The sequence below is a fragment of the Brassica napus genome, chromosome C2 (assembly GCF_020379485.1).
Source record: "Brassica napus cultivar Da-Ae chromosome C2, Da-Ae, whole genome shotgun sequence".
Taxonomy (NCBI): domain Eukaryota; kingdom Viridiplantae; phylum Streptophyta; class Magnoliopsida; order Brassicales; family Brassicaceae; genus Brassica; species Brassica napus.
The window spans coordinates 26236608-26367727 of record NC_063445.1 but is presented as its reverse complement, the minus strand read 5'-3'; the positions used below and the strand labels follow the sequence as shown (position 1 = coordinate 26367727).

The window sequence follows — 131120 nt, the reverse complement described above, 5'->3', positions numbered from 1 at the left end:
ACATGATTAATGAGGGTTCTTAGGGTGGAGTTCTTAGCGGAATATAAGAATCCGTCTCTTAACGTTTAACTAAATAAATTAAGAACCGACTCTTAAATATCTTATTTAAGAGCCGGTTCTTAATTTATTTAGTTTAAAGTTAAGAGATATGTTCTTATATTCCGCTAAGAACCCCACCCTAAGAACTCTCCATTAATCATGTTCTAAGGACTAAAATACTAAAGAAATGTATTAATGCAAACACCTAATTTGAATGAGTATATATTTGTTAATGCAATGAGGTCAGAGTAAAATGCAGAAATAAACAAGACACAAGTTTTTCTCTTTTCGAATTCATTAGAACAAGAAAATCTTACGTCAATCTTTTCTATTATAAGAGTCCTTTAGGATTACCCCAATCCTAAGCTAAAGCTCACCTTAGAGTCTAGAATTTTGTTTATGAGAATCAACCCAATCCCGAGCTAAACTCCCCCTGAGTCTAGGCTTCAATCTTCCAACACTCGGAAGTACTTCAACAACTACTTCAGCACCTAATGCAGAGCAGTAACACCAAAGGCTTGATCACACAAGCACCAAACAATGATCTCTCAACTTTCTTCTTTTAGCAGGACAACTCTCTTCATAAAAGCACGTCCTCCATATATACATAACCAGAACTTGCTCCTCAAGTTCTTCCAAAAGCAATTTAAGCAACCTTCCTTTTTTTCCTAAGGAATAACTTTCTTGTATTTTTTCTTCAAGTAATATTCTTTACACTTAATGTAAATCTCTCAATTAATATATTGCTTATTCTCCTAGCTTAACAAGCACGTAGACATCACACAACACGAACTAACCAAGCCCACAGACATCACACACTCATGTACTATCTCTTGTAATACTTTACTAACTGATACAAAATATACATCTTTAATCTTCCCTTTTTGACTATGCATGTAAATTCATTAGAGTCTGGATAGAAAACCACGTCTTCAATATTGACATCTGTTTCAACTTTCTATCCACCAAAAATATGCTTTATCAACCACTTTTATTTTGTTTTTAGTCAAAATAGCAAGCGGAAAATGCATGGTTTTTGTTGAAAAGTATATTGATGATCATTATCTTACACTTTTAATTTAGATAAAATATTGTATAACCCAATATTAGAGAAATGTTTCTGCACTGATCCATTGACCAATCGAGTAGTCGTTAACGAAAGATAACAACTTAGGCTGAGTGTTAAACGCGGGACAAGTGTAACACATGGCGGGAAGAAAAATGAGTCACCATTCAACCAATTTTATTACCATTGTTTTTGATAAATAAATATTCATTAATTGTAAAAATAGAAGGTGCGGGACAAGTTTTATGGTAAACCACATTTGAATCTGAAAAGAAAGAAATAAGGTGTGGTTAGTCACTGTTGTAAATAAAATTACTTTCAAATTAATTATTAAAAAATAAATGAAATCACATATGTAACCACTGCTATTTTGTCCACATAATATACGTAAATTGAAGTTAAAATGTATACTATTTAATTAACAAAATTAAAATTAACTATATATTTCATAAATAATTTTTTTAACTATACTAGTACTTAATTAGTATAAAGTTAAATAAATAAATGTCCAGGTCTAATTGTACCGGTTTTCGTTTAAACTATCTTATTTAATGATCTTGTTGTTTTGAATAGTTAAATTTAAAAGTATCTTATTGTAAATATTGTATTGTATCTCTATAATGATTTAAAAGTATTCTAGTAATTCAAATTTTTAGGTATTTCGACTTATAAGAATATTTTAAAATTATGTGATTATTTTAAAATTAAATGTAGTTAATATTTATAAATAAATAAATTATATTATATAAATTCAGGTACCTATTCGGTTTTCGGTTTGGTTCTGACTCGGTTCTCGGTTCAGTTTCGGCTTTTTAATTCTAGAAATATAGGATCCACTAGTATAATTGATAGGATTCAAACCTAAACCCAAACCGAGCCTCGTTTTTCGGTTCGGTTCGGTTTGTATCCAAGTGTACTCATGCCTAGCTACGATTTTGAAATTTTAAATACAATATTTTAGATGAGAAATATGTGAATATAATTTGTAAAGTTTTTTGGATATAAAAAATATTCTTATAAATTAAATAAAATAGTTGTTTAAATTATATTAGTATCACTGATATTTTAATTTATATTTTTTTATAAATTAAAAAAAAAATGGATATTTTAATTTAATTATTTTTAAAGACAACTAGCGCAATTATATTTTTAAACATAAAATAGTTGGCTATAAACCTCAGTAATAGCATATTAAATTTCATATCTGAAATATATAAAATAATTTTTAAAATAAAATTTATATTTTTTAAAATTATGTTAGTATCAGTAATTGTTTAGTTTGTAAAATATAAATATATTATATGTATTCCGCAGTTATAATATTTATGGTACATGTCACCATTCATACTTTGTTTCGAACCGCAGTTATCCCGTATCATGCGTTTTTCTTATACAAACCGCAGTTAAACCGTACCGCAGTATCAAATCCGCTTGTTCCGCACCGCTCAATCCGCTGTTACCATTCGGAGCCTTAGCATCACATTGCCTCAATCAAAACTCCAAAGACCATAAGAATATCGCTAGAGTAGTATAGTGATGAAACACAAAACGGCAGAATTGTTTTTAGAATGCTACAAATTGATTATTGACATATATGAAATTGAAAAGGGGGAAATAGAGAGAGACTCCTGAAAGCTCCCCAGGTAAGGGCAAATAGCAGCCTCTACTCCCTGAATTTCACAGCCTTTATCATCAATGCTCTTCTGAGACCATCTCCAATCCACCTCTATTTCTATCTCTATATTTTTTTCTAAAATAGAAAAACTCTATTATAGAAGTGAAAATGCTACAATGTATGCCTCTATAATAGAGTTCCTCTATTTATAGGAGAAAATATAGAGATATGATATTTCTACCTCTAAATATAGAGGCAAAAAATAAATTTTCTCTATATTTTCCTCTAAAGAACCCCGAACACTCAAAATTCACACAGCTCTCTCTCTCTATTTAAGTGCCACTTTCTTTATAAATATATAATATTGCACACAACCAGGTTATACTCACCATCACCTTTTGCATCGTTGCTCTCTTTGTTCTCCTTTTCCGTGTCTCTTCGAGTAACAAGACTTTAAACAATCTCCTTTTCAGTTACAATAATTAAACGATGATGCTTGCGTTGGAAGATGTTTTGAGCGAGCTCGCTGGAGAAGTAAACGACAGAGGATTACCACCAGGCTTCCGGTTTCACCCGACAGACGAAGAGCTCATAACTTTCTACTTAGCTTCCAAAGTCTTCCATGGAGGTCTCTGTGGCATTCACATCGCTGAAGTTGATCTCAATCGCTGCGAACCTTGGGAACTTCCAGGTAACTTAACTTATTCTATTCTTTAGTTGTTTCTTTGTTGTGTTTGTAGCTTCTTGTGTTCTGCTACTTGTATTTTTCTATATCTTCGCTTAATAAACTCTAAAATGGTAATAAAATCTTAACATGTTTACCAAAAAAACTTAATCTATTATTTTCTCTAACGTTTTGTTTCCTTTTTATTTTCTGAATCTTTCTTGACGTTTCTTGTTTTCTTTGGTTCTCAAGAAATGGCGAAGATGGGAGAGAGAGAGTGGTACTTTTACAGTTTAAGGGATAGGAAGTATCCGACGGGGCTAAGGACTAATAGAGCCACTACTGCTGGATACTGGAAGGCCACCGGAAAAGATAAGGAGATATTTTCCGGCGGCGGTGGAGGAGCGCTTGTTGGGATGAAGAAGACGCTGGTGTTCTACAAGGGAAGGGCTCCACGTGGTCTCAAGAGTAAGTGGGTCATGCATGAGTATCGCCTCGAAACCGACCTTTCACACCGCCACACTTGTAAGGTAGTACATGATAACTCTTGTCACTTTAGTCCTACACGTGCGTCTTAAGACTTTTAAGAGTACTACAAGATTAAACGGCTTTAGTTGCGACTTTGGTAATTTTATAAGTTGACCTTTAGAGTGATTTAATGTTTAACATTCGTTTTAAACCCACCCGTGCGTCTCTTAAACTTCAAATTATAGGACTAACTATAGCACTGTGAATTTCATATGAACAATTAACGAGTTGACTTTTAAGACGACGACTTGAAAAGAAAGGTTTAACTGAAATATTTCACTTTTCCCATATTTCTTATTATTTTTCCTCAAAACTACTTTTTCAATAGTATTGTCATTTATTTGGTTTGGCTTGTATTATATGGGAGGACAGAGGGAGAGAGCAGTTTAGATGTGATAGATTTGATATAAACCTGTATGTGTGGATGTCAACACCAAACACCTTGCCGTTTCCTGATCTTCCATGCTACATTGTTGTATCGTTTTCATCACTATTGCTTTCTTTAATTAACTTCATGTATCTGGTCAGGCTCAAATTTCAAACAAGATCGATAGTTAGGTGTATTTATTATAACTTGTATACGTTTAAATACCTGTATATTTTGTATATTACTTTGAGTTTCATGAAGAGTATTACTTAGACAATTTTCACACATATCAAAAAATTCATTAAAATGTATTTATGTTTTCATTAATATCACATATCTGACCAATAGTATTTTAGATAAATCGATTTATTTATAAAATCAATGCATTTTGCAATTAATTTTGAGCTGAAAGTTTGTATAAATTTCATTGGTATCGTAGAATGACACTCTTTGTGAAACAAGAAAAATGAGATAAAATGACAAAACAAAATGAGTAATGTCTAATAGCATTTTTGTGTTTAATTTGTGGTGATGACACAGGAGGAATGGGTGATCTGTAGAGTGTTTAACAAAACAGGAGACAGAAAGAATGTTGGAATCCATAACCAAATCAGCTACCTCCATAACACTTCACTATCAACAACACAACATCATCATCTTGAAAATTTACCTTCTCTTCTTCAACCTTCCAAAACCCTAACCAACTTTCCACCGCTACTCTACTACGATGATACACACCAAAATTACAATGATAACCTACTCCATGGAATATCAGGCCACAATGTCGACGAGCTCAAAGCTCTAATCAACCCTGTCGTGTCTCAGCTCAACGAAGTCCTCTTCTCTCCTGAAAGCAACTACTACAACGACGAAGACGACAACTTCGGCGTGAAGACAGAGCAATATTCGAACGGTGGCAATAACGATCTTGATGTACGAGATTACTTAGAGAACCCTCTTTTTCAGGAAGCAGGTTACAGTCTGCTGGGTCTTTCGTCTTCTCCTGGACCTCGTATGCTATATTAGATTCTTCATGTCTTTTAGGTTTCCAGCTGTAGAATCCAGGCCTTTGAATTATATATTCGGTCTTTTGTTCTTTTTTATATATTTCAGATTTTGTAAAATACTTATTTATACAAATATTATTATTCCTAAAATCCCAGATCTTTTGTAGATAGGACTTGCTATTTCAATTTTTTATAGAGTAATATGGATGCCCAGGGAAGCACAGCCTTGCAAGAATTCACTGTTCGATATGATGTGATAAATACGAATGACATTGTTTTATCTGTTTTTGTGGATGGGTTATTTCTGTCTTTTATCATTTATCTTGTTACGGGTCCTCGCTATTATTGAACTGTGAAAATGACATTTGGGATGAGTTGCTACATATGGCAGGTTAGAGAGAATCAGCAATGTTAAAAATAATTTTAAATTTTAAATTAAAAAATTTATACTAATTATAACATACTAACAATGTGGAGAGAAGTATTAAAAAAATTGAATCTCTCGAAAGAATAAATTACATTTTATTAGGAGAGAAATGAAAAAAAATAGAAAAAAAACTCATTTTCTGTTTTTTTCCTTTCTCTCCTAATTTATTCATTTATTTTATTTTATTTATTTGGTAAGATCTTCTCTAATTTATAACTAATAGAGATGCCCTTACGTGGTCTACTATGGTTATAGCTAACTGAAAAACTGTCCAGGATTGTATCACCAATGTAAGCGGTGTTTTAGTTAGCCACGCACAATCCTAACCATCTTCCATTGTGGTCTTATAATGTAAGCCAGGTTTGCGGAGTCCCGTTTTGTGTGGTATGTGAGCCACTGGTTCAGTTTTGAATTTTTCTTTATGAACACGCAACAAGATATTGGTATTATACGACCATTCTATAATGACTTTAAAAACTCCACAAATTGATCTATACCTGATTTTTTTCTGCATTTCACTAATTTTCAGTTTCTCCTGAGATTTTTTTTTCCTTTTACAAAACAATATATTATATTTACAGACAATGGATACTTTTTTTTTTAGCAAGACAATGGATACTTAAGTTTGGATATTATATTTTTAAATATGATTTATCCGTTGTCTCGGTCTTCTGGATCCGACATTAGTCAGTATAGAAGTGTATGAAACAGATAATGCCAATTAGAAAAGGTAATTGTCTAGTAAAACTGAGTTCATTTTTTTTTGGAAAAAGTGAAATTTCATAAGATGAAATTGGTATAATTAAAACAACCACTTTGGGTTAGTGGTAATAGAGCCTTCAGCTTGAAGATTAAAATGATTGAGCATTAATTGCCACTCCGAGCTATCATCAAAGCTCTAGTAGTTAAAGTAAAAGAATCTGAGTGCATATTTTCGTGGCAAAATGTTCTGCTCCCTCTGTTTTATACGGAGCGTCGTTTTAACTTTATACACACAGATTAAAGAAACAATTAATTTTATATATTTTTTATATAAAACACAATTACCTATATACCTAACCATATTTTAACCAATAGGAAAATAAATTACTGCATAAAATTAATAAATTTTGCATTAAAAATCAAAAACGATATTTATTTTATAACAAAAAAATTTCTACAACGATATTTAATATAAAAGGGAGGGAGTATTCAACAATTAAATAAGACTAGCACATGGACGTAGTGCACTTTCCATAGTGGAAAAACTCGTGATGGAAATAGCTCGCGAGATGGTGGGCCATCATTGTTCATACGTATTTTATTTAATGGCAACATGGAGAAAGATAAACAATCAATATAATGTCGTAAAAGAATGGAGAATTGTTTCTGTCTATTATTAATGACTAATAGAGGTTCCTTATATAAGGATTACAAAGTATAGGAAAAATGAAATTATCCAAAACCTAATACAACATGAAATAGGAAAAGATCTAAAACAGATAAATGGAAAACGTCCTAAGACTAAAGTCGGCCGACTCTCTCTCTTCTTGGACACGGCTGGGCCTTGTCTTGGTCTTGGTTATGAACCATCCACATAATGATTTATAACACTCCCCCTTGGATGTCATAACCATATGGGTTTGTATCATGCACGACGTTGCCTCATTAAAACCTCTATAGGAAAAGCAAAAACCCAAGGTGGGAAAAAATGGAAACCGTAGACAGGAAAAAGAATACAACACATGACACTCCCCCTGATGAAGGCATCACTGAAGATCCTTCAACTGGCGTATTCCTATCTGATGAACCAGCTTCCTAAACGTTGAGGTTGGCAGAGACTTGGTGAACAGATCGGCCGAATTGTCACTGGACCGAACCTGAACCACTTCAACTTCTTTAGCCTTCTGCAGGTCGTGGGTGAAGAAGAACTTAGACAAGATGTGTTTTGTTCTATCTCCCTTAACGTATCCATCTTTGAGCTGAGCTATACAAGCTGCATTGTCCTCATAGATGATCGTTGGTTCTTCCTTCTCTTTTCCCACGGCCAGGCCACTTTCCTTAAGGATATGGCCGGTCATGTTCCTCAACCACACAAGCTCTCGGCTTGCTTCATACATGGCTATGATCTCGGCATGATTAGATGATGTTGCCACTAAGGTTTGTTTTGTGGACCGCCAACTTACAGCAGCCCCACTGTGTATGAACACGTAACCTGTCTGAGATCTAGCATTGTGTGGGTCAGATAAGTACCCAGCATCTGCATATCCGGCCATGTTCTCACTTGGCCGATCGGTATAGAACAATCCGAGATCGGTTGTTCCTTGCAGATATCTGAACAGATGTTTTATTCCGTTCCAGTGCCTAAGTGTCGGACATGAACTGAATCTAGACAGTAAACTCACGGCAAAACTTATGTCCGGTCTAATATGGCTAGCCAAATACATTAAGGCTCCAATGGCACTTAGATAAGGTATTTCCGGTCCGAGCATATCCTCGTCCGGCTTCCTTGGTCCGAATGGGTCCTTCTCAAGGTCTAAGGATCTCACGACCATAGGACTTGACAAGGAATGAGCCTTGTCCATATCGAACTCCTTGAGTATCTTTTCTGTATATGTCTTTTGATGCACAAGGATTCCATTATCCACATACTCAAATTGCAGTCCCAAACAGAACTTAGTTTTTCCTAAGTCTTTCATTTCAAATTCTTTCTTTAGACATTCGACCGTTTGGGAAATCTCTCCAGGGGTTCCAATCACATTCAGGTCGTCCACATAGACAGACATAATCACGAAGCCCTTGCTGTCGAATCTCTTTATAAAGATACATGGACTTATTGGATCGTTCTTATAACCTTCTTTCATTAGGTACTCTGATAATCGGTTGTACCACATTCGACCTGATTGTTTCAAACTGTACAAAGCTTTATTCAGTTTAATACAATGCTGTTCTCGAGAACCTTTCTTATCTTTGAGCTCAATACCCTCTGGAACTCTCATATGAATTTCATTATCCAGTGGACCGTACAGATACACAGTTACTACATCCATTAGGCGCAGATCAAGCTTTTCTTTCACGGCAAGACTGATCAAGTATCGTAATGTAGTTGCGTCCACCACAGGGGAATAAGTTTCCTCATAATCTATTCCTGGTCTCTGTGAGAATCCTTGTGCTACAAGCCGTGCTTTGTATCTCACTACTTCTCCTTTCTCATTTCTCTTTCTCACAAAGACCCATTTGTATCCCACTGGTTTGACATCTCTAGGTTTCACGGTTATAGGGCCAAAAACGCCTCTTTTCTTTAATGATTCTAACTCCACGTTTATAGCTTCTTTCCATTTGATCCAATCTGATCTTTGCATGCATTCATATATGGACGTGGGTTCTAGATCCTTATCTTTTCCCATGATCTCAAGTGCTACTTTATAAGCAAAAATATCATCAACGTCGATATCATTTCTGTTTCATTTCGTTCCAGACATTATATAATTTATAGAGATCTCTTGATTGTCCGGCCCTTGTGTCTCATGAAGTTCGGCGTCCCGAACCCCATCATTTGGAACGGTCGGATCATTTGGCATGGCCGGCTCACTTGGCTCGACCGTCTGGGTCGGCTCGGCCGGTCCATCAATGTTTTGGACGATTTCCTTGATGCTCTCAGATCCAACACCTCTTTTGGACTTCCGAGGCTGTTTATCTTTGGAACCAATAGGTCTACCACGTTTGAGACGTTGTTTAGACTCTGTAGCCACTTGACTTTGTCCCTTCTAGACATCTATTCGTATTGGTGCATTACAAGCCGGGATATACGATTTTGTCACTCTATTTGGGTCAGCAAATGAATCTGACAGTTGATTAGCTAGCTTTTGAAGATGTATAATCTTTTGGACTTCCATATCACATTCTTTAGTCCGAGGATCTTGCCAAGATATTGATGGTTGAGACCATTCGATTTCTTTGCTCAACCGGCCGTTATCTCCCCCTAAGGTCGGATATGTGGACTCATCAAACTGTGAGTCTGCGTATCTGGCCTTAAACAAATCACTGGTTGTTGGCTCAAGATACTTTATAATGCTCGGGGAGTCATATCCTACATATATTCCCATCCTCCTTTGTGGTCCCATTTTCGTTCTCTGTGGTGGAGCAATTGGAACGTAGACGGCACATCCAAATGTTTTGATGTGGGACACGTCTGGCTCATGACCCGTGAGTAACTGGGATGGCGAATATCTATGCTCACTAGATGGCCTGATGCGAATCAGTTCTGCTGCATGTAATACGGCATGTCCCCACGCTGATACCGGGAGCTGAGACCACATGAGCAATGGTCTGGTTATCAGCTGGATACGTTTAATGAATGATTCGGCCAAGCCGTTCTGCGTATGTACATGTGCCACGGAGTGTTCTACACTTACCCCCATGGACATACAATAGTCATTATACGTCTGGGACGTAAACTCACCAGCATTGTCTAGACGTATAGTCTTTAAAGGAAAGTCTGGAAAGTGTGCTCTCAGTCTTATTATCTGAGCAAGCAGGCGTGCAAATGCCAAGTTCCGAGTGGACAGTAGACAGACATGCGACCATCTGGTCGATGCATCAATCAGGACCATGAAATACCGAAATGTCCCACTAGGTGGGTGTATTGGTCCACATATGTCTCCCTGAATCCTTTCCAGAAAATTTATGATCTCTTTATTAACTTTGGCTGGTGACGGCCTAGTTATGAGTTTCCCTTGTGCACATGCTGCACATGTGAGATTGTATGGGATAACTCCTTTGAACGTGTGCCCTTGTGAGTTCATCATCAACTTTCGCATCATGTTAGTACTGGGATGGCCAAGCCAGTTATGCCATAAAGTGAAATTATCGCAGGTATTAGCCTCGATCATACTGACCTTTGCATAGTATAGGCCAGTAGACGTTGCAGGTAAGGTTTCTAGGATCCTTTTATAGCCTTTGGTGATCGAAATTATGTTAAGGAATTCTTTATTTCCTTCTTCCCATGTTTCAAGATGGAAACCGTTCAATCTTATGTCTTTGAAACTTAATAGGCTCCTTTTAGAGCTTGGGGAATACAAGGCATTTCTGATCTCTAGATGAGTGCCCTTAGGCATTAATACATAAGCCTGGCCGTGACCTTCAATCAGGCCGGCTACACCTGCAATGGTGTGTACGTTTGCACTTTGCATTGTGAGATTTAAGAAGTATCTTTTATCTCTAAGAATTGTATGACTTGTGCCACTATCCACCACGAGTATGCTCATTTCGTCATTCATTTCTATAAATAAGATTTTATTTCTCAGAGACTTCAAAACTTTCATTTATTAAAGTTGCAGAACACCGAAATTAAAAACACCAAAGCAATCATAAAACAATCATAAAGCAATAAAACAAGTCGTATCGAAAATTTAGTCTTTGAGACAATCAGAAGTCTCAAAATCCATCAGGTCATCATTTGCAACATCGGATTCTTTATCAGCCTCATAACCGGAATCATGGACCATATGAGCCTCCGGGTTCTTATTCTTAAGACTCTCTTGGTAGAGCTCAATAAGTGCTTAGGAGTTCTACAATTCTTGGTCCAATGGTTGCTCATCCCACATCTGTGACAAACGAATTTGGTTGAGTAAGACGGTTTGGATATACCGCTTCGACCTCGTCCATATCCGCCTCGGCCACGGCCGGGATTGGAACCACGACCACGGTTATTGTGGTTTCCTTTCCGGCCGGCCAAGTGTCTATCTCGACCGTTCGAGTAATTGTCACGGTTCTTGTATCCACCACGGCTTTTGCCGTATGATTTCTTATCATTCTGGATGTAAATGCACTCGTTGGGATTTTTCTTTTCAACTTCATTGGCCTCTGGTAATGGGGCAGATCCGACTGGTCTAGCTTCACTGTTCTTCATCAGGAGCTCATTGTTTGCCTCGGCCAGTAGCAGGCACGAGATCAGATCAGTGTATGTGGCGAAGCCTTTCATTCGGTACTGCTGCTGCAGGATTATGTTTGAGGAATGAAACGTAGAGAATGTTTTCTCGAGCAACTCTTCTTCGGTTACTACTTCACCACAAAGTCTCAGCATCGAGACTGTCTTGAACAAGACCGAATTTTACTCATCCACTGACTTATAATCCATGAATCTTAGATTCTTCCAGTCATTTCTAGCCTTTGGGAGTAACACCGTTTTCTGGTGATCATATCTATGCTGTAAAGCATCCCAAAGCTCTAGTGGATTTTCCATCGTAATGTACTGATTTTTTAGACCTTCAATGAGGTGATGGCGTAGAATACTTATAGCCCTGTACCGATTCTTGTCGGTCTCATTGTTGTCCTTGATGATTGTATCACCAAGTCCTTTTGACCTTAAGCTGATCTTTGTATCTAGCGCCCACTGCAAGTAGTTTCTGGAGAGATTAAGGGCTGCGTAGTCTCTATTTGAGATTTTCGACATCTGAATCACATTATCATTTTAATTTAGGTTCATAATGTGATCATGTGGCCGCATGGTATAACAAGATCGGCCACAAACTTGTCTTACGCATCTATGAGAAAACAATCAATCTAATCGACCATGGTGCGAACAAACAAGCCGCACGGCTATGTGGATAAGCTATAGGATCAGACGTGTAAAACTAATTGACCATGGTGCGAACAATCCTAATATTTGATTCTATATGTACCAGGGAGATTAAGGCCACACGGCCATATGTATTTAAATGAAATCAGATTCGAATTCGTATGTTTTCTACATGCTGGTCGATTTCAATGTGAATTCAATTCAATTCAAATTCATATGTAATGCAAACAACCTTAGCAATTGATTTATAAATTAGGGTTTCTACTTTTAAATCTAAGGCTGTCGGTTTTAATTAAAGGTTTCAAGGCCTTTAGGATTCAAGTTCTAGATCAGATTACTTCAATCAATCTAACAATCCTAAAACCTCAAATCAATCAATTCAATCAACAAAAATCGAATTCAGCTCCTTAGGGTTTAGGGTTTCGATCCCTCAATTAGGGTTTCTCAAAATCAAATCAGGAACAATCAATTCAAGTTCTAAGGAATCGATTTCTATCTTTCTAGTTAGGAGATTGTCGATTTTAATCTTGTAGGTTTTTAGGGTTTTGATCAAGATCAAAGTTTTCATATTTATGGATTAGGGTTTCTGATCAATCTAGGTTCTCAGATTAAGTTATACCTCTGTTTGTAGGGGTTTAGAACCGGACCTCCTTTAGAGAGAGAGAGAGAGAGGACGAACAGATGCAATCGGGTCGCGGATGGGACGATCGCGGGCTGGAGGCGTCTCGGCTGCAAACTGCGCGAAGATCGGGTCGTCTCGGGTCGATCGCGAGCTGGACGGTTCTTCTGAGCTGAGAACGTGATCTGAGAACGTCTGGGATTCAAGAGGGACCAACTGAGTTCTTGGATGAACTAAGAACGTGATTAGGGTTTAGGGTTTTTAGTTGTGGTCGCCGGTTTTAGCTTTTAGGGTTGAGAGGTTTCGATTTGTCTCAGGGATCTAGAGACGATCGTGCTGATAACGTGTTGTAAAAGAATGGAGAATTGTTTCTGTCTATTATTAATGAGTAATAGAGGTTTCTTATATAAGGATTACAAAGTATAGGAAAAATGAAATTATCTAAAACCTAATACAACATGAAATAGGAAAAGATCTAAAATAGATAAATGGAAAACGTCATAAGACTAAAGTCGGCCGACTCTCTCTCCTCTTGGGCGCCGACTCTCTCCCTTCTTGGACACCGCTGAACCTTGTGTTGGTCTTGGTTATGGGCCATCCACGTAATGATTTATAACATATAATTAGTTTTACTTTTAGCGTGTGTAATCTACATCTTGACGACTAATCATTATCAAATTAATTTCTCATTGTCTTAATTGGCACTTTAGTTGTACTCTCAAGATTTTGGCAATCTTTTGTTAGGTCAATGGTCGACGACAAAACAAGACCATCTTCGTGGTCATTTTCGACGTACTAATTATTTAAAATCGCGTTTGATAATCTAGTGGGATACAGGCTCGTGCTCCCAATAATTATAAAACTAAAACACACGAGTGATTTAAAGTTATAAAACCCGATAATTACTATAGACTGTAGTATATAGTTTGCTGCTTTATTAGTGGAAAAGAGAAAACTCACAATACATATCAAACCATTTGGTCCACGTACACTGGTCCACGTGTCCACTTTCCCAAATATTCCATTAGTTAATCGAGTTCGTAGCGACGAACAACAACCAACGCTCAATTAGATTAGTTGAAGTCCATTGATGCTTTTATACTAGTCAGGTTATGTATTTGAAAATTTACATGAGATAATTAAAGAAATAGATGTGGTTAAAGTATATGATTAGCTAGTTAGATCCTTATTTATGATATTAAGTAGGTTCTTAATTAGTTTAAGACATACAAATCGGTACCATTAATGAATACATTCACGTTACCATCGCATATTCCCACACCTTAAGCCAGTAGATACGTTCAAACAAAAAAAATGGAATCAAGCCTCTGGTTGTTTGGTTTGGTACCAAATTTTTAATTCTGTAATTTAATTTGGATTGTAGTCACGTGTAAATTATGTGGTCCAGCGTCTCATTTTCAAGTTCTTGTAACACTAATTTCATGGTCTCTCGTTAGTTCACAAAGTCATGTCGATATCTAAAACTAAACTATATACTGAAAAAGAAATTTAATTCCTTTGCAAATTGCAAATTGCAATGTAAGAAGAAATAAAGTGTTGAATGACATTAACTTTCCAATACATAAATCCATTTAAAACAAGTAAATATATACATTATTAAAATGAAAGGAACAATTTTAATGGAAATATCTAAAAAACTAATTAAGGTGAGATAGATTATCATTATTATTACTATTAGGATCATCTTGCTTGATTCGGGTATCAGGTTCGGGTCCTGAACTCGAGCTACCGGGTAACCCGCCGCATTTTTGACACCTGGCAATCCCCACCAAGATCTGGCGGCAGGAAGGACAAGAAGAGTGAGACCCGAGCCACGTGTCGATACATGACACGTGGAAGCCGTGACCACACTGTGGCAACACCCTGAGCTCATCGCCGGCGGCGAATTCCGTAAGACAGATGGCGCACTCGGCAAACTTCTCAGCCGGGGGAGAGTCCGGCGAGTAGGTGAGCTTCGGCAGAGACTTTAGGACTTTCTTCTTCAACCCTTTGTTAGCCGGCGGTTGATCAGAATTCGTGGCGGAGCTGTTTGCGATACGACGGAGCCAGACGCAACGAGAGACGGCGAGTAAGCCGAGGACGCAGATCAGTGCACAGAGAAGAGCAGCTATGACGACCACGAGTTCGGAATATAAGGCCGGAGAAGGTGTTGCCGGTGTCGGAGAATTGGTTTCTTGGAGAAGACGAAAGAGAAGGCGCGCCATTGCAGAGAGTAAAGAGGGAAGAGAGGTTTGGTTTGAAAAGTTGAGAGGGGTTAGGAGTATGAGCGTTTCTTTGTGGAGGCAAGGAGGAAAGGTATTTATAGTGAGACTTCGGTCTTTTTGGTATTTGTTTTTATTTATACATCGCTTTCGGTTATTTTGTAAATTTATCAATTAAAGTTTAAATTGCTGCTTTTTGTCCAATGACTCAAATTTGTGGAGGCATGGGAAAGTCTATGCTTTTCCCCAATGTTTCGTTGGATTATGATGCATTTATTATTTTAAAATTTAATACCAATTTAAATTGGAAATTTCCAATTTAATCGAATCATAGACACGTAGGTGGTTCTATTATGTTCCTCTCTTTTTCTCATTATAAAAACATATTTTGTTCCAATTTTGATTAAAAAAAAACAACTAACCAAAATTTTCTATTTTTATGTATTTCTTCAATTTTTCAGTGTTTTTTTTCATATTCAACAGTTGAAGTCGAATACATGGCAATATAACATAATCTTCACACACATATATATATATATATATATATATATATATATATATATATATATATATCAAAAAGTCTCACAATTTTTATTTATATAATTCCTACCCAAAGTTATGAGAGAGTTTATAAAAAAAAATTGATCAAAGGGAGAGTTTATAATTTACCTTACATTCTGGTGTATGGAGTTTATATAAGCCTGTATGTGTGATGCGATATCTTTGCTTGTACCATTGAACACCAATCACGAAATAGATTGAGATGGTGTCTGTATATCACCTATCCTAACATTCTTTCTGTTGGCCATGTTCTACATAAACTATTAATCGCTAGTTTGTCTTCCGCATCAATAACTAAAACACCATACTCAGCTGTGATGACTTGACTAATTTGTGCCATTTACCACACTTACAGTATATGAAATATGGACTTGACTACTTGAGGCTCTGCTGCAGCGCTGGTTCGCTTCAAGGGTGTGTAGCCTCTGTTTTCTTTTTGTTCAAATGTTATGATCTTCTGTTTTTTTTAAGAAAGTCAGTTAGATCCAACATGATACACTTAATGTACAGAAGTTAGTTTTCTTTGAATGAATTTTACATATATTCAAAAAAAAAAAGGACTTGAGATTTAGTGAAAGTCGTCTAAACAAATTATTGTAGCGCAAAAATGAACTTAATCGTTAGCTATAGGCTAAGTTCTGCTATTGTTTAATTCACAAAAAAAGTTTCGGCTATTGTTTTCTATTGTTGTTGTTAGAGCCTACATGCGGGAGAAATTAAACAAATTTAAGGAAAAAACAGTCTTATATAAGAAAGATATCTTGGTGAAGAAAGACAACGTACGTACAACGATTAGTTAGACTAGATGCACATTCTACTGGTAGATCCTACAATTTGCACTCAAAAGGTTGAATACTTCTTAATTAATACTACCAGTACTCTTTTAATCAACTGTTATTTTTATATTGTACGTACTTTATGTATTTGCCTCAATATAGATGATACATACGTTACGAAGAACTTAATGACGTTTGACCTGGTGGAGAAATGTTATTCTCTACGTACAATAATGACCTTTGAAATCACCAAAAGAACATTTTGTTTTTAATTAGTGGCTGCTAGCCAGCTTAGAAACCACAAACCCGATCGTTTGTTATATAACCTATAAAATTAAAACGTTAACAGAGATAGATGAAGCACCTCTTCTTTTGGATAAAAGATGATTTACGTTTATTTATTTATTTATTTTAATTAAAATTTTTATTCAACCCGAATCGGGGATTCAGATCAGAATACAAGCCCGAATACGTTTATGGTCGTTCTAATGAGAATTATATAAAAACATTGATGTCGTGTCCAAAAATGTTCAAAGTGTAATTGTTTATAAAAAATAGACCTCAATAATCCATTATATCCGAATAATCTCAATTAACAAGGTAGTATTAAATTACAAGACGAATATTAATGTAAGCTGACATGGCATTTGGAATTGGCACTAAGGAAAAAAATTCTAAAAATATTTATATAAGGTCAATCAAAAATCTTAATGTTTTCTTATTATATGGGACAAGAAATATAATCTTTCTGTTTATAATCCCAATTCCTACGTACACAATTACCTCGATGAAAAATAAATCCGTGGAAAGATATAAATCTCTTTCTTTGCCTTTTTGATACTGTACCACTTCTAACTTTTATCTGTATCTTATACACTAAGAAAGATATTGATGATAACCAGGACGACTTAATCTGGTGGTAAACGACTTGTAGCTGCAAGTACGGCCCCAGGTTCGATTCGCATTGACCACCAGGGAATTTACATGCGAACTTGTTCTGGCGCCCGAAACCGAAGACTGTTGTCTGGCCATGATCCACCCTTGGGTGTGCGTCCGCACCGCTAAAAGGTTCAGTCTCTAGTCTGGACCACCACGGTGGACCAGGACACTCGGTTATAAAAAAAAAGATATTGATCTGATCTGTTGATCAGAGAGATACATGTAATGTATCACCAACCATAATCTCATACTTACCTGGAACAAAAAATGATAATGAATGAATAATCAGGTATGCGTCAAAGAAAAAAACTTATGTCTACTGTTTTACTATATCTATTAAATTTTCATATAAAATAATTTTAAATCATCAAACAAATTACCTCAAGTAGAAGTCTAGATGAACTTCAAATTATTTATATGAAAAATTAAGGATATAGTAATAACAGTTGACAAAAGTTTTTTCTTTCCAAGTCTCAACTAGCGTATGTGTTCCTAAATACAATATGTTTAGGTAGAAACACACATATTAAGAAAATTATTTTTTACCTAAAAAATATCAATAAAATTATAAATTAATGATATTTAACCAATTACAAAATAAACTATTAAAATTTGATTGGGTACACATTCAATAAAATAAAAATTATCTAAGAAAATAAAAACATTTTATATATTGGAACAATAAAATTCTGTAGAACATCCTATATTTAGGAACAAAGGGAGTTTTAGTAGGACTTGCAATTTTCGAAACTCTCTTAGCCATGAGATTAACCACGTACACACAGAACAAGCAATTGAGCTAACTAACGAAAACGACGTTCGCATTTCACAGAACTATAATCCTAACGAAAGTATTCATATGGCAAACAATAACAAAAATGTTCCTATGTAAAGTAAATACTAACCCACTTATATATAGATTTTAAGTGGAGAACAAACACCTAATCGGCCTAATATGTAAAGATAGAAATGAAAGTTCTTGTGAAACTTTTGTGCCTGCTGGTCACCACACCATTTAGACGATACTTTGCGTAAAAGATGATAATAACAACTAACTGAAAAACATGCTTCAAAAGACTCTAAAAGATTTGGCGACGAGGGACGCTTGTCTATTTCTTATTCACAATCCTTTGGTTGTTTATTTATTTATTTATTCTGAAGTATTATATATATATTTTTTTGCTTTTATTCTTATTTTTAATTGAGAGATAGAAACAGTGACAAAAAAAAAATTGAGAGATAGAAGATGAACATCCGAAATATCCGATTAATAATCGAAATTTTAATACAGCATCAGCAGAAAGAAACAGTTTGCTAAGATGGAAAACATATTGTACAGTTTAAAAGATAACTATTTTGTTATAACTTTTGCTGTCTCAAAACTTTAGACGACAAGAAAACATAGATTAAAGTTTTTTTAGGGTAAACACGTTTTGAAAACGTAGATCGTCATATTATCAATGATCTTGTTAAAGATTGCTACTAATGTACTGTATCGTTGCATAGGAAGTAAACCGATTAAACGATTTACAAGAAATTTTAAGAAAATTGAAAAGAGAAATAACACATGAAACAATGTGGAGAATGAGCAAACGTGTGAAATTTTGATTTGCCAAATAGAGATAGCTGACAAAAAGTTGAATTATATTATCTTCTAAAAGACCACTTAATTAGTTTTGTTGACGCTTTCGATCTTCTAGTGCACTCCCCACTTTCCGACTTCTCTCAGACCATTTTTGCTTGCCATCCATCACATGGTCCGCCTTTTTATTAGATTATTATTTAGAATTTTTTCATACATTTCCTGAGATCGTTTGAACAAGTTTCTTTACGAAATTTACTTAAACCCATTACATATATGTTGTTCAAAGAACACGTTTTTAAATATATTTTTTAAAGACAACGTTATATAAATTTATTATATAAATAAAGTGAAGTTTATGTATGAAGATTTTTTTTGAAGAAACTGCATTACAATTTTCATCTTATCATGATATCAAAATACATTAACTTTCGTAAAATATATACTATATATATCTTGATTCTAAACAAGTCGTAGCCTTAAGAGCACTATCATTGGTGAACCTGTAAAAAGATCTTTCACCAATAAAAAACAGAAATAATAGAGTAATATCTCATCTGAGAGATTTTAAACACTTGTGAACGATTTTTCAAGGGAAGTTAACTTAATCAGCCTACAAATTGGGTGAAATAACCAGAACCATGTAAAACTTTTTTTTAATACTACCAATTTATAAATATTTAGTGTGCCCTTTTTATTATGTTATGACAAAAACATAATTATAAGAATGTAATTACTTTTAAAGCTGCGTATGAAAAAAATGGGTGCCACGTAAGAAATCTTTGACGTATATTAATGAACTCAGCCTTAAAACTCAACGGCGGTATTGACGACTGAGTTACGGTTACATTGCAACTGATTTATAAAACACAACAGACTTATGAGATATGGACGGACTTTCATGCATAAATCAGCCGCACGTTATGGTTAATTTACAGAAATAATGTTGGTTTATGAGATAACGATTGACTTACAAACAGTTGTTACGACTGATTTATACATCGGCCGGCTGATTTCTCGAAAACTTGGCTGAGTTTTAGATAAGACATGGCTGAGTTTTGTTTCTCCGACTGATTTAGTGATCATGAGCTGGCTGAGTTATTTAATCTACGGCTGACTTATTGGAGGTATTATGGCTGGTTTTCGTATTTTCAGCCATAATGAGCTTGATTAACAGTAAACTCAGCTTAATTACAGCTGACCTATTAGCAAAAGATTAATTACTAGAATATCATTCATTTGACGGCTAAGTTATTTGAAAATACGGAAGGCTTAATGTTTTCCAGTCTAGTTTCTACTGATTTATTAGCGAAAGATTAATTAATGATATAGTATTCACGCTGCGAATGACTTACATTTGTAGTTATGGCTGATTTATTAAGGTTGAGTTATAAGTTCGTTTTGTTGCTGCCTTACCGATTTTCCATGTCATCAAAATTTATTTTCCAAGTCATTATTAATATTACGACAGTCAAAATTAGGGTTTATGTTAAAGACGTCGTGTCTTGTTCTTCATCTTCTTCTTAATCATCATCTTTTTCTTCTTCTTCTTCATCTTCATCTACCTTCTTCTTTTGATACCCATACCTGATATTTTGAAATATCTTCTTCATTTACTTTTATTTTCTCATTTTTATTCTTTTCATTCATCTATTTCTGAAATCTTATGAATCCGGTAATTATTGTTTTCGCGACGACAAAGACATAAAATTGAGCTACTTAATAGGAAGGCGGAGAAACGAAGTAGGCAGAGAAGACGAAGTTGACGAAGAAGATGACGAATTTAAAAGCCGTTTTGATATGTTCGACGAATCGAACGATGCCTTATCTGAAGATGATAAATTCAGTTTATACAATGAGTCTCCAACACAAGACAAGGATTCACCAAGGCTACCTCATAAGAAGAGACCTCACAACATTTTGATGACTGGATCGAAAAGGAATCCATAGGTTAAGGTTGGAGTTATGTCAACGAATTGGATGAGATATCAGTTACTAATTCGTATTTTGGCTGAGTTATGTATAAAAAATGCATGAGTTATAACAACGAATTGGATGAGTTATCAGTGACTAAAATTAATGTTTCGGTTGAGTTATGTATAATTATTGATGAGTTATGCTAACGAATTGGCTTAGTTATCGGTGACTAATTCATGTTTCGGCTAACTTACTAGACGGGCATAGAGATTTTCGTCAGTATAGTGTCTCGAAATTAGCAAAAGTTATGTCTCATTATGTACAGATTCACACGCCTAGTAAAGGGAGCAATAATAATTGCATACGCATGAGTTATATTTCAATTAATACACCAATATAAATTATATTTACAACTGTCTAATTTGTGATTTCGATGAGAATGATAATCAATAGTCATAAGAATAACTAATTTGGCTGAGTTATGTATAAGAAATGCATGAGTTATGCCAACGAATTGGCTGAGTTATCAGTGACTAGAATTCGTGTTTTGGTTGAGTTGTGTATAATTATTGCTGGGTTATGCCAACGAATTGGCTTAGTTATCAGTGACTAATTCGTGTTTTGGCTGACTTACGAGCCGAGCATAGGGATGGTCGTCAGTTTAGCATCTCGAGATTAGCAACAATTATGTCTAATTATGTACATATTCACACACCTAGTAAAGGAAGCCATAATAATTTCTTACGCATGAGTTATATTTTCAATTAATACACCAGTATAAATTCTATTTACAACGGTCTGATTTGAGATTTCGATGAGAATGATAATCAATAGTTATAAGAATGACTAATTTGTGGTTTAGCTGAGTTATGTAAAAATGTTTGATTTATACCAATGAAGTGGCTGAGTTATCGGTGATTAAATTCATGTTTTGACTGAGTTATGTATAAGAAATGTCTGAGCTATGCCAACGAATTGGCTGAGTTGTTAGTAAATAAAATTCTTGTTTCAGCTGAGTTATGTATAATTATTGTCTGAGTTTTGATAGATATGTCTTTCGTGTTGAACAGTCATGACGTTTGAAAATGGTCGGCAACGAAGCAGTAAGTCGGCCCCACTCATTAACTTATCCTTCTCGAAGAATATCCAAGATCGCCTGCGAGAGGGAGTATAAAAATTTAAACCACGTAATAGTTGTTCTATCAACAAAGACACTCGCACCAGGTTTTAGAACTGTGGTAGTTGTGGGAGGGCGAGCGTAACATATACCTTCTCTCATTGATGGAGAGTAATGGTAAAGACGAGTGAGACGAGAACGAGACGAGGTGGGAGAGATGAGAGAAAATCAGTAAGCGTGGAGAGAGATGGCAGAGATGAGAGTGGAGAAGAGGAAGATGAAGAGAAGATTCATACTGGAAAAAAAAGTAAAGAGAATGAAGAAGATCTAGATAGAGAGAGAGAGAGGGGAAAATGAATAAATTTCAACCTTTAGATCTAAAATAATCCAACAGCTCAGAAATGTGATCCATGTATCTGAATCTGATTGGCTAGAAATTTTTATCTTTCTTTTTCTATTTTTATTTTTGTTTTGGCGTTCCATATTTGACAATTTGTTTTGTACATAATTTTTCTTAGTTTATAATTTAAGTTTAAATTTTTATTTTTTAAATTTAATAAATTGATATTTATTTTAAAATTAGGTGTTTAAGTTTGAAAATATTAGATTAATATCAAAATTATGATTTGGATATAGAGTTTAAGTTTAGAGGTTAGTGTTTGAATATAGTTAGGGGTTAGTTTTAGAATATAAAATTTATGTTATAGAGTTTATTATTAATTTAATTTAGTGTTGGATACACATGTATTGTTACTTATATTTAGTTTTCTAAAATCAATTATCAAACCATCTAATAAAATACTTAATTTTATGATATATATATGAGACGGCTGACTTATAGAAACATTACGGCTGATTTATACCATTCAGATATGGTATATGGTATAGGGTTTAAGGTATATGATTTAGGGTATAAGGTTTTTTAAGTATGTCCACTTAATAAAAATACAAAAGTACATGCATTCATATGAAACTACATTGTATATGGTTTAGTTTATATGATTCAGGGTTCAAGATGAAATTAGAGTCTTGTAAGTAAGTAATTGTATAAGTAACTAAAAGAGAACGTATATCTCAAGATCACCTTAGAGTCTCAACTTGAAAATTCAAAAAAACTATACACATTGAGTTGATTTATATTCACTTGATATTTATAAGAGGAGCTTCACTATAACATTTTAAAGTACTTTAACTTCATTTTCTGATTTTAGGGTATGTTTAAAGTATGGCGGAGTTATATAAATGATACGGTTGAGTTATCTAAATGACACGGCTGAGTTATCTAAATGACACGACAGAGTTATATACATTTTCTAATTTTAGAGTATGTTTGAGGTTTGGATGAGTTATATAAACGACACGGCTGAGATATATAAACAATACAACTGATTTTGTATAAACATAGCATAAGTCAAATACAAAATACACGGCTGAGTTATGTTTCTTACAGGGAAACACAAAATAGTTGCACCACTCCGGTGATAACTCCTCCCTGTCTCCAAGCTTCATTGAACTCCTCTGTGTCGTCTTTGTTGAATCCGTCACTTCTCTTTGTCTCCTCCATTCTCTTCTCGTTCAAGTTTCTCAGTCACTCAGACCTAGAGAAAAATTGAATTATCCATATATGGGTATCAAATCACAAAGAATACAAAATCTGAAAGAAAGTGAGAGACATACCTCAATCGTCTCTTCTTCTCATATTCATTGTAACCCACCACCGAGAATGTCATTTCTTCTAACAAAGTAAGCACTGTCCATCATACACTCGATAAACTTCAATGATTACATCCCACAATCGTCAATATGAGTGTTTTTAATGTATATTCCTTTTCTCTTTGGAACATAAACTGTTTATAGCTAGGTTTTCGGAGATTGACATGAAGTAATTTAGCCTCAACTTCATATATAAATCAGCCGCAACAGAAAACTAACTCAGCCACAATGTAAATAAATTCAGCCACAAACTCGAAAAACTCAAAGTAAAGCGTCGAAATATACAAGAAGACGCTTGCAGAGAAGACGGTTTCAGATAAAATGCTTGCAGAGAAGACGATTGCGGAGAAGATGATTTCAGAGAAGGAAATTTCAACTCAAACGGCGGTGAGGATTTCTTCGATGATGGAAGTTTTAAGTTTTAAGTTTTTTTTAACAACGGAAGTTTTAAGTTAAATGTCTTTTAATTGAAATCACAGTTATTAGTGACGTAGATTAGAGTTGTTTGTGACGTGGATTTGTTAATAATTTTAATCCTTTTTAATTATAAATAATCACAATTAAAAAACTAACCAAGTGTGTTTATTATAATCTACCAGGAGTTACCCAACATTAATTTGAGTAATATTTAGAAAATGTATGCTGTTCTAGTAATATCAAAACGTTTTTCTCAACTAATTGAGTAATTATCTCTGTTTTCTTTTTGAAGAAAAATTATCTCTCTTTTCAATACATGTTAACTTTATAATGATTTTTATTTTTTAGTACTAAAATCTATTGATGGTACAAGCATAAATAGGCACGCATGTTTTTTTTTCCAACATGGCAGATTAGTATTATAGTATTTGTACCACTCGGTGTAGTTTTAGTAGGTTAACAATATCAATCTAATCAGTTATATAACGCTTTATTTACAAGTTCGTGTAAGTTTGGTTAATATTTATTCTGTTTCAAATTTATTGTCGTTGTAGGCTTGTAGCGTTAATATAAGTGTCGTTTTATAATTCCAATGAAATTTATTCCATTAATTAGGTGCATAGTCCCAGCGCAAGCGCGGAGTCGGCTACATTATAGGTGTATTGTATAGTTTTGTTTACGGAATTTTATTGTTTTTTGTCTATAATGTGATTGATGGGACTTTGGATATTACATAGGTTGATGAGTTTGATACAAGAATGAACGACGAAGTCATATGTTGATATTTTTATATCTTATATGTTCAAAGTTGACGGTGATGGAACTTGTTAATGTTTACTTAGGTAGTTGTTTGTATATAAATCAAATAGTGCATGGAAAAAGATAATAAATTTGGATTTAAAATGTTAGGGTTTCAAAATAACTGGGCCTTGAATCTGTGGTTTAGTCTAATACTGAAAAAACTGTTAGGACTTCAACTCCTTTTTTTCTCTATGTCGGGAATGTGGGCACTAATTTCCCGATTCATGTAGATAAAATTGTTTCTTAGTTTGTGAGATTGAAAAGCGTATATTGATTTTAAGCATGATTGATGAGAGGTTTACTTGCATCAGCTTCGTCTGCCGTGGGTGTTGAGTCTCGTCGGCGCCAGATGTTAGACATGCAAGAGAGAAGATCTGAATATGTTAATTTCGTGTTTTGTTTTTTCTTCTCTCGTGTTTTGTGGGTTCCACTCTTTGCTCAGGCTGTACAAAAGATGAAGTCTGGCTAGGCCGTCTCACTTCTCTGAAGTACTCCCTTGATTAACCTCCCACCAACATCTATCTTCTGATTCTGTCTTGAAGTCGAGGAGCTTCTAGAAAAATTAGCTTCCATCTGCTGTTCCGCTTGGAATGGAGAGTTCTGAAATGCCGCATAAAAAACATATTGGCAAATAACTAATGATTGTCAACAACTATCACTATACTAAATAGAAAATAAATCAAAGTTTTTTGTTCTGCACAAACTAAAATCTTACAACAGTGTTCTTACGGTCTTTTTTCAGGAGCAAGATCTTTTTCTTCCCAGAAACCATAGTCAATGAAATTATTGGGAGAGAGCTATCCATGACAGAGGCTAAAGTTGCGTAGATGAAAAATAGATCAGAAACACAGTAGATTTTTTCAGATAAGGAAAATATGGGATAAGTTGTTGACTAATTACCTGTTTCAGTTGTTGGTATGTCATTCCACTTGAATTTGCCTGATTGTAATCTTGCTTGGAGCTGCCAAATATGCTATGTTTACCAATTTCTAGGTTTGTGTTCACAATCACTTGGAGCACCTAGCAACCTCAAAACGATCGACTTTCACAATGGAATCTGCTTTCAAAGATGGCATGTAATGATTAGCATGTCCGACGGGAGTAAACCCATGAATCACGGAATCTGCAAATAGTATTATCCAACAAAGAATCAGGAAATAAATTAAAACAATTATGGTAAATAAGTGTGATAGATCGAAGATTAACTTACCTTTTCATCGAGGAAAAGAACCGTGATTCCCACAAACTCCCTGTCTTTCTTGAAGTTCAGAGAATCCCAGAAGCTGAGGAAGCCAGAGGCTATGCTCTGACTACTAAGACCAAGACGGAGAGACTCGAAGGTTGAGTGACGGACGCCGGGACGCCGGTTTGACGAACTGGAGAGGCAGAGAGAAACATTTTCTAGAAGATGGTTAAAGCTAAGAGGAATCAATGATTTTTGTGGAGATGCAGATTGAGTTCATCAAAGATGAGAATCATATATATATGGTTTACAGAGGGGCTACAAATCAGGAACATTTATGATCAAGCGATTTAAGGTGGGGACATGAAGAGTTCACCGGTGAAAAAATAGATTACGAACATACACACGGCGCAACGCAACTCTGTAACTCAGACTTGTTTGAGACAATGATGAAAAGAACCCATATTAAACTACAACAGTTTACAATATAGGAAAACCATAATTGTTGCAAACTTAAGCTTTTTCATATAACGTGATGAATTCCATTTAAAAATGAAACCCATAACACACTTGTAGGTCCGACCCTCAGAGGAAGCCGAAGAAGCAAGGGCTTCCGACCTTCATAAATATATATTAGGTTCGGCCATCAATATACAAAGGTATCAGTTAGCTTAGTGGTATAAATGTTGGTGTTTATATCTCAATAACCCGAGTTCGAGCCATGGGCTTGACATTTTTTTACACTTTTTAAAAGTGAGGCCCACAAAAGGATGACGTGGCGCGCTGAGGAGTGAGCAAAAACTGATCTATTATAATATAGATTTTTTTTGCCCCTAGTTAAATTAAGATAAGAAAATAAATGTTATGCAGTTATAATGGTCAAACAAAGACAAATATGAAGATCTAAATAATTTTTTAATATGTATGCAAAACTCTAGAATGATAATTAATTTGAAACGGAATGAGTAGTTATTATACAACGTTTGTATTTATGTGCATTGACGAGGATTATGTCCCATGTTCGAAAACTCGGACAACTCGGCCGAGTTTCCGGCAGAAATACGCTCGGCGGTAAACAACTACATCGATTTGGTGTTACTCGGTCTTAAAATCGGTTCCCTTTAAAAAATTAGGTTTTTTTGTTTTAAAAGTTAGAGATCAATATGTTTAAGATAGATCTGTCATATTTGATAACAATCAAAAGATAAACATGAAAAATAAAATGAAAAAGTGAAGAAAAGCTCTCGACGGCAAACGTAAGGTTTTCAAAAAAGAACTAAGAGAAAGAAAACATGGTTAAATTCGTCAATTTCACCTCATTAATGACAAAAAACAAAAAATAACAGCTTATACGTCTAGTTGGCGTCGAACTGACAACATGTGAAAAACCACGTTCTACGCGAACCACAACACTACGTTTCCATTTTATATTTTTGCTACAAAATTAATAAATATAGCTATTTATTTATTAACCTTACAAAAACTAATCTCCGATTAATCGTCGATTAATCTCCGATTTTTTTTTGCTACTCACTAGGCGTATGCCGACTGCCCGACTCACGCCTAGCGCAATTTCGAACATGGATTATACCTATACAAATATTAAAACGGATTGATTTTCTATAAAACACATTTTTATCATTTTTATACAAACCCTTTCTCGGACCTTATGGTCCAATAATTTGTATATTATTGTCCATGAACGTAAGATTTTTATTATGCGGAAAGGTTTGATATTATATAGATGTAGGGAAACCTAAGACTAAAATAATGAAAAATAATGGGTTTAAAGGAGCTTTTTGCAAAATTGATCTACAACTTAAAGTCAAACACAAAACTAACCTCCTTTTTTTTGAAAATTGGTTTTGCCCTATTCACCCCACAGGTTCATATAATTTACAAAAATGCCATCAATTTTTTTTCTTTTTTTTTTCGAAAATGACATCTTTACTCTCTCACCCTCATCATCTTCAAGTAATTACAAGATTGTCATTGTCGTCAATACCACAACCACAGTGAACAACCAATTTGAAGCTCTTAATGCTCCCAAAATCGATTTACCCTTCTTCTTTTTCCATTCTTGTGAACTAAACACAACATATCTTTCACTTTCTCTCCACAATGAGCTAAAAAAACCCAAGATTTTGATTCTAAATTTTTTATGGTTCATAGAGTCATAGAAGCTAACGATTCTGGGTGGGTGACTTTCGTTTGTGATTCTGTGTGCTTGGAGAAGCCTTATGTATGCTAAGGAACTTATCTCACCAATTTAAGGTATGACATCGAGTTTTTTTCCAGATCTGTTCGTCAGACGACTTACTTGGGAAGTCGTCTGGCTGTAGACGACTTACCTGGAAGTCGTCTGGCTGTAGACGACTTACCTGGAAGTCGTCTGGTCAACGCAAAGGTTATTTTTGCAATTGACTTTGAAATCTGTAACCTGAGACGACTGAAAGTTAAGTCGTCTACTATTGTTTGGTTTCAAAAAATTTTCCAAAGAACCTAGACGACTTACATTTCAGTCGTCATAGGTTAGTTTTGCATTTGACTGGATTATTTCAGAAGTATAACTTTTCTGGACGACTTACATTTCAGTCGTCTAGTGAAAATTAAAATAATAATATTTTTTTAAAAGTAGACGACTTACAGTTAAGTCGTCATAGGTTAGTTTTGCAATTGAAAAAAAAAACTTCAAGATTTAATTATACACAGACGACTTATAATTCAGTCGTCCACCAGACGACTTACTTGTAAGTCGTCGAGGATTTTTTTCCGAGATTCTGGTCAAACCCCGTAAATCCTGGACGACTTACATTTCAGTCGTCTCGTGGACGACTGAATTATAAGTCGTCTGTATATAATTAAATCTTGAAGTTTTTTTTTTCAATTGCAAAACTAACCTATGACGACTTAACTGTAAGTCGTCTACTTTTAAAAAAATATTATTATTTTAATTTTCACTAGACGACTGAAATGTAAGTCGTCCAGAAAAGTTATACTTCTGAAATAATCCAGTCAAATGCAAAACTAACCTATGACGACTGAAATGTAAGTCGTCTAGCTTTTTTGTAGTTTTTTTTTAACCAAATAATAGTAGACGACTTATTTTTCAGTCGTCCGAAATAACAGATTTCAAAGTCAATTGCAAAAATAACCTCTGCGTTGACCAGACGACGTATAGTTTAGTCGTCTGGACAACTTAGATTGAAGTCGTCCGCGTCTTCTCCGCTAGTTTTTAAGTCTTCTACGTTAGTTTTTGAATAACTTGTATTTTTAAGAGTAATAAGTAACTTCAAGATATGTAAAACTCATATTTACAAAATATGTTCTCTCCCTTAGTTTTACTAAATTTGACTAAGTTTTTCAACGCAAACTTATAAAAAAATATGATATGCTTTGACTAGTTACTATTGTTTGTTTCCATCTCTTAAGTATTATTGTTATAGACAATAATGATGACTATTGTTATGAGTTGGAAGAATGGTTAAATGCTTCTTAAAATGTTGTATCAATATGAAGCTACCAACATTCTTGTCTATTAAGATGAGAAAAGGCCATTGGAGTTTATTATTGCATATGAGAGATCCAAAGATAAGAGAAAGGCTACTGAAGTCTATTATTTCATTGATTTGTAAATGTGTAAACACATTGTTAGCACATTTAATACATCTTGGAAAACATTATTACTGATTTTACAAAAAATTCACAACTAAAAGAGAAGACATGCAATTCACAAAACAGACCACAAACAAAATTATTATAGATCATTACTCTACAAAGACACGCTTGGATTCCACTTGAGTAGACAAGACCAGACGACTTTTAAGAAGTCCAGGCGACTTCTAAGAAGTCCAGACGACTTCCAGGAAGTTCAGACGACTTTGTCAGAAGACTTTTAGGAAGTTCAGACGACTTCCAGACGACTTTACAGGAAGTACAGACGACTTTTAGGAAGTCCAGACGACTTTCAGACGACTTCCAGACGAGTAACAAGTAAGTCGTCCCAAAAGTCTTCCAGATCTGAAAAACCTGCATATTAAATCCAGATCTGAAAAACCTGCATATTCAAAAACGTTCAAATGGCTTAAAAATAGAAAAATGTGTGGAAGATTAGATAAATCTACCTTTACAGAACACACAAAAATACATATCTAAAAATAATAGATCTACCTTTAAATTAGTGGTAGATGAGTACCATCTAATTAAAAACCTGCAAAAAGATAGATTAGTAAGAAAGACATGAGACAAAACTGAAAAATTCATATAAAGTTTGGTGTTTTCAAGTCAAAGAGATTAGAGTGGGTTTGGAGAGTTTTAGTTTGGGAAAAAAGTAAGAACTTTATACAACAAGAAGTTACCAAATGAAGAAAAATCAGACATAAGAACTTACCAAAACGCTCAGAAAAATCCAGACGACTTCCTGGAAGTCCAGACGACTTCCTGGAAGTCCAGACGACTTTGTCAGAAGACTTCCAAGAAGTCCAGACGACTTCCAGACGACTAACAAGTAAGTCGTCTCAGAAGTCTTCTAGATCTGAAAAACCTGCATATCAAATCCAGATCTGAAAAACCTGCATATCCAAAAACGTTCAAATGACTTAAAAATAGAGAAAATGAGTGGAAGATTAGATAAATCTACATTTATAGAACACACAAAAATACATATCTAAAATTAATAGATCTACCTTTAAATTAGTGGAAGATGAATACCATTTGATTAAAAACCTGCAAAAGAGATAGATTAGTAAGAAATACATGAGACAAAACTGAAAAATTCATATAAAGTTTGGTGTTTTCAACTCAAAGAGATTAGAGAGAGGTTAGAGAGTTTTAGAATGATTAACATTACATTTTTGTTGCAGCCATTTGAGAGCAGGAGAGAGAATGTGTAAATTTTTCTTTATATAGGGAGACAAAAAATCCAATTAGATTAAATATTTTTGACTCAGACGACTTCATAGACGACTTACATTTCAGTCGTCTGTTGAAGAAATTAAAACAGACGACTTACATGTAAGTCGTCCAGAAGAGTTTAATATTTTTAGTGGGAAATTAAATATTTTTAGCGGGAAACTAAAATAGAAGACTTTCCAGACGACTTACAAGTAAGTCGTCTGGTTTAAATTATTTAAGCGGGAAAATAATTTTTTTAAAAAATTTAGGCGGGAATATTTGGACGACTTACATGTAAGTCGTCTGTTTTAATTTCTTCACCAGACGACTGAAATGTAAGTCGTCCGAGTAAAATGATCCGGTTAGGTTAAAACGTACATTGGTAAAATTAAAGGTTCGGTACGATGTGGACGACTGAAATATATGTCGTCCGGGTAAATTATTCAACAGACGACTGAAATATAAGTCGTCCACACCCTAAACATAACCCCTAAACTTAATTATCTAATTAAACACTTCATAAAACCAAATCAAACTTGAAAATTGTTTACTATACACAGAAATAAACACATATAGGTGAAAACTAATTTTTGAAAAAAACATTTTAGTTTTCCAAAATCTAACCCTAACAATACATACAATACTACAACATATGTTTGCCAAACTCCTAAACCAAAGTATTTCATGATTCACTACTTCCACTCATCTATCTTCAAAACAAATCAATTTTATCATATCTTAATTTATATCACTTAAAACTGTTTATAATTATTTGATTTTTATTTTTCACGCATCAAAATATTTTTTTACAAGATTTATAAATTATTTTTAAAATAAACTGGTACCAGACGACTTACACTTCAGTCGTCCAGACGACTTCCAACATCTCAGACGACTCAGACGATTTACTGGGGCTATATTCGTAAAAATGGCTTCTGTTTTTTTGTTTGGTCACAAGGGGTTGAGCTGTAATTTCACTAGGCTTTTAGGTTAGTTTTGCATTTGATTCAAGTTTGGGTATATGTTTGGGATTAAAATCAAGTTGTGGGTTAGTTTTGGCAAAAACCCCTTAAAGAAAATGCATCGAATGTGATCAAATTAACATAATTTCAGCCACGAGATTCTCTTTATTAGTGGCTTAGACCATGATTAACCCGAGATTCTTATAGTGAGGTTTTTAGCGAAAGTTAAGAAACAGTTTCTTAACTTTCGATAAGAACTTCATCCTAAAAACCTCGGGTTAATCATGATTTTATATACTTCACTGCATAGGCAACTTTTCCAAATTCTCATTGAAAGCCGACATGACATTCTTCCAATCGAAGAAGTGGCCTGCCTTGTGATTTAGCCTTTCACCAAATAAAATATTTCATTCATTTCCTAGAAATCGAATTTAGAAGAATAACATTGTTGTTGATGTATAGTTTCAACATATATACTAGATGATATCAGGTGATAGGGAACAAGTCTTATCTGCAATGCTGGATATATAAACTTTTCCATTACGTATAATTATTTGACATTGAGTTTACAACATGCTAAAACGGCTTATCACCTGACAACATTTACATACAAAGATGATAAAGACTGAAAATATGAATCACATACATGAAAAATAAGATAACTACAATTACTTTTCCAAAAATAACTTTACAGGTTGGGGAATTAAAAGTATGTAACAAAGATTTGGGATAAAACTTGTCACATCTAGTGAAATTTTCTTTATTAACTAACAAACTAAAGTTGTTTCACAAACAAACAACGAAAAGGAACCTTATCATTTCAAGCTTCACAATACGGCCGCCTCCTAGTAAAAACATTATTGAGATAATGAGTTAACAGTGCATAGAGATCACGTGGAATTTTTAGTTGAAGCCACTAACAAATCTAACGTCGAAGTCTCTTTTTCTTTTACTGTTTGAAAACGATCTTTGATTCTTTTTCTCTTTTTGAGTGATGATGAATCAGTAATCAAATCTTTAGTATACCCCATCTTTGGATTCTCAAGATCCACACTCTGCGAGGACTTTTTAACTCATGTGTTTGGTACTGATGTTGATGTTCTGAGCAGCACACCACCATCTAAAGATAAACCAAACCTTGATACAAACCAGATCAAACCGATTTGAGATATGGTTCTCTGATGATATCGGTTTGGAATTTGGTAAATGAGCTCATAACATGATTTCAGTTTAAGCATTGCAAACTAAAGACTCTTTATTCGGTCTAGTTTTTTCTGGTTCAACATGTTTACCGATTCAGTTTTTGTATATTACTCGGCTCAGGATCAATCTATCTTAAGTCCAAACATAAAGTCAAACCTAGTAGATACGACTCATACGAGTCATATAATCCACCATAGGAATAATGAAGATGATTTGAAAGATCTCTGAATCACATTAATTGGTCGAATTAAAGTGTGTTTAGTACTAAATATAATTCTCAGATGATGATGAATATTAAATGCAGCTAAAGGTAAAATCTCAAGTTCCATTTTCTATTCATGTTGGCGTTATAAGGTACCTGAAAGAGAGGCTACACATTTTTTAAAGAATCCAACAAATAGAGAGTCAAAATACTTCAGATAGAGAGAGAGAGAGAGAGAGCTTATCAAACATTTTGTCGCCATCCGTACATCCTGATCTTCCTTAAACTTCATTATCTTCCGGGCAAGTCAAAGACAAACAAGCGTAGCAGAACAGGCAAGTCAGATATGCTATACTGACAAAACAAGTAATGACTCAAGATTCAGGGATTCCTCACAGGAAGAAAATCTTATTCCTAAACTAAAACACATTCTTACGAGATCAAAACTCAAAACCTTGGCTAGAACTTGAAGCAGATGAAGTGTATATGAGTGAAACACTAAACCAAAAACCAAGCCTCAACATGGCTGGCTACTACAACTACAACTCACCGTAACAATTATCAGATCGGATTATCAGTAATTTTGCTTAAGTTAGGCTTCATACTCCGTATAACTGTTTCCAAGTTCGAAGGCCGTAGCCATTTTTTTCTTAACGAAAAGTTCAGGTTAAGATAAAATCTGAAACTTTACACAAAAGCTCATGCACTTATAGCTCCAAAGCAAGGAAACTAATCAACACACAAGAAGTTCAACTAAACCCAGAGAGCATTACACCGCCAAAGCTAAACACTTTACAAACAGAGCTAAAATATCCACCTAGTTTTGTTGACTTCGGCACCAAGGTAATCACGGCCACGTCTTTCAAATATTACTAAGCCCATATTAATACGGGCTTAGATCACGAAATACACACATGCAAAATTTTTATTTAGAAGAAAAGGAGGCACACCACCTGATTAAACCGGTTTCCACCTGATCTCAACGCTAAGCACGTCTCACCAAACTAAGCTTCAGGCAGGTTTTGTACACTTGATCAATTCGATGTTATTGAAATCGACGAAGCTCAGTTGCAGTTGAACGCAGTATCTGAGGAGGAGGTTTGGGTCGGTGCTGAGGTCATGATGGCATGAAAATCGACGAAAGTTGAGTTTTTGAACAAAAGTCATGATTTTTGGATCTTATTCCGGTCCGACACAGTCTTCACTTCGTCTCTCTTGTAACGCATCTACTGTTTTTTTTTTGTTTTTTTTGGAATTGGATTGTTGAACTCGAAATTGTTGGATCAAATCATATCCTTTGAATCTAGATTTGAATTTTTCTTTAGTTAAAGTTTTGTTTTTTTTTTTATTATCAAGCCGAGACCTTTCTATATTACATTCCACGAAGCTTTCTCATAAGCTGATGAACTATATAACCTGCATGTGTCTCCTTGTGATTTCATATTGAAAGTATTATTCCTTTTGTTGTTGTAGGCTTTATAAAGAAGATAAGCTGGTATGTTGCTTGAGATACTCAGCTTGTGGTGGGTTGGCAACTTGTAATAGTAAATTCATCAATAACATGAAAAGTTAATCTGCCATTAATATTAGCAACTTGTGTATGAAGTTAGTGGAACCTGTTATATGTATTCCTCGATTTTACTATAGTTCTTGTACACTTGGATCATTCTTGCTTCCTTAATTATTGTCTAGTCACGTATGTCGGTAATAACAAGAAAAGTTATGATCTTGTGTGATGTATGAGTAATTTCTCAGAGTTATGATTCAGCTTTTTAAGCTTCTTTTGTTTATAGCAAATTAGCAAAATGTGTCTGAAATTTTGTTGAACATGTTCTCTGTGTTTTTATAAAAATTCATTCTAGCTTTTGTACACTTGATCCTTCCTCCTTTCTTATTGTCTAGTCTAGCCATGTATGCCTTCTGAAATGTTTCTGTTCATGAAGGTGGCACCATGTAAAGTGATAAATTGTAATCTCTAAGTATTTAAAAAACGAAGCTTAATGAGGATATACTACCATTTGCATGTTCTTAGCTAGATGGGTTGTGAGAAATAAGAACAATTCAAAAAATAATGAATATGCGTACATGAACATTGGTGTACATGTGGATATTGTGAAATGATACATAGAGACAGAAAAATTGGTGTACATATAGATAGTAGTTTTAATATACATCATATTAATTTTGTGACTCTTTTTGGTTAGGTAGTTTAAACAATGGGAATATATATATACATATGATTATCATTGGTTGTAAGTTTATGTTGGCTGAGTGTAATTTACATATGCAATTGCTTAACAGAGAGGGCATGTGTACACAACAGTGATGTACACATGAACGATGGGAGATACATGCATATATGGACAGTGTTTTGGTTAAGCATCAAGTGCCCATATATCAACGATATCTACTCCATGAGAGTTTTTACTTTTTTTGGTCAACTTGAAAATGTATTGAACTTCAGCCACAGCCCAACAGCCACAACCTCACAAAAGAGTTAACTACATCATCAGGACTTTCCAATCCCAACAGACCTACACGCAGGTTGTACATCATCTTGACATGTTCACATTTACACTGTCTAGAGATATCCATATGTACACCATCTACGCATGTCCATGTGCACACTGATGTGATTCTTCGCCATGTGTACACTGCTGAGGTTCTTCTACGAACTACCCATGTTTATTAACCTCATTCTTATTTACATGTCCTAACAAGCCAGTTCTTATTCAAATACTCTCCAAAATCTTCATTCTTATCTTTTACCGGAGCATTAACTGAAAATAAACAAAACTCAATCACTCGGGAATCAATAAAAATTAGCAAATAACTTGAGTGAGAACCGTAGAGAAAAGAGTAATCGACCAAAAGAAGGACAGTGGTTTTGATAACTGGTGGAGACAATGACGACTGAGACAGAGATGATGATAGTAGAAGAAGAGTAGTGGACGTGTAGGTTCAATATAGTTTAAAGTGGTAATCAAACACATACTGTTGGAGAATAGTGGCAAGTGAGGGCGAAAAGACGACCGGAGATTTTCAGGGAGGACAAGGAGGAGTTGATTGGGACGAGAATAAAAAGAAACTTGTGATATTGACAATGGATGAGTACCTCTCGGATTGAAACTCTGCGAACCGGACTGTGGTGGGTACGTAAGTGTTATTGGTTTATATATTTTGATTGATTTAGAAATCCATATATTATTTATAAATCCAAGTAAAATATGTAAATTCGGAGGTTTTCCCTCGGATTTGAGTCTTTGTATTTTTAACTAAAAAATCCAAACAAATCCATTCAAATCCATTATAAAATCAAATATATTAGTAAATCCGTACGATTGAATAACACTTGATTTGACACAGAATTTATGAATCATTAAACCAATAACACATGATTTTAATACAGATTTGAAAATCATAGAACCAATAACACTAGATTTAGTTCGGATTTTCAAATCCATTAAAATATAACAACCAATAACCCCTACAAAGTAGACATGGAAGGATGAATGAGAGAAGGATTTTCTGGTTGTTGAAGTCTTCGTCGCCGTCTTTTCTACTGAAACTTCAGAGTTGAGATAAGAAAGGCTAGGTTGCACGGGTACTCCAAATTGGTGCCGTCTCACGTATCGGGTTCGTCGGGGGGGGGGGGGGGGACGGGTACGCCTAGGAAACGTCCCCAATATGTGTGAGGTGAACTCGGGACGTCAAGACTCATCGGGTACAGGCTTGGTCAGAGAAGGAGACTTTCCAGAAACGTTTCAGCAGAAAATAGACGTATCTATCTGAATTTTTGTGTTATAAGAGGTGTAAAAAATTAAACCATATATGTTTTTAACCTTTAATGCGTTTATTCTATTAATTTTGAAAAAATCAAAAGTTGTAATTAAAAAAAAATAATAGTGTCTATGTCTTTTCGATTCTTCCACTCTCACTTTAGTCTCCTGCACTTCCATCTTCTTTCTCTTTGAAACTCAAGTCTCGACCATATCTCTCTCTGTGGTATATCACCAACAGAACACATACCCACTTTTCTTCCCTTCTTGTCTCTTTGTTGTTTATATCACAAGCAAAACATGTAAAGCATTTTCTTTACCTTTTTCTTGTAATCTTATCTTACGAAAATAATTCATATACAATGTTTCTGTGTTTTTATACAAAGATGTGTTTATCAGTTTATATGTATCATATATTTTTTTAGCTTATTCTGTTGTTGTTTAGTATTTTGATCAAGTTTGTTTGCTGTTGTTTCTGTTGTTGTCTAGTATTTTTATCAAGTGTGTTTGCTATTGTTTCCGTTGATGTCTAGTATTTTGATTAAGTGTGTTTGCTGCTGTTAAAACCTATGTTTCAGATTTTAATATTTTGACTTATGGATATTTTTTATATTTTCTTATAATATGGTCGGTGTTTCTATGCCGTACCCGTATCTACAAATTTTAAATTTGACGTTTCCCGTCCCCGCTCCCGTCCCAGTTTCCGGTCTCCGTCCCGGTCCCGGGGCTGCTTAGAAGAAAGGTAGAGAGATGACGTTAAAAAAATTGAGATGATGATGTCTTTGTGTGGCTGTTATTAAAATAATTAAAATAATTTAATGCTTTCTGAATTTTCAAAACTACTTTATAGGCTAAAAAAAATTGGAAATAGTTAAATTGACATAGTTATTAGCTGAGGACATGTTTGTTATTTTACATCTATAAACTATCTCAGGAGCACAAAGTGACTTTCACTGTTATAAAAACTTACGAAGTGACTTATAGTGTAAAAACTCTAGAAATGTTATAAATCATGGAGTGAATTGCCATTAACCAAGACAAGTGAAGAAAGCCCGTCGGCCACATCAAGCCCAATTGCGGCCGCAAGGAGGAGAGAGAGTCGGCCAATGATCTAGCCGACTTAGAACTTAGGATGTTTTCCTTTTCTATGTTTTAGTAGTTTTCCTATTTCCTGTTGGATTAGGATATGTATTCTTTTCATTTATCTTTATCTTTATCTTGTAATCCTTATATATGGAACCCCCATTGTTCATTAATAATAACACAGAAACATTCAATCTCTAAACTCTCTAATTACAACACGTTATCAGCACGATAGACTCCAAAATCCTGAGACAAAACCTAACCTAAAATCTGTAACACATAAACCCTAATCCAGGCGCAATTTAAAATCGATCGATCTCTCGAACCCTGAGGAATCAGACGACAAGACACATATCAAATTGAATCTCATGACGAGACGAATCCATCAGCGCAAACCGTTTGCCGATCCCATCTCAGACGCGCCCTCACTCGCAGAAACAATACGCGGCGCCGTCTTGGTCTTTTGGAACTCTAATCCCGAAGAACCCTAAATTGTTCTTAATTGCGTTCCAGCTCATCAGCATCCGATCAGCTCCAGGCCTAAGGTGTTCCTGATCCTATATAACCTCTGTTTCCAGTTCGCATCACAGCCAGCTTGAGTTCCCAATCAACCAGCTCGAGACCCGATAGGAAGAAGACAACTCGCGTCCGAGGTTCATCCGTTCACCTTGGAGGTCCGGTTTCTACAACCTGCAAAACAAAGGTAATCCTAAATTCCGATAACATGAATCGAACCTGGTTGTTTTGTAAAGATTGAAACCCTAAAATCAGAACTCTAAAGATGAAAGCCATAGGAAAAATAGATCAAATCCTAAAGAGTAAATCGGAGCTCGAATAATCCGATCTCCTAAACCATAATTCGAGATTGATCCATCTTAATGATTTTGAACCTCAAATCAAATTCCCTTGATCAAAGATCAAAGTTTCGAAAACCCTAAAACCCTAAATTGAAAAATCGGTTTTAATTGTTTGATTTGAAACTTGATTGTTTTATTTGATCACCTAGAAAGATTGCTAGGATTGTTTAAACTCGAATCTGAATTGCTTGACTTGTTTAAACTAAAAAAAACTTGATAAGCCCTTGATTATATCATCTTGTGGCCGTGTGGCCTTATTGCCTTCATACTCGAACTTTATCACTACTAATTGATTGCAATTGAACTTAGATCTAATTCCAGGGATGATGAATTGAACTAAAATAGTCATGTGTCTCATCTTGGCCGTAAGGCATTGCTTGAATGATTAAATGTTTAAAAACACTTAATCTCGATTTATATTCCTAAAGGCTTTGAAACCTTAATCTTAAAATCGAATCCTACTAATGTTTAAACCGAAACCCTAGAATTGATTAAGATTATTTGCATACATATGAATCTGAATATGGATTGCATTCATACTGTTTAAAAGGAATCGACCAGCATGTAGTTTATAAAATCTTGAAACCGTTTGCATTAAGTAGAACTACATGGCCGTGTGGCTTGATGATTGTTTCGCACCATGGTCGATTAGATTGCTTGATTTTCATAAATGCGTAAGACATGTTTGTGAACGAGCTTGTCGATTATCTTGCGGCCACATGATCACATTGTGAGACTTAATATTGAATGATGATGTGATTCAGATGTCGAAAATCTCAAACAGAGACTATGCAGCCCTTAATCTCTCCGGAGATAGCTACTTGCAGTGGGTGCTAGATACAAAGATCAGTCTAAGGTCAAAGGGATTTGGTGATACTATCATCAAGGGCAACAATGAGACCGATAAGAATCGGTACATGGCTATAAGTATTATACGCCATCACCTCATTGAAGGTCTAAAAGATCAGTACATCACGATGGAAAATCCACTAGAACTTTGGGATGCTTTACAGCATAGATACGATCACCAGAAAACGGTGTTACTTCCAAAGGCTAGAAACGACTGGAAGAATCTTAGATTCTTGGATTATAAGTCGGTGGATGAGTACAATTCAGTCTTATGTAAGACGGTCTCGATGCTGAGACTTTGTGGTGAAGTAGTAACCGAAGAAGAGTTACTTGAGAAGACTTACTCTACATTCCATTCATCGAATGTGATACTGCAACAGTAGTACATAATGAAAGGCTTCGCCACATATACTGATCTGATCTCGTGCCTGCTTCTGGCCGAGGCAAACAATGAGCTCCTGATGAAGAACAGTGAAGCTAGACTTGTGGGAACAGCACCATTACCGAAAGCTAATGAGGTTGAAAAGAAAGAACCCAACGAGTGCAATTACGTCCAAAACAATAAGAGATCACACGGCAATGGCCGTGGTGGTTACAAGGGGCGTGGCAGTGACAATTACTCGAACAGCCGAGACAACTACTCGATCGCCGGAAAGGAAACCACAATAACCGTGGTCGTGGTTCCAATTATGGCCGTGGCCGAGGTAGTTATGGCCGTGGTCGAGGCGGCATATCCAAACCGTCTTACTCGACCAAATCCGTTTGTCACAGATGTGGAATGGGAAACCATTGGGCCAAGAACTATAGAACCCCTAAGCACTTATGTGAGCTCTACCAAGAAAGTCTGAAGAACAAGAACCCGGAGGCTCACATGGTTCACGATTCCGGATATGGGGCCGATAATGATTCCGACATTGCTAAAGATGATCAAATGGATTTTGAGACTTCTGATTGTCTCAAAGACTAAATTTTCGATACGACTTGTCTTATTGCTTTATGATGGCTTTATGATTTGCTTTGATGTTTCACGATTTTATATATATATAATAAGAATTGATTTTGAATTCATTATCTTGCCTGATCTTACTTGAACATATAAATGATTTTAAAGAATTGCCTAAAAGGCATAATACCCAAGTAAGAAATCGTGAAAGAAGTATAGTAAGCCTAGTAAAGAAACTATGGCTAAAGGCATTATACACACCCAATAAAATGTGATCCATTGAGTTATGATAATATGGTTTCTAAATAGAAACAATGGGCAAACAGAAGAAACAAGTTCCTTCGGATTCAAAGAAAGAAAAATAAACGCCTAAGACCTTGAAAGAAAGTGGTCGAGACTATACCGATGATCTCTACTGATCAAAACTATGCTACAGATCAGTATGATAAAGAGGCAAGAGATGTGGTAAACATATTGAGATAACACCACGAAATTTTACAATATATGGAATGATAGGATTAGCCATCCTAAAGTCTAAACCTGATGCAAAGATTGGAAAGGCACAGAGTTATCCCGAAAAAGATCTCACGTTGTGAAACATGTACACAAAGGGAAACTCATTAGGCTTAATTTTCCCAAGAACCACGACCTTATAGTATGGTCATGAGGGGGAGAGAGGATAAACCCATGATTAATACTACAAGTTCGTATACCACTATGGTCTAAGACCATGTTATATGGCTTGGTCATTACTCGGCCATAAAGGACCATTCCTCGGCCGTAGAGGCCATGATACAAACGGCCAAATCTAAGAGGCCATTACCCGGCTGAATAGAACCATGTTATAAAGGACTTGGCCGTGACTTGGCCGTGAATTGGCCGTGACTTGGATGTGACTTGGCCGTATAGTGCAGGCTTGACCGCACACAATCCATTACCTATAAAGGTTCGGCCAAGTAAGCTATTACCTATAAAGGTTCGGCCATGTAAAGCTATTATCCATAAGGATGAGATTATAAAGTCTATAAGCTTGGGAAAATTATGAATTTACATGTATAGAATGATAATATGCATCAGGCCACATAAGTGAGCATAGATATTCCCATCTCAGATTATATACGGGTCATAAAACCAGACATACACCATCTTAAAAGATTTTGAATAAACCACCACATACATATATGTGCCGTCTAAGATGGAACCTTAGAAGAGGATTGAGAATATATATGAATAAGATCTTCTCCACGAATTCAAAGAGACCGTGAGCCAAAACATGGGTGAATAAAATAGTGGCCATGTACGAATTGCATAAAACAAATGAATCCGAATATTAAAGGAGAAAGATTATAAGCTGGATAAAGAATGATAAGAATGGTTTTTAACCATCATTGTCTTGGCAAAGATCCTCGGACTATACATTATGATTTAAGACGTCCAAAGAAAGATTATATAAAGCTAGCTAATTGAGAAGCTAATCGAAATGCCAGACACTGACCCGAGAAATGACTAACCAGCTTAGCACCAAATGAATGTCCTAGAAGAGACATAATCAAGTTGCTATAGAGTCTATACAAGATAGACCAAGTGTTCCATAAAGATAAAAGGATCTCGGATAGAAAGGAATGGTGCATGGAATGATAGATCCAAGATCATACTAGAAACCAAACAGACATTGAGAAAAGGCTGCACAGCTACACATCTAAGGTACCAAACCATGTAGTCTTGGGACGCCAAGCTACTAGGTAACAAAGGTCCTGGATAATGAAATCTCAAAGTGATCAGATCATGTATGGAACATAATGGAACTACATGAAGGTGTACACACACACATTTGTATAAAGATACATAAAGTTATAGCACACTTGAACATAAAGAAATGAACGAGGATCATGAACCCACGAAAGAGTACTCATACAATCATAAAAGATCATAGAGATTAGTAAAGATGAAACGTGGAGGTTCAAAGTATCTAAAAGAGAGATGGGCGTATTGGCCATATACATATACAAAAACGTCATCTGATAAACCAGTGAAATAGATGGATCTTGTGAGATAAAGAAACCGTGAGAGAAGGCACATGATCACGAGGTCTAAGAGTGTTCATGTCTTCCTTCTTAACAGCATTAGATTATAGCTTGTTACACAAGGTACTCACAGAAATCAAAGGAACATATTATAAGGAGATAAACTCCTATGTGGTGGATGCTGCTACATATTTTCGAAATTGAAAATGGTCTGGTCATAAGAAAGATATTAGATACAAATGATGTAGTAAGCAGCATATGAATCACTGGATAAGATGAAAGAACAGCTTCGTTCCTAAGCTGATTCATGGACTTAAACCTAAAGCAGCTGCATATAGTATGTAAAAGAAATTAATCACGCATGATCATTGATCTTGGAGTTGTATAAAAGACAATCCAATACAGTCCATATATTTGAAATTCCTTGTGATTATACTAAACCTAAAAGAGGTTAGTAGGCATAGAATAAATCTATGTGGGTGTCTGACCATAAGCGTCCAGCCCCGGCCCTTCAAACTAAAGATGTCCGACTCTGTCCGTCTAAGGGTGTCCGACTCTTCAGCAAAGAACGTCTGGCTCTTCTACTAGACGCGTCTGGCTTTTAAGACTAAAAGGCGTCTGGCCCTTCTTCTTGATCACGGACTAGTAGAGACAAAAGATCAACCGGATACAAATGTATTGTAGTCCATAAGCTTGTGAGAGCCGAGATCTATGACCTAATAATATATATTTCAGTGTGTGATATAATCCACAGTAACAGAGGTCATGAGACACCATCAAGAGATGGATAAAGGTCTACAATGTCCGAGATAAATACATATGGTATTGCCTAAAGCAAGAAAGATCGATGACCATATGTATGGATCATGAATATGTTCTGGCCAATAAGCCATAGTATGGTAAAATTATAAAGCCATTTATATACATCTGTGTATAGAAGATACACTGAGACATAGGTTCATGATAACCATGTTTAGTACATTATCCATGAGTACTTGGTTTATTCGACCATAGTAAAGAGTTAAGAGTAGACGATCACGTCTAGACTATGGACATATGCAAACACGATTTGCAAAGACCCAATAGTGATCTCCGAGGACAATGTGATTCACATTGCTTAGCACATATGCTTTACCGGGACACTCGATGTCAAAGGACATGAGAAACGACCTAAGAAGTCGAAGTGGTCTAATTACGGTTCAGTAATGAAACTGGCCGATTACTCCAATCCTATACATACAGGAAATATCACGCACCAAGATGCGTAGAATGTAGAACCTACACTGAGGTTCACATCAGAGGGAGTAGTGTGTGTTGTACTCTTTTTCCTTCGTCATGGTTTTGTCCCACTGGGTTTTCCTGATAAGGTTTTAATGAGGCAACATGAAGCGTACTACAGAACCTGTATGGTTATGGCATCCAAGGGGGAGTGTTATAAATCATGGAGTGGATTGCCATTAACCAAGACAAGAGAAGAAAGCCCGTCGGCCACATCAAGCCCAACCGCGGCCGCAAGGAGGAGAGAGAGTCGGCCAATGATCTAGCCGACTTAGAACTTAGGATGTTTTCCTTTTCTATGTTTTAGTAGTTTTTCTATTTCCTGTTGGATTAAGATATGTATTCTTTCCATTTATCTTTATCTTGTAATCCTTATATAAGAAATCTTCATTGTTCATTAATAATAACACAGAAACATTCAATCTCTAAACTCTCTAATTACAACAATAAATATATTATAACCTTTGTTTACCTCCATTGACTTTGCTGGTTTTTTATAACTTTAACTGCTTTAAATGCCAATGAATCTTTTCTTGCTTATTAAAAAAATTAAGTGTAACCCATAAAAAACTTCAATACAAGTAAATGCCAATCTACGACTTTCAGCAGATACGCTTCATTTATCTATTTATTTTCCATTAATGTGAAGATAACTTATATTTTGAAACAAAAATACTTTTCAAAAAAAAAATATTATGAAACATATATATATATATATATATATTATTTATAATGAAACCATGTATGATGTTTTAGCTATTAAAGCTAACGTTGTAATTCAGTAGATAAATCTAAGAAGTATATATACATTTACTTGTGAAGATGTGGTAGTTATGAAATTTGAGAAGAATGTATTCCAGATTTAATTTTTAGTATACATTCTTTTTTTTGTACAGCTATTTATTTTCAAAACGGTATATCTCCAATTGGAAACACCGATTTCCAAATAAATGTAAGAATGTGACATACGTATAGTCAACCGTGAAATTATTTAGGTGTTTCTCACAAGAAAAATAAACAAATAAATAAAGTAAATGCAAGTAGGTGACGAGTGAATTACGCGGATTCTAATATTTTATGTCAACGTGATCTCACTACTTAACCCGATCTACACATTATTTCCCATCGATATAGCTATTCTATTTGCATATTCCAGTTTATGGTTTAAGAAGAATAAAATAACATCTGCCAACGTTTTAATCGTGAGCTCGTTAAAAGATAATCTTAGTGAAACAAAAATTAAATAAAAATCAAATTGAAACCCTCTGCATCGGTCGGAATGTCTTGTTACTATGTTAGAGCATGTCCAATGGGGGGTTCAACCCATTGGAGTCCTAAAAATTATGTATAGATTATATGTGTGTAAGTATATATGGGATCCTTTATTTTGGGAAGGACCCCTTCCAAAAATCCTAAAACTAGGGAGTTTTAGGATTTTTGGAAGGGGTCCTTCCCAAAATAAAGGATCCCATATATACTTACACATATAATCTATACATAATTTTTAGGACTCCAATGGGTAGAACCCCATTGGACATGCTCTTAAGCATATCTAAAGCTTTATTTGGAACCGCGTTTGTCATTTGTAACTATGAAATTGGCAAGTATCATGCTCATATTGTTTCCACATGCATAGTTTGTAAAAAGATGATCCCAAGATATAAGGTTTTGACCCTCATTTTCCACCTTCCTTATAAGATTCCGTATATATATACTGTCACATGTGCATTCGGACCCGCCCACTTCTTCTTGTTTGACTTCTTCCCACCACTGATATTTTATAGGGTTTTCATTATGAGTGTGACTGAATAACATCCATGGAGTAAATGTTCTTTTAGGCTGAGTTACTCCATTTTTTCTACTAATCAGATAAAATTGTCTTTCAGCTTATTTACTCCAAAAAGATTAAAAAAAAAATGTAAAGTAATATTTTTCTCTACCCTAGACAAATGAAAAACTTTACTCCTAGTTTCGCGCTTTAATTTTCTTCCTTTTCCATCTTCTTGCGCTATAACCATGACATATACACTATCACTTATATGACAAATTGACAATGAAACTTTTCTTTTTGGTTCTAATATTTCATTGTTCTGTTTTCACACGTATAAACCCAATATTTTTTTCAAATAAATCAATAAATACTCATTTTTAATATCTTAAATTTGTTTTCATTTATGACAAACTCGATATCTGAATTTCTGTGTATTTTACTCCGATTGTTACTCCGATTGTTACGTCATTAAAGTGACGTATATGATCGGCATAGTCCATGTTAATGGTAATTTGGTATGCGAACAAGTTATAATGAATTAGGTAACAAGTTATAATGAATTAGGTAAATACCTATATATACAAGCAATCATGTTAATGATTGTATTTGTACTAAGAAGTTTAGCGCCGTGTTGTTTTTTCTAGATAACCTACGGTATTAAGAAAAACAAGCAATCATCTTTATGTTGTATCTTCTGAACTTTATGTAATTACTTTAGTCGAATGCAACCTAACTCAGTATAAACATAATTTAACAACATTATCTTACCCATAGAAAAAGGAAAATAAATATATAAATGTCGACTTTTCTAGCTGCGACTGCTTCCCGATCTGCGACCCAAACCATTTACAAATAGCAACCTCTTTCTGTTCCATTTTTTGAACCCGACCTTTACAATACAGAAACTCATATTCACAAAAGACTCAATCAGCCACGCAGAGATAAAGGAAGTTCCATAAAAATTAAATAAAAATACCACTTTTTTATTGATCATGTGTAAAAACATGGTTTCGTTATATACCATATATAAATTCTATTATTTACTAAATTTTATGTTTGCTTGTGTTTAGAAAAATGATTTTTGTATATATATAGCTAATGTGGTTAAGGTATAATAAGAAAAATAAAACATGACTAACCTGTTAAACTATATCTTATAATTATTTTATGACAATTTTATTCAGTTCATCTCACCATTCAATTATTAAATGTTATTTGATACATATAAGTAAGATCCATTATAATATTTTTTGGTTAAAGTTTCCAGGTCTTATAGACCAACATGTACCTTTGGGCAGTGGACATTATAATTGCAAAGAAAAGAAATGAGAAAACGTAATAAATATTTATTTTTGTGCAACCAACAAGTATGAAACATGATAATTAACGTTGAAAATACTGGTAATAAAAAAATATCAAGGGTCTGCTATATAACCATGAAAAAAATCAAATAAATAGACGCCTTTTTATCGAAATAAAAAATAATAAAAAAAAAAAAAATATATATATATATATATATATATATATATATATATATATATATTTCCCTAAAGAGTTTTGCTTGGTATCTTTCCTCTCTGTTTCTAGCCTCCTTCCTCCATCTTTCAGTTAATATCCCCAGAAAAGGAAGGAAGAAAGGAGACACTTGGAGCAAAGGCTATCTTTAATCTTATGTGATCATAAAGAAGATAAACCCAAAAAAGAGCAAAGTCAAAACTTGTTTTGTGTGATGGGGAACTTCTGTCCTTGTGGATCTTCTAGCGTTCGACACGAACAGAGTCCTGCCTCCACCAAGCCCCTCCCAGGTTCATACACATACCCATCTCTCTGTTTCTATTTTCCAGTGATTCCGAAGTTTTTTTTGAGTTGTTGAATTAAGGAGAACAGAGAAAGGCTTCAACTTTGAAAATGTCAATGCTTTGCTCTATTTTCATCATTTCGTTTAAAGCCAACCTCTTTAGTAAAGTTTCAATCTAACTATTGATCCGACAGTGATGAGACATGTGCAAAGTCCAGTAAACACAAAGCTTCCGCCGCCGTTGGTCGCAAAGTCGCCGGCTAGAGGGTTGAAACCAAAGTTTCCGGCGGCGGAAACAGGACGGCAAACAACTCGTGACAGACCGCAGGAGACGCCGAGACCCGTCGATGACCCATCTCGTGAAAAACCGCAGGAGACGCCGAGCCCCGTGGATACTCCACCGTCAAAGCCGGTGGAGAAGTTGGGTATGCGGAAGAAGGCAGTGCCGCCGAGCGGGAAGATAGTGACGCCGAATCTGAAGATGTTTTTACTGGAGAATCTCAGGACGGCGACGAAGAATTTCCGGCCGGAGTCTATGATCGGAGAAGGCGGGTTCGGACAGGTTTTCAAAGGATGGCTCGACGAGAAGACGTTAGCTCCGTCGAAGCCCGGTGTCGGAATACCGGTAGCCGTTAAGAAATCAAATCCTGATAGTGCTCAAGGGTTACATGAATGGCAGGCAAGTAATTACTCCACTTTTTATTTCCTTTTTCATTTTCGTTTTGCATTGAAATCATTAATAGTTTCTAATTCAGGCAATAATACTCACATAATAGATTGGAAATATCATTTGTGCATTTAAACTGGAGAAAAGTTAGTGAAATTTGCAACGAGGATAGGTACTATTTATGAAAGAAGTAACAAAAAGAAGTTGTCTGGTCGTTTTAAATAATGATTGTTTATACTGTTATTACTTGATGTTTTAAAATTAAACACATAAATGAAAATATATTTAACTTTTTCTTTTATGAATAAAAAATCATTAATTATCAAACTAAACATATTTTAATTAATAAAAAGAAAATGAATAATACAAATAGTCATAAAATATAAAAGTTAATAAATTTCACACTAAAATAGAAAATACCATCTAATTTAAACAAAAATTATATACTGTTCAAAACAGAAGGAGTATTAAAGGTATAAGCACAAGTACATGGGTCAAATAGATTATAACTTTTTGGACATATCAGATGAAATAAAAGTAGAGTCTAAAAACATTCTCTGGAAACATCTTAGTTTACTAATTATAACGTAGTTGCCAGGTTGATCAATCTAAATGATAGTTTTTGAAACATACTTATGGATTTAGTAGTACTGATTAGTCGAATAAATCATATGCTATAAATTTGGCACTACGTACTAATTTAGGAGTTTTTATTTTTACAACTAATCAATTTAGGGTTTATTTGTCACTAACAAAAAGTTACAACAAAACGTATATGGTATTAATAATTCAGTGGCGTGTTACACATAATTGTATTTGAAAATACATTTTAATCATTTAAAATTGAATCTAATTGTACCCGTCTCATGTATATCACCTAAACGAAGAAGAAGTCAATACAACATTACGCCAAAAAGAAGAAGAAGAGTTCAATGGATTATCACATAACCGTACTAGTCAATCAAGAAAAAAAATACGTATATAATAATCAATGATATGAACATAAATATTTAATGATATGGTTGGATGCTTTCTTCTGTTGATGCGTGGAAATTATTTTCTTCTTTGTGTATTGTCTCCAGCAAGAAATTTCCGTCATAGCTACAATATCGAATAAAAAGGGTCAACATTCATGACCTTGTTTATATATTTATATTTATAAATAAAATATGTAATATTGACTTGTGACAAAAATGAAACAAATAATCTTGTTTATCAACAAATAAATAGTAAATCTTGACCTGATTTTCGACAAGAAATGATGATAGATAGCTTTGACCATTGACTTTTCAAATGTTTGAGACATGAATAACTCCAAGTCTCCAAACCTACAAAATCGAATAAATAAATAAAGAAATTTTATGTATTGTAAATTGCAGTGTGAAGTGAAATTCTTAGGGAAGTTTCACCATCCAAATCTTGTCAAGCTCTTGGGCTATTGCTGGGAAGAGAATCAGTTCCTCTTGGTGTACGAGTATTTGCCCAAAGGAAGCCTTGAAAATCACCTCTTCTCAAGTACGATTTCACTCAACCATCAATCACCTTGTTTTATACATCCTTTTTCTTTTTGACAACCTTATACATATCTTTATATCACTTGTGTGTGCATGTAAATGTGAATGCAGAAGGAGAGGCGTTGACATGGGACACACGTTTGAAAATAGCCATTGAAGCAGCTCAAGGACTTAACTTCTTGCATAACTCCGAGAAGAGTGTTATTTACAGAGACTTTAAGGCTTCCAACATTCTTCTTGATTCCGTATGTCGTTTCTTTGTCATCTCTAGCTCCCACACGTTACTCCATGCGTTTTTCTTCCAAGACTTGTCCTTATTTTTAGGTTAACAAATTAATTTGTTGCCGTTTCATTCAGAACTTCAATGCCAAGCTTTCTGACTTCGGTCTAGCCAAACTTGGTCCGATCAATGGATTCTCTCACGTGACCACACGTGTCATGGGCACACAAGGCTATGCAGCTCCCGAGTACATGGCGACAGGTAATAAAAACGTGCAGTTATACGACAGCATGTGTAATTGATGTTTTGAATAAGTATATAGTTTATTTGAATCTTGGATTACATTAAATGTTTTGTTTCGTGTTATATAGGTCATTTATACGTACGGAGTGATGTTTACGGATTTGGAGTTGTCCTCTTAGAGATATTAACCGGTCTAAGAGCACTCGACCCAAACCGACCACCTCTGCAGCTGAATCTCGTGGAATGGGCTAAACCGGGTTTGACACAGAAAAAGAAGATCCAAAAAATGATGGACCCACGGCTCGAGCACAAGTATCCAATTTCGGCTGTGATCAGAACTGCAGCACTCATTCTACGGTGTGTGGAGGAGGACCCGAAGAACCGACCGCCCATGGACGAAGTACTCAGAGAGTTAGAAATCGTGAGGACTATGAGAGACGAACCAAAAGAAGAGAAGCGTAAGCGAAGCGGTGGTGGTCCAGATAATAACCGGATTAATCGATATGGTTCACCGCACGTCCGTGGAACCGGTCGAACCAGATAGTAACGTGTCTCTTTGCCTTTGGATCAGTCATATTATGATGTTCACACTACTATAGTCTATACACAAACATACGTAAAACCTTTATTTTTTATAAAAATATATGTGATACTTTGAATCTTGGGAATAGTTGTAAAAAACCTATGAACAGTGCTTACACAACACACATACAATATGTGATATCTTTCTCTTCTTGTCAGGAAAGGCATACACTGACATATCAGCAAGCGATAATGGCAATATATCAGAAGAGTCTCGTGCTATCCTATTTAGCTTCAGATGTTCGGCCTCGCGTTGAGACAGCTGCTAGCTAGTTTCCGGCAAAGAGATTAATCAGGATATAGTAAAAGAAAGAAATGATAATTTCTCACAAAATTGTCAAATCAGAGATCAATATAAATAATCATAACCGGAAATACTGCGTTGCAAGATCCTTTTATGCAATTCTTTTGTAACTAGGAGGAAGGTAGAGAGTAGTGCGTTATTCGGTAAAAACAAACATATGATTAGTGAAATAAATATAGTTTTTATGTTTACATCTCTATGTGATTGGAACTATGATTGCTTTGATTTCATAACTGTGATGACAAAAGTTTCAAAACGAACATGTACGGACTAATTATGTATCCCAAAAGAGCGAAAACATTAATTTCGTCAACAGCAGGTTCGAACCTGCGCGGGCGAAGCCCAACAGATTTCAAGTCTGTCTCCTTAACCACTCGGACATATTGACTGTTGTATTTTATGTCAAGAAATATAATTATATTGTAGTGTGCGTAAATATATGACTGGTTTTAACAAGATTACGCAATATTGCATTGGGAATTAGATGAAACCAATCAAATTAAGTAGATCGTATAGACTTTTGTTTACATCAAGCATGTGGTTATGACGACAGGGTTGAACACTTGGCCACTTGGGGACTTGTGCTTTACAATAACGCTCTGCTTTTGTTTCCTCTTGAGTTGCTCAGAATGGGAGAGTTGAAGAAGATCAAGGATTACAAGATTTACTTTGAGAACTCTTCTTAGGAGAAAAGTTACAGAACTGTATTGGTCACATACTTCACTATTTCTTTTTTTAAAGCAAAACTTGTGCAATATTGCATTGAGAATTAGTTGAAACCAATAAAATTTAGTGGATAGTGAATCTAACAAACACACATATAAATAATTTGAGCAAAAATCATTGCCTTTTGAAAATTTTCTGACAAAAAACTGTCAAAGCAGAGAGAGATGTAAGACCCTGAAATGATGGCAATGAGTCTTTTTAGCATACGTTGAAGATCATGTTTATATGCATAGTGTAAGCTTTCATAATTCACAATTGTATACATGGACTTGAAGATATTAATATACCTTATGAGCTTTTTTCTCCAAACTGCTTTCATTTTCCAAGCACAACAACTAATTAGATTCATTTTGAGGAACTCTATTAGCTTTTAACCTAAGAGCCAGAAAAGAAGCCGTTGAACAAAGGAGAGTAGGAGATATATATGTTACATCCGCAAGTAGAAAAAGTTGAATTTGGTCTCAATAAGCTTGGAAGGAGAGGAGAGTTGGACTGGTTTTATTGTTTACAGGTTGGTCTCAGTCCAAAAAAATAGAATGTTGATTCGCTTTGCACCAGATCAAAGTGGCTATCCATTGAAAATATTGTCAAGAAACCAGAATCTTGTGTGCAAAGGAGTCTAGAAAAGTCAGGGAAGAAGAAGCAAAAGTGGTCAGATTCTTGGTTTAAGTTCAAAAGCATGCCAGTGATATTGTTAGTTCGAAAGAAACATGAAGTGGGGGAGTCATATTTTTGGGTTTAGATGACCTGTCTCTGTGGCATAAAACAATTGGTGTTAGCATTGTTGGGTTGGAACTTGGAACATTGATACGAGACACCAATGCAGGAGCAAGTTATATCCATGTTGCTGAATCTTATATGTTTGTTTGAGAAGGGTGCTGAATAAGAAATCAATTTGTCAAACTGAATCAGTTCCAAACTTTGGTGATGACTCGTTTTGATTCCATCATCGACACGTGTTGGTTCATGCCAACGAGATGCTGAAAACATGCTTCCTTGATAAATCATCAGAGGAGATAGATGTAACACCAGATAAATAAAAGTTGAGGAAGTTATAGCTTCTCTGTTCTTACTTGAGAATACAAGATAGTTAACTACTCAGAACAAGGTTTTACAAATCTAGCAAACAATACTCAAATCCAGACATACAATTCTCTTTGTTAAATCAATGAACAATCACCAAAACACACTAATAATTAAAAGAGTTTATGATCCTTAACGATGGCTTCACTTCTACAGATTACACAATTCGTAAGATGTTTTGTTTGGCTGCCAAATCACCCTCCTGAAAGTCCAAAGAAAAGAAGAGTGAAACTAAGATTCTTTCAAAGTAAATCAAAGAGATTAAGAGCTATGTCATACCAAGCGATTTATCTAGGCTTGTTTCTTATCTTCTCTTCCTCCTCTTCCTCAGTTATGTCCGGGTACACGTACTGGTCAGGTAGTAGAAAAGGGTCTTCAAAATATCACATAGAAAAACAAAAAGAGTTAAAAAAAAAAAGATACAAAATTTTGTTATTCAGAACTAGTCTTGTAAAATTAATTGACTTACAAAGCTTCAATTGGTTTTTCAGAGGTCCAGGGACTGCTACCCATCGATCTCCCACCATAAGCATATCTCCACCCTATTAGTATCAGAAATAAGATGCAAATTTTAATGTTTTTCCCAACTGTATATATATATATATATATATATATAATAAACGTACACATACCTCGGCTATTGTTAAATATGCATACTGCACTTGCTCTGGCTCGTTGTACTTAACAATGGTGATGTCAGAGACTGGTTCGGCAGCTAACAGAAGATTCAGCTTCTTGATGTGGACAAATCTCATCACTTTGTTAAAGAGGTTCCGTGATTCTTGCGAGCGGGTTTCTGATTTGTTCCATAGGACCGTAGAGAAATTCCGTTAGAAGAGGAAAATGTTCTCTTTCAATGGTGAAAATCTGCAAGAAAACAAACTAATTAAATAACTCATGAAAGCATGTTAGATTTTTGAATCTGAAAATCTCACCTTGAGAAGTTTCTCATCGTACTGCTTCCCAATGGACTGAGACAACTGAGATCTGACGTCGTTGAAGAGACTCTCCAGAGACTTAGTAGCATCTGGAAAGAATCAACCGGACGATCGACACGCCTTCTCTAAAAAATAGGTCCTTTAACTACTGGATAGCCTAAGTTTGGGTGTCTTAAATTTTGGGCCTGAATTTTAAAGCCTAGTCCGATCCTAAAAGGTTTAGGTCTAGAGCTTTTTGTGTTAAAAGGGTTAAATTAAAATTAAATATATTAAAATTTAAAGTCAAAATTAATTTAATTCTAAATTTAAATAATCATCTATATATGTCTATAAATCCAAAACTAAAATAAATGCCTTATCTAATAAACCAATAAAAATAAAAAAAGAAATATTATTTTAACTCTAATCAATAGAAACCGTATGACCAAGATTATTATGATGTACAATAACAGTTTTATTCATGATTAGGGGTGAAATGCCACTTGAACCTAGAGCTAACTGGTTCTCTCACTGAAATGCGTTGAGTTGTGTTTTTTCGAATTCCTACACTCATGGGTATACGATATGGCGTGTCTTTTCTAGTTGATTCTAATTCGACATTAAAAATATATTGATTTTTCGTATGTTAACAAGTTTGATAATCATAACTGAAAATACAAGGTTGTTTTTTTCCTGAGCAAACAAATTAAAGATCCATCCATTCAAATATGTCACGTAAAAAACCGTAATTCCATCCTTCTTTTGAAGTCGCAAAGCTTGGACATCGAAGCTATGCTGAACAATCTCACCTCACACCAAAGCAAGAGACTTGTCACGATCTTTTCCTTCGTCAAGCCTACATATACAACATAGTTTTCAGGTTACCAAAAAAGGGCAATCAGAAAATTCCCTTAACCGCAATGCAATACTTCACAAACGCTTCTAGCGTTATCCTCTGTTCCCAGATGAACCTCATCAAACCATGTGATGAAAGTTCATCCCCACAACTATGATCTTATACTTGTCTCTCTTTGCTAGCAGCGAGCTTCTATTCCACACTTGTTGGATAATTCCAATCTTGTAGAAACTTAACATATTATTAGATGTTTAATATGTTAAGATAAACACAATAAATAAATAAGAAAATGAAGTTTTCTGTTTAAGTTAGGTTTGTGTTTTCCATATCCCACATGTTTAAGGGAATTGTCTTTCATATAAATATATGTCTAATGGAGAGGTATTCCATATGATCTAAGAGAAACATATTGAGAGCTTTAGTTTTGAGTAGTTTCTAAAGCTAATAGAAAAATAGTTCTTATAATTATTGTGTTTTTAGAGATTAGAATTAATATAAGAGCCTCAGATTGGAGAATCGATCTAAGCTTAAATTGTAGCTTAAGATCCTGGTGCTTGTGAACAAGAGATCGCATAAGCAAGATGGCGGACGTGACTAGGGCTCCACGCACGAAGGACCTTGGATCTGCATCCATCCAATGTCTGATGTTGACATCGACAAACTACACAGTTTGGTCGATGATGATGAATGTTCTACTTCGTGTTCATGAAGTGTGGGACACGATCCAATCCGGTTTAGATGATCAGAAGAAGAACGATGTTGCGATAGCTCTTTTGTTTCAATATGTTCCTGAGACATTGATTCTCCAGGTGGCGAACAACCCACATCAAAACAGATCTGGAACGCCATCAAGTCGCGACACCTTAGAGCTGATCGTGTAAGGGAGGCGAGACTTCAGACGGTGATGACAGAGTTCGATAGGTTGAAGATGGATGATAACGATACGGTCGATGACTTCACGGGGAAGATATCAGTCATATAATCTAAAGCAACCTCTTTGGGAGAGAACATAGAAGAATACAAGATGGTCAAGAAGTTCTTGAAGGGTCTTCTGAGGCACAAGTACATCCAGATCATAACGTCACTTGAGCAAGTGCTAGACTTCAACAAGACGGGTTTTGAGGATATAGTTGGAAGGCTGAAGGAGTACGAGGCGTGTAGGAGAAGAAACTCAGAAAGAAGCTCAAGGGAAGCTGATATTTTTGAACAATGAAGAGCATAGTTAGAGGGGCTATGAGAATTTCCATGGTAGAGGAAGAGGACGGAACGGTAGAGGCAAAGGTCGAGGTAGGTCACACAACCAAAACCGTGCGTCACACACCAAAGATAACAATTCGAAGAAAAAGTTGATACGTTGGAGATGTGACGAGCCTGGTCACTACGCAACTGTCTGTCCCGATAAGACAGCAAAGAATCAAGAAACCAACGTAAACGAGACAGAAGAGGCCGATGCACTCTATGTACACGAGGTGGTGTTCTTGAACGAAGATAAGGTGATTCCGAATAATCTTGATATCGACAAAGGCAATGCAAGTGTCTGGTTTTTGGATAATGGAGCGAGTAATCACATGGCGAGAAACAAGGAGTTCTTTTTGAGTTTAAATCTCAACACCAAAGGGAAGGTGAAGTTTGGTGATGGATCGTGTGTTGATATTGTAGGAAAGGGTGTGATTACTTTTGTGTGCAAGACTGGAGAGATAAAGGTACTGAAAGACATATACTACATACCTGATCTGAAGCATAATAAATTGAGTCTTGGGGCAAGCAACAAAAGATGGATGTGAGGTTAACATGAAAGATCTCTACTTAACACTCACATATTCACATGGAAGGTTGCTAGAACGTGTTACAAGATCTCCAAATCGTCTCTACAAGACCCCTATGGAGATAAGTTACCCGAAGTGTTTACATGTCAGGGACGAATATGCTACATGGAAGTGGCATACTCGACTAGAACATTCATGGACATCCAAAGGGTCCATAACACCCAAGGCAGAATGGAACCCACAATCCCAGTTGGAGGCAGACACACAATATCCTTAAAACAAAGCAAAGTCTCAGTGAATTCCATTCATGCAGCTATGTGAACTGCGTTTTTGACCGGTATATGCTTCCACACCTCCACTGCAAAAGGGCAGATAAAATATATATGCATCTTTGTCTCCTTTTTTTTTGCATCTAGGCAGTTTGCAGCTGATAAAATTCCTCTTTTTTGAAGGTTTTCTCCAAGGGGAATCGCGTTATTGATAATTGACCATATGAATTGTCTCAGCTTAGATGAGCAGTTGCTTCTCCATACATCTCGTATCCAGTTGAAACTATCATCCGTACTGATTGTCTGTTGTTGGTTCTTCTTGGATGCATAGAAGTATCCAGATCTTGTAGAGTAGATTCATGTTGGCCAGGGTTGCCAAATAAATATCTCTTCCACTCTACTTCTACTCGGGTGAAGACTTAAGAACTTTTCTAAAAGCTTAGGTAGGAATTTTCTGACTCTTGCTTTATTCCATTTCAGGTCTATAGTTAGGGGATCCGAGACCATAAGATCCATACCTTCTTCTGGGATAGGTCCATAAGGTTTGATATTTGCGTCTAGAGAAATCCATGAGTCCTTCCAAATTGTAGTTGTATGTCTGTTGTCAATAACCTTTCCTATGTTGTCCTTCAATAGGTCTCTCCCAAGCAGGAGGCTCCACCATCAATGTGAGCAGGAGCTCGGTAGGTTTGTGTCTAGGAAGCTTTGTCTTTGGCAATACTTTCCTTTCAGGATCCTAGATAGGAGGCAATTTGGAACTGTGATGATCCTCCACGCTAGCTTAGCCAATAGAGCCTTAGTAAAGAGTAGAATATCCCTTAAGCCCAGTACCCCCATAGCCTTTGGGCACGTCAAAAGATCCCATGATACCCAACAAATCTTCTTGCTTCCATCAGAACCACCCCACCAAAATCTTGTTAATACTGACTGTATTCTTTTGCAAAGACTTATAGGGATTTGGAAGCAGCTCATCGTGTATGTTAGGATCACGGTTAGAACGGCTTTTAGTAGAGTTAACTTTTCTGCTCTACTGAGGAAACATGTAGACCAGCTCATAGATCTTTGACGTATATGATCCACTATAGAGGTAAATAGATCTCTCTTTCTCCTTCCAAAATGTTCAGGCAGACCAAGATATTTACCTAAGCCTCCTACTTTACTACTTTATTGATTCCTAAGATTTTTTTTGCTGCAGACTTGACCTCATGTGGGGCTTTTGAAGAAAAGGTGATGAAGGATTTGATCTTATTTTTCTTCTGGCCTGAGTCCTTTCTATACTCCGGGAGGATTTGTACTAATTTTTCACAACTTGTACGGTTTGCTTGACAGAAGAACATGGTATCATCTGCGAAGAGCAGATGATTCACCCTTGGACAAGCTCTCGCAACTCTTATACCCTGGAGTGTTCCATCTTTCTCACCCTTTCTACATAAGCCAGTTAAGACTTCTCCGCAAAGTATGAAGATCACAAAGTATGAAGATGTACGGCGACATGGGGTCTCCTTGTCGAATTCCTCGGTGATGTTTTACATTTCCATTTACCGAGCCATGGACTAGATATGAGTATGATACCGTTGTGATGCATTGCGTGATGCATTGCATGATCCAGTTTATCCAAGTACCATTGAAGCCTAGTCTCTTTAGAACTATTGAAATGAAGTTCCATTCTACCCGATCGTATGCCTTAGACATATCAGTTTTCATTGCCATTGTGCATTTTTTGTCTGCTTTTGATCTTGAAGAAGTGTAGAACTTTGTAGGTTATGAGTACGTTGTCCGTTATTGCGCGTCCTGGGATGAAGGCTGATTGTCCGCTATTAAATCTAGAAAAGCTCTTTACTAATATGATTTGAAAATCCCATCACATGACGCCTTCCACTCTGTGAGAATGTTTTGGTTTCAATCTCATAGGAAAATATTTCAGAAAGATGGTTGTTTTCCATAACACGGTTTAGTTTAGATTCCAAAGATAAAAAAAGTGTGTAGTTTCTCTAGATCTTAGTCAGTGGAAGGGTCAATAATGCTTACATGAGTGCAAATTATATGTCAATAGTGTTACAAAAAAAATATCAATAATGCCACCATCATGACTTTGACGCTGACTGTTGATAGTCATTACTCATTTTAGTCTTAGTCACGACCAGGTCGTTTTTTCTTCTAGACCGCAAGTACCACAAAGGGACCCATCGGTTTTCAATTTTTCTTTTTTTTCTCATCACTGTTGTAATCACCGATAATTTCCATACTCTATTTTTGTTTAACGACTTGTCCATTTCATTAATCAGACTTATCTGTACATGTTATGAAAGATTAGCCGCAAACGTTGAAAAATATAAAAGATATGGGGCCCGCTGCACTATTTGCACAGTGAATTTCTCTTCTATATAAACGATCGTTTCGATCGATTGTAAACATACCATTCCTTCTTCTTCTAATAACACATCCTCTCTTGCTATCAGTGTTATCTTCTCATACGGGTATAAAATTTTGCCCTTATTTAAATTTCTTCGATACAATAAAATTCTAGTTTTTTTTATAACACGTTATCAGCACGATCACTCTGCGATTCAGTAAAATTTATTTGTATCATTTATACCCTGTTATAATGGTCGGTATACCGCCTCTACTATTATTTATATCATGTTATAATGGCCGGAATACCGCCTATATTATTTATTAGTAATTTAATTAATTTAATGGTCGGCCGAGCCGCCTTATATCATGTTTATTATTTATTGGTCGGCCGAGCCGCCTCATATTCTGTTTATTATTTATTGGTCGGCTGAGCCGCCTTATATTCTGTTTATTATTAATTGGTCGGCCGAGCCGCCGTATAATTTATTTATTACTCTGCATTGATCGGCTGAGCCGTCGCATGATTTGTTGTCATAACATAAATATTTTATTGTCATAATTTTTCATTTTTATGAAATTTTATAGATTTGATTGACCGTTTAATACGATATTTTCAGACTAATTTTTGGTGCACTCGATTTAACCCCAACGGTCACAAAGAATTTTTTTCAAAAATTTCCCCTTTCTCCAACGGTTATGAACAGTATTTTTCACCTATAAATACAACTCATTTTCACTCCATTTCATCATCCAAAACATTTCATCTTCTCTCAAAAATTTCAAATCGCTCTCCTCCGATTTTTCATTTCAAGAAAGATGATTCGCGCACTTTTATTTTTATGTGCCATTTTTATTTGTGTTTCTATTTATGGTTTATTCGTTGGAGAATTTACTCCGAGCGAATTTAAGATGAATATCGGTTTAATTTTCTTTACATCGCTTCTCCTTGTAATTGCTTGTATGATTAATGTAAACGGTTTTTAATTATGAAGTTCTAATAAAATTATTATTTTGTGTTTTAGAATTACAAATGGCAAACATCGAGAAACTCCAGTTCCCGGCCCTGAAAATAACTGGCGAAAATTACGTCGGGTGGGTCACAAACGTGAAACCATACCTGGTGATGAAAAAGATAACCGAAACAATTGTAATCGGTAACAAATCACCACCCGAACATATAGCCGAAGCGATAATCTTCCTGAAGAAGCATTTAGATGAAAGTCTAACGCACGACTATGCAAACGTCGATGACCCAGCTGAACTGTGGCAAACTTTAAAAGAAAGGTTTGATAACCAGAGACAAATCAACCTTCCTCACGCTCTAGAAGAGTGGAAAAATCTGAGGTTCCAAGATTTTCAAAAGGTTGAGGATTACAATTCCGCTGTCCTGCGGATAGTTGCACTCCTGAAGTATTGTGGTAATCCTGTCTCTGAGGCAGAAATGATGAATAAAACATACATCACTTTCCACAAACAGCTTCACTTCTTACCCGAAATTTACAGAAAATGCGGGTACACGAGATTTTCTGAATTGATGGTTGCGCTCATGTTAGCTGAAAAGAACAATGAGCTCTTAATCAAAAACCACAATTCCCGGCCTACGGGAGCCAAAGCATTCCCTGAAGTGAATGCTACGGCGATAGAAAATTCGGAAAGAAGAAACCATGCCAATCGAGGTCATGGCCGCCGTTTCAACAACAAACGTGGAAAAACTTACAATCCCAAATGGAGGGGATCTAACAAGTGGGTTAGACCCGGGCAAGTTTCCAAGGGAAAAGAAACTCAAGAGGATACCACCCAGAAGCGTGAGACAGTGTGTTACAGATGTGGTTGTAAAGGACATTGGTCTCGTACCTGTCGTACTCCATCACATCTCTGTAAGTTATATCAAGAGTCCACGAAAGGCAAAGCTAAAGAAGTGAACTTCACTGAAAACTTTGAAGGGACATCGTACCTCGATGCCTCTGACTTCGCTAATGAGCTGGACTAGATTACTCCTGAAGAGAGCCGAAATGCTTATAATAAGACTATTTGAATAGTTTTCTATATTGTCATGTATAATTATTACATTTCCTGTTTTAAACAAATAATGATGTTTTAACATCACCTTAATGTATAATCATTGTGTTTTTCCTTATATGAATGAATTTTATGTTTCCTTTTATATTTATGACAATTTCAGAAATGGATCAGAATGCTAATGGAGCAAAATCTAAGAAACGGATTCGTGAAATATGCATACCAGATAGTGGAACGACGCACACTATTCTGAGACAAAAGAGATATTTCTCTGATATAAAACCAACAAGAATTGTCGTCAATACAATATCAGGTCCTGCAGACGTGATTGAAGGAACTGGTAAAGCAAACTTTACTTTACCGAATGGAACAAAATTTTCCATAAATAATGCTCTATATTCTCCAAGTTCTAAAAGGAATTTGCTGAGTTTTAAAGACATATATCTTCACGGATATGATACTCAGTCTGCAACTGAGGATGGAAAGAAATACATGTATGTAACTTCTGAGAAATGTGGCAGAAAACACATATTGGAAAAGTTTCCAGAACTTCCTTCGGGGTTACATCATACTTATATCGATGAGATCGAATCAAATCTTGTAGTAGAACGGAACCCAGAAGAGTTCACGTTATGGCATGATCGCCTTGGCCATCCAGGAACTACAATGATGCGTAAAATCATAGAAAGTTCACATGGTCATCCACTGAAAATCCAGGAGATTTCTCAAGGGAATAAAATGACATGTGTTGCATGCTCTCTAGGAAAATTGATCGTAAGGCCATCGCCAACCAAAATCGATAAAGAATCACCAAAGTTCCTTGAAAGAATTCAAGGCGATATATGTGGACCTATACACCCACCTTGTGGACCATTCCACTATTTTATGGTATTAATTGACGCATCCAGTAGATGGTCACACGTTTGTCTATTATCATCTCGAAATGTGGCATTTGCGAGATTTCTAACTCAGATAATCAAACTGCGAGCACAGTTTCCTGATTATACTATTAAAAGAGTTAGACTAGACAACGCTGGTGAATTCACATCCCAAGCATTCAATGACTATTGTATGGTAATGGGAATTGAAGTTGAACATTCGGTTGCTCATGTTCATACGCAAAATGGTTTGGCTGAATCTTTAATTAAGCGTCTGCAATTGATTGCAAGACCATTGATCATGAGATCAAAACTTCCAACCTCTGTATGGGGACATGCCATTTTGCATGCAGAAGCACTCATTCGGATCAGACCGAGTGCATACCATAAGTATTCCCCACTACAGTTAGCGTTTGGTCGAGAACCAAACATTTCCCACTTTAGAATCTTTGGTTGTGCGGTATATGTGCCTGTAGCACCACCACAACGTACAAAGATGGGACCACAAAGAAGATTGGGAATATATGTTGGTTTTGATTCCCCATCAATTATAAGATACCTAGAACCACAGACTGGTGACGTCTTTACAGCACGTTTTGCTGATTGTCATTTTGACGAAAATGTATTCCCAGTTCTAGGGGGAGAAAACAAAAATGTTGGAAGTGATATAAAATGGAGTGTACCATCATTGTTATATCTTGATCCTCCCACTAAAGAGTCAGAACTAGAAGTTCGACGAATTATGCATTTACAGAGTATAGCTAACCAGCTACCTGATGCATTTGTAGATACCAAGACGGTAACTAAATCTCATATACCAGCTGCAAATGCTCCTGCTCGTATCAAAATGCCAAATGAACAAGAAAAGGAGGATGACACACGAGAGCCAAAAACACGCCTGAAGCGTGGTAGACCTGTTGGTTCTAAGGATAAGAATCCTAGGAAACAGAAGAAAGCTGAAATATATGATGCACCCAAAATAGCAGAAAATATTTTGGAAGAAATAAATGATAAGGATTCTGATGAATCAGAGCATCATGAATCAGAGCATCATGAATCGAAAGATAATCATGAGATTTCTATTAATTACATCCATAATAAAAGGATATGGAATAGAAATGAACAAAATGACCTTGATGATGCTTTCTCATATATTGTGTCAAGTGAAATAAATGAAGAAATCGATGATCCAGAACCAAAATCTGTCTATGAATGTCAAAAGAGACATGATTGGGAACAATGGAAAAATGCAATACAAGCTGAACTTGATTCGCTTAATAAACGAAAAGTATTTGGATCTATTGTGCTCACACCTGCAGATGTGAGACCAGTTGGGTACAAATGGGTTTTCGTTCGAAAGCGAAATGAGAAAAATGAGATTACGAGATACAAAGCTCGTCTAGTGGCTCAAGGTTTTTCTCAAAGACCTGGAATCGATTATGAAGAAACGTATTCTCCAGTTATGGATGCCATTACATTTAGATTCCTGATGAGTCTAGCAGCTGATAAAAATCTAGAGATGCGTCTCATGGATGTTGTTACAGCTTATCTATATGGATCATTAGATACTGATATCTACATGAAAGTTCCTGATGGATTTAAAATGCCAGAAGCATTAAGTTCCAAACCTAAAGAGTTATGTGCAATAAAATTGCAAAGATCATTATATGGGTTAAAGCAATCTGGACGTATGTGGTATAATCGTCTCAGTGATCATTTAACAAAAGAAGGATATGTGAATGATCCTATATGCCCATGTGTTTTCATCAAGAAAACAATATCCGGATTTGTAATAATCGCGGTATATGTTGATGATCTTAACATTATCGGAACTCAAAAGGAAATACAAAAGGCATCAGACTATCTCAAAGGAGAATTTGAGATGAAAGATCTTGGACAGACACAGTATTGTCTTGGCCTACAAATAGAACATTCACAAAATGGTATATTTGTGCATCAATCCACATACACTAAAAGAGTGTTGAAACGATTTAACATGGATAAATCAACTCCTCTTAGCACCCCGATGGTCGTTAGATCACTTAATATTGAAAGTGATCCATTTCGACCACCTGAGGAAAAAGAAGAGATACTTGGTCCGGAAGTACCATATCTAAGTGCAATTGGAGCACTGATGTACCTTGCAAATTGTACACGGCCTGATATATCATTTGCTGTGAATCTTTTGGCAAGATTCAGCTCATCCCCAACTCGAAGACATTGGAATGGGATTAAGCATGTTTTTCGTTATCTCCAAGGGACCATTGATTTAGGCTTGTTTTATCCTAAAAGTTCAAAAGGTCAAATGGTTGGTTTTGCAGATGCAGGATATCTTTCAGATCCACACAAAGCCCGATCGCAAACAGGATACGTTTTTACGATCGGAGGCACTGCTATATCTTGGCGTTCTCAGAAACAAACGCTCGTGGCTACTTCTTCAAATCATGCTGAGATCATTGCACTCCATGAAGCAAGTAGAGAATGTGTATGGCTAAGATCAATAAGCCGACACATCTGTTCAAGCAGTGGAATTGACGAAAATATAGAGCCAACTATTTTATATGAAGATAATGCAGCATGTGTTGCTCAAACAAAGGACGGATATATCAAAAGCGATAGAACGAAGCATATTCATCCGAAGTTCTTCTCATACACTCAAGAGCTCGTGAAGAAGAAAGAGATTGAAGTAAGATATGTCCAATCATGCGAAAATGCAGCTGACCTCTTCACAAAATCACTTCCGACTTCGATATTCAGAAAACATGTTCGTAACATTGGAATGCGTCATCAGAAGGATCTATGACTGCTCATTCGAGGGGGAGCTTACGTAGTTGTACTCTTTTTACCTTACTATGGTTTTTCCCATTGGGTTTTCCTAGAAAGGTTTTTAACGAGGCAACATAGACGTTAAGCGAGAGTGGATAGTGACACCGGTCCCCAAGGGGGAGTGTTATGAAAGATTAGCCGCAAACGTTGAAAAATATAAAAGATATGGGGCCCGCTGCACTATTTGCACAGTGAATTTCTCTTCTATATAAACGATCGTTTCGATCGATTGTAAACATACCATTCCTTCTTCTTCTAATAACACATCCTCTCTTGCTATCAGTGTTATCTTCTCATACGGGTATAAAATTTTGCCCTTATTTAAATTTCTTCGATACAATAAAATTCTAGTTTTTTTTATAACAGTACCAATAATTTCACAAACCGTGTAACACTATTTAGATCCGTCAGACGAATCAAGATCTGGCATTGACTTGACTTGTATAGTTCACAAGGTCATAACGTGTGTGTTATTTATATGATGATGATGCCATGATGGTAGTAAATTCTCTCACACATACTAATTAAAATTTTGAAAAAAAAAATGGAGAAAAGAGGATGTGGTGTCGGTAATGTTGCCATAAGCTGTGTTTATTTGGCAATCATGTTGCTGCTTTTATCATCAGCCCTTGCGACCAGCTCGCAAGTCACGCCTCCCACAACTGGTCAGTCGTGCTGTCTCGTTTTTCTTCTTCTAGTTCCAAATTTCTCATACCGCTTTGAGGCTTCTCTAGTAGTTACTCCTCCCAACATAATACAAATCAATTTTTATTTTAAAGGCCGTGCGTTTTAAAGTTGTTAGATTTTTATCACTATCTAAAGAAGTCACTATAATTTCTTTTTTTTTCAAAAAGCTAACATATTCTTGTAAGTTAATATTCCATATGATTCAAATTAAGTGTTGTTTTACATTATTTTCTGATTTTGATGTAATTTCTTAATAGATACTGTAAGAAGTTATATTCTTCCTTTACTTTAATAATAAAATGTAAAAATGGAGCTAGAGAGTAAATAAATGTGAAATTAAAACCGACAAAATATGTAGGACATGGTGGAAAATGGGGAGTGCGAACTTTAATGCAATATGGTGAAGGTGACGGTGAAGGTGATGGTAAGTATTCGCGTTAAATATATTTACTGTTACTAATAGTTTTGGTGTGTTATTATGCTGGTTATATATTATTAGTTTATCTGCCAGTTCACTTATTAAGTAAGTTTAAAACATATTTTAATGGTTTAAACTAGGACATTTTTAAATTTGTACAACATTTATAGTAAGTTAAGACACCAGTCGCTTGTTTGTTTTGTAAAGATAAATCTATACGATGAGCTACAATTCTTGAGTTTTTTTTTTTTTTGACAAAGGGCTTTTTTCTTGAGTTAATTTTTTGGTAGTGATTTATTTAGTTTTATCAACCCCTACATAATTTTATAAATTATTGGGTTTTTTCTTTGATAAAGGAGTATTGAATGTTCTTTATAACATAAAAGTGAAAGAGAATGGTTTATGGCGTAAAAGCCAGTATTTTTAATGGTTGGTGGCCAAAAGTTAACGTACATTCGAAGGGAAAATGGCTTATTCCCATATGAACTAGTTGTTCCCGGCTTTTTCACACATGAACTTTTAAGTCATGCCAAAAACTACATGAACAATGGAAAAATGACTTATTTACCTATGAACTAATTGTTCCCGGCTATTTTACACACGAACTTTTACGCCATGCCAAAAACCAGATGAACAACTCTATTTTTTGAATTACATACACAAACTATCGATTTTAAACTAATTCCCCTAAAACCGTTAACGGTGTTATTTAAAAGTTAACTTGGATTATGATAGGTGGAGAGACTGTTTAATTTGGGTTGGTAAAAACATAATACTACATCGTTTTTTTTTTCTTCTTTTTCTTTTTGTCAACTTCTCTTCTTCTTCAAAAATCGTTTTACTCTTCATCAATTGGGGATAAAATTTATTATCATGCAGAAGAATAAAACATTTTACATGATGCATAAAGAAAGAAGAACAGCAAATACTAACTTACCAATCTCCATGTATTGTCACAAGGAACTATAAAATTGGCGCAGTCTAGGACGCTTGACTGGTTCAATAAGCGGATGTTACTCTCAGGTTCCGGTCCTGCAGAGATTTATATATTCTCCTCAATCCAGAAATTAATGTCATATGATTTCTTTATACGCTTTATGTCATATAACTCAGAAAATATCTACCCCAACCGGTTACTATGTCATATAACTCGAAAATGCAGAATAAATTTTTTTATCTTCAATTGATGATGAAGAATAAAAAGATTTCTGAAAAAGAAGAACAGTTGACAAAAAAAAGAAGAACAAAACGACATACTATTCTGTTTTTATCAACCTAAATGAAACCGACCCTCCACCTGTCATAAACCAAGTTAACGTTTAAACAACACCATTTACGGTTTTGGGGGAATTAGTTTAAAATCGATATTTTGTGTATGTAATTCAAAAAAAAAAGAATTGTTCATGTGGTTTTTGGTATGGCTTAAAAGTTCGTGTGTGAAATAACCAGGAACAACTAGTTCATAGGAGAATAAATTATTTTTCCGTTGTTCATGTGGTTTTTGACATGACTTAAAAGTTCGTGTGTGAAAAAGCCGGGAACAACTAGTTGATAGGGAAATGAACCATTTTCCTACATTCGAAGCCCTCAATTGATTCCTTAAAACCGGGTCAAAATTTAATTGAAAAGGGATTTTGTAGTGATAAGATCTGTTAAGCCCTATTTGGCTATTCCGAAAACAAGAATTCGTGGCATTATATAAAAAAACTTTACGAAAGGGATTAGTCCTCTCCTTTGACGTTCATATTTTTTAGTAGTGTGGTTACATTTATCATGGCCATTCGATTTCCTGGGGCAAAATATTAGATGATAATATATATATATATATATATATATATATTTCCCATATAATATATATGGTTCGTAAAATGTGTTTAATATATCCTCGTATTTTTTAAGAAAGGCTAAATGTGTTTAATCTTTATACAAATAATTTATAGATGGGTCAACATATCATTCACGGTGTAAGAGAGGAGATGTAACGGGAAGCTGTACGCGCGGCGATGGTATCGGGAATACTAAGACATAAAACGATGTCAATGTGTTGCATACATGCATGCTATTTTTTTTTTTGATCAAACCATAATTGCATTTAATTTAGAAGAGTTTAAACACCGTCAAAAGAGAATACAACAAGACTGCACTGAGCCAAACAAACCAAACACTGGTAAAGTAAAAGATAGAATGGCGATACAAATCACAAAAAAAACCATATGAAATTGCATCATAACAGTTTCATAGACATTCTGAAAGATCGCATCTAGTGTAACCCATAGGACCACACATACTGCACCATACGCAGAGAGCATTCGCTGGGAGGAACATCCTTGCAATACCAACAATGCTTGTTCATCCAATTCACTCCATACATGAGGAAATATTGGGAAGAGAGACTGCTCCAACAAGGAGACAAACGGGTAATTTATACCCACCATAATCATATTCATCCGACTAAGTATACCAATGAACTTCTCCTTCAACTGCCACCAAAAAGAGAACAAATACACATCACCAAGAACTCGAATGAAGACAATAACATGACTGCATACAACAGTAAGACTGCACACAACAGTAAGATAACTGCACACAGCAGTAATAAATCGCACCGAAACGACATAAGGACCACCAAAGTCTACAAAGGTGGAAACAACATAAGCTATGTCCATCAGTACATCGCCAAATAAACCCATGTTCCTCAATTCCAATGTCACTCTGAAAACTAGCTTTCTATCCCATTCAGCAAAAGAGGAATAAGCGGAAAATAACGAGCTAAGGTGAACTTGGAACACAGTAAGAGGAGAGGGGAGAGATAGAATGGAATAGGACCTGATAGAGGCCCAGTCCACGCACTGACAGGGAGACGACATGACATCGGTATAACGAACCGGAGAAAACCCGGTAATGAGACTGCATACTGCAGTAAATAAGTCAATGAAGGACCCAATACCAAACACCAACAAACCAGCCTCCGAGATTGAATGAGAGGAGCCCAGCTCCATAATCCAGGAGGTCAAGGTCATAGAAGAGATGGAAGGCCTAAGAATCCTTGAATCAAAGTATACTGGAACTTGAAAAAATCTCAGATCTAGATCTAGATTCAAAAACGATTCTGTGGAAGGGGCCAGAGCGGGGAGATGAAAAGAGACGATGGAAACTTCTTCAGAGGTGAACGGTCTGTTTGAGATGGAGACTCCGACAAAGTAAAATGGACTACTTGAGATGAAAATTTCGACAGTTACAGAAGATATTTTGGAGAGAGAGGCTCTAGCGGGAGAAGATGGAAGGTCGGGTGGTTCTGGAGGTTCAGGTTCCGGCAACTGACCGGACTCCATGGCGGAGGAGGAGAAGAAGGCCACAACGGCCTCTTGCGGCTAGGGTGTTTAGAGAGCGTTTGGGTTTTTTTTTTCAGAGCTACATGAACAACAAAATACATGCATGCTATAAAATATAGTAATAAATAAAGAACTTTGTTTTATATGTGTTTCCAACATCTTATTAACGCTCTCTCTCCCTCTCCTCAGCCTGTTTACTTGTTAAAGATTTTACTTACTATGTGACCTAAATGCATAAATGACAAGGTGAAGATAACGTATGGATTATCCTGAATACTTATGAGATTGTCTCATAAGTGAAGGTACACTTCGCGGTCTAAGTATCTAACCAAAATATCTCCTCACAATACCCTAAGCCTTTATGAGATCACCAAAACTGGATTAGTTGTCTTGAATTACCAAACGATGCTTTCTTGAGCTGTCAATCAGAAAAAGGAACGAACGTAGGATATTAGGAAGAGGGTGAACTTATATGATAACATGGCTGCCCTCCATTTTGCCAACAATGTCTTCCACGAAAGTCCAAGCATGTCGAAATGGACTGCCATAATATTCGATAGAAAATGCAACTGGGCTTAACCAAAATTCTACATGTTCTTACATGTAATCAATTGGCCGACCTGTTTATTAAATCATTATCCCGACTCAACTTAAATCTCTTCTAGGCAAGATGGAGTTACCAATATCTTTACTCTATCCTGAAGGGAATATTACATTCTGTATCAGTTTTATAATGGTTTACATGCATGTAATTATCTATACATCCGGTTTGTCCTGGTTTACTTCCTCTGCTGTATCTTTGCTTCATTCTAAATAACAAAAAATCTCAAAAGAGTTACTATTTCTTCTCTCTCAGCTTCGTCATCCTCCATGGGTGGCTTGATATCGATTATGTTCATCTTATTTTCTAATAGAGACAAGAAAAACATAAGTAGATGAGAATGGCTAAAGACACGGCAAGTTCTCTTGATAGTACTATTATGTAGCTTCAGTGTGATAAAAGACATTGTCCATAGTTTTTGATTAAAGTTTTTTAAAATGTTTTTATAGTACTTTTACTTATTTTCGTGTTACACATGGGTTTTGTCGATTTGAAATATGGTTTATTTTTTATTCTTCTTAATTTACATCATGTTATATATATCACGTATGATGATATGATTATATTATGTATATTTGTGGTTACAAATAATTCACAAGTTTTTGCTAACTTTATATTTATCTTTTAAATTTTTTTTTACGATATGTGCGTGGAGTAATTATGAGAATTGTCTTTCTTCCATGGTTTTTGGTAGCCAGAGTTGACTTCTTGTTGCGCTTCCTCCTTGGTCCGCTATTAAATTAGTGCTAAACCGGAAAGAAATTGAAAAATACAACCGGAAACCAATTACAGGAGAAATGTAAATGGGATTTGGACAATATTGTCAACAACGGCCCATTCACCGTATAAAAATCTTGTATTAATGAATATCCGACAAAGTTTCTCGTATATTTCGGTTAGTTTGAGACCGGTTTGAATGAAATTGAGTCGGTTTGGTCGATAAGTTGCGCTTTTGTCCGTGTCCCTGAAAGCTCGTGTGTCCAGTACCGGCTCTAGGGGAGTGCACAGAGTGCAACAGCACAGGGCCCCACATTTGTAGTCAAAATTTCTTTATCTTTTAAGACTCTAAAATCTTTGTTATTACAGTTTTAGTCAATATTTCTTTACTCAATAGGGCCCTAAGTTTTTTAGTTTTTACATGGATTGAACTTTCAACTTCAAGTTCACTAAATTAGAAAAAAAAATAGCACAGGGCCCTACTATTTTTTGAGCCGGCCCTGCGTGTGTCATTGGCTTGAGACATACAGATGCCGCCGACTAACTCCGGCCTTGATTGAATACATATATTTAGAGCGAGAGTTGTTGACGAGCAACACACTCGTTAAGCTCACACTCTCCGGGGGCATCTCTCTTGAAGTCGACCATGTGTATTTTCCAGCGCTCAAATCACTCTCTTTGATATCAGTTTCAGGCCTTGGTTGTCCCGATTACTGTGACCTCCTCGATGGCTCTCCTGTCTTGGGAGACTTGTACATTTGTGATGATGCTTACCCTTACAATTCACCATGTTGCAGTACGATCATGATGAGTAAATCCATCAAGCGTCTTGTGGTTTTTACCCATCTTCCTGATTCTCAAGTGTATCACGACGCTATGCTTTTCAGTGTACCAAGTCTTGTCTACCTTGACTACTCTACTTTTGTCTTTGAAAACCATGAGTGTGTTGCTTTGGATTTGCTCGTCGAAGCCAGGCTCAATCTCAAGTTATGGGAGGAGTCAACTAGCCATTATGATTATTCTGATGATGATGATGATGATTATATTTATGATGATCAACCAAAGATGCCTATCTTTTGTGATGTTACAAACAAAGTTAGTTGCGGGTACAACCAACATTACGACCCTTTACTTGTCTGCTGATTCCCTTGAGGTTTGTTTCCTTGCTACTTGCTATTGATTCGTTTTTCCCTCTCCCACACTTGTGTATATGAATGTGTTTTTGTTTGTTTTTTTGTTGTTGTGATCATATTATAAATCAGACGTTGCACTTCTGTTGTAAATCCATGCCGGTGTTCAACAACCTCCTCAATTTGTCTATTGAGAGTGACAAAGAAAAAGGTTGGCAAGTAATGCCAGTTTTGCTCAAGAGTTGTCCACGTCTACACACTTTAGTTATCAAGGTATTATCAATTTTCTTGCTGTGATTCTTTCTTGTTGTTGTTGCCCATTATGCATTTAAAAAATTGGTCTATGGTTTCAGGGACTTGTGCACAGAGTTACAAATAAGTGTGGAGATGCATGCGCTTGCACTCCGGTAAAGCATAAAGAGGAGGAGGAAGAGGTATGTTGTCTATTGACATGTCAAGTGAAGGTGCTTGAGATATCAGATTACAGAGCTTCTTCAGAAGAGGTGAAGCAGATGAGACATTTCTTGGGCAAGTTGAAATGTTTCGAATCTGTGAAAGTGAGTGTTGACGCAGAAGACACAATAGAGAGCTCTTGAGAGCTAATCTACTGTCTCTCCCAAGAATTTCACCAAAGTGCCACATCCAACTCATCTGATATTTCTTTCCTTACTTTTTCCCAAAAGAAACAAATCATTGCAATCCATTTTGGGTATATAATTTAGATTGATTTGATTTTTTTTTTTTTTGATCAAAAGATTGATTTGATTTTTATTAAGTTACAAAATAATTTAGATGAATTAAAATTTTACTATCATTTTAATCAAAAACACATTCTTAAAAATCTAGAACATAACTACTATCATGCACTTGATCTTTTTTTTTTCTTTTGACAACACTATCATGCACTTGATCAAATATGATTATTTAGTCACTAATAGGTTGCTCAAAAAAAAAAGTCACTAATACCAAAAATAATTTTAAGAGTATTCTTTCTTATATTTCTCTCATTTTACTTTTACTACATATAAATAAAATATCATCTATAATAAATATATATAAGGTTGTTATATATATTTTCATGATTAAAATTCTGATAAACAAAATAGATGGAGATCATGAAATTGTTTTAAAATTCTTTATTAGTCGATTTAGTTTTTTTTTACAAAATATGATAACTAGAATGATATCAAAATTAATTTACATTTTCAAAGACAAATTTTAATAATTTAAATTAAATACTATAAAATATAAATACATCGTTATAGAAAATACTTGTGCTGATTCACAAATATATGATATAAAAATTCAAAATTTTGAAATTATAAATATGTATACTTAATTAACAATTTATATGTTATTAACTTGAAAATAGGTGATGTTAAGATGAGCCTTGAAGAATGTAATCAAAATGGACATGCTTAATCGAAATCCAATGCTCAATTGACATATATGTTGGAATGACATAATTAGATTGACTGAAATCAAACTTCGACCACTAAAATATGAGTTACAAACACACAAAAATAAGCTAATGGCAAAAAATCTAATAATAGATTATTATCTTTCGACTAACCTGAAATTATTGATTTGATTATGAAAATAAACAAAAATATTTAGTATATTAACAATTTATTCTGTGATAAAAATAAAATAAAAATATTTAAATAATATAAAATGATTTAATTGCACACTATATAACAACTATTTTCTCAAAATAAAATATCATTAAATTATTAATTTAAACACAGGTATTAAAAATAAACTAAATTAATCCATAAAATCGTTTAAAATCCCAAACAAGATAGATAATAAAAACTATTTAGCATATGAATCGTTACAAGAGACAAAAAAAAAAGAAGACAATGATTAAAATACAAAGGTTGCAACTCTATATTAATATTTGGAATCGAATGATATATGGAATGAGTTTTTCAATTAATTTCAAATCATTCTTTACCATTTATTTTGAAAGGAATAGAATAATCATTTCATTGATTCCACAAATAAATAAACAAAATGCGAAGAAAATCATTTCATAACAAATATGATAAAGAAGAAGTGGACCAAATCTATTCTATTCATGTTATTCCATTAATCTTCATTCGATCAAATCTTAAACATAGGTACCAATTACATCAAAGAAATAGGGTTAAGACACAAAGAGATAAGGTTAAAACAGAGACTAATGAATGCTTTCTACTCTCTCTAATCTTCCTTCTATTCAAATGATCACCTTCAGTTCTGGGTTTTTGTTTTCATCTTGATTGGAACTTTTGTCTATAGTTTTAATCTTAATTTATGGGCAGCGATCAGATAAGCAGGTTGCCAGATGAGATTCTTGGCATAATCTTGTCTTTAGTTCCGACAAAAACGGCTGCTTCCACCTCGGTTTTGTCCAAAAGGTGGAGGAATTTACTGTGTCTTGTAGACAGCCTTAGCTTTGATGAGTTGAACGACGAAGAAAAAGAAGAAGATCAAGAAGATGCAATGAGTAGTTCACAACCCTTCCATGATTTCATGGAAAAGACATTTGCTCTCTTAAGCAACTCTCCCATCAAGAAAGTGTCTCTGTCTCACCTACCTTTCCATTACAGTGACCACTCTCGTGTCTACAGTTGGATTTATACTGCAATGGACCGTGGTTTATTGGAACTACATTTGCATGCATATGCTTGCGTTCTTTTAAAGAAAGAGTTGTTGACGAGCAACACTTTGGTTAAACTCACATTATCCGGTGAATATTGTCTTGAAGTCAAGCGTGTGTATTTCCCAGTGCTCAAATCACTGTCTCTTGAATTTCTGGAGCTTGATTATCCCGACTATCATCGCCTCCTCGATGGCTGCCCTACCTTGGAAGAACTATTCGTAGCTGATGATGATGACCATTCCAATCCTCTATGTTGCGGTGCTGTCGTGAAAAGTGAATCCCTCAAGCGGCTTGTGGTTTCTATCGTTCTTCCTGATTCTCAAGAGGATCACAACTCAATGCTCTTGGATACACCAAGTCTGGTGTACCTTAAATATACTAGTTATGTCTTTAAAGAACATGATGCTGTTGGTTTGGATCTTCTTGTCGAAGCCAGACTAGATCTCAGCTTATGGGAGTCAACTAGCGATTATGATGATGATCATGATGATGATGTTGATGATGAAAAAGAAGATGATAATGAAACTGATGATGATGATGATGATGAACCAAAGATGCCTATATTTGGTGATGTGACAAAGCTAGTTGTGGGTATAACAAACATTACGACCCTTCACTTGTCTGCTGATTCCCTTGAGGTCTGTTTCGTTGCTACTTGTTGTTCTTTTTCTATTTCTTCATTTTTTTCACTCACTGATATATGGACTATTTTCTTTCTTGTGATAATATCATAAATCAGACGTTTCATTTCTGTTGTGAATCCATGCCGGTGTTCAACAACCTTCTCAATTTATCTATTGAGAGTGATAAAGAAAAAGGTTGGCAAGTAATGCCAATTTTGCTCAAGAGTTGTCCAAGGCTACACACTTTTGAAATCAAGGTATTATCGATTTTCTTATTGTGATTATTTCTTGTTGTTGTTACCCATTATGCATGTCGAAAATGGTCTTTGGTTTCAGGGACTTGTGCATAGAGAAACAAATAAGTGTGGAGATGCATGCGCTTGCATCCCCGGAAAGCATAAAGAGGGGGTGGAAGAAGTATGTTGCCTATTGACATGTCAAGTGAAGGTGCTAGAGATATCAGATTACATAGGTTCTTCTCAAGAGCTGAAGCAGATGAGACATTTCTTGGGCAAGTTGAAGTTTCTTGAATCTGTGGATGTGAGTATTGACGCAAACAACGACAATAGTGAGCTCTTGAGAAATAATCTGCTGACTCTCCCAAGAATTTCATCAAAGTGCAACATCCAATTCATTTGATGCTTCTTTCCTTACTTTTCTCAGTTGGAAAAACATTTCAGACACTCAAAAGGAACATGATTCTTGGTGCTCGTTTAGTTGTTATGTATTGGTAAAGATGACTGACTACCTATATCTCTTCTTTGCATGTGTATCAAAACATTTTGCATGCATTTTTAGTGGAACTATGAACTCAGTTTGGCCAAGAGCATTTAATTAAATTTGTTATTATATTTAACAGAATTACCCATACATATAATTAGTAAAAAAGATATACTTATATATATATACGATTAAAGATTTAAAGTAAGGCATTAACAAATTTTTGCATTTTCTTGATATTTTCTTTTCTATCCACGTGTTATTTTGTTATGTGATTTTCCTAGATAGAAGGCACAAATATGAAGATATTTATAGTAGTTTTTTTGGATTCATAAGGCGCTAAATCATCTTAAGATACTTGCTAGATAGAAGACAAACGTTACTTAGACCGATTTTAATACTCTCATAGTCTCAGCAACCCATTAAGAAAATAATGAGGGACTCCGACATCCGTCCAAACACTTGGCTTCGGATAAATGATCTGGCATCCCATCCCTTGTTCTCCTTATGACACCTTTGCAGACAACACCACACCCTGTTTTGAAGCTAACGTAGAAGACTGCATTATCCACTGTGACCTTTTCCATTGAGCCGACAACTCCTCTGGTTTGCACAATTACCTTTCCCAGCTCAAATGGCTTTGACTGCTCAAACATGTACTGAAACACAACACCAAGAAGAGATTCATAAATCTAAACACTCTCCTCTTTTAAGTCTTATTTTCCTCACCGGGTCCGTTTGCATCTTGGTGTACAAGGCTAGTTCCGCGTATAGATGAAGCCATTCTTTTCCTTGTTCCACATCTGATTCTTTCATCTGAGAATAAATAATCAATGTCAGCAAAAAAATAAGGTGGGAAATGCACGCTTAAAGATTAAAAGGGAGGGCTCACCTCGTAGTATTGCAGCTTACTAGTGGCATAGTCATCAGGCAACCAATCAGGCATATTGCCTTTGAATAGCTCTGTAATGACCCAACCCCAACTCCAAAGGCCAAAGGTAATGCCTTTAAAACCCCACCACCTCCACCTTCTCCCATTTCACAAAGACTTAGAAAATAAAGAAAGAATTAGAGAGAGAGCTAAGAAGAAATGTGATTATTTTATAGTCAGAGAGTCGCCGGAGCTCGTCGCCGGAGCAACCGTGCGCCGTGATCACGCTCAGCTTGCCACCACCGATAAACACCCTAGGTAACCGCCGGAAACCGCATGCCTTATGTTCAGTTTCGTTTCCGTTTAGTAATTCACCCATAACATCCTAACCATTGATCATCTCGTGCATCCAAGGCCATCATCGTGTTCCTCTCGTCGAGAAGAAGCCGTAGACACCAACCACGCCTCAAACGGATCCCGGACGAAGCTGCACGCGCCTCCAGAAAATTCGCCTCGGCGCGCGCGTGAACCACACGCGCCACCGCCGTCCGCCGGAGCCACCGCGAATTCCGGCCACTCGCCGCCGTCTCCGACCAACGTTCGCCGGAGCCGCCGTGACCGACCACCGTCCGTTCGCCGCCGAGAAGCTGCCGCCGCATCGCCGCCTCGCCGCCGTTGACTTTCCGGTAAGCCGCCGCTTCGCCGTCGCCGCCGGTGACCGACACCGGTGACTCGCCGGCGACTCGCCAATCGGCCGAGTCAACCCGGTGAGTCAACTCGGTGACTCGGTCAACCGGTTTAAATCGATTTCGATTCGGTTAGGTTAAACCGGTCGGTTAAAATCAATTGGAAATCGGTTAGAAAAAACCGGATTAATTAATTAATTAATTAAATAATTAATCTTTGACCAGCGGGTTGACTTTTCCGTAAATACCCGTTTTAAACCGTTCGAAAGGCGTTCTGACTCGAAATTTCGATCTGATTTCAGATTTGGAGTCCATTTGAGCAGCTGGAGTTCATAGATACCACTTCTTATTGTTGCTAAGGTGAGGGTCTATTCCCGAACTTCTCGTACACGGCTTAGGACCTCGAATAAATATAGTTTATTTCAAATGTGTTCCGTCTGTGTGAAATCGAGTCTATCATTGCTTGTTTAGTTTTAGGTTCTTTGCATAAACCGGAACTAGGGGGTTAGAGGATTCAACATTGATTGTTTCACTTAATGTAAATTCTTAGCTAGGATTGTTTTTGTTTGGAGACGGATACAGAGACGGACTTCTGTATGCCGGATTGTATGGAGGTCACGACCAACTTTAGTCGACCGGTTGAGCCGTAGACTGGAAGTGTCGATAAATCGTCTACGGGCGTGTGTTACCGAGCACTTTTTCGGTGTGTGTATGAACCGAGCACCTTTTCGGTAGTGTTTTGGCCTGTTAGTGGGCGGCGAGTGTGCACCTCGCTAGGACCATTGTTTGTTGCTTGAGTACTTTAGGTACTGTGTTTGACATGCATTAGAATTAAATTATATTTATTCGGAGTGCTATGTCCGGGTCCATGGACTTCGGGGTAGCATACCTCGCTGAGCGATTCCCCTGTCGCTCACCCCTTATTCTTTTCCCCTTTTAGGTGAGACCGATGAGCAGGAGTGATTATCGGACCGGTGCTTTTGGGCTTTTGGGCTTCTATCGCTTTTACCGCTTTTATCTTTATCGGGCCTTTAGGCCTTTGGACTTTTATCGTCTATGTTATTCCTATTTCAGACTTTCGGTTTATATCGTATTTTATATTTCGGATGTTATCAATGTTGGGCTTTTAGGCCTTTTGTTACCGTATTGACTTTTATATTATATGAAGATTATTATTATTTGAGTTGTATTATTATTTATTTCCGCTTTTATCAATTTATTATATTTTGAAAGTGGCGGGTGTCACAATTTGGTATCAGAGCGGGTTCCGTCCCGGCTCCGACCCGGGATGGCGATTTTTGGAGACCTGGTTTTATTTGGTTTTGACGAGTTTAAACGATTTCAAAATATTTTCGGGGATTTGGGAATTTTGAAAATAAAAATAAATAGCACCTTTCCGTTCGATATCACTGCTCCTTAAATGTTGGTATCCAAAGTTCAGCGTAAGTTAACTTTTCGCTTTCCTTTTAGATGCCACCAAGGAGAAGAACCACCCGTGCCCAGACCGCCAGAGCCGTTAGAGACAATGTAGATGAGCATGAGCAGCCCGCAGTTCCACCACCCGCGGCTCCACCAGTTGATCAGGATGCATTGAGACAGATGGTTCAGGATGCCGCTAGACAGGCCGCTCAGGAAGCACTTCAGCAGATTGCCCAGGAGGCAGCCAGACAGGCCGCTCAGGAGTCCGCCCGAGTAGCTGCTCGTCAGATGGCTGCCGTTCAGCAGGGACCGCAGATTCAGGTTCAGCAAGTTCCACTGGTTCAGGTCCAACAGGATCAGCAGATTCCAGCTCAGCATGATCATCAGGATCCCGTTCAGCAGGTTCCCCTTCCGCAGGTTCCTCTACAGCAGGGTCCAGTTCAGCAGTTTGCTCATGGTGTTCAGGATCTACCGCCACCACCACCGCGACCTCATGTTTACCCGGTTTATAATGAGAGGTTCTACAGGCTGACATGTCAGATGAGAAACATGGAGATGGAGCATTTTAGCGGGACAGTGGATGCTGTAGCTGCACACGATTGGAAGTTAGCCTTGCAGCGGAAGCTGGAGATTATTGAGTGTCCACCAGAGTTGTCGCTCAGATTGACTATGCAGTACCTTCGTGGAGATGCTCTTATATGGTGGGAGGGAATACGATTGAGCCATTTTGGGCCAAAGAGACTTACCTTAGCTGATTTCATTCGAGAGTTCGATAGGAAATACTTTCCGAAGGAAGCGATGGATAGGAAGAAGTGCGAGTTCGAACATGTAAGCCAGGGAGTGATGTCTATCAGGGAGTATGAGGTTGTGTTCAACCAACTTCGCAGATTTGCAGGAGTGGGCATTTCAGAAGAAGACTTGATTAGAAAGTTCTTGAGTGGGATGCGAGTGGAGATTCGTAACAGGTGTCGCGTAGTCACTTACCACCGGTTGGGAGATTTGGTGGAGAAAGCTGCAGAGCAGGAGGCAGGCTTGGCGGAGGAGCAGGAACTCGCCAAAGCAGTTCATGTTAAGTCTGGAAAAGCTCCAGAGTCTCAAAGGAGAGCAGGGGACCCGTCGGGATTACCGATATGTCCTCGTTGCCATCGCAGTCACAGTGGGCAGTGTATGAGGTGTCTTACTTGCGGTAGGATTGGACACATTGCGAAGTTTTGTCGGGCTAGGCCATTGGATATGTCACCAGTCAGAAAGATTGCAGCACCAACAACACCAGCAGCGGCACATGTTTGCTTTGGCTGTGGTCAGCCAGGCCATTTCATCAGAGATTGCCCAAGGAAGGGCAATGCAGCACTTCCACCACCACCGAAGCGTCTAGCCATCGCTCCACGTGTGTTTGCGGTTGGAGATCCTCAGGGAGCTGAGCCGATAGCAGGTATGAGTCTTTTCCATACTTGTTTGTGTTTGGGTATTTTGGCTCGTGGTTGTCATGTGTAGTTAGTAAAAATCTCGTGTAGGATCGGTTTTAGTTGGAGGAGAGTCAGCTTATACCTTATTCGACACGGGAGCCTCTCATAGTTTTGTGAGTCCGCGCTTAGTCCAGTCTTGGTCTTTTCGGGGAGTCTTTGAACCGAAGGCTAAGCAGATCCAGACTGCCGGCACGGAGAAGTTGGGTGCAGTTGGCATTCATCACGATGTACCAGTTCTACTTGGAGGAGTCGAGTTGCTCGGAGATTTGACGGAGATGGAGATGAGCTCCTATGATGTTATACTTGGGATGGATTGGCTGTCGCGACATCGAGTAGTCTTGGATTGTCCGAAGGCAAGAGTTAATATCCCTAGAGAAGAAGGAAAGATCATTTGCGAGGGAATTCACACACCGGGAAATTCCTATCGTCTCCATGTTGCGTGCAGAAGAATTATTGGAAAGTGGAGTAGAGGGATTCTTGGCAACCATTTCGATGGTTAAGGAGGACGGTCAGCAGAAGCTGCATGATATACCAGTGGTCGCCGAGTACGAGGATGTTTTTGAGCCTTTAAAAGGGCCACCACCAGCTAGAGCAGACGTTCTTACAATAGAAGTAGAGCCAGGAGCAGCACCAATTTCACGAGCTCCATACCGTCTCTCACCAACTGAGATGGCAGAGTTAAAGAAACAATTGGAGGAGCTATCTGATAAGGGGTTTATCAGGCCGAGTACGTCACCGTGGGGAGCACCAGTGTTGTTTGTGAAAAAGAAAGATGGGAGTTTCAGACTTTGTATAGATTACAGAGGTTTGAACAAAGTGACCATCAAGAATAAGTACCCGCTCCCGCGTATCGACGAGTTGTTGGACCAGTTGCAGGGAGCTTCATGGTTCTCTAAGATTGACTTGGCATCGGGGGTACCATCAGATTGCGATAGCTGAGGGAGATGTGCGGAAGACGGCATTCCGTACCCGTTATGGACATTACGAGTTTGTGGTGATGCCATTTGGGTTGACGAACGCACCAGCCGCGTTCATGAAGCTTATGAATGATGTATTCCGTGAGCACTTGGATAAGTGTGTGATCGTTTTCATAGATGACATCTTGGTTTATTCTCGGAGTAGAGAAGAGCATGCTGAACATTTGCGGATTGTGTTGGATAAGCTTCGGGAACATCAGTTATTTGCCAAGCTGAGTAAGTGTAGCTTTTGGCAGAGGAAGATTGGATTTTTGGGTCACGTGGTTTCAGAAGCAGGAGTTGCCTTAGATCAGGAGAAGATTATCGCCATTTCAGAGTGGCCGACACCTAAGAGTGCGACGGAGATCCGCAGTTTTCTCGGTTTGGCAGGATACTACAGAAAATATGTCAACAATTTTGCTAGCATTGCAAAGCCAATGACACGACTAACAGGAAAAGACACCGAGTTTGATTGGACAGAGGAATGTTCGGGTAGTTTCACTGAGTTGAAGCGACAGCTGACCCATGCGCCAGTTTTGGTACTCCCGAGGCCAGAGATACCATATGATGTTTACACTGATGCGTCAGGCACCGGATTGGGATGTGTACTGATGCAGGAAGGTCAGGTCATTGCCTATGCATCACGACAGTTGAGGCCTCACGAGGCCAATTATCCTACTCATGATTTGGAATTGGCAGCAGTTGTATTTGCATTAAAGATCTGGAGGTCATACTTGTATGGAGAGAAGGTGAAGATTTTCACGGACCACCAGAGTCTGAAGTACATATTTACGCAGACGGACTTGAATTTGAGGCAGCGTAGATGGATGGAGTTGTTAGCAGACTACAATTTGGAGATCACATATCACCCGTGAAAAGCCAATCATGTGGCGGATGCCTTGAGTAGGCGCAAAAGCGATGTATCGGGAACCAAAGAGGTCCAGGAGTTTACTGGGACACTTGCTAGTCTCAGATTATGTGCAGTTACTGTAGAGGGAGAGTCAGTTGGCGCTGAGGCTGTAGGGCGGGCAGACTTACTATGGAGGATACGCAAAGCTCAAGATGGTGATGAAGCTTTGCGTAAGCAGATCGAGATGGAGTGTATTGGTTTTCATACAGCCACCAGCGGGATGTTCATGTATCGAAACAGGGTTTGTGTGCCCAATGATGAGTTGTTAAGAAAGGAGATATTACGGCAAGCACACCACTCGAGTTTCTCTATTCATCCAGGAAATACCAAGATGTATAGGGATCTGAAGCGTTATTACCATTGGCCTGGTATGAAGAGAGATGTTGCTTCAACTGTATCGCAATGTCAGACGTGTCAGATGGTTAAGGCCGAGCATCAGGTTCCTAGCGGGTTATTACAAAACCTGCCACTACCGGAGTGGAAATGGGACATGGTAACTATGGATTTTGTGACGGGTTTGCCGACTACTTCAGGAGGGAAGAATGCCATATGGGTAGTCGTGGATAGACTTACGAAGTCAACCCTTTTTCTAGTAGTTAAGAAGACAGACAGAGCTGATCAGCTAGCACAGACTTACATCAAAGAGATTGTAAGATTGCATGGAGTTTCGGTCAGCATTGTATCGGATCGGGATACAAAGTTCACGTCTGAGTTTTGGAGAGCCTTCCAGAAGGCGCTTGGGACGAAAGTTCATATGAGTACGACTTATCACCCGCAAACAGATGGTCAGTCAGGGAGGACTATTCATACTTTGGAGGATATGCTCAGAGCTTGTGTTTTAGATTGGGAAGGTAGTTGGGTTAAGTATCTACCTCTAGCCGAGTTTTCCTACAACAACAGCTATCATTCGAGTATTGGGATGGCACCATATGAGGCTCTATATGGTAGACCTTGTCGCACACCACTTTTTTGGACGGAAGTGGGAGAGCGACGTGAGATAGAACCAGCCATGGTTCAAGAGACAATCGAACAGGTTGAGATGCTCAAGATGCGGCTTAAGGAAGCCCATAACCGTCAGAAGAGTTATGCATATAAACGGCGAAGATATTTGGAGTTTCAAGTTGGCGACCTAGTATACCTGAAAATGAGGACATTTCAGGGAGGATCTAAGACTCGGAAGCTAAAGAAGCTTAAACCAAGATATATGGGACCATATCCTATTTTGGAGCGGATTGGAGCAGTTGCTTACCGACTAGATCTATCAGGAGAGTTATCAGATTTCCATGACGTGTTTCATGTTTCCGTTTTGAGGAAAGTAGTGAGGGAGCCAGAGCTCATTTTGCAGCAGCCACCTAGAAACCTTGGCAAAGGTTTACGTGGGTTGTGCCAGCCAGTAGAGATATTGGATCACCAAGTGAAAGCAGATCGTGGAATGATGACCATGTTGGTCAAGGTTTCGTTGGGAGAGAGACGGGATTCAGGAGGATACCTGGGAGTCCGAGCCCCAAATGAGGATTGATTATCCAGAGCTGTTTCGGGGTGTCATTGGAGAGTTTGGTGACGTAAATTCGGGGTCGAATTCCTTGTTAGTGGGGGAGAATTGTAATGACCCAACCCCAACTCCAAAGGCCAAAGGTAATGCCTTTAAAACCCCACCACCTCCACCTTCTCCCATTTCACAAAGACTTAGAAAATAAAGAAAGAATTAGAGAGAGAGCTAAGAAGAAGTGTGATTATTTTATAGTCAGAGAGTCGCCGGAGCTCGTCGCCGGAGCAACCGTGCGCCGTGATCACGCTCAGCTTGCCACCACCGATAAACACCCTAGGTAACCGCCGGAAACCGCATGCCTTATGTTCAGTTTCGTTTCCGTTTAGTAATTCACCCATAACTTCCTAACTATTGATCATCTCGTGCATCCAAGGCCATCATCGTGTTCCTCTCGTCGAGACGAAGCCGTAGACACCAACCACGCCTCAAACGGAGCCCGGACGAAGCTGCACGGGCCTCCAGAAGATTCGCCTCGGCGCGCGCGTGAACCACACGCGCCACCGCCGTCCGCCGGAGCCACCGTGAATTCCGGCCACTCGCCGCCGTCTCCGACCAACGTTCGCCGGAGCCGCCGTGACCGACCACCGTCCGTTCGCCGCCGAGAAGCTGCCGCCGCGTCGCCGCCTCGCCGCCGTTGACTTTCCGGTAAGCCGCCGCGTCGCCGCCGCGTCGCCGTCGCCGCCAGTGACCGACACCGGTGACTCGCCGGCGACTCGCCAATCGGCCGAGTCAACCCTGTGAGTCAACTCGGTGACTCGGTCAACCGGTGGTTTGACCGGTTTAAATCGATTTCGATTCGGTTAGGTTAAACCGGTCGGTTAAAATCAATTGGAAATCGGTTAGGAAAAACCGGATTAATTAATTAATTAATTAAATAATTAATCTTTGACCAGCGAGTTGACTTTTCCGTAAATACCCGTTTTAAACCGTTCGAAAGGCGTCCTGACTCGAAATTTCGATCTGATTTCAGATTTGGAGTCCATTTGAGCAGCTGGAGTTCATAGATACCACTTCTTATTGTTGCTAAGGTGAGGGTCTATTCCCGAACTTCTCGTACACGGCTTAGGACCTCGAATAAATATAGTTTATTTCTAATGTGTTCCGTCTGTGTGAAATCGATGTCTATCATTGCTTGTTTAGTTTTAGGTTCTTTGCATAAACCGGAACTAGGGGGTTAGAGGATTCAACATTGATTGTTTCACTTAATGTAAATTCTTAGCTAGGATTGTTTTTGTTTGGAGACGGATACAGAGACGGACTTCTGTATGCCGGATTGTATGGAGGTCACGGCCAACTTTAGTCGACCGGTTGAGCCGTAGACTGGAAGTGTCGATAAATCGTCTACGGGCGTGTGTTACCGAGCACTTTTTCGGTGTGTGTATGAACCGAGCACCTTTTCGGTAGTGTTTTGGCCTGTTAGTGGGCGGCGAGTGTGCACCTCGCTAGGACCATTGTTTGTTGCTTGAGTACTTTAGGTACTGTGTTTGACATGCATTAGAATTAAATTATATTTATTCGGAGTGCTATGTCCGGGTCCATGGACTTCGGGGTAGCATCCCATACCTCGCTGAGCGATTCCCCTGTCGCTCACCCCTCATTCTTTCCCCCTTTTAGGTGAGACCGATGAGCAGGAGTGATTATCGGACCGGTGCTCTTGGGCTTTTGGGCTTCTATCGCTTTTACCGCTTTTATCTTTATCGGGCCTTTAGGCCTTTGGACTTTTATCGTCTATGTTATTCCTATTTCAGACTTTCGGTTTATATCGTATTTTATATTTCGGATGTTATCAATGTTGGACTTTTAGGCCTTTTGTTACCGTATTGACTTTTATATTATATGAAGATTATTATTATTTGAGTTGTATTATTATTTATTTCCGCTTTTATCAATTTATTATATTTTGAAAGTGGCGGGTGTTACAAGCTCATCCGGAAAGTGTGTCAAATCCACATTCTTGTTTCTCATCCTCTGTGGTACACATGACCAACAAAAATATATATATATGGAGAGAGAGAGAGTTTTTTTTAACAAACAACAAAAGAAAATATATGACCATTTTGCCTTTTTACCTGGAGGTGGAGGCAAGGTTATGCAGCGGGATGTGATAACACGGAAGAAATCTTTATTCTCAGTAGCATACCAAACTTTTGTTTCAAACTTGCAAAAGCAACCTCTTGGTAGAAACTTTGCCCGTAATGTCAACACTCCGGTGTGCTCATCAAAGTCTAAGAAATAAAAAAAATCAATTTTATATAATATTAAAAAATATGAGTTATTTAATAAAAAAATCAAAAATATCATATCTTTTGGGTTTTTAGCTGATCATCCAATATCGGATCGTGAGTTAATAATGGGTTATGAATTTTTATAGGGATTTATCGGATTTCTAATTAAAAACAAAATTAAATCCAAACCGGATTATATACAAGTCGCCGGATTTACTGGTTGACCACGGTATGGGCCAAATACGAAAACAATGCTTGAAAATTAAACACTATAATATAACAATATTTTTTTGAAACAATAAAATAACTTTTAAATTATTTGTTTTCTAATAGAAGTTATACATTCAATCAAATTTTATCAAAATGGTAAGAATGAAATGAAAAATTTAGTTAGTTTTTAAAATTAAATGCTCTTAAACATGTGACTAAGATATGTATCTGAAGCATGAAATGTACCGTGTTTTTGTGAATTGGAAACTAAAAGTTTTCTTTCGCACGGATTTAACCGACAATTATAAGATACACTGTTTTCCTTTTGTTTTCTCTTAAATAATGTTTTCAACGTTTTCAGCACAAAATTAAATAACTCATAAAAATGTATAAAAAGTGTATTCAATATAGAATTTAAGATTATTTATTTTAAAATAATAAATCTAGTGTTATTTAAACATGAATATTAAAAATATTATTAATATCTAGTGTGATTAAATTTGATAAAATATTCTGAAATTTATTGTTATCGGAAAAGTTTGTAAATTCTGAAATTGTTTTAAAGGTGTTTTAATAGATTTTTTTAGTCAAAGACAACAAAATCTACATATCTTGGTTTTATAATAGATTTTTAAAATTTTCAATTCACATAAAATCATCTAAAATTTATAAAATTAACTAATTCAAATTTTGTGAGTGGACAAATTATTGCAAATAATGATTTGTTCCTAGGCCTGGTAGTTCGGGGCCTGTCGGTTTCGGTTTGGTTGATTAGGATTTTCTGATTTTCGGTGTTACGCTCATAAGTCATGTTCGGGTTTTACTAATTATAGGGCCAGGTTCGGTTCGGTTCCTTCCGAATTCGGTTCGGATCGGATTGTAACCAAAGATTGAAATCGTCCAAAATATAGTTTTTAAACCTCAAAAACGACATTTTTTTTTAAAAAAAATATAGAAATTATTCAAAAATCTAATTAAAAATAGTTAAAGTATCTAAATTAACTAAAATGTATTCAAAATAACAAATACAACAAACTACAAAAATATTTTGAATACTCTAAAATATATAATTCACCTTAACATATATTACAACATTAATATATTTAAGTAATTTCAGATATTTTTGGATTTTAGTTTGGATTTTGGTTTGGTTTGAATATTCCGGTTTGGGTTTATCCGGCTAGGTTTAGTTATTTGTTCCGTTTGGATTATATTATTGGGCTTCAAAGTTTAGAAAAGCCCAATTACTAACTATGTCAGTTGCTAACCGTATATATAGGAAGTAGAGAGAATTTCGGGAGAGTTGATTTTATTTCTGGGAAAGAGAGAGAAAAAGATACGTGTCTTTCTTTCATTTCCCGCATCGTCTCTTTGGGTGAGAATGTCCGACGCGGTGCTGAAGAAGGGAGATAGTAATACCTTGAGTGATAAGGTAATTGAATTCTTTAGTTGCCGTCTCCTCTTTTTGGGTATTTTGCATTAAGTCGGTGATATTATTCTTGAAGGAACTCGATGCTGCTGTTCTACCACCAGACCAGCCGTTAAATGAATTAACATCACCAAGTTATGCTGACAGTAACACATTGAGTGTTAAGGTAATTTGGCTTGTTTTCTAGTTTGTCATATATATTTTGTGGTGGGCGTTTTTTCAAAAACCTGGTGGTGCATATCCTTCAGGAACTCGGTGCTTCTCTACCGCCACCACCGCCGCCGGCGCCGACCTACAAGCCATCAGCATAAGGTTTTGTTGACTTTTATCCACCACCATATCAGGATCCTCTCACTGATTGGGGACCTCCTCCCCACGGCCGCAGCACTTGGAGTCCAGTGGCCATAAAATTGCCTTCTACTTCTATTCTTCTACCGGTGACCCCCTCCCCGTTATTATTATTATTTTATTAAAAGTTTTGCTCTTTCCTGTATTATTTTGCATTGAATCGGTGTTGATGTTCATTCTCTGAAGGAACCCAAACCGGGCAAGCGGTCGTTATATATGCAGTCACCAACTCCACCTAACTTGGTATATCGAAGAACCTATTACCATACGTACACTCCGAGTCCAACTTATAGTCCCACTGCCCCTGGCGGTTACAGTTACTCTCAATCTCAGGATGCTATGCACGCCAAGCCACTGCTCTTTGCTAAAATCGCACTCCATTGCTACAATCTCGAAAAGGTGTTCTCCTTTTTTTTTTTACTTGCTTATGCCTTAACCATATATATAATAATATGTTTTTATTTTATTTTTTAGGGGACACACTTTGAACGTTTGGGTCTGCCTCGAGATTATGACCAGACCTTAGAGGCAAGGGATCCAGCACGCAATTACACTTGCAGGTTTGAAACAAGTGTTCGGCTTGCCACTGAGAATAAAGATTGCTTCCATGTTGTCACAACCCGCTGCAGGCCCTTGCCCCCACCTCCTCCTCCAGGTAATATGATTGCAAAAATGGTCTTATATCTTTTCTGTTTGTTTTTTTTTCTATGTTTCTATCTATATTATTTACTTGTGTTGGTCATGTCTACCACAAAGGAAGATGGATTCCAATGTGGATTTGACACACTCTCAGTGGATGAGCTTTTCAAAGGCAACATGCCCGATTGGTTGCCTGATGACTATGCCACTAGTACGCAGCTGCTCCTGCAATACTACGAGGTCATGAGCCCCTCCCTCCCTCCCTCCTCTTTAATTCTTTTTTTCTTTTGCTGACATTGATTATTTATTTCTCAGATGAAAGAATCAGAGGTGGAACAAGCCAAAGAATGGCTTCATCTTTACGCTGAACTAGCCTTGTACACCAAGAAGCAGACGGACCCGGTGAGTACCCAAAACAAAAGACTTTTTTTTTTTGTGTGTATAATATGTTATTATAAGGAATCTCTTCTTGGTCTTGTGTTGCAGTTCATGTTTGAGCGTTCAAAGCCCCTGGAGCTCGGAAAGGTTGTTGTGCAAACTAGAGGAGTTGTCGACTCTCTGAAAGAGGTTGAGCTGTTGGATAATGCAGTCTTCTTCATAACCTTCAAAACAAGTTGCGGTGGTGTGTGAAAGGTATCATCAGGAGGACAAGGGATGGGATTCCAGAGCATCTATCCCTTGAAGCCAAGTGCTTCATGTGATGTGATAGTCTCTGAGGTTGACTATGAGAGAAATTATAAACGTTTGTAGTTTTCTATCTACGCTAGCAAGTATATCTTTTAAGTTGATTTAACGCCTTGTGTAATCGTAATGTTGTCTTTTAAACTTTATATTATCTACAACAGGGGTACGCTAATTAAATCTTGTATTCTCACTTGGAACTTAAATGTCTTTTTGGACATCCACAATCCAACATACAAACTAGGGGAATCACAGAGATTTGAAAACTCTGTTAATATAAGATTTCAGACCCTAAATTTTAGAATATTACATACCCGAGTCGGGCGAAAGTAAACACAGGTCTGGGTTATTACCTGACCGGATTAGGACGGTTTAACTGCTACAGCTCCGAGAAAGCACGCGGGGATGAACAAAAAGAAGGTTCGGGTCCACCATCGGGTTGGGTTTTAGGATTTTTTGAACTAAGCCTAGAAGTTCCATTCGTTTGTTTTTTTTTTTAGAATTTCCGGTACGGTATCACGGTTCGGAACCAACCGGGTTCGGATCGATTCGGTTGAAGCAATCAAGAACCTAAACTTAGTCGGTTAGGGTATATAAAGAATTGGAAGGGGGAGTTAATTTTGTTTCTGGGAGAATTTGGGGGCGGGGGCAGTGAGAGGTTTCTTTCGTTTGCCCATTCGCCCTACTTCATTCTGTCTGGTACCTTTCTCCTGCACTGCATCTGATTCTGAATATTATATTTTTCATATGGTCTCAGGTCTCTTGTTTAACCGCAGCTGCTCTGCCCAAAAATTAAGCTTTTGGGTTCTGTAAAACGTTAGGGTTGGGTGAGAATGTCTGACGAGGTGATGAAGGAAGAAGGCAGTGACACCTTGAGTGTTAAGGTAATTGGATTGTTTTCGTTTGTTAGATTGTCATATTTTTCTGCAATAATAAATAAACGGTGGATATAATTATATTATTTGAAGGAACTCGATGTTGTTCTACCACGGTACCAGCCGTTTAATGGATATACATCACCCTTCGACTTTATTTTACCACCGTACAAACAGTTTCATGGATCAGGTATTTTTGATATTATATATATATATATATATTCTTTGAAGGAAATATGCACTAAAGTTGTGTTTGACTTTGCACTTTCACAGTTTGTAAACCTCCTCCTCCCCAAGAGCTGATTCCCATTAAGGAGGCCGAGGCAGAGCTCGAAAACTTGCACCTTCCTAGTTCTGAAAAGGTAAGTATATCCACTGTTAGTACTATCCGGTCAATGGATTACAGTTATGTTTGTAATTGGATTCTTTCTTTTCTTAATGAAGGAGGATTTTGATGCTGTTCTACCACTGGATTTAATGATATCACCATCATTGAATGCGAATCTACCACTGGATTTAATGGTATCACCATCAATGAATCCGAACTCTACACCAGATTATGACTTCTCCAATTATCCTCAGTTCAGTGCTCCTTGTCAAGTAACTTATACTCCCACTCCTCCCGGCGGTCACTTGGTTTTGTCTTACAACCGCCGTAATGATGCTTTGTATGCGGAGCCTCTGCTCTGCGCCAAAATTGGACTTCATTGCTACAATCTCGAAAATGTAACGTTTGTTACTGCGTCTTGCCTACCTAATATATATACTTGATTTATTTCTTGTGAAATTACTAAATTTTTTCTTTTTTTTTTTGGTTTTGTAGGGGACTAACTTTGAACGTTTGGGTGTGCCTGAAGTAGCTAAGCACACCGGAATGTTGACATTAGATGCATGTGATCCAGCAAGAGATTGCCTCTGCAAGTTTGAAACAAAAGTTTGGTATCCCACTGAGAATAAAGATTGCTTCCATGTTATCACATCCCGCTGCAGAACCTTGCCCCCACCTCCTCCAGGTAAAAAAAAATAAATGAATGAGTGAATGGTCTTATATTAATTTATTTTTGTTTGTTTGTTAAAAAAAAAAGCATCTATTATTATTTATTTACCACAGAGGAGGAGGAAAAGGAAGAAAGTGGATTTGACACACTTTCCGTGGATGAACTATTCAAAGGCAACATGCCCGATTGGTTGCCTGGTGACAGTAAGCTGCTTTACTACGAGGTCATGAGCCCCTCCCTGCCTCCCTTTTGCTTTTTAATTCCCAGCTTCTTTTCTCTTTTTTTGCTGACATTGGTTATTTTATTCTCAGATGAAAGAATCAGAGGTGGAACAAGCCAAAGAATGGCTCCTTCTTTACGCTGAACTAGCCTGGTACACCAAGAAGCAGATGGACCCGGTGAGTTTTTTTAAATAAATGACTTAGAAAAAAAGAGGGGAATTTGTGTATAATGGATCTCTCTTTGGTGTTGTCTTGCCTTGCAGTTCATGTTTGAGTATGGAAAGCCACTTGAGCTGCGAAAGATTACTGTTCAAACCAAAGAAGTTGTCGACTCAATGAAAAACGTAAAGTTGGATAATGCAGTTTTCTACATTAGCTTCCGGACAAGGTGCGGTGTTGTATGCAAAGGTGTCATAAGGAGAACAAGGGATGGGAGGCCCGAGCATTTATCCCTTGAAGCCAAGTGTTTCATGTGATGTGTGAGCGGCTGAGAGTAATCAAGTAACGTATGTGTTCTATCTAGCAAGTATTTATAGTTAATTTAACGCCTTGTCCAATATTCATCGTACTTGTTTCTAATAAAGACATGATAAGCTTTTGTTGCCTTTATTTTTATCCCTAAAGATTCTGTGTCATGTTGTCTTTTAGACTTGTATCATATTTTATACGATCATATGGTCGAGCTATCACTCTTTCGTTGTGTTTTTTTTTTTTTTTTTCCGATTCTCAGTTAACCTTGTTTTCTTGGTTTGATGGAAGACGATCTCTCACCACTCTCCTCTTTTCCTTTGTTTGTTTAATTGTATGAACACTAGTGGTTGAATCAACTTTGTATCCTGGTTTGAAAATCGTCTTGCAAGTCTTACAAATTTAATCCATCAAAAAATATTTTTTTAACATATATATGTGTGTTTTGTTAACAGTGGTTTTATCTTACTAAGTGCCGCCCGGAATACTTAGGTGATGATTGTTTGGATGATTTTTAAATTTTAGTTTTTAGTTTTTAGCTTTTGGTTTTTGATTTTGCAGTAGTTTTTAGATTTTGAAAAAACTCGAATGGCGATTTTGGTATTTAGCTTTAGATTTTTGATTTTACTGTAATTTTAGTTTTTAGAAAAACACAACTGATATTTTTTCAGGTTTTAATTAATTTTGTATATTTTAGTTAATTATTTTTGTTTGAAGTTGAAATATAAATTAATAACAAAAATAAGACAATAAAATAATTTTTTTTCAAGATTTTTGTTCTTCACCCATTTCAGTATATAACATTTGCCGTTTCACAAAGGATTATGCTTCCATGGGTTAGAAACATTATTTTTGTCTCATAACAATGAATGGGAATGAGGTTTAAAGCTCGTAGATTTGTTGAATATAAATGTGCGATTGATAGAAAATACCTGATTTTAGAAGCATATAGAGAAGTGAAGTCCCATCTTTTTAAACCTTTTCTTGTTAAGCAGTTTGCTTGCAGTTGTGGTTAGTTATGTTTATTGCTCTTATCTGATACACTAGTAACAAATGACAAGACGATCCTCTTCTCTTTGTATATTTTTTTTCTCTAACACTCGTATGTATGTGTATGCATGCTATGCAAGCTGTAAAGATAAAGAGATGGAAATGCCTCAACGGTTTTGTAGAATTTTTGGGGAAAAAGATAAACACAACAAAAGCTTATTGTGTCTTTAATTAGAAACAACTACGTACAATGATTGCACAAGGTGTTAAATTAACTTTAAACTAGACCCTAATCCGCGCGCCAGCGCGGATGTGAATTTTTGGTTTTTGGTTATTTATTGAACTAAATGATGTATTTGTAATATTTGATGTATTATATTCACCAAATAAATAATTTTTTTCGCGTCTTAAACCATATATTTATGACGAATATTCGATATCATATAAAAAAATTGAACAAATACATATAATTAGAGAATTGTAGATGATATATAAAAACAAAGGTTATTAATGCATAATATGAAGAAATATTATATTATGACTTAGTATGGCGTAAAAGATTATAAATTAGTTATATATGTTTAAAGAAAATACAATAGTTTTTAAACTTCAACGAAAAATTAACATATAAAAAAGGGTGTAATTAATTCTTATATAATTTAACGTATAAAATAGGTACATTATAGATACGACATTGAAGATATTCTGTTTTGATTAATAAAAGATATTGGATTTTGAGTTTGTATTTATTGATTTGTTTTTCATAAAGCTTAGAAAATCAATAGGATGATTGATTGGTTGATACATCCTATAAAGAAAACGAAAACTATAGGTGGTTTGAATATTGTACATCGATCGATGCATGATGTAAGTTGACTATATAAAACTTGAGCATAGTCATTTCAAACTAAAGTATAGATAGGTTATATGCATTTGTTATATTGTAGTTAATATATTTTAAATATTACATACGTCCAGTGATTCACGTTTTCGTAAATATAAAATTCAAGTTCATTATTGGGATGTACTCGTCCGTAATAAATTACGTTAAATATGATGTATTTTAGGTTCATTTAATGACATTAAATTTAAATTTGATTAGGAAAAACTCATTAATTTAACTGGAAAAGACAAACATTAAATAGGTAGATTCATTTAATGATATTAAGTTTATATTTGATTAAGAAAACTCGATAATTTAACTGAAAAATACAAGCATTAAAATAGGTAGTTTAATTTAATTCTTAGTGGCATGAAAGTGTAAATAAGTTAGAAAACTTAGGGGTATTTTTTAATGGGTATTTCTCTTTTAATAATATAAATACTTGTTAGATAAAATGACAATTTTACTTAAGATGGGGTTTTAAATACTCTCAGAAACTCTTACATGACTTCAAACACTTGGCACATTGTTGATGAAATTTATGATCATGGGAGGAAATGAAATTTCACAACATCCACTATTTTCTGATCTTCGGATATAGTCCAAGTATATCTTCCACATTGTTGATAAAATTTTGCTATCTTCAAAAGCAGAAAAAACACAGACGTCATTGAAGAAAGCATATGTACTTTTGAGAGTCAATTTTTGAATTTCATAGTAGAGATACATAATCTGGTAGTCGAGTATGATTTTCAATAACTCCGTCTACACAAGATCGAATTGAACACAATGTACATAATAAATAATCACAATAAAGAAAATGAAATTTTAACGATTATCAAATAATGTTATGCCAACATTAATGTTGAAGGTAGTACGCTGAGATGCAAGAGAAGTTGGACAAGATCGAAACTCTCACCAACTCAGTATAATAGATAAGGAATAGTGACAAAACATAAATTATTTAGTATAAGAACATTTTTATTCTATGATAAAAATAAAGTAAAAATATTTAAATAATATAACATGACTTAAATGCACAATATATAACAACTATTTTATCAAAATAAAATATCAATAAATTATTAATTACAACATAGTTATTTAAAAGAAACTAAATTAATCCATAATATCATTATTAGACACAATAAACAATGATTAAGATACAAATGTTGCAACTATATATTGATATTTAGAATAGAATGATACATAATGATTATTTTTCATTTATTTCACATGATTTTTTACCATTTACTTTGAATGGAATAGAATAATCATTTCATCAGTTCCACAAATAAATAAACAAAATGCGAAGAAAATCATTTCATAACAAATATGATAAAGAAGAAGTGGACCGAATCTATTCTATTCATGTTATTCCATTAATCTTCATTCGATCAAATCTTAAACATATTTACCAATTACACCAAAGAGATAAGGTTAAGACACAAAGAGATAAGGTTAAAACAAAGACTAATGAATGCTTTGTGCTCTCTCTAATCTTCCTTCTATTCAAATGATCACCTTCAGTTCTGGGTTTTTGTTTTCATCTTGATTGGAACTTTTGTCTATAGTTTTAGTCTTAATTTATGGGCAGCGATCAGATAAGCAGGTTGCCAGATGAGATTCTTGGCATAATCTTGTCTTCAGTTCCGACAAAAACGGCTGCTTCCACCTCGGTTTTGTCCAAAAGGTGGAGGAATTAACTGTGTCTTATAGACAGCCTTAGCTTTGATGAGTTGAACGACGAAGAAAAAGAAGAAGATCAAGAAGATGCAATGAGTAATTCACAACCCTTCCATGATTTCATGGAAAAGAAATTTGCTCTGTTAAGCAACTCTCCCATCAAGAAAGTGTCTCTGCCTCACCTACCTTTCCATTACAGTGACCACTCTCGTGTCTACAGTTGGATTTATACTGCAATGGACCGTGGTTTATTGGAACTACGTTTGCATGCATATGCTTACGTTCTTTTAAAGAGAGAGTTGTTGACGAGCAACACTTTGGTTAAACTCACATTATCCGGTGAATATTGTGTTGAAGTCAAGCGTGTGTATTTCCCAGTGCTCAAATCACTGTCTCTTGAATTTCTGGAGCTTGCTTATCCCGACTATCAGCGCCTCCTCGATTTCTGTCCTACCTTGGAAGAACTATTCGTAGCTGATGATGATGACCATTCCAATCCTTGATATCTTGCATATTTACATTGTTTTATCCATTCATCCATGAGCATTTTCATCATGTAGATTAGGATTTAGCCATATCTAGGTTGCATTTTGCATTCATTGTCCTTATTAGGTGTTGGAGTGTGCCATGGAGTGATTTGAGATGTTTGAGAGCATTATGATCCAAAAGGAGGTGAAAGATGAGCATGGATGAAGCCTTTAGAGAAATCTCCTGTTGCTAAGATTTTGTGGAGACACAGCAAAATTGAGTTAGTTTTCTAATGGAAGTGGTTTCAAGTCATTTGGAGATGTAATGAAGGAGTTATGATCAATTTACTAGAGGCATATCCATCCTGGTCGAGCATCGCAGAGTGACCTCTCAGAGCGACCTACCGAGGTCGCTCCCAGCCAGAGCGACCAGCCAGAGCGACTAGCTCAAGTCACTCCCAGCCAGAGCGATCAGCCAGAGCGACCAGCTCAAGTCACTCGCGTTTTGACGGGTCGGGACACAAAGAAACGCGTCGGGAGTGACCTCCTGGAGCGACTATGCTAGGTCACTCTGCATGTTTTGCTTGGACGATTTTTATGTTATTTCAGGGGCCTTTTAGTCATTTGTTTTGATGTTTTTACACTTTCTAAACCTAAGTTAAGTACTTTTGTAAGTGATTGGAGGCAAATAATCTCTTTTCTAGAGAGATGAACTAGTAAAAACTTTTTGATTCATATTTCATTGCTTTCATCTTGTGTTCTTGTTGATTTCTTATCTATTTCTCTACATGATTAATCTGAAATCCAATATGAGTTTAAGAGGAATCATGGAGATTAGTGAGTAATCACCTTTTGAATTCATGGGTTAGGGAGATTAAGGGTGATTAGGTTAGTTTTAGGATGTTTTAGTGTAGATCATTCTTGTTCATTGCTAGTAGAGTATTCATAATGCATCTTCTGAGTTGGCCACTCAAAAGTTGATCAATAGACATTTCCCACCCAAAAGGTGTTTGATGAAATGCCTGAGACAACTCTCCTAGGCTTTTAGTATACTTTGCCAAAGACATTTGTTGTTAAAGGTGCTAAAATAGCTAATAGACTTGTTAGTAACGATTGCTTTCATATTATTCAACCAAAGACATTTGATGTTTGAGATATGTTAGCAAATGAGCATTCATCTAGACATAGAGCTTGCTTAGAATTGTATCTAGGCTTAAGGTTGATAGTTTGATTGATCATTTGTCATCCTTAGTTCGATACTTGATCACCCAAGGTCTAATCCCTATGCCCATGAGTTCTCTTTTCCCTTAGTCAAGAAAGTATCATTCTGTTATTGCTTTCTAGTATTAGTAGTAGTTTAAAACTCATCTAAATCATTGGTTGCACTTAGATTAAGTGAGTACTTGCATTCTCGGTGCTTTGATATCCCTCAGAACTGGTTCGACAATCACTATACTACAACATTTGTCTTAGGAGCTTGAAAACTCCTAACATCAAATTGGCGCCGTTGCCAAATTCTGAGTAGATTTGAACATTGAGATTTAGTCACTTGCTTGAGACTAAGTCATTTTAATTTTGTTTTGTTACTGATTCTTCTTCTTCACCTACCTTTAACTTTCAGGTGCATGAACTTGAGGAGCAGGGGTCCATCAAACCTAGTTCCAATAGTAGCAGACATCAGAGCTTTAGAGAGGGTGTGTGCTACAGTTAGGAGAAGAAGAACAACAAGCCCACTTGCAGAGATTGGATATTGATATGGCAGATCCACCGCAAGGGGCAGAACACCAACCGCGGGCAGCTCGACCCATTGGTACTTATGACCGGCCCAACATTCATGGTCATAGACTGGGAATCCGAGCACCAGCTGTGGCTGCCAACAACTTTGAGGTCAAGTCAGGACTCCTCAACGTGATCGAGAACAACAAGTATCATGGCTTGGCTCTAGAGGACCCATATGATCACTTGGACATGTTCGACAGCTACTGTGGGTTGTCAAAAACCAATGGTGTGTCAGAGGATGCTTTAAAGCTGAAGTTATTCCCTTTCTCTTTGGGGGATAAGGCGCGTCAGTGGGAGAAGTCCCTACCCAGCGACTCTATCACCACTTGGGATGACTGCAAGAAAGCATTCTTGGAGAAGTTCTTCTCTACTTCAAGAACTGCTAAGCTGAGAAATGAGATCTCCAGCTTTCAACAGAAGGGCTTGGAAGGATTCAATGAAGCCTGGGAGATATTCAAGGGCTACCAAGCTCAATGCCCTCACCATGGTTTCTCTAAAGAAAGCTTGCTGAGCACATTCTACCGTGGTGCTCTTCCTAAGTACAGAGCCAGACTGGATACAGCTAGCAATGGGTTCTTCTTGGGGAGAACTGAGGAAGCTGCAGAAGAGCTGGTTGACAACATGGTAAAGAGTGATGCAGTCTACAGTGGAGACCACGACAGAGGCAGTAGAACAGATGAAAAGCAGATGAGGAAGGAGTTGAAGGCTCTACAGGATAAGATAGACATCCTCATTGCGGATAAAACCACCCAAGAGCAGCTGCACTTTGTTGGTAACCCAAACCAAGAAGCAACACATGTTGTCCATGAAGTTGAGGGTTTGGAAGGGCAAGAAGAGTTGTGTTTCATCAACAACAATGGTAGCTGGTACAAGAAAGAGCCCAACTTTCAGTACAACAACTACCAACAGAAATCCTATCCTAACAACCAACAGAGTGGTTATCCGCCTAGGAACAACCAGCAAGGCAACTATCAGCCTCAGCAAAACCCTCCTCCTGGTTTCTCCAACAAAGGGAACCAGTCTTCTCAACAACAAGCTAATCCTTCTACCTCTACTCCTCAGGAAAGCAGCACTGATGTTCTACTGAAACAGATCTTGGAGTCTCAAACTAGAAGTGAAAAGCAGGTTGGATATGAGTTGAAGAACCTTCACTCCAAGATTGATGGAAGGTACAATGAGCTCAACAACAAGTTCAGGGCTTTGGAAAACCAGTTTGCTTCCATGACAACTCACCAGAATAGCCAGCAAGGGTCTCTACCTGGAAAATCTGAGCAAAAACCCAAGGAGTATTGCAATGTTGTCCTATCTACCACTTCTTCAGGGATTGAATTGAGTAACCACAAGAAAGAGGTAGATGAAATTGAAAGATTGGTGTTTGGAACTGAGATTGAACAAGTTCAGCATCTGATTGTAGCAACAGCTGAAGCAAAGATTGTGGAGGAAGCTGACAAAATGGTTGAAGTAAAGATTTTGAAGGGGGATGCACCCATGGATGAGAAACCAGTTGCGAAGAGAGCTAACCAAAAGCTGAAAGAGGTCACGCTGGAGGACACCACTGAGCAGTCACCCTATGACAAGCTCCCATTTCCACAAAGGGTCCTCACCAAAGCTCAAAAGAAGGTGATTTCCAAGTTCAGAAAAGACCTAAGTGATATTGGAGTTAAACTTCCAGAGATCTCGGGTATGCGTGAGGCTCATGTCCAAACGATGCTCATCAAAGACATTGTAGACCACCAAGCAGAAGTAGCAGAGCTTCTCAACATTTCAACTTTGAAACTTGATCCAGCCATCACACCAAAGTCTCTCCCTAAACTAGAATCCCAAGGGAAGTTCACATTGTCTTGCTCCCTTGGTAAGCTCACATTTGATGATGCTCTTGTTGATTCTGGTGCAAGTGTGAATGTGATCTCAATGGAGATGGTGAAGAGTCTTGAGATTGAACACATGGAGCCAGATACTTCCTCTCTCACGTTTGGGGATTCTTCTTCTACTACCCCTATTGGTCTCATCAAGGATTTCCCTTTGAAGATTGGATCTTGCACCATCCCTATAGACCTCACTGTCTTGAAGATGGCAACTGAGAAGAGAGTTCCATTGATCCTGGGCACACCATTCCTTACTACTGTGGGTGCTTGCATCGATTTCGCCAACAAGAAGGTCACACTCCTCAATGTCAACAAAGCTGTCTCTTAACCAATTCAATCTCCACTGGATGTTGAGTATTGTGGAACCATCACTTGTGGAGACCCCTACATTGAGAAGGATCCTTCTTCTCCACTTTCCACTTGAGGTACTTCTCTACTTTCCCTTGTATATACCATTTCATTTTTGCATATTAGTCTTCTTTTCGGTATCTCTCTCTCTACTTGACAACACAGAGACTGTGTAACTCAAGTTTGGGGGAGGTACCAAGTATTTGATCATGTTTGCTTTGATGTTGTTTCATTGAGTCATGCATTGTATACCTATTTGCATATAAAAAAAACAATCATTTAGTTTGCATCATTTGCATTTCTAGGAGAGTCTAGAGCATATAGGTTGCATTCACTTGTTTTGGGAGCAATGATTTTAAATGCCTTGTAAAGAACACTACGTTGCACCTGAGTAGCTTTTGCACCTCTCAAAAAGACTTGTATGTTTCGAGCCTTGAAAACTCTTCCTGAAACTTGTTGATTGCTGAAACTCAGTCTTTGAAGCCAACTACAACCTTATTTGAACTGAACGAACTTAATGCTTCTTGCTCATGGTCCCTTGTGTACTGAGTCATGGCTATACACACCTGAGTTGTCACATCCTTTATGCCAATCTTATTTTGACAAACTCTAGTGGTAGACCACTCCTAAAACCTTTCCCTCCTTTTAAGCTTTCATTGTTTGATGAGTGAGGCCTTCTTCGGAAAGTCTTACATGTGCATAATGTTGAGAGTATCGGGAACGACAATGCTTGATCTTCATTCTTGCTAGATTGGGCACTCTATTGTCTAGCTATAGGTGGGGGGTGAGAGTTGTGATTATGATTTGGGAGCAATGAAAAAGGAAAAGAAATGACTCTTTGTGTTTAAGTGAATTGTCTTATTAGGATAAGTAGAAAAAACTCTAGCTCAAGTTATGAAAAGTCTTGGCCCCCATCTAAAAAAAAAAAAGAAATAAAATATGAAAAGAAAAGAAAAAGAAAGAAAAAGGGGGCTAGCAAGGTTGTTAGGAGCTAAGTAATGTTTTGAGGTTGTGAAAAATCCCTTTTAGATTTCAAAGAGAAGGAGTTAATGTTCTTAGGATCTTTTGGTGAGAGATGGGAGTTGGGTTTGACATTGGGAAGTGATTATGTAACTTGTATGTTTGGGAAAAGGGTAGAACAATGGAGATTGAGCATTGTATGCATGAGTTGGTCCCTTTCTTAGATATATTATGTGCAATGTCAAGGCTACTTGTTTCGAGAGTAAACCACCTTAAAGATCATATGTTTTGAACCTCTTGAATCACTTGAATAAAAGCCTTCCCTTACCCAAACAAATGATTTGGACCAACTGACCATTTGCGAGAATTCATCTAATGTTTTGTGCTTAACGAATGTGAGAGTTGGTTGATTTGAATATGTGGATGATTGATGATGAGTGTAAGGGCAAAAAGAGTTGAGATAGGCCTAGAGAAGCTAGAGTGTAATAAGAGAGTGTGCTAATCGTGTGTGCTAGTTGTGTTTCTTTTGGCTATGAGCTCCCAACTTCAAACCTCTCTCCTTATGAGTTCTAGAAAGTTCACTTGTGGACAAGTAAAAGAACAAGTTTGGGGGAGTTGATATCTTGCATATTTACATTGTTTTATCCATTCATCCATGAGCATTTTCATCATGTAGATTAGGATTTAGCCATATCTAGGTTGCATTTTGCATTCATTGTCCTTATTAGGTGTTGGAGTGTGCCATGGAGTGATTTGAGATGTTTGGGAGCATTATGATCCAAAAAGAGGTGAAAGATGAGCATGGATGAAGCCTTTAGAGAAATCTCCTGTTGCTAAGATTTTGTGGAGACACAGAAAATTGACTTAGCTTTCTAATGGAAGTGGTTTCAAGTCATTTGGAGATGTAATGAAGGAGTTATGATCAATTTACTAGAGGCATATCAATCCTGGTCGAGCATCGCAGAGTGACCTCAGAGCGACCTACCGAGGTCGCTCCCAGCCAGAGCGACTAGCTCAAGTCACTCCCAGCCAGAGCGACCAGCTCAAGTCACTCGCGTTTTGGGTCGGGACACAAAGAAACGCGTCGGGAGTGACCTCCTGGAGCGACTATGCTAGGTCACTCTGCATGTTTTGCTTGGACGATTTTTATGTTATTTCAGGGGCCTTTTAGTCATTTGTTTTGATGTTTTTACACTTTCTAAACCTAAGTTAAGTACTTTTGTAAGTGATTGGAGGCAAATAATCTCTTTTCTAGAGAGATGAACTAGTAAAAACTTTTTTTGATTCATATTTCATTGCTTTCATCTTGTGTTCTTGTTGATTTCTTATCTATTTCTCTACATGATTAATCTGAAATCCAATATGGGTTTAAGAGGAATCATGGAGATTAGTGAGTAATCACCTTTTGAATTCATGGGTTAGGGAGATTAAGGGTGATTAGGTTAGTTTTAGGATGTTTTAGTGTCGATCATTCTTGTTCCTTGCTAGTAGAGTATTCATAATGCATCTTCTGAGTTGGCCACTCAAAAGTTGATCAATAGACATTTCCCACCCAAAAGGTGTTTGATGAAATGCCTGAGACAACTCTCCTAGGCTTTTAGTATACTTTGCCAAAGACATTTGTTGTTAAAGGTGCTAAAATAGCTAATAGACTTGTTAGTAACGATTGCTTTCATATTATTCAACCAAAGACATTTGATGTTTGAGATATGTTAGCAAATGAGCATTCATCTAGACATAGAGCTTGCTTAGAAATGTGTCTAGGCTTAAGGTTGATAGTTTGATTGATCATTTGTCATCCTTAGTTCGATACTTGATCACCCAAGGTCTAATCCCTATGCCCATGAGTTCTCTTTTCCCTTAGTCAAGAAAGTATCATTCTGTTATTGCTTTCTAGTATTAGTAGTAGTTTAAAACTCATCTAAATCATTGGTTGCACTTAGATTAAGTGAGTACTTGCATTCTCGGTGCTTTGATATCCCTCAGAACTGGTTCGACAATCACTATACTACAACATTTGTCTTAGGAGCTTGAAAAGTCCTAACATCAATCCTCTATGTTGCGGTGCTGTCGTGAAAAGTGAATCCCTCAAGCGGCTTGTGGTTTCTATCGATCTTCCTGATTCTCAAGAGGATCACGACTCAATGCTCTTGGATACACCAAGTCTTGTGTACCTTAAATATACTAGTTATGTTTTTAAAGAACATGATGCTGTTGGTTTGGATCTTCTTGTCGAAGCCAGACTAGATCTCAGCTTATGGGAGTCAACTAGCGATTATGATGATGATGATGATGATGAAGAAGAAGATGATAATGAAACTGATGATGATGATGATGATGATGATGATGATGATGATGAACCAAAGATGCCTATATTTGGTGATGTGATAAAGCTAGTTGTGGGTATAACCAACATTTCGACCCTTCACTTGTCTGCTGATTCCCTTGAGGTCTGTTTCGTTGCTACTTGTTGTTCTTTTGCTATTTATTCATTTTTTTTTCACTCACTTATATATGGACTATTTTATTTCTTTTGATAATATCATAAATCAGACGTTTCATTTCTGTTGTGAATCCATGCCGGTGTTCAACAACCTTCTCAATTTATCTATTGAGAGTGATAAAGAAAAAGGTTGGCAAGTAATGCCAATTTTGCTCAAGAGTTGTCCAAGTCTACACACTTTTGAAATCAAGGTATTATCGATTTTCTTGTTGTGATTATTTCTTGTTGTTGTTACCCATTATGGATGTCGAAAATGGTTTTTGGTTTCAGGGACTTGTGCATAGAGAAACAAATAAGTGTGGAGATGCATGTGCTTGCATCCCCGGAAAGCATAAAGAGGGGGTGGAAGAAGTATGTTGCCAATTGACATGTCAAGTGAAGGTCCTAGAGATATCAGATTACATAGGTTCTTCTCAAGAGCTGAAGCAGATGAGACATTTCTTGGGCAAGTTGAAGTTTCTTGAATCTGTGGATGTGAGTATTGACGCAGACAACGACAATAGTGAGCTCTTGAGAAATAATCTGCTGACTCTCCCAAGAATTTCATCAAAGTGCAACATCCAATTCATTTGATGCTTCTTTCCTTACTTTTCTCAGTTGAAAAAACATTTCAGACACTCAAAAGGAACATGATTCTTGGTACTCGTTTAGTTGTTATGTATTGGTAAGATGACTGACTACCTATATTGTGTATCAAAACATTTTGCATGCATTTTTAGTGGAACTATGAACTCAGTTTGGCCAAGAGCATTTAATTAAATTTGTTATTATATTAAACAGGATTACCCATACATATAATTAGTAAAAAAGATATACTTATATATATATATATATATATATACGATTAAAGATCTAAAGTAAGGCATTAACAAATTTTTGCATTTTCTTGATATTTTCTTTTCTATCCACGTGTTATTTTGTTATGTGATTTTCCTAGATAGAAGGCACAAATATGAAGATATTTATAGTAGTTTTTTTGAATTCATAAGGCGCTAAATCATCTTAAGATACTTGCTAGATGGAAGACAAACGTTACTTAGACCGATTTTAATACTCTCATAGTCTCAGCAACCCATTAAGAAAATAATGAGGGACTCCGACATCCTTCCAACCACTTGGCTTCAAGGGATAAATGCTCTGGCATCCCATCCCTTGTTCTCCTTATGACACCTTTGCAGACAACACCACACCCTGTTTTGAAGCTAATGTAGAAGACTGCATTATCCACTGTGACCTTTTCCATTGAGCCGACAACTCCTCTGATTTGCACAATTACCTTTCCCAACTCAAATGGGTTTGACTGCTCAAACATGTACTGAAACACAACACCAAGAAGAGATTCATAAACCTAAACACTCCCCTCTTTTAAGTCTTATTTTCCTCACCGGGTCCGTTTGCATCTTGGTGTATAAGGCTAGTTCCGCGTATAGATGAAGGAAGCCATTCTTTTCCTTGTTCCACATCTGATTCTTTCATCTGAGAATAAATATTCAATGTCAGCAAAAAAATAAGGTGGGAAATGCACGCTTAAAGATTAAAAGAGAGGGCTCACCTCGTAGTATTGCAGCTTACTAGTGGCATAGTCATCAGGCAACCAATCAGGCATATTGACTTTGAATAGCTCATCCATGGAAAGTGTGTCAAATCCACATTCTTGTTTTTCATCCTCTGTGGTAGACATGACCAACAAAAAAAATATATATATGGAGAGAGAGAGTTTTTAATAACGAACAACAAAACAAAATATATGACCATTTTGCCTTTTTACCTGGAGGTGGAGGCAAGCTTCTGCTGCAGGATGTGATAACATGGAAGAAATCTTTATTCTCAGTAGCATACCAAACTTTTGTTTCAAACTTGCAAAAGCAACCTCTTGGTAGATACTTTGCCCGTAGCGTCAACACTCCGGTGTGCCCATCGAAGTCTAAGAAATAAAAAAAATCAATTTTATATAATATTAAAAAACATGAGTTATTTAATCAAAAAAATAAAAAAAATCATATCTTTTGGGTTTTTAGCTGATCATCCAATATCGGATCGTGAGTTGATAATGGTTTTTGAATTTTTGTAGGGATTTATCGGATTTCTAATTAAAAAAAAATCCAAACTAGATTATACACAAGTTGCCGGATCTACCGGTTGACCACGGTATGAGCCAGATACGAGAACAATGCTTGAAAATTAAACACTATAATATAACAATATCTTTTTGAAACAATAAAATAACTTCTAAATTATTTGTTTTCTAATAGAAGTTATACATTCAATCAAATTTTATCAAAATGGTAAGAATGAAAATAAAAATCTAGTTAGTTTTTAAAATTAAATGCCCTTAAACATGTGACTAAGATATGTATCTGAAGCATGAAATGTACCGTGTTTTTTTGTGAATTGGAACTAAAAGTTTTCTATCGCACGGATTTAACCGACAGTTATAAGATACACTGTTTTCCTTTTGTTTTTTCTTAAATAATGTTTTCAACGTTTTCAGCACAAAATTAAATAACTCATAAAAATGAATAAAAAAAGTATTCAATAAAGAATTTGAGATTATTTATCTTAAAATAATAAATCTAGTGTTATTTAAACATGAATATTAAAAATATTATTAATATCTAGTGTTATTAAATTTGATAAAATATTCTGAAATTTATCGTTATCGGAAAATTTTGTAAATTCTGAAATTGTTTTAAAGGTGTTTTAACAGATTTTTTAGTCAAAGACAACAAAATCAAAATATTGCGGTTTTATAATAGATTTTTAAAATTTTCAATTCACATAAAATCATCTTACATTTATAAAATTAACTAATTCAAATTTTCTGAGTGGACAAATTATTGCAATAATGATTTGTTCCTAGGCCTGGTCGTTCGGGGCCCGTCGGTTTCGGTTCGGTTGATTAGGATTTTCTGATTTTCAGTGTTACGCTCATAATTCATGTTCGGGTTTTACTAATTATAGGGTCAGGTTCGGTTCGGTTCGGATCGGATTGTAACCAAAGTTTGACAATTGTTTTAAAAATGTATATAGAAATTATTCAAAAATCTAATTAAAAATAGTTAAATTATCTAAATTAACTAAAAAGTATTCAAAATAACAAATAAACAAAACTACAAAAATATTTTGAATACTTTAAAATATATAATTCACCTTAACATATATTACAACATTAACGTATTTAACTAATTTCAGATATTTTTGGATCTTAGTTTGGATTTTGGTTTAGTTTGGATATTTTTTAATAACGATTCGAATCCGGTTTTGGTTTATCCGGTTAGGTTTAGCTATTTGTTCCGTTTGGATTATCATTATTGGGTTTCAAAGTTTAGAAAAGCCCAATTACTAACTATGTAGGTTGCTAACCGTATATAAAGGAAGTAGAGAGAATTTCGGGAGAGTGGTTTTTATTTCTGGGAAAGAGAGAGAAAAAGGTACGTGTCTTTCTTTCATTTCCCGCAACCTCTCTTTGGGTGAGAATGTCGGACGCGGTGCTGAAGAAGGGAGATAGTAACACTAACACCTTGAGTGATAAGGTTATTATTATATATGTGTAAACCGGTTTAATCTAGATTAGATTAGATTAGCTGGTATACTTGATTTCAGTCTGGTTTACAAGTTAAGTAATTGTATATATATCTTGTACCAGAACACATTCCGTTTGTGGAAAATAAGAGATCAGTTTACCAAATCTCTCTTTGCTCTCGATCTCTATTATGGTACCAGAGCTTATTGTATTGATTTCTTCGAATTTTCTCGTGATTTCTTCAATTTCTGCTCAATCATCTTCCTAAACACATTCGTTCGATCATCTCTGACCTTCCGCAAGCTTGATCGAAGTCGATATGGGGAAGAGAGGGGGAAAAATGAAGACGCGAAGCTCAATTTCTGATGACGAAGGATCTGCGATCAAATCTCCACATGGATTCCAGATCCACGATGAACCTGCAACAGCGATGACAAAGCAACAACAAGCTCGACGATCGATGACTCCGGGAACGATGAACACACCGGTGAAGTTCTCCGACGCGCACGATAGCATTCACAGCCTATTCTTCCTTCATTCAGCTGATCATCCAGGTCTGACTATAGTAGTTCACACTCTTGATGGAACTAACTATAATAGTTGGTCGATTGCGATGAAGATAAGCCTAGATGCACAGAATAAGCTGAGTTTTGTTGATGGATCTCTTCCTAGACCATCCGTTGATGATAATATGTTTAAAATCTTCGACTATACCTAAAGGAACTGAGCTGTCTCTTAGTGATTGGATCATAGACTCAGGAGCTAGTCATCATGTTACTCATACTAGGAGCTTATATAGAGATTACCACCCTTTAGAGAATACGTTTGTTACTCTCCCTAATGGTTACACAGTAAGAATATCTGGAACTGGTTACATTCAACTCACTGATGCGATCTCTCTCTATAGTGTTTTGCATATTCCTGAATTTAAGTTTAACTTGCTGAGTGTTAGTGTGATAACAAAATCTTTGAACTCTCAAGTTAGCTTTACTTCTGATTCTTGTTTCATTCAGGCTCTTACTCAGGAGTTGATGATTGGTCAAGGTAGTCAAGTTGCCAACTTATATGTCTTAGATCACAATAAATCGCATGCTAATCTCGTTGGTCAGGGTCCAGGTAATGTCTCTGTCTGTTCTAGCATGGTTCTTGATCCTTTGACATGGCACAAAAGACTAGGACACCCTTCTATGAAGAAAATTAATTCTCTATCTGATATTTTACTTATACCTAAAGGAAAAGATGTAAAACACTCTAAAGTTTGTCATATTTGTCATTTGTCTAAGCAAAAACGTATTCCCTTTGTATCTAGAAATCATCTTTGTTCAAAACCTTTGGAATTAATACACATTGATACTTGGGGTCCCTTTGCTGTTCCAACTATTGATGGTTACAAGTATTTTTTAACCATTGTTGATGATTTTAGTAGAGCAACTTGGGTGTATGTGCTTAAACAAAAATCTGATGTTTTACATGTCTTTCCTGGTTATATTGAAATGATAGAAAACCAATTGAATACTAGAGTGTGTGCTGTTCGATCTGATAATGCTAATGAGCTGAATTTTACTACATTATATCATAATAAAAGTATTAAAGCATTTCATTCTTGTCCTGAAACTCCTGAACAGAACTCGGTAGTAGAGAGAAAGCATCAGCATCTGTTGAATGTAGCTAGGGCTCTTATATTTCAATCTGGAGTTCCTTTAGAGTATTGGGGCGATTGTGTTTTAACGGCTACTTTTCTTATTAATCGTCTCCCTTCTCTAGTACTAGGAAATAAAACTCCATATGAGAAACTTATGTCTAAGATCCCAGAATATCATTTACTTAAAACGTTTGGGTGTCTTTGTTATGTTTCCACCTCGAACAAGTCTAGAAATAAGTTTGAACCCCGTGCTAGAGCCTGTGTCTTTCTAGGATATCCTGCAGGTTATAAAGGTTACAAACTCTTAGATATAGAGACACGCTCAGTTTCTATTTCTATACATGTCATATTCTATGAGGATATTTTTCCTTTTGCATCTTCTCACATCACTGAGGATGTTAAAAGTTTCTTTCCTCATCTTCATTTTCCTGCATCTATAGATGTTTCAGTGCCTCTTGCGCACACATCTTCTGATACTCATCTCTCTAAAGATGGGTCATCTTCTGTGGATTCAGTTTCCCCTGAATTGAAATCCACTAGGCAAAAGAAAAAGCCTTCCCATTTGCAGGACTTTCATTGCTATAATAGTAATTCTACTCATATATCTGACCTTTCTATACCCATCACTCAAACTCCTAAACACACTTCTCCTTATCCTCTTATCAATTACATTTCTTATTCTTATCTATCTGAGACTTTTCGTGCCTTTACTAATATCATTACTCCGGCTAAGATTCCTACAAGAATCTCTGAGGCTTTAGAGGACAAGATATGGCGTGATTCTATAGGGAAGGAGATTGGAGCATTTATTCGTACAGGCACTTGGAGTATCACAGAGTTACCACCTGGTAAAGTGGCAGTTGGTTGTAAGTGGTTACATACGATCAAATATCATGCGGATGGAACTGTAGAAAGACCAAAATCACGGTTAGTTGCGAAGGGGTACACACAACAAGAGGGAATAGATTACAATGACACATTCTCTCCCATGGCTAAGTTGGTGACAGTGAAGTTGATATTTGCTTTAGCTTCGAAGATGAACTGGTTTCTTCGACAACTTGACATCTCCAATGCATTTCTGAATGGAGATTTGGATGAAGAGATATATATGAAGGTTCCACCGGGCTATGCAGATATTCAAGGGGAGAAAATTTCTTCAACTGCTGTTTGTAGACTTCACAAATCCATAACGGTTTGAAGCAAGCTTCTCGCCAATGGTTTCTGAAGTTTTCTACAACCCTGATAGCTTTTGGATTTGATCAATGTCCTGGTGAACATACTCTGTTCTTGCATGAACCTGATGGTGTATTTCTGGTGGTGAGTGTCTATGTTGATGACATTATAATTGCGAGTACACGTATGGAAGATGCTCAAGATTTAGTAGAGAAGCTTGCATCCGCATTTCAATTGCGTGATCTTGGTCTTCCTAAATTCTTTCTTGGCATTGAAGTGGCGAGATCAACTGAAGGAATCACTATTAACCAGAGGAAGTATGTGTTAGATATGTTGGAGGCTTCGGGTTTCTCTGATTGTAAACCATCGTCTATACCCATGGAGCCGAATCAGAAGTTATCTAAGGAGGAGGGGATTGTTCTGGAAGACAAAAAACAATATCGGAAGTTGATAGGTAAACTCCAATACCTAACTATCACGAGACCTGATATCACTTTTGCGGTATCCAAGCTTTCTCAATTTGCATCTGAACCTCGTGACATTCATCTTAAGGCGCTTCACAAAGTCTTACGATATTTGAAAGGTTCTATTGGTCAAGGTTTGTTTTACGGTACAGATCATAACTTTGATTTGAGAGCCTTTTCAGATTCTGATTGGGGAGCGTGTACTGATGATAGAAGATCAGTCACAGGGTATGCCATGTTTCTTGGAGAATCACTAGTGTCTTGGAGATCGAAGAAACATGACACTGTTTCATTGAGTTCTGCAGAAGCTGAGTTTCGTGTGATGTGTGTGGCTAGTAAGGAGATTCTTTGGCTCACACATGTTTTGAAGTATTTGCGAGTTCCTTTCTCTCTTCCAGCTTATCTCTATGGTGATAACACAGCGGCACTTCACATCGCCAGCAACTTTGTATTTCACGAGAGAACCAAACATGTTGAGTTTGATTGTTATAAGGTTCGAGAGTGTCTTGTGAAGGGTATTGTGAAGACGATGTTTGTACGCACAGGAGATCAGTTGGCCGACATGCTTACGAAAGCATTGTATCCTGCACCCTGCACCCTTCCGGAATAACATGAGCAAGATGGGTGTGATCAACATTTATGCACCTCCATCTTGAGGGGGGCTATTATTATATATGTGTAAACCGGTTTAATCTAGATTAGATTAGATTAGCTGGTATACTTGATTTCAGTCTGGTTTACAAGTTAAGTAATTGTATATATATATATTTTGTACCAGAACACATTCCGTTTGTGGAAAATAAGAGATCAGTTTACCAAATCTCTCTTTGCTCTTGATCTCTATTAAAGGTAGTTGAATTCTTTAGTTGCCGTCTCCTCTCTTTGGGTATTTTGCATTAAGTCGGTGTTATTATTCTTGAAGGAACTCGATGCAGCTGTTCTACCACCAGACCAGCCGTTAAATGAATTAACATCATCAAGTTGTGCTGACAGTAACACATTGAGTGTTAAGGTAATACTAATTGGATTGTTTTCTAGTTTGTCATATCTAGTTTGTGGTGGGCGTTATTTTTTAAACCTGGTGGTGCATATCCTTCAGGAACTCGGTGCTTCTCTACCGCCACCACCGCCGCCACCGCCGCCTCCGCCCTACAAGCCGTCAGCACAAGGTTTTGTTGACTTTTATCCACCACCATCTCAAGATCCTCTCACTGTTTGGGGAGCTCCTCCCCCCGGCCGCAGCAGTTGGAGTCCAGTGGCCATAAAATTGCCTTCTACTTCTATTCTTCTACCGGTGACCCCCTCCCCGTTATTATTATTTTTTTAAAAAAAGTTTTGCTCTTTCCAGTATTATTTTGCATTAAATCGGTGTTGATGTTCATTCTCTGAAGGAACCCAAACCGGGCAAGCGGTCGTTATATATACAGTCACCAACTCCATCTAACTTGGAATATCGAAGAACCTTTCATCCTCCGTACACTCCGAGTCCAACTTATAGTCCCACTGCCCCTGGCGGTTACAGTTACTCTCAATCTCAGGATGCTATGCACGCCAAGCCACTGCTCTTTGCTAAAATCGCACTCCATTGCTACAATCTCGAAAAGGTATCTCTCTTTTTTTTTTTACTTGCTTCTGCCTTAACCATATATATAATAATATGTTTTTATTTTATTTTTTAGGGGACACACTTCGAACGTTTGGGTCTGCCTCGAGATTATGACCAGACCTTAGAGGCAAGGGATCCAGCACGCAATTACACTTGCAGGTTTGAAACAAGTGTTCGGCTTGCCACTGAGAATAAAGATTGCTTCCATGTTGTCACAACCCGCTGCAGGCCCTTGCCCCCACCTCCTCCTCCAGGTAATATGATTGCAAAAATGCTCTTATATCTTTTCTTTTTGTTTTTTTTCTATGTTTCTATCTATATTATTTACTTGTGTTGGTCATGTCTACCACAAGGGAAGATGGATTCCAATGTGGATTTGACACACTCTCAGTGGATGAGCTTTTCAAAGGCAACATGCCCGATTGGTTGCCTGATGACTATGCCACTAGTACGCAGCTGCTCCTGCAATACTACGAGGTCATGAGCCCCTCCCTCCCTCCCTCCTCTTTAATTCTTCTTTTTTTTTTGCTGACATTGATTGATTATTTATTCTCCAGATGAAAGAATCAGAGGTGGAACAAGCCAAAGAATGGCTTCATCTTTACGCTGAACTAGCCTTGTACACCAAGAAGCAGACGGACCCGGTGAGTACCAAAAACAAAAGACTCTTTTTTTGTGTGTGTGTTTATTCTATGTTATTATAAGGAATCTCTTCTTGGTCTTGTGTTGCAGTTCATGTTTGAGCGTTCAAAGCCCCTGACCAGAGGAGTTGTCGACTCTCTGGAAAAGGTCGAGCTGTTGGATAATGCAGTCTTTTTCATAACCTTCAAAACAAGTTGCGGTGGTGTGTGGAAAGGTATCATCAGGAGGACAAGGGATGGGATTCCAGAGCATCTATCCCTTGAAGCCAAGTGCTTCATGTGATGTGAAGAGTCAGTCTCTGAGGTTGACTATGAGAGAGAGAGTAATTTAAAAAAAAAACGGTCTGTAGTTCTATCTACGCTATCAAGTATCTTTTAAGTTGATTGTGCAATCGTAATGTTTGTCTTTTAAACTGAGTCTCTGAGGTTGATTATGTGAGTAATTAAAAACGGTCCGAGTAAACGTTTGTAGTTCTTCTATCTATGCTAGGCTATATAATATACTAGTGGTATTCCGGCGCTATGCGCTGGGTTGATACGTTATTTTCTTAAATGAATTTACAATACATATTATGGTTTTACTAAACAAAATATGTCAAATCCTATGGAAGTTTCACAAATATGTAGAAAATATTTCGATGGAGAATACTCCCTCACCAAAAAAAACTACAAAGTTTGCTTTAACAACCAAATGAAAACCAACAAAACAAACAAAAAAAACAAATTAATTTTAGCTTGACAAAAAATTGACAACAAAAAAAGAACACAAAAAAGTCTTCACAAATAGTATCAATGGTCTCGCGGTCAACACAAATCCGACTATGAATATTTGTTAAGTGTGTAGAAGAATATCTGATATTTGTAAGAAAAATTTCTTCTAAAAAATTTGTAAGAAGAATATAATTATTGATTTTATGTGAGTTTGCAGGTGGACGTTTGGTAAATTAAAAATGTATATTGATTGAATATTCAGAGGTTTTTTATATTATAATGGTAAGAAATATTTTTTACCTTACTAAATTATAAAATCTCTTAATGATTTCGATTGAAAAAAATGTCATAGCCGCCCCTGAATAGAAATCGTCTGATGTTGTAGCTATTTGTCAGAATTGTGGAGCCGTTATTATGGAAGTTTCAATGATGTTGAGAATCAGTTTTGCATTTAGCAATTGGATGCTATTTTGTTAATGAGAGATTTGCTATTTTATGTAGAAACGCAAGGTGACTAAAATATTTCAAAGCAGCCGAACAATGTTTATACTGTTTGAATACGCAAACTGAATGGCTAATAGTTGTAGCATAAAATATAAAACTTTGTTGAATGGGTTTTATATGGAATATATATTTTATTTTATTTGCTTGTAATAGTAAGATTGGTCGCATCTTTTTATGTTATTGGGGAGATATGTTACTGTGGCATTTGTTGTCGTGAGTGTTGTTAAGTAACACTGAAGTTTTTTACATGTGCTTAATGCCATTGACTTTATTGATGTCTTTTCAACATAAATATCATGTCCATTTTCTTTGTGTCCTTCCTAATTTGTCCAAGTATAAACCTTCTGCGGCTGTTTGGAGATAGACTCCTAAAAAATCATGTTGTTTTAATAGAAATGTTCTTAATTGTCTTTGATATAGTAAATCTTAGCGTTTCTTGCAGAAATGTATATTTTGTAAGTGATGCATTTAAAAATAAGAGAGCTGCAAAAGGTGGGCACATAAGTTGGAGATCATATGAGAAATATACCAAAAGTAGACAGGCAGCAGTAGAAGTTAGAGATTCTTTACAACACATCTGGTTAACAGCCAAAATATAGCTAAGCAGATACTAACTCCTACAGGTTTTGGTTTTATATTTGCTAAGGCCTTATTTTCTGCCTTGTTGGTGACTGCGGAACCAGAATATTCCTATTGGCATGGGATGAACACTAACAGTTATTTCAAACAAAGTAATGGGGGTTGGTCCTCCTCCAGCATTGAACTCGCTAAACTTGTTTTGTCATGTTTTTTTTTAACACTGATGGGCCCTAATACTCTGCAACCTGAGCAGGTACACACAAGAAAAACATTGTATCTATCAACGGAAAGATGATGGATGTAACAAAAAATCAAGGTGGCGTTAGCAAATTTAGCCAATCATTGAGAGTATATTTCAATCTAACGTGGATTCTCATTGAATTCCTTTCAATCTCATCCAGGAAAAATATATCACTGATCTAAAAATCTAAAAAGGGACGAAACAAATATAACCTGAAGAATCTTTTTTGTGAAATCAGCTTCTGTTTGGAATGATTTTCTGCTGCAGTTCCCTGTTTAAGAAAAAAACATCAGAGTCAAAACTACTGAACCTATCAAACATGCTAGTCATTGCTAGCAGGCTATGTTTCAGTTTTTAGTCTCGTAATTTTATACCAAATATAAATAAAATAAAGAAACAATATGTGCTCTTGTCGAAGTGGTGCGAGCTCATGGTCAACATTAATTAGATAATATTAAAATAGGCATTCGAGTTACAAAAAGCTCAAGCTTGAATCCTTTAGGCTCTTTCAGTCTAGGACCATTTAAGATCTTTAACCTGACGTGAAGGACATCAACCTAGAGTTATTGTAATGGAAATGATTGGGAGTTACATATAAAATGAATACCAAAATTGCATATATAGTTTACCTCCAAAGAATCTTTGTAATATCATTGTTCTTCAAGGCCGTTAGCTACAATATTGGAGCTCCTTTGTCTACGGTAGAACACATGGAAACATATTAAATTGTTTATCTTTCCAAAATACTAAAATAAAAACAAATAGAAAGAAGAAGACACAATGTACCTAAAGTTAATTTCTGCAGTTTCTTCCTCTCCTTAGTCTATTTCTATATCTTCTGGAGTTGGTTCGACTTCTAGTTCTATTGACAAACTTATAGTGCTGTGCATTACAAGACACCAAGTTAGAATTCGAGAGGAAGCTTAAGAAATATATAACACTGCTGGAAATAGTTAAGATAAAAAAGAGTATACACAAATAGATTTGTTTGTTGTGGTTTTAATAGATGATATAAACACAATCTCACAGGAATCTCTCACTTATCACTCCCAAATAGAACTTTTCATATTTGGCGTCATTAGCAGTACGATAAGGGGAGATAAAGCCTTGTAATCAGAGTGCCCTATGTGAATGCAATTAGTCAGAGTTTTTGATTCTTAAATAGGGAGAATATAGAATAGTAAATAGAATCCTTACTTTTTTGTCGATGAATAACAGCTGTATATCAATGCGGAGAGGTTCCGATAAAAGGATGAGTTTGGAGATGATCTTCGCCGTTCCCACCCCAGGAGGAACGTCGTGGAAGAACAACAGAGGGTTCCATCTCCGTTGATATTGATGTCTTGTTAGCCATGGATCTGAGATTCTTTACATTCTGAGCCTCCACGAATTTCAACAAACAGACATCAGCTAGGTTTGAACAGAAGCCAGCTTGAGCTCGGCAAGCATGATGAATCAATACACTATTGTTGAAGATCGTTCTTCTCGATTTCGCAGTGCTGTTCATCGCAGGGAGTTTGCCGATTTATAAGAGAATTTCCACTGGTTACTTTGGAAGATGGAGAGGTTGATTAATTGCCATAAATGCACGGAGTTAAGGAGCATATAAATGGAAACTCAAGCCGTTACTGAAATTTTTATATAGGCGGCATCGTCTGAAGAGAAGGGAAACGATGCTTTCTAGATTCATACCTTAATAATATTGGGCCTGAACAAAATGATAGCTCTGAAGTCCATACAAAGACCATGCCTTGCTCTAAATGTCAACAAATCAGTAAGCCCATAAGTTTTCGGTTGATGAGAAAAAGAGCAGCAGAAAGAGAAGATGCCACGTGGAGTAATTTGCCCCATTCTAAATGATGAGGTGGAGGGCTGAGGTGATAGAGAAGTCTCTTTTATTATATAAGATAAGATATATATGGGACACTGAGTTACAAATTTTCGAAAGAGACATGAATATGTAGAACTCCCGATTAAATATTTCTTCCGAAGAAGAACATACACTAAACTACTGTATGTTATGAATTTTTTTTTTTTGAAAAAGGGTTTTCAGTTTAAAACATAAAATATCACAAGATAAGACGAAGAGTCTTATAGTTGGATAAAATTTGCATGAAAAACAGGTTTCATGAATGAGCGGATCCGAACCCCTGATCTGAACAACAAAAGTTGAGACTAAAATAACCAACAATACAATGAAAGTCAATAACTAGTGATAAGAACCACGGCCGTGGCAGCCACGCTTCCCTCTTCCTCGTATCATCTTCTATTCCATTTCTTGGTATTTGATAGGGAGTTTTGTCTCCCTCCCACCTCTTGTCAAGTTGATCGAAGAGGAAGCCTTTGTCACAACTTCATCCACATCTCCTAGCCCTTTGAACTGAGAAGGACTCTCAAATCCCAAAGTGATAGATGCTGTGGTTAATGGATCAACAACTAAAGTCTCACATACCTCAGTGTTGATAACAATTGATGGGGATGACTCTATAATAGGTGCTGCAATGGGAGTAGATTGAAAATCTACTAATGTTGAAAAAGTTGGGACAAAATTTGGCGAGGCATTAATGTTCTCCGGCTGAGAGGTAGGTTGCAGAGCTGGAGTGGTTTCAAGTTCAGATAGGAGACCTTCTATCTATTTAGTATCTTTTTGAGGCTCAAAGGCACCACCATCTAATGTTGGGTGGGGGGGGGGGGGGGGAGGAGGTTGTTTCATGGATGCGTAGACTCTTGATGGATAATGGGTGGAGAAGAGCCAACATTATCCTTTTGCTGCTGGATGGTATCAATATCCACTACATGTACAACATAGCTAGTGTCTATCGGAGGTGAAGCGAAGTGTCTGTCTACTAAGTTACGAAATATTGCCGCAGTTTGTTAATAACATATGGCCTGGAGCAAATTCTTGACATGCCTTATGTATTTCTTTGTCATCTTTGTTCATGTTTATTGGAGAGCTCCAACCTTCCTCAGTGATCGTCTATTCTGTATAATTAATGTTTTAGTGGCGATATATATGTTTTTATTAGTTATATTTATGGTTAATTCTACTAGGCAAAGAACCCGTGCGATGTCGCACGGTAACTCATTTATAAAAATAGATATTTCATATTTTATAAGATAATCTTTTATAAAAAACTGTTTGCAATTTTTTGTAAAGAAATAAATGTGTTACAAAAATAAGTTATCTTTTATAATGAGAAGATACGACTCTTTAAAACTAAATAATTGTAGAAACATACTTATTGGAATATTTCAATTATTTTTAAACTAATTTATTTTACAATGAAAAGACACCACTCTTAATACTTATTGGTAATCAAGTGCAGCCATTTGAGATGACAAAAATCAAGATCAGAGGATTCGAGTATGGTTTCTTTCCGGACCTGAGTTAGTTATGATAATGGAATCAATTGAAGATTACAAGTTTTGAAATAATTGCAGAAAAAAATGAAGTGACCAACTTACCACATTTGGAAAAGCGTCTGTTAAAGCCTTCATCCGCCTATCACCACCGTAGATTTCTCCAGCAGCTATGTATATTTGAACGTACGGTCAATACCCAAGGCGGTCAGCGTGAGAGCAGTTTCCTCTGGAGTTAAAGGGCAAAGGCCTTCTTTCCTCTTCTCCTCAGAGTTAATGACTTTCTCTTTCCACCATGGATCAGCATATCTACCAAAAAAGATGCATTTACATGAATATATCTATCAGAGTTTGAACAATAAAAGCAAGGCTAGATTTTTATTTTGATTTCTCGTACCTCATTCTTGTTAGTTCTTCTTCTTCCTTGGGGTTGCAACCATGTGAGCAACCGGAAAACGCTAACATATTCTTGTTCAGTTTGGTGTTTGTAGATTAGTGAAAATTTAATTTGAAAAATGAATAGGAGAGACTGTTTATAGATTTTTTAAAACTTATTTGAATAGTCACAACCCTTCAATCTGAATAGTAGCATTTTTCTAATACTCATAATTTCTCGCTTTTTAAAAGATACTTATGAATAATCACAACTTTTAGATAATTTTTAGAAGGACACAACCTTACAACATAGAATTTTTAGAAAAGACACAAGCCTCTACACATATTTTTCAAAAGACATAACCTTTCAACATAACTGAAGTTCACGACCTTAGAAATTCATTGGAAATGACACAACCTTACAACATAGAACTTTTAGAAAAGACACAACCCTCTACACTTTTTTTTTCAAAAGACACAACCTTTCAACATAACTGAAGTTCACAACCTTATGAATTAATTGGAAAAGACACAATCTTACAACATAGAACTTTTAGAAAAGACACAACCCTTTACACATCTTTTATAAAAGCACAACCTTTCAACATAAGTGGATTCACAACCTTTGGAATTAATTGGGATTGCTGTTATTAGTAGATTGAACATAACAGCAAATATTTTAATTAAATGTTCTTCGACCAAACTGAGTTCATAGTTCCACTAAAAATGCATGCAAAATGTTTTGATACACATGTAAAGAAGAGATATAGGTAGTCTTGTTGGTGGAGCTCAAAACAGAACAGCAGAGGTTTACATTGGATAGCATGGGACGAGATCTGTACCCCTAAAGATTCAAGGGGATTAGGTTTTCGAGATCTCCAGGACTTCAATATAACGCTTCTTGCAAAACAATCATGGAAACTAATTCATTACCCAAACTCCTTATTAGCACGTGTTTTAAAAGGAAAGTACTATAATCACACTTCTGCCTTGGAAGATCGGCGTACATACTCACCATCATATGGATGGCGTAGTATCATGGTAGCAAAACCTCTACTCATAAACGATTGGTACGAGTCAAGATACAAGGGTTTTGAGTGAGTCTTGGGTTCCAGATGCATTGGCTAGACCACCTAGACCTGCTAACTACATTGTATACAGACTACCCCAACTCCTTGTTAAGTCCTTTATGAGGAATGATACCAAGGAGTAGGATATACAACTTCTACGGGACTTCTTTCACCCAGATGATATCCCTTTAATACTTGGACTGAAATCTTCTCGCTCTCATGCTCCAGATAGATATGTTTGGAACCACACAAAATCAGATGTTTATTTAGTTTAAACTGGCTATGACCTACTTCGATCGACCAAGTTGAGTCTTTCACAGAAAAGGACGATAGAACCAAGTATCACGAGCCTACAGAGCCATGTGTGGAAGATAAAGGCCCCAAGTAAGATGAAGCATTTTTTGTGGCAGGCTATCTCAGGCTGTGTGGCGACAGCAGAGAGGCTCACGGATAGACACATGGGCACCGATAGGAGTTGTCCTAGATGTGCTGGCCCAGTAGAGTCGATTAATCATATTCTTTTTGAATGCCCCCCCCCATCTCTTCAAGTTTGGGCTTTATCGGACTATTTGTCCCTTTCGGGTTACTTCCCGAGTACATCCATATACCAAAACATGAACTTCCTGTTTTTGAAGAGAAAAGAGGTGGCTCCTATGAGACCACAATTCGATACTTTCCCATGGATATGTTGGTACATTTGGAAGGCAAGGAACGGAAAACTCTTTAGAACAAAAGACGTATCCCCCATTGACATCCTCCAACATACGTCTCTTGAGGCAGAATGTTGGAGGAAGGCTTACGAAAATGAGGAAGCAAATGAGGATCATAACGATCCACCTACTATGGAGGTTGAGATAGTGCCCCATTGGATACCTTGAATCCCTACATGTCAAACTGATGCATCATGGATCAATAATGGCAGTGTTAGTTGCTTAGGGTAGAGTTTTAAGGATCAAATGGGCTCAGAATTCTTCGGATTACGGGCGTGTAACAGGAGCCTCTCAGCTTTGTATGTTGTGATGGAAGGGTTACTTTGGGAAGCTTCATGTATGAGAGACAAGAGAATCACTTCGGTACAGTTCAAGAGAGACTGCTCGGACTTAGTGGACATGACTACAAACCCGATGGACTGTCCAGAATTCGCGACATAAATCAAGGTGTTCCAGAGGTTTTAGAATGACTTAGAGGATGTGAGACTGTCTCATATCCCTCAAAGTCGAAATGGCCGGGCAGACGTGTTAGCAAAAGATGCAAGGACCAGCGGTTATATTTTCTCCCTCATAGATCAGAACCGGGCATATGGAGGTGCTCCTCGGAGAATCGGCTCGTCTGCTCTCCACTTGATCTAGCCTAGATGGGTATACGATAAAAAAAAGGTAGTCTTGTTTGGCAATAAATAATCACTAAACGAGTACCAATAATCACTAAACGAGTAAATATTATATATTTCATTCACATGAATGGTCTTTCCATTTTACGTACACACGATCTATTCCACTTATATACACATTGCATCATTACATATAAATGAGAATATATTCACCCAAGTGGCTCAAATCTAGTTTCGAACAATCTACTTCACAACCTAAATCTTCCAATTGTAACCTGATAAACAAATGCGAAAAATAAAGGTGTTATGATCCATATAACAAAATAAATGTAAAATAAATTGTATAGTATAACATAATGTGGAATGGAAACCATGTAAGACGTAACGATATGCATAGCTCTTGATCTTAAACCACACAGGGGAATATTTATGAAACCCTATCAACTAATAATGAAATCCTAAACAGAAATATGACACTTAATCCAATGTCAATCCCAATCTTGCAATGACGAACTCAATTTCCTAAAGTTAACCCCTCTTCAATCATCACCAAACCCTAGACAGAAATATAAATCCTCGTAAAAGTATAAAAATACATAAATAAAACACAAGTATGAATTCAGAAATTAAAGAAGGTGATATTAAATGTTCAAATTTATTTTATTCCAAGTCAAATGGAATACAAACGTCTATATTTTATTCTATTTCACGTCAAATTGAATATACCTAATGGAGATCATGTCATTTCCAGACAGTAGAACCTGTATGTAACGCATATGCTATTCCATATTGAAACAATATTACTACATCATTTACTATGCATATAAGATAAAAATACAAATATAGTTTAAGAAAGACCACAAACAACTAGAATCATATACAAACAAAACCAACCATAGAAAGCAACACCAAACCACAACAGACGATGTTACAAACTTAGCAGTTATAACACCCTATTTCTGAAATGAGTCCCAAATTGAAAGAAAATAAGCACAATAAAGAGACATTGAAGAGAATCTATGGAAGACACAAAGAACTTACATGTGTTTCAGAGATATGAGAAGAATCGAGTTGGTGAAGAACCCTAACACGGAAGACAATTGAAAAGCGAGGACGAACAAGATGGAGAAGCTTTTGATTGCATGCAGAGGCAATGAGCAGATCGGAGCAGGAGACCTTTCGCCTAGTTACCAGAGAAAGTGAAATGAAGAAATTGTGAACCTCGGCAAGACACGATTTACTATTGTGAACCTCGGCAAGACACGATTTACTTTTGTGAAGATAATAATTAATTTTTATTTTTTTTGTCTTCTATCAGGTTCAACCGGTTGCGTGAAGGGGTAGAAGCGTATTAATATATAAATGTAACAATGTGTATAGAATTGTTAGGTTAAATAGCTATTCTGCCAATTACCATTTTTTTCGTGGCTATAGACCCTAATTTCTCATTTTATAATTAATCTCTCACACTCGGTCATCCAGATGGGATAAGACACAGACCATTTCGATTCCATCTTCCCACTCTCCTTGCCATCGTAATCGTCTCCGCCGGTTTTCTCCAGAGCTGGCATTCGCTTAATCCCTGACTCATGAGGTTTGGATTTCTTTCTTCTTCCCACTATCCTTGCCTCCGTTCCTAAAAGATTTATGTTCTGGAAAAAAAAATTGTTTTAAAAAGGATACATTTTTTACTTTTTCAATGTATGATTTTATGAAAAATTTTAAGTTTCAAAAAAATTAATGGTGTTTATTGAATTTCTGTTGGCTTAAAGTTATGGAAAATTGTTATTCACCAAAAACAATTCATATTTAATGAGTTTTCTTAATATATGTGAAAAGTCTAGAATATGCATCTTTTAAAAACATAAGGAGTAATAATTTACAGTTTTCAAAGTACTATTTAATTCATTTTTATAATTATATATTTTTATTACTAAAACAATTCTTCAAAATTTTATGCAGCTTTTGAAAAATCGTATTTTCTTAATCTCAATATCATTACTTTCTTTTTAATATCTACGATTTCAGAAATATTATTTGTTTTACATTTTGATAGTTATATACCTAAAAAAAAATTCTTAATTTTGTAGAATTTCTTTTTAATATCTACGTTAGGCATCAGCAGTCTACCATCAGGATACCAAATGCTGATGCTGCATGAAGCAGAAGCCATTGATACAACATCATCGACTCAAGCTACAGATATTGTTGTTGATGGATTGATGCATAAGATTAGTAAAGATGATGAAACGATGAAGAAGCTGGATACATATGATGATTCTGAGAACAGTAATTAAGTACGTTGGAGGCAAGTAAAGACGATGAACATGAGGAGGTGATCACTACGAAGTTGACGCGAGACTGCAAATTAACAGAAGCAGACAAGTCTCTTTGGGCTACAGAGAAGATTGACAGAATAAGTGCACTATCTCAGGTACTGGTTTCTGTATCGGAATCCATCCTTAGAGATACTTTGTCATGGCTAAGAGTGTTTCGAAAATTGCAAGTCCTCCTAAACTAGTTCAGCTCTGACTTATGAGCAATAGAGAGACACAAGACTGACTCTTTGCAGCCTTGTTTCAGCATCGGAGCAGTGTAGTGGGCTGAGTTCTGAGCCTTGGGATACAGTTATATGGAGCAGCTGACTGGCTTAAAACTGGAGACAGATTCTTTGGAGATACCTCGTTTGCCTGATGTAGACCGAAAGAGAGCTTCCTGGATGTGCGACAGGGAATTAATGTCTCGACCTCAGTTACACATTGAATTTGCTAGTGATTTATTGTCTGTTCATCATATAGTCTCTGTGAGAACTACAAAGAAGAGGAGAAAGCGCTTCGAATCATGGCATTTTGAGTCTAGCTACAAGAGTGGAGGAAAGCAGTGGAAGGATTATGTTTTGTTTATGAAAACCAGTGTCTTATATGCCAAGACTATTCAAACAAAACAGAGCAATTATCAGAAACAACAGTGTCAGCTTACTCTAACAAAACGACATCGTTTCGTTTGAATAAGGAAAAAAACACAAAATTGAGCTATCCTTGCGTCGCAGAGATTATCAACGCATCACTAACCACTAGAGCTGGCGAGTTATGCCATAATGGATTATCCCATATAAATTTTAACTGCTAATTTGTAGATTTTAAACGGTTTAGATAATAATCATAACCGGAAATTCAATCAAATATTTCACAGTTCGAATTGATTTTTTCGGTCCGGTTTAGTGTACCAGACCTAAATAGCTTCAAGGTGGCAATTGTCCGGATTACCTCTTTCCGCCACGGTTCATCTCCATCACCGCCTTGTCAGTCACACACACTCTCTCTCTCTAGCAAACCCTAAAGAGGAGGTAATCTATTTTTTCAATTCTCTTCGTAATCGGGACCGTGATCTAATGGTTGCATGATTTCAATAGCTATTGTCAAGTACAAACCCTAATTTCTATTTCTACTCGAACTTTTAGCTCTTCATGGGAAGAGTCTCTATGACAAGATTCAAACGTTTCCTGCCCAAGCTAAAAAAAGGTTTATCGATCAGGTTACTCGCCGAATTGTTCCACAGCCAAATGATGTAGCACTATACATTGAACAAGGAGGTGAGCCGATGCGAAACGAATATCTGAAGATTGTTCATGAACTTCTTCTACATAACCCATACAATGGATTCTATCCTCCAATCAAAGCTCCCAGCCGATTTAATGTAAGTTATATGTGATTGTAGTTAGAATAAATATTTGAATTATCATGAAACTAACTGTCAAATCAATCTACAGGTAGAAGTTCCTATGTTTATTCACAAGATGAGGCGTTGGGGTCTTGCTCATGCCCACTTGGATGATGTCTTGGCACATATCAAGGAAACACTCTATTGTTACCCGTGGATGAAATCCGAACCAGTGACAAATCTGCTCAACTTTGCTGGTGATGTTTACTATATCTACAAGGGAAAATACTTCAAAGCTTTTATCACCATTTATCTCCCAGAGTCTTATCCTAACGATCCTCCTCAAGCGTGGGTAGTCTGCGAAGACGGTACTACGGCAATCGACCCTGTGCTCCCAATGGTAGCGTCAGTATTCCATATCTATGGGATTGGGATGGCAAGAGTTCCACGCTTTTACAATTTATCTTGCATATGTCCGTTGAATTTACTTCACAGCCACCTACCTTCGCCATTGATGTTGGCATCAATTTATCTCCTAATCAGGTTTTTTTTTGAAATTTCATTTTCTTTATTGTGATTGGTTTTTGTGGGCATTGAGTTCCAAGTCGTTTTTTGTAGAGGGAGTTATTGAAGATCATACTCGACTACAGGATCACGCATCTCTACGATGAAATTATCACCCGCAAGGACATATGCTTTCTTCGATGAGGTCTGTGTTTTTCTCTTTTCTTTTTCTGCCTTTGAAGATAGCTAAATCATAATGAACTTTGAAACGTGTGTTTACTAGGTTGCTAAACGATATCCTCCGGTTTTAGCGGATCTAGCTGCCCACATCAGGACTAGCCAAAGAGGTGTGAATGAATTCATTGACATTGTGGCAGAGTTACTTGGACAACCTTCCAAGACCATAAGTACAGTGGATGTTGCGGATCATCGTTTCCTCCCATGAGTGAGAGTCGCTGAGAGTAGTTAAAGCGTTGACGTAACGCTTGTCGTTCTATCTAGCAATTATTTTAAGTTTATTTAACGCCCGTAGTTGTTTCTAATCTAAGACATGATAAGCTTTTCTTGTGTTTTATTATTATCCCCAAAGATTCTGTACCATGGTGCCGTAGCTGTGGCTCATAAACTCTTTTAATTATTAGTATGTTTTCCTACTGTCTGTTGACCTGAACAGCGCTTAGGGTTATTATGTGTGTTGGTGGATCGTTCATTGATTTAACAAAGGGTATGCCTGGATCTGAGAAGAAGAGGATTAATATGTTTGCTACATTTGTGAAAACCTTGTTCTGAGTAAACGATCTTTTAGATAATCATATTTCTCTTGGAAAAATAAAACGTAGCAGTGTCTCACCGGTTAAGGAAGAACAAGATCAGCTGTCCAGAACAATTGCATCAGCGAGTCACAGCAGTAACCTGTTTCTTCATCAAGCTTGAGACGGCACATTAAGGCTTGTGGAAGGACAAGGTGCACCCACGGTTGGTTCCAGCTGTCCACACCATGAGCATGAGCGTCACAGTCAAGGTAACCACAAAACTTAGTTTGGTAGCCATTTTCTCTGAAGATTGATATGCTTGAGATTTGTTTGTGTTTGGTGATAACCGTAGAGAGTTTAGTTTATATAGAGACACTTGGGGCCTTGACTGTTACATGTAAATGGTAGAATGAAAAGGCTAAAGTAATTACATAGGAAACTCGTTAAATAGAGAACATAGTGTCTGGATTCAAGGGTTAACAACATTACTAGGCTTGAACTTGAGGGACAAAGGCAGTGGTGAGGAGGCAAGAACATGTTCATCACCATTCTTATGGTCAGAGTCATTGTCGTCATCAGAGTAACCTTGGAGCACGTCACCTTCTTGAGGAGTGAAACCAAGAAGAGCACCAATCATAGTAGACCAGCACTTGAGAGAGTCCAACGGTTCTTATTGCACTGCAACACCCAGGTCCAGTGTAATAAGTCTCACCGGTTAAGGAAGAACAAGATCAGCTCTCCAACAGTGTTGAAGCTGCATCAGTGAGTCCCAGCAGTAACCTGTTTCTTCTTCATCAGCGGTAGACAAGGCTTGTGGAAGGAGAAGGTGCGTGCACACCAACGGTTGGCTTCATGAGTGGTCGAGATGTCACTGTGGGTGAAACCACAATGAGCATGAGCATCACAGTGAAGGTAACCAAGAAACCCGGTTTAGTAGCGCCATATAGAGAGTTTAGGAACTGAATATGGTTGAGATTTGTTTTGTGTTTGTGATGAGAAGTGAGTGAGTTGTAAAACTTAAGAGAGTTTATATAGAGACACTTGGTGCATTGACTGTCACAAGTAAATGGTAGAGTGAAAGGGCTAAAAGTAATTCAATTAAACATAAGCTATGGATTCATGGGTTGCAACTGTACTAGGCTTAAATTTGAGGGAGAAAGGCAGTGGTGAGGAGGCAAAAGTATGTTCATCAACATTCTCACCAATCATAGAATGCAATGGTAGCCACAGGGATAGAGTTATGGAGTTTTGTCTTGATACAACCCAACTTCTTCAACGTTATTCTCTCTGATAAGCCTAAATGGTGTTACATCTGAAGCCTGATTATCAAGGCAGCGTGTCTTCATCAACACTAAAACCCACTCATCAAACTGTGCATGAGCTACTTCCTGCAATTCTATCTGATTGGATTCAAAGCAGTCTCTATCAGCATCTCGTTGGCATGAACCAACTCGTTTTGGATTATGCTCATCAACAGTTCTGTCTAAAAAAAGAAACATTCCTTTGGACTAAACTATTTGTTTTCTAGGATTTTTAATTAATTACACCTTCTACTATTATAAGTCTATAGTTTTATACCCACCACAATTAATTATTGTGATTTCTCTAAACCTGAATGAACCAAAACCCTAACCAGGACTCCGATTACATAATTATCTAATAAATATGAAAATACGCCATAAATGTTTACAAAAAGTTACTCTATCAGTAAACTAAACATAAATAAACCACAAATATATATAAAACTTTTCACCTTTTTGATTTATGTTTTCCTGTTTTCAAATTTCCACAATGTATGCGATATTCTTATTTAATTTTGCTATTTTCATTTCTATTACTAAATTAAAAATTAATAAATAATTTATTTATTGCCTTATATTTAATATTAACTAAAGATTCTTTGTATTTTTTAATTGTATTATTTTTTCTAAAATATTAATTAAAATTTATTTGTTAGTAAATTGTATAATATAATATTAAATTATATATTTATATTTAAAGTAAATATTTGCGTCTAAGATAAACAACTAATATTATTGACATATATTAAAAACCATTATATTCCTGAAAAATGTTATTATATTTACCCCAAACTTAAAATAAATCCATAATTATGTTTTTATTTTACTAATTTAGAAATTGAAATTTAAAATAGTATTTTCATTTACTTTACTATTTTTTACTTATGATTGGATTATATATTTTATCAAATAGTGTCGATATTTTTTCATATAAATTTGAAATTTTTATATTTTATTTTCAATTTATATTAGGCTTGTTAACACCATTACTAGGCTTGAACTTGAGGGACAAAGGCAGTGGTGAAGCCAACGGTTGGTTTCATGAGAGGTCAAGATGTCAAGTGTTGCCTGATCTACTATGGTTATATCAATCATTGTTTTCACTATTCAATCGATTCAATCCAGAAGAATATGGGATTCATCATTAGGTTTCTTACGATAGAATTCTTCATCTTTTGTAAGACAGTTCTTCGATTAGTTATTCTGTAATGTGAGTTTTGTGTTGTTTGTTTATCTGGTCCTCAAATAGATTAAAATACTATAGAAAACTAACATCTCTACATGTTTTATGCCCGAACCACCTATCTATACTATTATCCGAGAAGTGAATTTGCTTACTTGTCATTTTCTCCATAATTTTAGTGAATTTTTTTATTTGTCATATTTTTCATGATTTTAGGATAAATCATTAGTTTAATAAATATTATTATTTAAAAAAATTATGTAATATATATTTATCATGATATTTAAAATAATTAATAAACATTAAATTATTATACTGATATATAAACTATTTTTTAAAAAAAATTAATATATGTTATATGATATTTAGAACATTTAATTAAGAAAATAGATATTAACAGTTGATATTAACAATATCTACTGATAATATCATAATTTAGTTTATCTTATATTTATTTTAGGACTTAATGACTAATATTATAGTCTATTTCTCTGATTCTTATTGAAAATATTGATCCAAATATATATATTATTATAAAAATTATAAATAAGTATACTAATATATTTAATTTAATCGGTTTCTTCAGTTTATTCGGTTGAATCGGTTAATATATTGAACCATATCCATACACTGTGGCTTCTTAAAAATAACATCCATCTGGTTTATTCGCTACTACCAAATAAACTATTTTTTCTATTTTGGTTCGGTTCGGTTTTCAGTGGTCGGTTTTACCGGATTGAACACCCCTAGGCTATTATTATTTTATTGACGTTTTATGGGTTGTAGTTTTTTATAATCCTTTCAGTGCCACTGGATTTATTTTTGGTCCAAATATAATAAGTGTTTAATTTCAAATCCAGATTTCCAAATTTGATTATTACTATGGAAAAAGTTTTGATCCAAAATTCACATCTTATATATAAAATATGAAACAAAAGAACATAGTTTAATATATTGATTACCAATATAAATGTTGAAGTATATTTATAATATTAATTTTAAATTGTATCTAATTTAATAATTTTTTAATAACAATGAAATTTATAAATAAAAATTGTTATATATATATATATATATATTAGTCCGCAATATCAACTAGTTTATGTTGAATAATGCATTTTTTTTGTCAAAAGTTGTATAATGATTATACTGGAACAAAACAAGAAAAATATCTATAATAATAAAGTTGAAGATAAACTCTCCAAGATGCGCCATATTATCCCTCTTATCTCTATTTTGCAACACGTGTCGAGCAAAGCGAGAGAGTTTCTTCTTTTTTTCTTTTTCTTCCAATTCGTAGATTTTTTTTCTTCTTTTTTCTTTGGTGTTTCTGGCTCGCGGATTAGCTGGATTTTCTGATTATTTATTGGGTCTTTCTATTTATTTATTGGTCCATACTTTGATATATGCGGTCCGTTTGTGTTTACAGTTAGGTGTGCCATCTTCAACAGATCGATGCTGTCACCTTCCATCGTCCCTGACTGTGTTTTCCTGTAACGTCTTCGCTTTTACTTAAAATCAACCTTTAATTTAATCATTAAGCTTCACCCCACCTTTCTTCCCACTCCGTCTCATTTATTCTCATTAACAAGCGGCGTTTGTAACAGATCCAAGGTCAAGCTATAAATAAGTGTTTTGGAACGATAAAGATCTGCACCATTGAGATATCTTATGGCTTAAGCAATCCGACGGACGCCTTCAGATATGTCGTCTTCCTATGTTCTTGTTGTCAACTTGAGAGTAGAATGTTGCTCAAACACAGCGGAGGTGCGTCTTCTGAGGTTCTGAGAACATAATTTTGCATTTTTCTTGCATTAATCAAAGGCTTCGTACAAACATAAGTTGACCCGTATGGAGGGAAAGTAATCTTTGATTCCTGATTACACAAAATTAATATGGGGTTTATTATGTTTAAATTTCAGTTTAATTTCTGTATTGCTTTCTACCATTTTTTAAATTTTAATACAAAATAATTTTTTTAAATAATTTATCCCCAAAAATATATATTTTTCATTCCCACCATTACTTTTTCATAACAATAATAATTAAAAAAAAAACAAATACATTTCAAACGTAAAACAAAGCTAAATGTCTAAATTTAAACTTCAAATGCTGAGGCTATAACATACAATTCACCATTTCCTTCCAATATATCTTCGAGGATTCATCTCTATAGCCCTTATACCAAAATTTTAAATCACTTATATCCCTCACAAATCTTCATATCCCTCATATTCATTAAAGCACCTGCAATTACAAAATTAGCCTCAGATATAAGGAAAAGAAAAATAAATAAAAATAAGAAAGTAAAAGGGAGAGCGTTTGTGCGTAGGTTGCGGTTTGGAGATTTACGATTTCGTGTTTGGTAGTGAAAAGCGAACCAGACGATGCGTCTCCGCAAAATCTGCTACTCCGGCTCGGTCTTGCGTCGTCTTCCGCCGCTGTAAAAGACCCAATCGTATCCCCTGTCCATCGCTGGTGTATCCTCCACCAGGAGGTTGAAAACAGGTATGTTTTACGGTGGCAAAGCTCTTGAATGAGTTGAGAAAGCAAATTGGAAAGGATTTAGATGTTGCAGCTTGGTCTTCGAGTCCATTATGACTTGAATTGAATATGAGAATGGTTGCATTGTTTGATTCGTAGTGCATTGAATGTAGATTTCAAAATCAAAATGGATACTGATAACTGTAGAACTAGTAATACTAGTATTGCAGGAGAACTAGCAAAACTAGTATTACTGATAACTGTAGAACTAGTAATACTAGTGGGGATAATTTTTTAAAAGTTTCCGCATACGAATTAATTTTGTTGGGAGGATTTTTCAGTGTATAATGGATGGTATTGAATGGTTTTGGCAGGTTCCAATGAGCAAAAACGTCATCATACACTTCAAATGCGAAGGTAACATGTATTGTTTGGTGTTGAAGCATGATACGGAGGAGATAAGTCTTTCAATGGTAGAAGCACGCGTATGCAAAAAGCTCGGGGTCAGTGAAAGTAATGTGAAATTGAAATTGAGTTACACTCCACTGCTGCTTGGGTGTGACGAAAAATGTGCTGTTTGTGATGATGAGGATCTTTGTGGTTATCTTTTGTCCCTTGATAAAGAGAACCGTAGGTGCATTTTGTTTGTGGAGGTCATCAAAAGGTCAGAACTCCCGGAGAAACTTTCAAGAGCGGGAAAACGAAGTTCTTTAGGTATGAACTA

At 36.5% G+C, this 131120-nt stretch overlaps 9 protein-coding genes, 3 long non-coding RNA genes, 2 other non-coding genes and 3 pseudogenes across 18 annotated transcripts; 10 read left to right on the top strand and 7 right to left on the bottom strand.

The window, feature by feature from the left end:
• Window positions 1–2440: 2440 nt before the first annotated feature.
• On the top strand, window positions 2441–5436 carry LOC106379499 (protein CUP-SHAPED COTYLEDON 3-like). Its single transcript, XM_013819433.3, has 3 exons — window positions 2441–3411; window positions 3637–3914; window positions 4820–5436. The coding sequence occupies exons 1-3, from the start codon at window positions 3210–3212 to the stop codon at window positions 5303–5305; spliced, it is 966 nt and encodes a 321-aa protein (XP_013674887.1). The 5' UTR covers window positions 2441–3209; the 3' UTR covers window positions 5306–5436.
• Window positions 5437–14437: 9001 nt separating this feature from the next.
• On the bottom strand, window positions 14438–15430 carry LOC106379497 (RING-H2 finger protein ATL8-like). The gene has a single exon (XM_013819431.3). The coding sequence runs from the start codon at window positions 15114–15116 to the stop codon at window positions 14550–14552; it is 567 nt and encodes a 188-aa protein (XP_013674885.1). The 5' UTR covers window positions 15117–15430; the 3' UTR covers window positions 14438–14549.
• Window positions 15431–47420: 31990 nt separating this feature from the next.
• Window positions 47421–51066, top strand: LOC106381411 (probable serine/threonine-protein kinase PIX13). Its single transcript, XM_013821307.3, has 6 exons — window positions 47421–47768; window positions 47956–48440; window positions 49808–49943; window positions 50054–50187; window positions 50300–50423; window positions 50534–51066. Exons 1-6 carry the CDS (start codon window positions 47693–47695, stop codon window positions 50947–50949), a joined length of 1371 nt encoding a protein of 456 aa, XP_013676761.1. The 5' UTR covers window positions 47421–47692; the 3' UTR covers window positions 50950–51066.
• Window positions 51067–51598: 532 nt separating this feature from the next.
• TRNAS-UGA lies at window positions 51599–51679 on the bottom strand. Its single transcript has one exon. It is a non-coding gene; the product is annotated as a tRNA-Ser (tRNA).
• A 1355-nt stretch (window positions 51680–53034) lies between these two features.
• Window positions 53035–54196, bottom strand: LOC106379496. The gene is made up of 5 exons (XR_001276075.3): window positions 54036–54196; window positions 53733–53967; window positions 53570–53642; window positions 53380–53473; window positions 53035–53302 (listed from the first exon to the last, which is right to left on the bottom strand). It is a non-coding gene; the product is annotated as an uncharacterized LOC106379496 (long non-coding RNA).
• An 11218-nt stretch (window positions 54197–65414) lies between these two features.
• On the top strand, window positions 65415–69568 carry LOC125582068. The gene is made up of 3 exons (XR_007319913.1): window positions 65415–65651; window positions 66032–66097; window positions 68032–69568. It is a non-coding gene; the product is annotated as an uncharacterized LOC125582068 (long non-coding RNA).
• A 93-nt stretch (window positions 69569–69661) lies between these two features.
• On the top strand, window positions 69662–73002 carry LOC106378180 (annotated as a pseudogene).
• A 292-nt stretch (window positions 73003–73294) lies between these two features.
• On the top strand, window positions 73295–75809 carry LOC106422323 (F-box/LRR-repeat protein At1g48400-like). 2 transcript variants are annotated; one of them, XM_022690735.2, is made up of 4 exons: window positions 73295–75012; window positions 75073–75156; window positions 75258–75398; window positions 75478–75809. In XM_022690735.2, exons 1-4 carry the CDS (start codon window positions 74170–74172, stop codon window positions 75778–75780), a joined length of 1371 nt encoding a protein of 456 aa, XP_022546456.2. In that variant the 5' UTR covers window positions 73295–74169; the 3' UTR covers window positions 75781–75809. The 2 variants fall into 2 exon arrangements, with proteins under 2 accessions (XP_022546456.2, XP_013718586.2); XM_013863132.2 differs by having other exon boundaries at window positions 73295–75156.
• Window positions 75810–76191: 382 nt separating this feature from the next.
• LOC106378177 (UPF0725 protein At2g20620-like) lies at window positions 76192–77434 on the bottom strand. Its single transcript, XM_013818349.3, has 3 exons — window positions 76754–77434; window positions 76591–76677; window positions 76192–76520 (listed from the first exon to the last, which is right to left on the bottom strand). Exons 1-3 carry the CDS (start codon window positions 76805–76807, stop codon window positions 76284–76286), a joined length of 378 nt encoding a protein of 125 aa, XP_013673803.1. The 5' UTR covers window positions 76808–77434; the 3' UTR covers window positions 76192–76283.
• A 10030-nt stretch (window positions 77435–87464) lies between these two features.
• On the top strand, window positions 87465–89430 carry LOC106378175 (annotated as a pseudogene).
• Window positions 89431–89750: 320 nt separating this feature from the next.
• LOC106381408 (UPF0725 protein At2g20620) lies at window positions 89751–92036 on the top strand. Of its 2 annotated transcripts, none has more exons than XM_022703455.2 (9): window positions 89751–89949; window positions 90027–90134; window positions 90219–90315; window positions 90399–90487; window positions 90570–90851; window positions 90949–91138; window positions 91237–91346; window positions 91435–91521; window positions 91608–92036. In XM_022703455.2, exons 2-9 carry the CDS (start codon window positions 90084–90086, stop codon window positions 91818–91820), a joined length of 1119 nt encoding a protein of 372 aa, XP_022559176.1. In that variant the 5' UTR covers window positions 89751–89949; window positions 90027–90083; the 3' UTR covers window positions 91821–92036. The 2 variants fall into 2 exon arrangements, with proteins under 2 accessions (XP_022559176.1, XP_022559177.1); XM_022703456.2 differs by having other exon boundaries at window positions 89780–89908; window positions 90008–90134.
• Window positions 92037–95607: 3571 nt separating this feature from the next.
• Window positions 95608–103936, top strand: LOC106381409 (F-box/LRR-repeat protein At1g48400-like). Its single transcript, XM_022703450.2, has 4 exons — window positions 95608–95870; window positions 102847–103240; window positions 103344–103484; window positions 103564–103936. Exons 1-4 carry the CDS (start codon window positions 95608–95610, stop codon window positions 103864–103866), a joined length of 1101 nt encoding a protein of 366 aa, XP_022559171.2. The 3' UTR covers window positions 103867–103936.
• On the bottom strand, window positions 98002–98108 carry LOC125582672. The gene has a single exon (XR_007320128.1). It is a non-coding gene; the product is annotated as a small nucleolar RNA R71 (small nucleolar RNA).
• Window positions 103937–103976: 40 nt separating the features above from the next.
• On the bottom strand, window positions 103977–107231 carry LOC125581445. Its single transcript, XR_007319049.1, has 3 exons — window positions 104846–107231; window positions 104679–104769; window positions 103977–104608 (listed from the first exon to the last, which is right to left on the bottom strand). It is a non-coding gene; the product is annotated as an uncharacterized LOC125581445 (long non-coding RNA).
• Window positions 107232–109817: 2586 nt separating this feature from the next.
• On the top strand, window positions 109818–112822 carry LOC106378171. The gene is made up of 8 exons (XM_048748904.1): window positions 109818–110610; window positions 110962–111107; window positions 111195–111389; window positions 111487–111699; window positions 111775–111955; window positions 112054–112178; window positions 112259–112345; window positions 112434–112822. The coding sequence occupies exons 1-8, from the start codon at window positions 109818–109820 to the stop codon at window positions 112623–112625; spliced, it is 1932 nt and encodes a 643-aa protein (XP_048604861.1). The 3' UTR covers window positions 112626–112822.
• A 10857-nt stretch (window positions 112823–123679) lies between these two features.
• Window positions 123680–125875, top strand: LOC106381406. 3 transcript variants are annotated; one of them, XR_007319904.1, is made up of 6 exons: window positions 123680–123858; window positions 123973–124208; window positions 124282–124715; window positions 124791–124881; window positions 124960–125400; window positions 125519–125875. XR_007319904.1 is itself a non-coding variant. In XM_013821302.3 (4 exons), exons 1-3 carry the CDS (start codon window positions 124113–124115, stop codon window positions 124801–124803), a joined length of 543 nt encoding a protein of 180 aa, XP_013676756.1. In that variant the 5' UTR covers window positions 123872–124112; the 3' UTR covers window positions 124804–124881; window positions 124960–125329. The 3 variants fall into 3 exon arrangements, 1 of the variants encoding a protein (XP_013676756.1); XR_007319903.1 differs by lacking the exon at window positions 125519–125875 and having other exon boundaries at window positions 123683–123858; window positions 124047–124208; window positions 124960–125329; XM_013821302.3 differs by lacking the exons at window positions 123680–123858; window positions 125519–125875 and having other exon boundaries at window positions 123872–124208; window positions 124960–125329.
• A 22-nt stretch (window positions 125876–125897) lies between these two features.
• Window positions 125898–126927, bottom strand: LOC106378170 (annotated as a pseudogene).
• Window positions 126928–131120: the final 4193 nt, after the last annotated feature.

Bases quoted from the DNA above. Each gene is read 5' to 3' on its own strand.
- LOC106422323 (XM_013863132.2), top strand. From the start codon at position 74,170: ATGGGCAGCGATCAGATAAGCAGGTTGCCAGATGAGATTCTTGGCATA. The intron at 75,157-75,257 runs GTCTGTTTCGTT...ATCATAAATCAG, and splicing joins TGTCTGCTGATTCCCTTGAG to ACGTTTCATTTCTGTTGTGA. The intron at 75,399-75,477 runs GTATTATCGATT...CTTTGGTTTCAG, and splicing joins TACACACTTTTGAAATCAAG to GGACTTGTGCATAGAGAAAC.
- LOC106379497 (XM_013819431.3), bottom strand. From the start codon at position 15,116: ATGGCGCGCCTTCTCTTTCGTCTTCTCCAAGAAACCAATTCTCCGACA.
- LOC106379499 (XM_013819433.3), top strand. From the start codon at position 3,210: ATGATGCTTGCGTTGGAAGATGTTTTGAGCGAGCTCGCTGGAGAAGTA. The intron at 3,412-3,636 runs GTAACTTAACTT...TTGGTTCTCAAG, and splicing joins CGAACCTTGGGAACTTCCAG to AAATGGCGAAGATGGGAGAG. The intron at 3,915-4,819 runs GTAGTACATGAT...GTGATGACACAG, and splicing joins CACACCGCCACACTTGTAAG to GAGGAATGGGTGATCTGTAG.
- LOC106378177 (XM_013818349.3), bottom strand. From the start codon at position 76,807: ATGCCTGATTGGTTGCCTGATGACTATGCCACTAGTAAGCTGCAATAC. The intron at 76,678-76,753 runs GTGAGCCCTCCC...ATTTATTCTCAG, and splicing joins GTAAGCTGCAATACTACGAG to ATGAAAGAATCAGATGTGGA. The intron at 76,521-76,590 runs GTGAGGAAAATA...GTTGTGTTTCAG, and splicing joins CCAAGATGCAAACGGACCCG to TACATGTTTGAGCAGTCAAA.
- LOC106381409 (XM_022703450.2), top strand. From the start codon at position 95,608: ATGGACCGTGGTTTATTGGAACTACGTTTGCATGCATATGCTTACGTT. The intron at 103,241-103,343 runs GTCTGTTTCGTT...ATCATAAATCAG, and splicing joins TGTCTGCTGATTCCCTTGAG to ACGTTTCATTTCTGTTGTGA. The intron at 103,485-103,563 runs GTATTATCGATT...TTTTGGTTTCAG, and splicing joins TACACACTTTTGAAATCAAG to GGACTTGTGCATAGAGAAAC.
- LOC106381406 (XM_013821302.3), top strand. From the start codon at position 124,113: ATGCGAAACGAATATCTGAAGATTGTTCATGAACTTCTTCTACATAAC. The intron at 124,209-124,281 runs GTAAGTTATATG...ATCAATCTACAG, and splicing joins AAGCTCCCAGCCGATTTAAT to GTAGAAGTTCCTATGTTTAT.
- LOC106381408 (XM_022703455.2), top strand. From the start codon at position 90,084: ATGTCTGACGAGGTGATGAAGGAAGAAGGCAGTGACACCTTGAGTGTT. The intron at 90,316-90,398 runs GTATTTTTGATA...GCACTTTCACAG, and splicing joins CAAACAGTTTCATGGATCAG to TTTGTAAACCTCCTCCTCCC. The intron at 90,488-90,569 runs GTAAGTATATCC...TTCTTAATGAAG, and splicing joins ACCTTCCTAGTTCTGAAAAG to GAGGATTTTGATGCTGTTCT.
- LOC106378171 (XM_048748904.1), top strand. From the start codon at position 109,818: ATGGAAGATGCTCAAGATTTAGTAGAGAAGCTTGCATCCGCATTTCAA. The intron at 111,108-111,194 runs GTAATACTAATT...CATATCCTTCAG, and splicing joins GTAACACATTGAGTGTTAAG to GAACTCGGTGCTTCTCTACC. The intron at 112,346-112,433 runs GTGAGTACCAAA...CTTGTGTTGCAG, and splicing joins CCAAGAAGCAGACGGACCCG to TTCATGTTTGAGCGTTCAAA.
- LOC106381411 (XM_013821307.3), top strand. From the start codon at position 47,693: ATGGGGAACTTCTGTCCTTGTGGATCTTCTAGCGTTCGACACGAACAG. The intron at 47,769-47,955 runs GTTCATACACAT...TTGATCCGACAG, and splicing joins CTCCACCAAGCCCCTCCCAG to TGATGAGACATGTGCAAAGT. The intron at 48,441-49,807 runs GCAAGTAATTAC...TGTAAATTGCAG, and splicing joins AAGGGTTACATGAATGGCAG to TGTGAAGTGAAATTCTTAGG.